The sequence below is a fragment of the Dendropsophus ebraccatus genome, chromosome 6 (genome assembly GCF_027789765.1).
Source record: "Dendropsophus ebraccatus isolate aDenEbr1 chromosome 6, aDenEbr1.pat, whole genome shotgun sequence".
Lineage (NCBI taxonomy): Eukaryota > Metazoa > Chordata > Amphibia > Anura > Hylidae > Dendropsophus > Dendropsophus ebraccatus.
The window spans coordinates 67325539-67469717 of NC_091459.1; the positions used below are offsets into that span (position 1 = coordinate 67325539).

The window sequence follows — 144179 nt, forward strand, 5'->3', positions numbered from 1 at the left end:
ATTTGAGGAACATGCATAACAAGTCAGTTTTACCCCAGGGCGCATTGCGTAAAAACCAATACCCCCAAATAAACAAAATTTGGTTTGTTTTTTTTCAATTTCACCACACTTTGAATTTTTTTCTGGTTTTGCAGTGTACTTTATGAAAAAAATTCAGCCTGGCATTGCAAAGTACAATTAGTGGCGCAAAAAATAAGGCAGTAATAACCCCCAATAATACAGTAATAACCCCCATTGTATTCTCATACAGTAATAACGCCTAAGTGCCCTCATACCGTAATAATACCCCTGTACCTCCATACAATAATAATGCCTCTTGTGCCCCTTTTTGCTACCATAGTGCCCCCCTGTGCTCCCACACTGTAATAGTGCCCCCAGTGTCCCCTTACTGTAATGGTCCTCCCAGTGCCCCATACTGTAATAGTGCTTCCTGTACCCCCATACTCTAATAGTGCACTCTGTGCTCTCTCATACATTAATAATGACCCCTCTGCCCCCATACTGTTATAATGCTCCCAATGTCTTATACTGTGCCCCCTGTGCCCCAATACTGAAATAATGCCTGACAGCCAAACAGCACAGAAAAACTAATACTTACCTCGTCTTGCTCAATTGTTCAGTGCAGCCACTGTTTCCCTCTTAAGGCCAAAGGATTTTTAGGCAAGCTTGATAATCAAATGAACGTTGATCCAGAGATTTATACTCATTGCCATTTTGAAAATGGGAAGGAAATTTTCTCCCTGTGATGGGCCAATTGGTATCTGCCTCATAAGGGTTTTCTTCCTCTGGATCAACACAGTCGGGTTTCTGAAGGTTGAATTTGATGGACTCTTGTCTTTTTTCAACCTTATTAACTATGTAACTATATTAATATTGTGCCAACTACTACGAGAGTTGAGTTTCAGCAGCTCACAGGCTACTCTTTATAGAATTAAATCTAATATTTAAAACCAGGCTTACATTGTTGTACCACTATTGATTTTAACTATTGAGCGACAGCAGCAGTATACAAAATTGCATAAAATTTATTTAGTAGCCCTACAAAAAGTTATAGTGTAACTCTGGCCTACATCATTTAGGACAGGGTTCCTCAAACTTTTTCTACCCAGGCCTTAACAACTTGTTCATGCTGATGCTTAACCAACCTACAAATGCAGTCTATGGGGGTGCAGCACAGGGAACATTATTACTATGGGGGTGCAGCACAGGGGACATTATTACTATGGGGACAGAGCACAGGGGGCATTATTACTATGGGGCAATGCACAGGAGGTATTATTACTATGGGGAACTGCAAAGGGGCATTATTAATATGGGGACAGAGCATATGGGGCATTATTACTATGGGGACACAGCACAGGGGGAATTATTACTATAAAGACAGAGCACAGGGGCAATATTACTATGGGGCACTGCAAAGGGGTCATTATTACTATGGGGACATAGCACAGGGGGTATTATAACTATTAGCATTATTACTATATGAGGGCACAGCACAAGGAACATTATTGCTATCGGGGCACAGCAGGGGACATTATTACTGTGGGGAAGCAGCAGGGAAAATTATTACTATATGGGGGCACAGCAGGATACATTATTAATATATGGAGGGCATATCAGGGGCATTATTACTATACTGAGCACAGCAGGAGGCATTATTATTATATGGGGCACAGTAAGGGCATTATTACTATATGGAGGGCACAGCAGGGGACATTATTACTATATGGGGCATAGTGGGGGCATTATTACTATATAGAGGGCACAGCAAGGGACATTATTACTATGTGGAGACACAGCAGGGGGCATTATTATTATAGGGAGCCTATGGGTGGGAAAAAGGGGTGCACAGAAGGGGGCATTATTACTATATGGAGGGCACAGCAGGGAACATTATTACCATTTTTTATATGGATGGGCAGAGCACAGGATCCTATATACAAGGCAACCCATATACCTACTCTTTTAACTGCGCATAACACCAAAAGGCAGAATTACTCCATTTTTGGAGCCTATGGGTTGGGAAAAGGGAAGAAAGTTGCTGAAAAAACGTTCCAGCCGTCCCTCATGCTGGCCTCCCTCTGCCCCGTCATCAGCTGCTCAGCCGCGATCAGCTGAGCATAACTGTGCTCAGCCAATCGTGGCTGAGCAGCTGATGACGCGGCAGAGGAGGGGGCTGGCTAGGGATGGCTGGAGCAGTTCGGCCGGCCTCCCGAAGATGACGTCGTCAACACAAGATGGCGGCCGGGGTCGACAGCGAACACGTAAGTATAATGCACCAACACTTCCAGGGTGGGGGGAACACGGGAAAGTGGGCCATTCACTTAAATAACTTGTATAACTTTGTAATGTGTGTTATTTAGTGAATAAAAGTTAAACGCCGCACTACCCCTTGAATGGAATCACACAACCAACCAAAAAAGTAAAAATATGTTTGTAATAAAAAACGTGACTTAAAGTGACCTTGTCATTTAAAAGAAGTGGCTGTGTACTTGGTCACACAAAGATTTGAAGAATTGGAACTTGCCTGGATGCTGGTGGATTCTGATGTCACACAGACATGTCAAAAGTTTTGATCAGTTGGGATCTGTGTGTTTTTACCAGTACTAATTAGTAGATTGGGCCAGGAGAGGTGCTCGGCTGATTGTTTCTCTCCCTGGCTCATTAAGATCTCCAATTTACTGCAGGAGTTAGGATCCACAAACTTATAATGAAGCCTGTCTTCTATAGAGGGACAGAAAAGGCAGTGAAATGGGTGAAAAAACACTCAATTGATGATGGATCTAATGATCCTTGGGGTTATAAACACCCAGACACCAACCAATCCAGAGAGGTATCTTATATAACTGATTTTGGCTTCATGTGTGAAGCTTCTTTGCCATGTGATATCTCTGTCTCCTATTTACATAATCATCTTTGACCACAACCAATTATTGTGACAATGTATGTAACAGTGACTGTCAATATAACTAGTAGGCAGAAACACACAGTTTTCTCCCTGTTATCTTATGCCCATCTCTATGGCATATAGCATTAAACCCTTGTGTCTGTGCAGCCCCATACAGTATTAATCCTCTCTGTCTGTGCAGCCCCATGTAGCATTAACTCTCTCTGTCTGTGCAGTCCCATACAGTATTAACCCTCTCTGTCTGTGCAGCCCCATACAGTATTAACCATCTCTGTCTGTGCATCCCCATACAGTATTAACCATCTCTGTCTGTGCAGCCCCATACAGTATTAACCCTCTCTGTCTGTGCAGTCCCATACAGTATTAACCATCTCTGTCTGTGCAGCCCCATACAGTATTAACCATCTCTGTCTGTACAGCCCCATACAGTATTAACCCTCTCTGTCTGTGCAGCCCCATACAGTATTAACCCTCTCTGTCTGTGCAGTCCCATACAGTATTAACCATCTCTGTCTGTGCAGCCCCATACAGTATTAACCCTTTCTATGTAGCCCCCTATAGTACTAAGCCCCGTCCCTTTATGCAGCCCCATAAAGTACTAAACCTCTTTATGTAGCCACCCCCCTCCCCTCCCCTCCACACACACACACACAGTATTAAGGGAGAAGCCTTTTGGCCGTGTTGAGGGTTGTTGGAGACCCCTATATCGTAGAGGCATGTGCCCCTGGTTCACCCTAAATCTGGCTATGGTTATAAGAGGACAAATGCCAAGCTCACACATGCTCCAAAGCCTTGTTATTATAAGGGTCATTTTAGACGGGCAGATCCATATGAGCACCAGTCTAGCAGATGGCAGCCTATTTAGGGGGCCTTTTTTTTTCCTGTGTTCCAGATGGGGAAGTGGCTGCCTCTACTTGGTCGTGCACTCCACCTGTCCCACCCAGGTGGTGTAATCACTCTTGCCGGTATTAGACAGATCTTGCATGCCCAGAGCATAGGCGTATTTCATGCCATGGAGAGGCCATAGTACAGTGTAGGACTGTCCCGAGCATGAGGCCACCGTAACGTGGTGGGGCAGTTTATACCATTTTCAATTGGTAACCAAGAGCCTCATTATTTTTATGGAAGTTTTTTCTGGCAGTTGGGGGGGGGGGGCTGCTTTTAACTATTTTCATGTCTGTAGTGGGTCTGTATCTTGCCATTGCGGTGAGCTGTTGCATTTTTCTGTGGTTTAGATGATCCCAACTGTCTGCTTGTCCGACGGCTGATCTGTTGTTGGATGTGGCAACTAAAACCTACAAATATCATCAATGTGTTTCCGCCACAGTCTGGTCTTGAGCCACGACTAAGGCCAGACTGTCGCTGAAATGCATTGGTGTTATTTGTTGCTGTGTCCCAAAAAAGTATTGCTGGACTCTCTGAGTTATTGGATTTTGCGGTGCTGAGATTTATAGCTCGATTAAAAGCTTGTTATTTACAAGGGAGTTGCAGACACAGATACAGATGAATCCAGAAAGGTTTCTTACTGGTTCTTCATTAGTAGGTCCCTAGTATCAGTTGCACTGGTGGTCCCTAGGTATCACAGTCTGACACTACACAAACATATGGGTACTTTTGTAATCTGAACTAAAGACATATTACAGATGAAATAGCATCAGCATGTGATCAGTGTTGCATTGCTATTTTGTACAGTAAATACTGATGGTCTCTCATCTTGGCAAGAAATCTAATGACACCTTGAAAAATGGATGATGAAATACATGAAAATACTGACGAAAATATTCTCTCCTCACAAACATCAATGAACATATTATACCTGCAAAGTACCATGCAAGGTGTGTGTATAATAAAGTCATGTAAATATCCCCATAGATTAACATTTATTTTGCAGTATGGACCACAAAAAAGTCTCTAAGACAGATACAAAATACAGGCCAAAATGTTATAAAACTGTTTTGTTTAGATTAAAGATCAGAAACTCAATAAAAATCTACTATTAAAGAAAAAGAAAGAACTACTGTATATTTAAATGACTTGATCACAGCTCATAGTAGATGTTTTGCCTGATATTCTTTTTGCCTTTGTTCAGCATTCAGTATTATGTCTTGTTGACCAGTTGCATAAAGATAATAGTAATCTAGTTGAGTAATTCAGTTTACCATAGATAATAAAGTGGACATTCAGGACAATGACCTAACCTGCATAGTTTCAATATTTGGCAAATCAACCAGCCTCCTAATCATTCACCCATTATTTGTAGTTCTCTAACAATAAGGTCAAGGAGAAAAAGCAAGGGTCCATAATTAAGGGCTATATAATACAAGGCTTTTGGAGTGAAATGGTTGATCAGGCAAAGCATTCAATTTGAAGTGCCTGATCAATATGGAGCATATTTTTATAGTAGGCTTATTGGTGGCCCTGTGTTCTGCTACAAGCCCTCCATATTTCCCTGTAACCCCTCTACACTGCAATGAATCACTGACAGAAACAGAAGTGGGAATAGACCTCATTAATGAAGAACGAGATGAGGGTTTTCTGTTCAGACCGCTCCGAATTGAAGCTGTTTTTATGCAGGAAGTAAGTAACCATCTTACAGTCATGACATAATTGTACTGTATTTCATGTGATATATGTAAATATATATATATGTATATGGGTGTGTATATATTTAGTAAAGTTTCTATACTAACAGATAGTATAATTGATACGGCGCTTAGTTCTATGGCTAAATGTAGCTCGCAGCTAGTGGATACGGTCTGGAGAAGGACCCCTTCCCTCCAGGTAGTAGAGTTTGTAAATAGTTAAACGTATGTACCCAGCGCCACTACTCTCACTCTGGTATCCAAATGACAAATAAGAACAATGCGGTAAATGAAACTTACTCAGTCTCGATGTAGAAGCTAGTACGGTTTCCTCTGTGTGATTATCCTCAGTTGGCTTGTTTTAGTAGCAGTTGTAGCAGATGCATGTAGCGATTCAGTCTATGGATTCTATGCCGGGAGCGCGCTCCGGCCGGTAGCGCGATCTCAACCGGCTTCAGCGTTCCGTGTGCGTAGAGTGTGACGTCACAATAACTCACTACGGAGTCTCAAAGGGACCATCCAACGTTTCAGCGTGACTTACGCCTTCATCAGGGATGACGGATGACGAACTAAAGGGGGCCGTCATTCCTGATGAAGGCGTATGTCACGCTGAAACGTTGGATGGTCCCTTTGAGACTCCGTAGTGAGTTATTGTGACGCCACACTCTACGCACACGGAACGCTGAAGCCGGTTGAGATCGTGCTACCGGCCGGAGCGCGCTCCCGGCATAGAATCCATAGACTGAATCGCTACATGCATCTGCTACTAAAACAAGCCAACTGAGGATAATCACACAGAGGATACCGTACTAGCTTCTACATCGAGACTGAGTAAGTTTCATTTACCGCATTGCTCTTATTTGTCATTTGGATACCAAAGTGAGAGTAGTGGCGCTGGGTACATACGTTTAACTGTGTATATATTTATTTTATAAAGATATATTATAAAGTAGTATAATTTAATTAATGCAAAGTATTCACAAAAAAACTACAGCCTTCTCTGAAATAACACTTTAACCTATAGTCCCCAAAGCAGCAGCTGTGGGTGATACAGCTATTGTTACACCCATGCATACAGTATGTGTTAATTGTTTCGGTTTCTGACATTATGTTATGAGGATAGGGATAGCTTACATGCCAAGTAGGGTTTATGCAGCACTGAGCTCAATCAACATTTACTAAAGTATTTCCATTTTTCCATGTCAAATTTGGTGCCATAACGGAGGCGCTGTCGTCTCTGCTCTCTGCTGTCTGTACCTGTGAATTAGGAGGCAAAGCTTCCTGATCTATCTCTAGTGTGACACCCAGTGTAATGTAAGGGCCCTATTCCACCGGACGATTATCGTTCAGATTATCGTTAAATCGTTCAAATCTAAATGATAATTGTTCGGTTGAATAGCAGTTAACGATTAACGACCGAACGAGAAATCGTTGATCGCTTTATAAGACCTGGACCTATTTTTATCGTTGCTCGTTTGCAAAACGTTCACAAACCGTTCGCATTGAATAAGACATTGTTCGGTCGTTCGCAATAGATACGAACACAATAGTGAATAAATAGCGAAGAAAAAACGATTGCAATTACAATCATGAGTAACGATTATCGTTCCATGGAAATGAGTGAACGTTTTCAGGTCTTTCGCAATAGCGGTCGTTTGAGATCGTTAATCGTTAACGATTATGCAAACGATAATCGTCCGATGCAATAGGGCCCTAATTCTATGGTGCCATCTCCTAATGGACAGGTACTCTCAGCAGCGGAGACAACAGCAGCAATACCTCCAGTAAGGTATTCCGTCACCAAATTCAAAATAGAAATAATTTGGAAAAATTACTCTTGTATCCAGTGTTGCCTAATGGTCACTGTATATACAGAAAGAGGTGCATTATAGATCTGCTTAGGGAACCTTGGTTTTCCAGCTGTTGCAAAACTACAACTCCCATTATCCCATTATAGCTAAAGCTTTGGCTGTCCAGGCATGATGGGAGTTCTGCAACAACTGGAGAGCTATGGTTCCTTACCTCTGCAGCTAGTAGGTAAGGTTTATATAAATATGATATATATTTAGAGAGGGCAGTTATTAAGGGGTTAAGTATAGAATAATGTACAACCAGACCAGACCCCTAAATAGACACTGGACACTCTCTTGTGTGTCTCCCCCATCCCAGACTGGTGTTACCCTGTACCCCCTGCCCCCCTCCCCACTCCAGACTGTGCACCCTTCACCCTCCTCCACAGACTGGGCACTCTTCACCATCCTCCTCAGGCTGGCCACCCTTCACTCTCCCCCCCCCCCCTGCTGGTTACCCTTCACCCCCCCCCCCCCCCAGACTGGGCACCCCTCCTCCCCAGACTGGGCACCACTGATTGTCCACACACCTGTATCTTGTTTATTGCTTCTCCATAGTGCATAGGAGTGTGCAGGACCCACAGTGACATCATAGGTCATAGCCATCATAGCCCTGATTTAAGCATAATCGCGGTAAAAAACGCTGCGATTTTGCGCAAATCAGAGCTAAATAGCAGCCAGTAGACAGTACAGTATGAAACATACCTCTTTTTATCAACTAAACATCCACCTCTGCCTCCCAACACAGAGGGAAGGACTGCTTTCAGGCTGCCTCATCCACTGCCATCTTGCTTTCTCTGCCAGCCCCCCCAGCCTCAGCTGCACCCCCGCCCCACCCCCTTGTTACACCCCTGTATTATCTATGCAAAGCCATGAAATGTTGGCACTTTTAATAGATAATGACAAATGCAATACGATATATTTATTAACTATCTGTCTATTTTGAAAGAAACTTGCAGAAATCACTATAGTAAACCAGCGCAGATCTGCTAAATCGGTGCTTGTTTACTGAGACTATTACACGGCTCAATTATTGTGCAGCAAGGGCTGTATGGGGATCATTAGCGATGTCCGTACAGCCCTTGCTTTTAAAATGTAAAATAAAAGCTCATACATTACCTTGCCACACTCCCTGGTGTTCTCTTCTCTTCTCCACACTCCCTGCAGCAGCCACTGATGCTTCTACCATGGTCTTTGAAGTGACAGACCGCTCAGCCAATCACTGGCCGCAGCGGTTCTGCCCCAGCCCATGATTAGCTCAGCGGCTTGTCCGTTCAGCATGGATGGAGAAGCGAAGAGAACACCGGGAAACGTAGAGAGGTAATGTATGAACGTTATTATCTTCTTTACAGTCATCAGCTGTTGGCCACCCATCCCTTTTACACATAGCGATGGGCGGTCGGCAGCCAATGATTTTAGGTCAGGACCTAAAGACACGATCAGGTGAGGATCATTGTTATCGGCTGATTGTTTATTACACGGAGCGATGATCTGCTGAATCTCCCTAATTTGGCAGATTATCACTCTGTGTAATAGGGCCCTAACATTTATGCTCAAGCAACGTTTCAGACCCACTCTACTGTTTTCTTTTTCAAGCCCTTCTATGGAGCCGAATTTGTGCTGAGTAAATAAACTTTGCCTAAAACCATTGGCGCATTTTGGCCACATCCACAAATGTGTCCTACAAATGATTGAAACGCATTATAAAATGTCATGTTAGACAGTTTTTTTGGCTTGAATTGCACCAGAATTCAGGTGAATTCAATAGTAAATCTGTCCCAATGTGTTTTTGTTTGTTGCGTTTGGTGACTTGAAAAATACTTCAATAAAAAAAAAAACATTAAAAACACTGAAGAAATGTGTGCCATGGCAGCTGTAAAGGTTCCTGGAGTAATTATAAGAAGACCTTGTCAGGGCAGCAGTGACAATACTGTTTTCTAATTTCAGTCAGGGAAACATCCTGGAGGTATGATCTACTACTTGGATCTTGATGTGCTTGAAACAGATTGCTCCGTCTTAAGTGGGAAATCATGGAAAGAGTGTCAACATGATATTCCATTTCATGAAACTGTAAGTGTTAATGTTAATACCACCGAAACCAATGTCACATTATAGATGAGTTAATGACATAAAAGCCTATTTAATCAGCATACAATACTAGGAGAGAAACAACTAGAACAGATCTTACAGCTGGTGTGCCATGTAAATAATAGTAATGTGTTACATAAGTAGCATACTGTATAGCAGTCAATACTACAATATGGGTAACTTGATGGACGTGTGTCTTTTTCAACTGTATTATGTAATTCTTATGTAATATTTTAGGACACCATTTGGAGTCTTTTATAATTGCTGATAGGCAAGTTGTGTAAACTATTCATATACTGTTGCTTGCCATGGGTTTTATTCATATTTCATTCATAACTATTCATATACTGTTGCTTGCCATGGGTTTTGCTTGTGTCAGACTGTCTGTCCTGGAGACACTGAGGCAGTCTTAGTGGCAGTCCTTTGCTTAGTAATGGCAGCTGGAACATCAAAGTGATAGAGCTGAGTGCTACATTGAGAAATGAGGGAGTAGGAGGCTTCTTACAGAGCGTCAGTCAGGAAGAGGAGTGAGAGAAGACTGTGGAAGCAGTATTATAGAAGAGCCTTTGCTACCCTTCAGAGTCTGCCAGTCATTAGAGTGACCTTGCCAGTGCCGAGAAAAGTACAGAAGTTGAGGAGGTCCGGGAGTATTTAACTTGCGCAGCTCAGTGGTCCCGCTAGCTCTGCACCAGTAGATGACTTAAAGGGTATGTCCTAGACTATGCTCACACATAGTATTTCTGTCAATCTTTTGGTCAGTCTTTTTGCAACCAAAATCAGGAGTGGAACAGACGGCAAAATTATAATGGAAAGATTTGCACAATGTTAAATCCACTCCTGGTTTTGGTTGAAGAAAGACTATGGAGAAATACTATGTGTGAACATACCCTTAGGCTGCATCTTCTGAGCGATTTCTGCAGGAGACTGGTGTTGCTAGTGATGGGCTGCAGCATCGTGTGCACAAGGACAACACTGCAGCTCTGTTGGTAAAAGATACAGGGGTTTTTTGTTTCTTTTTAAAGAGTCACTGTCCTTATAACTTTCAATGTCTAATTCAACAGTAGATGTGAAATAAAGCGAGTTTGTAATTTACATTTATTATTTATTTTTTTTTAAGTTATCATGTTATTAAACAAATTTATACTCACCGGAAATCCAGGTCCTGTCTCCTGAAGGCAGCTATCTAGTCTTGTGCTGGATGAAAAAGTGTCTAAACACATGACCTGTACAGAGTGTCACGGCTCAACGTGCACAGATAACATGGAAAACACAAGATTTGTGTTTAGTCTAAACACAGGAAGTGACATGTTTTCAATAATAACTAAAAAAATAATAATAAATGTAAATTCCAAACTTCCTTTATTTCATATCTACTGTTGGTTTATGTTGTGAAAGTTATAAGGACAGTGACACTATTCCCATTATGTAAGTCGGGACTCCTGTGCTTTAATAGCAACATAGTTTTTGCTTATCCCAACTTTGGAAATAATATAATGTGAGTAAATGATCATCTAAACTAACTTCTCACAAATTATCAGGACATTACTTATTATGTGACAAGACTTCTTAGGGTTCAGAGATAGGTCTTATTTCAAAATTGCTCTTATTTTATAGTACACATGACCTGATAACCGTAGCTGTAATAGTTATTAAATTGGATATTATCTCCACCTAGCATACATTTATACATGAATCTATTCTGGGAATTAGTGGTCACTGTATCAAATATGTGTAGTAATATACACAACATACACCTTATTTTTATTGATAATGCAAACTAATTTTCTAAACTGCAGACAAACAAAAATTCTATATATTAACTCCAAGCTTTTATACCCCAGGTGTTTGGTCACTGTAAAGCTATCATTTTCATAGACAAGTCATTAGGAATTCAGAAACTCATAAATTACAACTGTACCCTTAGTACAGGTAAGAATAGCTTGCATGATTAAAAGGGGATGGTAGGTTTTATTGTCAATGGCTCTAAATCATTCAATTACTCTTTTGTTATTAGTTCCTGGTAGACAAATTATTCAGAGGTGTCCAGACTGCCCTCTACTGGTCAAAGATATCACCCCAAAAATTAAAGCAAAGGCTGATGTCCTAGTCCAACTGCATAATAAAGACAGCAACCATACACATTATTTCAAAGTGGATGAAATTGAAAGAGTGAGAACACAGGTAAGATAGAACAGATGAAACCCGATAATACCAAGAGGGGTCATCTGCAAACTTTACAGTGTGTTGACATGTAGCTGTGTCTATTTGTGCATTTTTAATAATGTTTACATAAATTTCAAAACAAAAATTGACAAAAACATATTGCAAAAAAATGTATAAGATAAATGCGACATTTGTAAAAAAAAAAAAAAACATAGTCTACTAGTAAATACATTTGGTCCATTTCTTGAACGCATACTTTTTGTGTGGGATTCAGACAACACTATTAAATACCACACAGAAAATGTAAACATTCAGGACATTGATCAAAACCAGTGACTAGTAGTTTATCTTGGTCCACTAAAGTCAATGGGCTTGCCAGACATATAGACAGCATATGAAATAAAATAGCAATGAGCCTATCTTATATTCTATGTTCAATGTAGAATACACACAATTATAACACACAATAAAGAGTAATATACAAACTTGTTATATAATTATTTGTCTTTTATACTTATTTACAGTATGTGTTTGGACAATCTTACTTCTTCTACTTCATCATAAAGGAAACTGAGTGTCTGAAAACACAAACTAATGTAAATCTTCCTGACTGCAAGTTCCTCAAAGACCATGAAGCGGTGAGTTGCATCTCCCCATGTTTTTAAAATCTTAATAAAACATTTAACATTTTTTAAAATGTAATATTACAAAATACGGTGGACAGAAAATACCTTTGGTGAAACCTTAGCTAGTGTTTAATGGGGAATACCAGCAATCCCATAAAAAAAATAAAATGCACAGAAAGCATACAGGTGCACTCATCCTCCACTGACTGTTTGACCGCTTTCCTGCTTGTCTAGCTTGTCTGCTCCTAGCCCTAGAATCAAACTCAGATGCACCTGATTTATGCTGCGTTTACACGGAACGATAATTTGGCGTTTAACAATTTCGAAGTAACAATTATTTTTTATAACAATCAGCGTTTAGATGGAACGATATATTGTACGGAAAATTCGTTTTGCGATCGTTTTGTGATTGCTTAAGCCTATCTCGCACATAGGTAAATCGGTGAATTACTGTTTACACGGAACGATCTGCGAATTTTTTGCAAACGGCGATTTAAGAACATTTTCAAAGATCAAAATGAACGATTTCTCACTCGTCGTTCGATCGTTCGCTGCGTTTACACGTAGATTATAGTTCGAATTCGATCATTATCATGCAAATTCGCACAATAATTGTTCCGTGTAAACGCAGCATTATTAAGATGCATAAGGGTCCATTTACACAGAAAGATTATTTGACGGATTATCTGCCAAAGATTTGAAGCCAAAGCCAGAAACAGACTATAAAACAGAGATCAGGTCATATAGGAAAGCCTGAGATTTCTCCTCTTTTCAAATCCATTCCTGGCTTTGGCTTCAAATCTTTGGCAGATTATCTGTCAGATAATCTTTCTGTGTAAATGGACCCTTAGAGGGGAGGAATTTTACTTTACACTGGTAAATGAATATTAGACTGGTGCATGGATATACCAGCCTTAATAAATTCCCCCTGTTTGCACACCGTTTTTTCAGCCACAGTTTTTCTGTGAAAATAAATCTTAGTGTTTTTATTGTGAGAAAACTAAAATTTCTGTTGTAATAAATTTTAAAAAATCTATCTTTCCTTATATTTATCAGAACTGTGACATTACAAGATATTTGTGCTGTGTGCTTTGTTTTATTGATAATTATCAGCAAATATAAACAAAATGTTCTTTTCCACAGGAGATTGGTTTCTGTATAGGCAGTTCTTATCACACACCACCTGACAACAAAGAAGAGTTTACAGTGTCCTGTGAAATCTTTCCCCCAAGGGTAAGCTGCATACAGGCTTTAAGTCGGTTGCACATTTAGGCTAGGTTCATTATGTGTAAAAATGACAGCCGTCTTTCATTACAATGGCCATCGTTGTGCAAACAATGTTCGTTATTTAAATAGAATAACGTTATTTGCCCAATGACGGCCGTTGTTACGAAAGATGGCTGTCATTTTTATATAGTGTGAACCCTAGCCTTACGCTGTGTTCCCACTACAGGATTATAGCAAGAAAAGGCGGCCATCTGTTCATATTGACGGACTCAAATAATTATCAGGATTATTTTCATGCTATGAATATTGAGAATATTTTGAGAATATAGACTAAGGCTATGTTCACACACCATTTTTCAAAGTAAAAAAAAATGTTTGTTTTTGATAATAATGGGTATAAAAAATAAACAGGATCATTATTTATGGCCATATTTTAACTTCACTTTAAAAAATGGTAAAATAGTGTTTATGCTCATTATTTCCTGCTATCATTAGCAACTTATGGTTGGCGTCTGCCATTAAATGACGGCCATGCAAAAAGACAATGTGAGAACATAACCTAAGGCTATGTTTCCACAACAGGAAAATGACTCCCATCTTTCTGGGCGGCCGTCATTTTAGAAAATTTTACTGGCTATCAATTGATAAGGATGGCTGCAATTAATGATCATTTTGGCACCAAAACACAAGCATGTGATGCAAAATACAGATGTAATTTGCCATACGTCGGCCATCTAAAAAGGCAAATGTTTAACTTAGAAGTTTTCTAAACAACTGCGCAAAGAAAGAAAAAACAGAACAAATGGCGCTGCATGTGCAGATCAATATGACAGAGCATTCGTATCTTTGCAATCACAAATGCACGCTCACCTGTTGTGGTCGTACATGCTCAAATGTGACTCTAATGTGCGCACAATGTATTAAATCAGGGTCTGCTGCCGTCCACCTCCAGAGGGTCCTTTCCGGTTCCCGGTGCAGAAATCACAATTTTGTAGAACAATGGTGGATCACACATAAGCCCCAAAATCCTTTTTGAAAGCCAGGTTCAGACCTCCCAATTCAGAAGAAGACGCTGTCAGGCTCTGGGAGATCTGAACCTGGCTTTCAAAAAGGGTTTCGGCGCCTACATTTGATCCACCATTGTTCTACAAAATTGTGATTTCTAAACATCTGCGACATTTTGGAGCAAGTATATTGCTAATATTGACATTTGCAGTGCACAACATAGCAAGCAGAATTCATTGAACTGCTGTAGCATGGCAAGATGATGCCAACATTTTTGTGCAAAACATTGGCATGAAGTAAATCAACCAGTATATAGTATAAAGTTAAAGACACAGATTTATCTCCTATACACTGGTGTAAATTGCCCACAGGAACCAATCACCGCTAAAAGCTGAAAGCGGAGCTGTGATTGGATGCTGTGGGCAGTTTACATCAGTCTGTATTTTAAACCCTTTGATAAATCTCCCCCACAGTGTACAGATGCACCAAATTTATCATACAGGATAAGCCACATAATAAATGTGGAACATCTTCAGAATGGCTGGTTTAAGTTTACACTGTCTATATTTTTGACAGGTTGAGTACATCTTTTCCACTGTGCATTGTGACAATAAAAAGTGTCTGTAAAAAGTACCATTTGTCTTCCAAATAATAAGCCCTCTTACAGCTTTGTCAGTGGGTCTCAGAAGGTGAGGAGGAAGAAATGCCAGCCAAAAATCAAAATTTGTGGGGTCAGGAAGGTGTTAATGAACTGTGCACCAGATTATAATGAACTGTAAGGAATAAAGTATTTTAGCAATTTGCATAGCATTTTATTTATAATGACTAATTTCTATGAGGAAAGAGGCACTAGGTTAAATTAATGCTGATTCTGAGTGCTCTATTTTTAACCAAATGCATGGATCTGTTTCACCTTTTCAGGACGATAATGATGATCATGGTCGAAGACATGGACATTGTGATCATAGACCAGATGGCGAAAAAAATGAAGGAAACTCTGATGCCCCAGGGGCAGGAGAGAGGAAACAGGAAGGTACTGGAGAGGCAGGACAAGGTGTAGATGCACCTGGCAATCGTGAGCATCACAGGCATGGACGTTTTCCACACCGCAGGGGTCATAAACATCATCGTTGCCATCATGATCACCATCATCCTCATCCTCCTCACCATCATCGCCATCACCACCACGGTGGTAACCAAAATGATAGTGAGCATCATCATCATGACCATCATCATCATCATAATCATAGTTCACCTAATGATGGAAGTTCATCGGAAGAACATTCTGATCACAAATCCCACAAACCCTTTGAGAGAAAATCAAAAGGGTCAGTTCAGTTTGTTGATCTTACTGGTGATGAAAGCAAAGTGCCAGTTCCCACCATTTTCCGCCTACCTCCTCCAGATCACCCTGGAAAGCATGGAAAGCATGGAAAGCATGGAAAACACGAGAAGCATGGACCGCCTGACAATATTGAATTCCCATGTGAACATTCCACACTGAGTACATGTCCTGGTACACCACTAGTAGAGGTAGCAGATGTGATTAAAAAGCATATCTTTTAATGTAGGGCAATAAGTTGAATTCAATGCCAGACATTTATTAAAAAGAGCAATGATAAACATTTATGAAATAAATAACAGCAATTGTTACACTCAATCTATCTTACAAAGATCCAGACCGAATAAACCTGTGTATTTCTCAATCCGGTCAAGACCATAAATGTTATTGTAATTATAGTTTTATTTGTAATGCACAGAAGAGCTGTGGGCTCAGCCTGTATGTAGGATTTGGTACTACAGAGCTGTTAGCACTGCATGTCCTGCCTTACATACAGAAACATATTATGTAGATATGCGTCTCTAGAAGTAGTCTTTTTATGGGAGAATACCTCTGTAATACAGCATCATAACAAATCAGAGCAACATTTGAAGAAAACGAGTCAGTGTTTGAGTTAGTGTCTGAATTCGAGTTAGCGTCTGAGTGCCTTTCTGCTAGCCAATCGGTGCAGAACACAAAGAAGTGTCAGAAACGTCATTGCTGAGGTGTAGAGGTCTCATTGGCTGCTAGAATCACAAGACCATCTCATATATATATATATATATATATATATATATATATCACTGTGATGTGTTCTGGACGCCATTTTCAGCTCACTCACTGTGCTGTACAGACTGCACTGTGTTTAGCAAGCTCAGGGACTTAGGGAAAAGCTTTTACTTAGTTAGATAGCATTTTCCTCTCCATAGACAGCAATACTTAGGTTTGGTAAAACTGGTTGACCTCCATTATTTGCTAATTCACACTCAGTGCCCAAAAGTCCATTTTTGTCAGTTTTTATTGCTGAATAATAGAATTAAAAAAAGTCTCTACATCTGTTATACGCATCAATCAATCATACATAGGATTTGCTTAGTTACATCCATCCTGAGTGGGTAAAAGTTTATTTCTGTCAGTTTTGGGGAAAAATACATTCAAAAATACAGTGCACTATTATCATACAGATATATATACCGTTTGTTATAGTCATACAGATATTTACATGATGCTGGGAAAGCTGAGTGATCCCAATATACTGACTACTATATAAGATGCTGGGAAAGCTGGGTGACCTCCTTGTACTGACTACAATACAAGATTCTGGAAAGCTGAGTGACCTCCATTATACTGACTACTATACAAGATACTGGGAAAGCTGGGTAACCACCATTATACTTACTACTATACAAGATGGTAGGAAAGCTGGGTGACTTCCATTATAATACTATACAAGATGCTAGGAAATCTGGGTGACCTCCATTATACTGATTACTATACAAGATGCTGGGAAAGCAGGGTGACCGCCATTATACTGACTACTATACAAGATGCTAGGAAAGCTGGGTTACCTCCATTATACAGTACTTACTTCTATACAAGATGCTGGGGAAAGCTGGGTGTCCTCCATTATACTGACTACTATACATGATGCTAGGAAAGCTGGGTGACCACCATTATACTTACTTCTATACAAGATTTTGGGAAAGCTGGGTGACCTACATTATACAAGATGCTGGAAAAGCTGGGTGACCTTAATTATACAAGATGCTGGGAAAGCTGGGTGACCTCCATTATACTGACTACAATACAAGAGGCTGTGAAAGCTGGGTGACCTCCATTATACTACCTACTATACAGGATTCTGGGAAAGCTGAGCAATCCCAATATACTGACTACTATACAAGATGCTGGGAAAGCTGGGTGACCTCCTTGTACTGACTACAATACAAGATGCTAGGAAAGCTGGGTGACCACCAATATACTGACTTCTATACAAGATTCTGGGAAAGCTGGGTGACCTCCATTATACAAGATGCTGGAAATGCTGGGTGACCTCAATTATACAAGATGCTGGGAAAGCTTGGTGACCTCCATTATACTGACGACAATACAAGATGCTGGGAAAGCTGGGTGACCTCCATTATACTGACTACTATTCAAGATGCTGGGAAAGCTCAGTGACCTCCATTAAACTGACTACTATACAACATGCTAGGAAAGCTGAGTGACCTACAACTGGTGTCCCTGCTGCCTCCGCTCTGCTACGTCACTACCACCTCAACTCTGCTAGGTCACTACCGCCTCAGCTGTACTACATCACTACCTCTGCAACTCTGATAAGTCACTATCGAGTCAACTCTGCTACTTCACTACCTTTGCAACTCTGCTACATCACTACCACCTCAACTCTGCTAGGTCACTACCACGTCAACTCTGCTATGTCACTACCTCTGCAACTCTGCTACGTCACTACCGCCTCAACTCTGCTACGTCACTTCCTCTGCAACTCTGCTACGTCACCACCTCTGCAACTCTGCTACTTCACTACCTCTGAAACTCTGCTACATCACTACTGCCTCAACTCTGCTACATCACTAGAGCCTCAACTGTGCTACGTCACTACCTCTGCAACTCTGCTTCATCACTACCGCCTCAACTCTGCTATGTCACTGCCGCCTCAACTCTGCTACGTCACTGCCACCTCAACTCTTCTACATCACTACCTCTGGAACTCTGCTACGTCACTACCTCCTCAACTTTGCTATGTCACTTCTGCCTCAGCTCTGCTACGTCACCACCTTACTACCTCAATTCTGGTATGTCACTACCTTACTACCTCAACTCTGCTATGTCACTACCTTACTACCTCAACTCTGCTATGTCACTACCGCCTCAACTCTGCTACATCACTACCGCCTCAACTCTGCTACGTTACTGCCGCCTCAACTCCGCTACGTCACTACCGCCTCAACTCTGCTACGTCACTACCTCTGCCACTCTGCTATGTCACTACCGCCTCAACTCTGCTACATCACTACCACTACAATTCTGCTGCGTCCTTGCTGCCTCAGCTCTGCTACGTCACTACCTTACTACCTCAATTCTGCTATGTCATTACCTTTTTACCTCAACTCTGCTCCATCATCTTAACATCTTAACTCTGCTACCTCAGTTATGCATTGAAAGAAATGAAGTATTTCACCCTCTTAATTTTTTTCCTGTCATTCTTATGGTCCTTTTACACAGAGCAATAATTTGTACAATCGAACGTTTAAAGATTTCAAAGTAATGATGTGTTTGTTTATAACGGTTATCGTTTAGACGAAACAATAAATTGTTTTAAAAAATTGTTATTGCGATCATTTTAAGATCGCTTAGGCCCATCTCACACATAGCGATCTGCTAATTTTCAGTGAATAATCAATGACAATTTTAGAACATGTTGAAAGATCACAATGAACGATTTATCACTTGTCGCTTGATCGTACGCAGTGTTTCCACGAGCCGATTATCCCTCAAATATGATTGTTATCACGAAAATTTGACCGATAATCGCTTTGTGTAAAGCAGTGGCGACGCTAGGCATTAACCCTTTGAGGACCAGGCCCAAAATGACCCAGTGGACCGTGCAAATTTTGATCTTAGTGTTTTCATTTTCCCTCCTCCCCTTCTAAGAGCTCCAGCACTTTCAGTTTTCTATCTACAAGCCATGTAAGTGCTTGTTTTTTACAGGAATAGTTGTACTGTGTAATGGCGTCTTTCATTTTACCATAACATGTATGATGGAATTCCAAATATATTATTTATGAAGATATAAATAGGTGAAATCGTAAAAAAGAATGCAATATGGTAACGTTTGGGGTGTTCCTGTGTCTACGTAATGCACTATATGGTAAAAGTGACATGATACTATTATTCTATAGGTCAGTCCGAACACAACCATATGCAGGTTTACACAGATTCTCTAATGTTATATATTTTTTTTTAAATGAAATCCTTTTTTTGGCAATTAATTATAAATAAAATAGTCCTATTGTGACGCTTATAACAGTTTTATTTTTTCACCTACGGGGCTGTATGTGGTGTCATTTTTTTCGCCATGATCTCTGATCTTTTGATCACTTTTTATTAATTTTTTCTTATATATAATGTAACATTAAATGGGTAATCCGCGCACTTTTTTCCCTCTTTTCGTCTACTCAGTTTACCGTTCGCAATGACGCTTGTTATATTTTAATATATTGGACAATTACACACGCTACGGTATATTATATGTTTATTTGTTTATTTATTTTTATATGTTTTATATATATAATGGGAAATGGGGGTGATTTAGACTTTTATTGGGGGAGGGGTTTTGGGGTAGTGTGCTAGTGTTTTTAACTTTTTTTTTTTTACACATTTTAAGTCCCTTTGGGGGACTTTTACATTCACTACTTTGATTTTTACACTGATCATTGCTATGCTATAGGCATAGCATTGATCAGTGTTATCGGCGCTCTGCTCATTGAGCCTGCCTGTGCAGGCATAGTGCAGCAGATCGCCGATCGGACCGCACGGAGGCAGCTAAGAGACCTCCGGCGGTCCGTTTTAACGATCGGGACCCCCGCAGTCAGACTGCGGGGCTCCCGATCGGTAAGTGACAGGGGACTCCCCCTGTCACTTACACTTAAACGCCGTGGTCGCACCGCGATCGCGGTGTTTAAGGAGTTAATGACACGCGGCAGCGTGATCTTAGCAGCGTGTCATTACCGGTGAGGTCCCGGCTGCTGATTGCAGCCAGCCCCCACCTGCTGTTAAGCGCGCTCCACTCCGGAGCGCGCTTCATAGCCGGAGAAACACCCAGGACATATAGTTACGCCCTAGGTCGTCTGGGGACAGACTTCCATGGCGTAACTATACGCCCTGGGTCGTCTAACGGTTAAGATTTGGGGACAGTTCCCTGAAAAGGAGGGTCACTGCCCCGAATCTTTTGCCTAAGGAATTTCCTGACTCTGCACTCCGGGCTGGGTCCATCTTTCCCCAGTTTACCTCGGGGCCGCTGCCTTTAAGGTCCCTCAGGCGGTCGCTGACTATTTGAATAGTTACTTCTGCTCAGTGTTTTCAGAAGGAGGCCTTCACAATCACAGGATGGTTGGACACAGCATTGCCTCCATCTATATGGGTTCAGCTCCAGTATTTTCAGTGGCTGAAGTTGCAGAGGAACTTGCCCGTTTAAAGCTAAATAAGGCGATGGGTCCAGATGGCGTCCATCCCAGGGTTCTTAAAGAATTCGGATCTGTGATTGCTGCCCCCTGACAGATCTGTATAACCAATCCCTGCTAACAGGAGATGTCCCCGATGATTGGAGAACGGCCAATGTTATACCAATCCACAAGAAGGGGAGTAGAGATGTGCCCAGTAACTACAGGCCAGTGAGCTTAACATCTGTAGTAGTGAAAATGATGGAAACTCTTCTAAAAAAGAAGATAATGGATCACCTAAGAATCAACAATTTGATGGATCCAAACAAGCATGGCTTTACTGAGGCCGATCATGTCAGACAAATCTCATTGATTCCTTTGATTATGCCACAAAAGTGCTGGATGAAGGTGGTGCTGTTGATATTGCTGGACTTCAGCAAAGCTTTTGATACAGTTCCCCATAAAGAGCTGATAGAGAAGTTGGAGAAAATTGGACTTAATCCCTAGATAGTTCAGTGGATTTGTGGTTGGATGAAGGATAGATATCAGAGGGTTGTTGTTAATGGTGTATATTCCGAGCAGAGACTGGTTACAAGTGGTGTGCCACAAGGGTCTGTTCTGGGTCCTTTTCTTTTTAACATGTTTGTAAGTGACATAGGAGAAGGTTTGGTAGATAATGTTTGTCTGTTTGCTGACGACACAAAAGTGTGCAATAGGGTTGATATTCCTGGAGGTGTCAGTAATATGGAAAATGATTTAGCTTTGCTAGATAAGTGGTCCAATCAGTGGAAATTGAAGCTCAACGTTTCCAAATGTAAAATAGTGCACTTGGGTAGGAGGAATCCTCTATCCGAGTATCACATCGGCAGTACTGTGTTGGAAAATGAGTCAACAGTGCAACCAGGTGGTGGGGAAAGCAAATCATATGCTGGGGTGTATAGCTAGAGGTATAACCAGTAGGAAGAAGGAGAATGTGATCCCGCTGTTTATCTCTGTAGATCTCTGGTGAGGCAACATCTGGAATACAGTATCTCCAGTCCAGTCCAGTTCTGGAGACCTCATCTAAAAAAGGACATTGATAAAATAGAACGGGTCCAAAGACGGGCTACAAAAATGGTGGAGGGTGTGAGGCATAAAACATATCAGGAAAGACTTAAGGATTTGAATCTGTATAGTCTGGAGGAAAGAAGGGAAAGGGGGGACATGATTGAAACCTTTAAGGACTAAATAAGGTTCAAGAGGGGAAAAAAACTAGTAAAAAACTGAGCTCAAGAATAAGAGGACACAGTGAGAAGTTAGTTGCGTGGAGACATGTTACTTTCACAGTCCCTTCTAACTCGCAACATATTTTTTTCCCTTCTCTCCGGGGTACCAGCTTGACTGGGCTTTCGTGCCCTTTCAGGCAAACTTTTGGCTTAAACAAGGACCGTAGGCTTTACATAACACTACAGGTTTCTGCTTCTCCTCTGGGACTGAATGTGACTGGTTTCCCTACACTGTATCCCTCAAACCAGGACGCTCCGCTGTTCCAGATGTCAGTCCTCTCCTACGTGACTCAACTAGAGCTACTCTCTGGTTGTCTCCTGAGGTGTATACCAGCGTATACACAACTTTATTATCAATGTGTACAATCCAGTCACAATCGTCCCTTCAGAGTTTGTAATACAGTAACCTCCCCCAGAAGCTGAGCGACTGATAAAAAACCCTAGTTCTGCGCCTCACCACCGGAAGCCCGGTTGTCCCTGTGTCAGTCTTTTCCTCGTGATGTGACCGTAGATACTCTAGCGTTCTCACCCAGGAGGCGTAGTATACCTGTGGTTTTTCGACCAGCGAACTCCCCACAGTGCTATTTACATAAAATGGCACCGAACATAGTAACTATGACAACGCGTAAAATACACGCAAAAACAAAAAGAAAAGCACTCCCGCTCTAGAGGTAGAAAACTGCCAGCAGTGCAGGAGATAGTCAGTTGGATACAGCTATATACATATATACTAAAGGTTCTTGGGACAGTACAGCAGAGACACCTACTGGCCGTTCAGTGACCTCCAGAGGTCGACACATCCACCCCACAGCCTCAATCAGAACTGTCTGGCACACAGATAAGTCAAAGATTTAAAGAATCAGTAGTGTTTCAGTGGAGGTGATCAGTCTCCTATGTCAGACGGTCCTGTTTCGTCCGGTAGATAGCAGGCAGACGGTCCCCAGAGTTCAGTGTCCTTTCGAGTACTGTCCCTGTGCAGGCCACCAACTGTTAAGTATGGATCTTCTTTTTATCCACCTTGTTCCCCAAGTGACTATCCCTGTCCAAATTAAGTAAGCTGAGCGCTAGCGACGACGACATGACACCAGGCAAAAAGACGGTGTAACTTCCTCTCTTAGCTGAGTTTGGAGTGCACACTCATGCTTTATTTGGTTTCACATGAAATATTTAAACTTTCAATACAAATGGGGTTTCAAGTCAAAAGAAAAGCCATTTTAAGGATTACAATGTTTTTATCCAAAGTAACATCACCTTTATGGTTACCTACATAGTGGGATGTTGGTACCTGCTTTAGTGTTGTGGCTGGCTGTACTCCCCTGAAATGGTTGGTGACCTGCCGGATTGTGATGGGTCCTTTAGCCTCTTGTCACAGTAGTCCTAAGTGGCAATCAACACACCTTGACTAACAGTACCGCCACCCACAGAAAAATTACCCAAGATGTGTAGTAAGTGTGTATAGGTGCTGGTGCAGAGGAAGAGATGATTGAGTCCCACTGAATAAAAAGAACAGCTTTACTGTACAGTCTCTGAACAATATAAAAAACTTGACAGTAGGTAGATAATCCTGATACAGACTTGAGGCTCAACTGGATCTGTGCTGTGGAGATACTTGAAAGAGAGAGGTAGTTGTAGCTGTGCTTGTATAGTTGAGAGTTTAGAGTAGAGTAGAGCAGCATAGAGGAGAGGAGTTTGTCAAGGGAATCCCAACCCAAAGTTGTATTGTGCTCTGCTGGAACTTCAGAGAAATACTTGAGAGTGAGAAGTTAACTTGTAACTGTGTTTAAACTGATGTCTGACAACCTTCTGCCCTACAGTGTTGAGGTTCTCATCCTACTAGGGTGATACAAGCCGCAGCCGTGGTGACCTGGGTGAAGCTAAGTTTTCAAGGTTCCCCGGTGTCACCTGCTCTGCGAGATAGGATATGTAGACCCTCTGGTAGCTTTGTCCTATCCAGGCTAGTTCCTCTGTGTTTTCAGGATACTGCCCTTCAATTTGTAGAGTGGTTCTCAGCGTGGGCTGAGATGATCCTCGACTTGTCCTCCTTTCGTATTATCTAGCACTGCATAGTAGTTCTGGTAGATAGACTAAGGAAACTGAGTGTCTCTGGATGCTTCATACATGTGTGTCTCTGACTGACTAACTCACTAACACACTTGGACTGTCCCGGACAGGGGTCCTGGCAAAGCTAGGCCCTGGCTTGGCTACAGCAGGGACGTCTACTCTGTGTGTGCTCCTTCCACCAGAATCTGAGTAAGACTGACACTACACTTTCTCACACCAAGTGACTTCTTCCTACAGGGATGTGTTAAAGACCCTGTGAGTGGTGGAGAAGAAAGTGTGTAAAGGAAAGAAGAGAAAGGATAGGCTGGAAAAGAAGAGTATCTCCATTGGACAATTGGAGCAGTAACCCTTTGCGTACTTCAGCTGTGCAATAGAAAAGAGCTCAAATGGAAAACACTGACATTTAGTGGTGAAATTTACAAACTACCTCCATCACCACTCAGCCTTGAGTAAAAGGATTTTTGCTACAGGTGTGAAACACGATACACTTGTGGTGGGATACCACACAAGTAAGGGTGGGTGATCTCTGTACTGTATGTACAGGTCTAAATGCTTTGAGTGTAGGGTACTGATAATTGTAGAGGTGATCAAATTAGGAAGCCTAATAAGTTACTTGAAAAGATCACAGAGGGTGGTGGTGGCGTCATGACGTGAGACGCGGGGCTCGATCTCCCTCCCCCTCCCTCCTTCCCCTCCCTCCAGTGGAATCCGAGAGCTCTCGGAACGGGACCTGAAGACTTCACGGTGGCCTGCCCTGGCTAGTGTCTGCACAGTGATACTGGAGTAACGGAGTAGTGCGGCGCAGCACTTTGAGGAATAGGACCTGGAGGAGCTCCACGAGCGGCATGAAGTGAAGGAGAAAGAAAGATATGCGGCAATCATAGGAGTCTTGGGGATTATTAGAAGCAGGCACCAGCAGTGGACGCTACCATGCGGTCACGTGAGTGGTACTAAAAGGCCCTCGGACTCTGACGTTTTACAATGTGTGCTGTTGGAGTAGGCCTGGGGCCGGATCGCTGGGGGAAGCACAGACTATAGAGACCATATGCCGGCATAGAGTTGTGTGACGCAGTGTGGCCACGGCGCCAAAGGCGGGGGGGGGCTCTTTGCCCGGGCACGGGGGGGGGGGGGAGCGGGTGGAGGTGTGGTAGCAGGTGCTGCCGCATGCTCTGTTGCTCTGTCCCCTGTGTCTGGGGCCCTTCCCCTCGTTGCTCCTTGGTGGGTAATTGAGCATCAGGAGGATGTTAGAGACTCATGATGAGAACTTAACCTTGCCCCACTGGCTATATAGACCTATGAACTAAGTCTTCTGTGCTCCTACACAGGAGTCGAACTGTCTGAGGAGCCGGCTGAATTATTTTCCAATCCTGATATCTGCATTCAGGGTAAGGACATATGTTTGTCTGGGAAGCTTGCCTTCTACAACTTGCTGTGAGGAATAAATGTACTGCGAATAAGCCCTGAAGCTGTGTTATGAGTGACTGTGTCTCCCCTATCAGAGCTCGCTGACATTGGATGGTACTGGAGTAAACAGGTGGTCTGGAATACTATCAGAAGGTTGTCGCTGATACTGTTGAGATTCCTATTGCCCTGTGGGGGTAAGCTTTTATACAATATATTAGTCTGATAAGGGAACTAAGAGAAGTGGCACTGGCAGGGCAGGCTAACATGGACTATATGAATATCATTAAGATATACCTCGGTTTGAACCGGATTTAATGTCTTGCAGACCCCGGATAAGTACGCCTGTTTGTATTTAAATAAGGACCCGTGAGCTAGGAGATATCGGTGGGGGCTGCTCTTAAAAACAAACAGGAATATGCCAGTAAAAGTCGCTAAAAAGGCAGGGGTTCAACTTTCTCCTAAGGATAAAGCATCAAATATTGACAAGTATCTGAAGTCCCCTATAACTTAAGGCAACAAACCACGCACATCACTATCCCCGCTCCCTAAGGGGGCAAATGGGGGTTCTAGACTGTCTGTTTCGCAAGGTCCAAGGGAGGCGGTAAAGGAGGGAAAGGACGCATCAGACAACTCAGTGTCCTTGGATACAATTTTGAATTAAAACAAAACATGTAACAAATCTAAATCTGATTTAACTTTGACTGTAAGGGCCCTGTCCTCGGACATCGGCTTCATTAGAGGAGATCTAAACAAGATCAGGGAAAAAATTGGATCATTTGAAAAACTATTCCCTCTCTTGAAAAAGAGATCGCAGAGCTGCGATGTACTGTAAAGGAGCATGGTCAACAGTTGGCCCACACGCAGGGGAAATTGGTAGATGTAGAGGATCGCTCCAGGAGGTCCAATGTGAGGATCCTTGGGCTCCCCGAAAAAGTGGAGGCAGGAAATCCTACTAAGTTTTGTCAGGAACGGCTTCTTGAGGTCTTTGGTCAAGATGTTTTTTCCTCTATGTTTGCACTGGAGAGAGTCCATCGGGTCCCTGCAAAACTTCCCCCTCCCTGGTCTTTTCCAAGGACGATGCTCATTAAAACAATCTGCTCTGGCGACAAATTAGCAAGACAAAAATCACTGATTCTGTATAATGGAGTTAAGATTTCTTTTTTTCCCGATTACTCCAGGGCTACTCAGCTCAAGAGAATGTCATTTAAGGATGTTAAAAGAAGACTGTTCCAGTAGACTATTGGTGATACTGTTGTGGGCTCTGTTTGGGTTCCGTCTGCGGGGGGGGTTGGGTGAAGGTGTAAGGTTTGTATGACAAGTTAAGAGGTAGCCTGCATCCTAGTGGTAAGGGTCGCTAAGTTGGGGATGAAGGGGGGGAGGGTTCCCGGGGAATGGCATCTTTCTTTTTTTTTCCTTTCCTTCCTTTTTTTTCCCTCTTATTGGCTCAGTAAATGATGTTTAATATTATGTGTTGAAATGTGAGGGGAACAGGGGAACGGACAGAGAGGACTGCAGTATTTGATGTTATTAATAGGCACCTTCCAGCAGTTGTTTGCTTGGTAGAAACGCACTGTACTGAAGAAACAGTGGATAGGCTTAAACCAAGGTGGGTAGGGGCGGAATTTCATGCCCACTACTCCAACTTTTTATCTGGGGTTTCGGTTCTCGTTCACAAAAAGATCCCCTTTTAAATTATGGAAAGTAAGTGTGACGTGAGGGGGCGATATGTTTTTTTTGTACTGTAGTATATATTCTAAACAGATTATACTGGCATGTCCTTTCCCCTTTTACATTACAGCCTTTTGCTGAGCTGATCAACTTCTTTAAGGGTAAAGAAGATCTACCGCTATAATTAGTGGGGATATGAATTGTGTGGTTGATCCTGAGGTGGATAGAAGTGGAACGGGCTGGGGGCCTGCCGGAGTGGACACGCCCCTTGCGAGACTGCTTCTTGAAACTAGATGGAGAGATGTGTAGAGGGGACTCTATGATACGAAAGTTGTCTACTCTTGTTTTAATTCCTATCATAAATCTGCCTCGCAGATTGATTTGGTATTGTGCAATGATCTAGCATTTAAATATATAACCAGGATGGGCTATGAGGGTGTCCCCGGACCTCATAGGGACAGATCAGGCTGGCTTTCTAGCTGGGAGATCTATTTTTAACAACATCCATAAGGTCTTTGCTAACATTCAGGTGGGAGATGAGGCCCCCCATTCCATCCTCTCGCTCAACGCCATGAAGGCTTTCGATGGGGTGGAATGGGGGTACCTTTGGAGGACTTTGGAGTACTTCGGGTTGGGAGATAATTTTATCAGGGTACGATTGCTCTATTCCAACCCCATAGAAAAAGTAATATTAAATGATGAGTGTACAGATTACTTTCCACTAACTAGGGGTACCAGACAAGGGTGCCCCCTATCCCCGCTTTTGTTTAATTTTTATATTGAACCCCTTGCACACAGGATAAGACAGGAGGAGGGAATTCGAGGGTTTGGAATTGAAGGATGCGCTAGTAAATTATTGTTATATGCCGATGATGTTTTAATTTTTGTTCAGAACCCCCAGCAGAGTATCCCACACCTTATTAATTTGATTGCTGAGTTCGGTAGCTTTTCAGGCCTTAAAATTAACTGGGAAAAATCTTCAGAGCTATCGCTGGGAAGGGGTAGGGGTGAATTGAGTGGAGACCGCTTGTCTGTTAATAATACTGAAGTGATAGAGTATTTGGGAGTTAAAATATCTGGCAATATTAACCAGTATGTAGATCTGAATATAAAACCCCTGATGAAAAAGGTGGAAAAGAAAATAGGGGTCTGGCTCAAGCTCCCATTAGGGATGGCGTCTAGAATCACCTTGGTGAAGATGGTACTACTCCCTCAGTTTTTGTTTTACTTACAGGCGGCTCCTATATGGATTCCAGAGATCTGGTTTAGGAGGATAAAGGTGTTGCTCAATCGGTTGGTGTGGGGCAGGAAAAAGGTGAGAATGAAATATAGGGCCTTGGTGGGGAGGAAGGGGGAGGGTGGTCTGTCTTTGCCAGACTTTGGGCTCTACTTTCTTGGGGTGGGAGCCAGTAGTGGATTATAATAGGGGCGTTTTGGGCGGCAGCCCGGGGCCCTGAGCTCCTGGGGGGCCCATGACCACCCAAAAAGACTTATACTTTCAATGGTGTACTGTCTCCTGGCTACACTTCCGCCATGATTTGCAAAAAATCACTGTTTTTTTATGGCAATTTTGCACAAATCAGGACATCATGACATTATCTATCCTGTACTATGAACGCCAGGCTAGTGCTTTCATAGTTACAGTGGGGTGGGGGGGCCCAGGCTTGGTGAACAGCCCGGTGCCTATGGTAAAGTTAATCCGCCCCTGGTGGGAGCCCAGAGCCTGGCGAGGTGGAGGTCCACGCCCATTTTTAGTTATATGCTTTATCGGTTGGGTACTAGTTTGGATATTTTCGAGGTGCTGGAAACAGGTCAGATACTAGAGAATGTTCCACTGCCACAATCTTTTGTTCACTTATATGACAAAATATTGAGAAAATTTCAGGGAATTTGTGGGATTCAGGGTAGTTTAGCATGTACACCGATATGGGGAAATAGAGAGTTTAAAGAATTTTTACTAGGAGAGATTGCATGGTTTTGGGAGGTGAGAGGGGTCAGATATGTGGCCCAACTATTTAAAGCAGGAGAACTTGGGGGCGCATGCGCGCGGCTCACTGAGGAGGACGCGTCTCATGTGAGCTCAGCTCTACCCGCGGTGAAACCGGCATAAAGCAGCGCCATTCTTTGGCACATCAGCACCAAACTATGTCCGGCCGGAAGGGGACTCTGCCTAGAAGTGTTCGGAAGACTAAAGAGCGACTTACCAGCCGTCTTTCCCAGTCTATCCCGGACGTCTTCCGCGCCATGCAGGCCTCACAGGAAAGCACAGGCGCCATCTTAGCTCCCTCCCAGGTCTCAGAGGATGACGCAGCTCAGCTCCCCGATCCTCAGGACACTCCAGCGTTATTTCACTCCATCAAGACTCTATTCAGGCAAGAATTGCACAAAGCCCTTTCTGATTTTACTGCACAAATTCATGAACTGGGCCAACGTGTCTCTGATGTGGAGCAAAAAGTAGATGAGATAACGGACACGCTGGACTCAGATCGCCAAGACGTTATTGAGCATGCTGAACGTTTAGATATGATGGAGCTGAAACTTAAGGGCTTGGAGAATCGCTCTCGCAGGGCAAACATCCGAATAAGAGGTATGGCTGAATCTTATATGGACCTGAAGTCCACAGTCACCACCCTCTTTATGGCCCTACTTCCTGATGCATCGGCAGAAATGCTCCGATTTGATAGAATACACAGAGCACTGACTAAGCCCCGCAATGCTGACACCCCGAGGGACATTATACTGCGTCTCCATTACCCTGAAATGCAGGACCTAATTATGGCAGCAGCACGTAATCGGGACCCCCTGCCGGGGATGCCCCCCTCCGTGCACTTATACACAGACTTAGCTCCATCTACCTTAGAACGTCGACGCTCCTTCCGCCCCATCACCATGGCCTTGGTGAAGCAAGGAATAAGATACCGATGGGGCTTTCCATTCTCTTTGGGCTTTGCTATCAACGGACATACCTACCTGGTCCGCACTACCCTAGAAGCATGTGAGGCCCTCAAGAAAGAAGATATCACCTGTGAGGACGGAGGGCTCCCTCCTAAACCACAGAGGGCTCCACGCCCGATGCGCTCCTGGAACGCACCCAAGATTCCTGCCCGCCATAGATTTCAAGGAGTGGAGGACGATCCGGCACCAGACTGACTAAATCTCTCTTTCCTACAGTAACTAGTTCCCTTCTTGCCAGCATTGGTTAATCGCGGCCGGTCGCGGATAGTTATTCATGTTGCCTACTGTACCTTCGGGTATGCTTGGAAGTGGCTGGCATACTGTTTTGCTAGCCGCCATTCCAGCCACAAGTTTACAGACTTTTATGTTTGTTTTTGTTTCTTTGTTTTTGTTTCCTCTAGTTCTTCAGTGCAGTCCATGTCTTGTATTATGTGTGCTTGTTAAGTGCCTCTTATCCCTCCGTGGGGTGTCTTCCTTCCATTGGACTTCACCAGGGTCTCGTGAGATCCATCTGTTTTACCAGGTCTTCTTAGCACACGGTTTTGCACGGTATAATGTGTAGGATCATTTCTCATAATGTCCGGGGTTTTAATTCCCCTATGAAGAGGAAAAAAGCCTTCAGGGACTACGCTAAACATAAGCCAGATATTATAGCACTACAAGAATGTCACTTTACCCCAAATTCCCATCCTAAATATTTTCACCCCCACTATTCTGTCCACTATATGGCCACGTACCACACCAAATCCAGAGGGGTGTTAATATTGTTTCATAATTCTTTCCCTGTTAAAATACACAAGGTTATCGTGGAGCCTGAAGGCAGGTTTCTCATTCTGCAAGGTACAGTCTATGATAAGAAAATTTGTCTTGTCAACTCCTATGCCCCAACAGACGATCCCCTGACCTTTTTCTCGTCTCTTTGTACCACCCTTTCTGACCTGCAATATGATGTTTTATTATGGGCGGGGGATTTTAACATGGTATATAATGGTCGGCTAGATAGATCGAATACTGCCCCTTTGCGGCGTACAGGCCCGCAACAACGCCGCTTGACATCATCCTTCCAAACTTTGGGCATTGCAGACACTTGGAGAGAATGTAATGGTGTGGCTCGGGGCTACTCTTATTACTCCCTTACCCATCGCCATTACACTAGAATAGACTGGATATTAACTAACTCTACGTTTTTACCGCATTTGTTATATGCCCGACATGTTGTATCAGCCTGGTCCGACCATGACGCAGTGTTAGCGGAGTTTGATCTAGCAGGAAAATTAGCTACTCCATTTAGATGGAGACTTAATGAATCTCTCCTTACGAATCCCCGAATAAGGCAGCAAATGCAAGAGGAACTCCAGTCTTTTTTCCAAACTAATGCGTCATCGTCGGACCCCTGCTGGATATGGTTGGCCCATAAGGCCTTTATGAGGGGCCGCTTGATTGCTGTGGCAACTAAGGTTAAGAGGGACCGTAATGTAGCCCAAGTGGCACTTGAAAACAAACTTGCCAGGCTTTCCATAGCTCATCAACGCAACCCAACATTGTATCTCCATAAAGCTATCTCTGATGCTAAGCTTCAACTCAATGCTGTTCTTTCCCACAGGACAGAGAAGGCACTTCGCTGGACTCAGGCAACTTACTATAAGTGGGCAAAGAAGCCGGATAGACTCCTAGCTCGTATGTTGGCCCAGAAGCAGCGTTTGAACCAAATTCATAGACTGCAGGTACGACCGGGGTATATTCCTCTCATCCTGACCGTATTTATAAGGCATTCCACTCTTTCTACTCCTCCCTATATTCTGAACCTCTCCCTCCCTCGCCGGCAAAGATAAGAGACTTCCTCCAATCCCTACCCCTCCCTACTCTTTCTCAGGAGGCCAGGGACGCCTGAATCCGCCCTATAACGGCGGAAGAACTGACTGATGCTATAGGCCGATTGAAGTTGGGCAAAGCCCCGGGCCCAGATGGGTACTCAGCGCTATACTATAAAAAATTTATATCCCTTCTTGTGAAACCTCTTCTCTCCTTTTATAACTCTTTACAGGATAGTACCTCTGTGCCCTCTGAATTCCTGGATGCGCTAATTACGGTGATCCCCAAAACCCATAAGGACCCCACGAGAACAGGCAACTATCGCCCAATCTCTCTCATAAATTTAGATACCAAACTTCTCACTTCCATTCTATCCTCTCGGTTAAACCTCCTCCTTCCCTCCCTCATACACAGTGATCAGGTTGGCTTTATCCCTGGGAGACAGGCCCCAGATAATGTACGCAAAGTGCTAGACCTTATTCAGTGGTCTAATTCCCACTCACGACCTCTGAAATTGTTAGGTCTCGATATTGAGAAGGCCTTTGATAGTGTGTCTTGGACATACCTATTTGAAGTCCTGAGCACTATGGGATTCGGAGGATCTTTTACTCATATTCTTCACCTTCTTTATTCCAACCCCTCTGCTTACCTTAAACTTCCTTCCTCCACTGCACAACCTATTAGCATAGCACGCGGAACCCGCCAGGGGTGTCCTCTATCCCCAGCACTCTTTGCCCTTGCGATGGAGCCCCTGGCGACTTCCCTTCGCCTAAATCCTAATGTCAAGGGAGTTGATATAGCTGATTGTTCATATAAGATACATCTCTTTGCTGATGATTCCCTCCTTACCCTTACCTCCCCACTAACCTCCCTCCCAAACCTCTTGACTGTCCTCAACGACTTTGAGAAGCTCTCCGGCCTCAGGCTCAATCAATCTAAATCTGAAACTCTATATTGCAACGTCCCTTTAAATCAGCAGCAACTAATAAACTTAAACTTTGGCTTCAGCCCCCAACCCCGCTCCTTGGCTTACCTAGGGATGAAACTTACACCCTCGCTTTCTACGCTCTATTCTTCCAATTATCCCTCTCTTTTTTCCTCTATCAGAGCTGATCTTAAAAAATGGGATGTTCCTCACTTTTCTTGGATAGGCAGAATAAATGCGGTCAGGATGGTGGTGCTACCACGTATCCTATACTATTTCCGGTGCCTGCCCATACCATTGGCTAACTCTGATTTGGTGAGTCTCCAACGTGACCTTCTGCGATTCATTTGGAATGGCAGATGGCCGCGAATCCCTAAAAAGATAATGCTGATTCATAAAAGTTCTGGGGGTTTATCGGTACCTCATCTGCGCAACTATTACACTGCTGCAAGGTTGTCCCAACTGCTGTTGGTTAACACCCCTCACGCTGCTCCTAGTTGGGTTAGATTAGAGTCAGACCTTGTGTCACCCTATTCTTTACCAGCCCTAATGTGGTCTTGTTTACCCACACTGCCACGGTTACATGCCTCAGCCCAAATAGTGCTCCATTCTCTGGCGCTCTGGAGAAAGGTACGCTTTAAATATAAATTGCAATCTGCTGTCTCCCCGTTGTCCCCCCTGTTTGGAAATCCCTGCTTTCCTCCCGGTTTGCTGCAGATCCAGTTTGCCTGGTGGAAAGCCAATGGACTGCTTAGACTACAGGACTTTTTATGTAGAAAACGCTTGTATACTATGGAGGAGTGCGCCCGCCAATTTAGTCTGCCTCCACCTGAAATATACCGATTGCGACAAATTTACTCCTTCTTTTCCTCTCTTAAGGCGGTTGGAGCTGAAATTTCTCCGTCCGACTTTGAGAGACTGGCCTTATACACCCCTGATAGGATTGGAATGTTGTCTACTCTCTACAGTTTGCTGAACTTACTCCCGCCTGATCATAAACTTCCTTATATGACCCAATGGGAGTCAGACCTACATATCACTATGTCCCCCCTTCAATGGCAAACTAGCAGTGAGCTCCTTAGTAAGGGCAGCTGGCAGGTAGCGCTTTCTGAAACAGCCCTTAAAATTCTCCATAGAGCATATTATGTCCCTGCTAGGCTACATGCCATTTATCCTACAGTTTCTCCCCTTTGCTTTCGGGGCTGTCAAGCCACTGGTGACATGCATCATATTTGGTGGTTGTGCCCAGTGGTGCAGACCCTATGGTCGCAGGTGGTTCAGCTGGCGGTGGACGTGGTGGGATACCCTCTCCGTTCAACGCCTCAGCTATGTCTATTTGGTGTAAAACCCTCCCGTATGCCCTTTAAGCCATTTAAGCTGGCTCAACTTATTTTAATGGCAGCCAGAATTTATATAGCTTCCAGTTGGAAAAAACCTCATCTTCACTTAGATAAGGTGAAGGACAGGGTCAACGATATCATGTTATCTGAAAAAATTGCTGCGACCAGGGGAGATACAGTGAACGAACTTGGAGACCGTGGTATACCTCTTCCCACGTGAGGGATATTTCGTACTATATTACTACTTGATTTGGCACTACTTGCTATTTATTTTAGCCATTGATACTGTACTGCACTATTTCTGTTTGTTCCCAATGATCATTACTTGCTTGATTGCTCTTTTTTCTTTGTTCTCTATGGAGGCCGAAAAGGCCCATATGCTTGTACTATGCATTGCCATGAGATTGCAATAAAATTGATCTGTTTGATACTAAAGCAGGAGAACTTGTAGGGTTTGAGTCTCTTAAAACACAGTTTATGTTAAGTGACCAAGTTACTTGAAAAGATAAGTTTTGAGGGCACATTTAAATCTTTGGGTATTAGAGATGTGTTTGACTTTCAGAAAACTGGTGCAGCTCAGTAAAGGCCTGAAGACGGGAGCGAGAGGTGAGAATTTTGGAGGATGTTAGCTGTAAGTCATTAGTGGAGCGTAAAGCATGGATGGTGTGGTAGACAGAGATGAGGGAGGAGATGTATGGGGGTGCATCACTGTGGAGAGTTTTGTGGCTGGGCAAGAGGAGTTTATATTGTATATTGTATTCTTTGCTGAAAGCGGATCCAGTGTAGTGATTGGCACAAAGGAGAGGTATTGGTATAGCGGCTAGACAGAAAGATGAGCCTGGATGCTGCCTTTAGGATAGACTGAAAAGGGGAGAGTTTAAAGAAGGGAGGGCCGAATAGTAAGAAATTGCAAAATTCAAGATGGGAATGAATCAAAGCGACAATAAGAATTTTAGCTCATTTAACAGTGAGAAAGGGACGGATGCAAGAGATGTTTTTTAGATGCAGAGTTCTTAAAGCCAATAAAGTGAAGCATACTGAGAAGGAGCTGTAATCAACAGCATCAAACGCTGCAGATACAGTATATTCCGGAGAATTAGTAGAGAGTGGACGCCTTTAGCTGTGGCAGTTTAGTTGCGGAGTAAAATATGTGGAAAACAGACTGTAAAGAAGAGAGTTTTCAGAGAGATGGCAGTTTATATGGATAATGCACTGGATGTTCCAAGAATTTGGAGATAAAAGGGCGAATTATACTTACCGATAATTTGATTTTCTGTAGTCCACATGTCCCTTCTCCAGAGCGTCTTAAGGGAAGTCAAGGACTTGTGGGATTTTCTGAGCCCCTGGGCTTGGTTCTCCTTCACCACACCCGACAGTAAACTTATGCCAAACTTTTAGATAGATGTTAGATGTAGTAGCTTTTCTACTCTTATCTTCAGAAATGCTTTAGTTATTAGCAGCAGAGGGGGAAAGGCGTAACTATTCTGACTCAATGACCTGGCAGTAAGTGTGGGGTGTATGAGATAGTCCCTGTATCTGTATTCCGTTTACTTACTCCAGACCATATATTATCAGATAGCTAAACTCCACTGCAGAGGCATGTAGAAAGATTCCAGGTTTATTCCAGGCAGAAATCTTGTAGAAATGCTGGTTACAATGGTGTGAAAAGAATATAAATGACCAGGGTCAACAGCAAGATACAGTTAACTAGTACAGAACAGTAGGAAAATGGCGGACAGGATGAGGGAGAAGGGAGGAGCTAACACACCACAGCTAGGGTACAGGAAGTTAGGAGGGTCAAACTAAAACAGGCAATGCAATATAACATACACACATGTCAGTGAATGAAACCAAGTCCTGGGACATGACAGTAACCCAACTGGAAATCCCATGGCTGTGCCAGAGCGTCTATAGCCTCTGGGTTGTCCCATGGGTTGAGAGAATAGAACTGACCTGCTTTTTCATTTTGACGTGTTGCAAATAGGTTGATTTCCAGAACTCCCCAGCTCCATGTTAACTCCTGGTATGCGCGAGGATTCACGCACCACTCCCCCAGATCCACTTCCTTGCGGCTGAGAAAATCTGATAAGTAGTTTTCCGAGGTGCACTGCAGAGATGAAAAGCAGGTTCTTTTCTGACCACCTGAGGATTCCCGCTGAGAGGTTCTGAAGGGCTCTGTGCCTGGTTACCCCCCACGTTTTTATGAAGACCACCATAAAGACATGTCTGAGTACAGTATATCCTCATACAGTGTCCCAGAACAGAGTATTTATTCTTATTTGCATGTTTCCTGATTATTCCTTCTCTGGAAAAGTGGTCCCACTGCAAACTGTTTTATGTTATGTCATTCCCCTCAGTGTTCAGGTCTGATATTTCATTTATTTTCTTATGCACATTCATTTACTGGTGTTCAATGGTGTAATGATGCAATGGGCTTGGTGTCACGTGACTTTTCCCTGGCTGCCATAGTAACCCCAATAGCCGTCGAGCTTTGGCTGGGGGTTAGTTTGGTCACTTCCTGTCCACAAGAAGGACCTTCTCTCCACCTTCAGAGGAGAAGGACGTGTGCTCTGCTGCTCCTGTGGTACAAGGCCTCAATCCTGTGGTACCCCCTCCAGTGCCGTCTACAAGTACCCCGGTCCAGTCGGGACCTTCCTCATTCTCAAGATTCTCATATCCAACCAAGATCTGGGTGTCGTTCCTCAGTCACTACTCCTCTCATCATCTATTCTCATCAACAGCAAGTATTCAGTTCAATCCATTCCGCCTAGTATCATTCTCTGGCACTACTACCCCCATCATTCCGTTTCCTCTTGTTCCAAGTAACGCTATAATCACGGCCTATTGCAGCATCACCCATTCCTCTGTTGTATTCAAGTTTGCCTTAATCCTGGTTGCATCCAGAGAGACTGTTGCTATTGACTACCACCGTTATTATAAACACGCAACTACCGTTGTTTCTGAACCCTGGCATTGGTCTAGTTATTGGTGCCTTGACTAGGAGCAACGAAGAATTGCTCGGGCCCCGCATGGTCAGGATCCAGTGGGTTAGTCAGCTCCCCTTGTGCCAATACCGTGACCTAACATCTGGCAACTGGCTACACTGGTCCTACCCAGTACTACCACCTACTACTACCCTCAGCGGGAGGCCCCAGCGCACTCACGTGTGTTTTTGTCACGAGGTGAGGCTCCACTGATCCTGTAGGAACATAGTTTAAACATGAGCCCTCCAGCCCCATAAGCTGGCGTCCGTTGTTACTATAGAAACTGGACCTTACACCCATTGTATTTCCTTGTTTAAGTTGGATTGCTTCGTTCACCATTGGATGTAATTTCTCACTAAGAGAGTCAGGAAAAATTCTTGTAAACAATATATTTGTTGAGATACTTTAGGTATATTATAGTTATGAATGTTCCATTTGGTTTTGATACTAGAAAAAGGGAGGAATAGTGTCCCCGCTTTTTTTGTACCTCCGGAACCTGCACAACTTCTCCTAGTTGGATTAAGTTCTCTACTCCCTGCCACATTTTTTCCTGTAAAAGGAGAGATGGTTGCCTTGAGATCAAGAATCTTTTTGGAGGAAGGGAAGTAAATTCTATTTTTTACTGACTTAGGGGCCTATTCCATGGAGCGATTATTTTGTCATGGAGGTGGTATCTCCCTCCCACATTTTTAGCCAAAAAGCTCTCCTGGAAGTATTACAGACTACCGCAGATCTCGCCGCCATTTTAACACTTTCAGCAGATGCATCTGCTAAAAATCCAGTTGCTAAGTTTTAAGTAATAGACCATCCATGTTGCGGTCCATTGGATCACGTAACTGTGATGCATCATCGAAGGGTAGGGCAGTTTTTTTCACTACATACTCCACCTGCACATCTCCTTTTGGAATTTCATCCCATAACGCAGTCTCTTTGTCATCAAACAGAAGTATATTTTTGATTTCCCTTGGAACCGCTAATTATCTTTCTGGTTCTTTCCATTCATCCAATATCATACTTTTTTATATTTTCATGAATGGAAAAACACTTTTTTGCTTTGGTTTGAGACCACCAAACATAGTATCTTGGAAATATTTTGGAATTTCTTCTTCCTTTAATCCCATCACATTTCTGACAGCTTTTAACAAAGTATCTGTATCCTCAGCCATGAAAAAATATTTAGTATTAATAGTTTGTGAGGTAGAAGACTCCTCTTCCATAAGCTGTTCATTATTAGATAGACACACCCTTGGAGCTCTCCTCTGCGGAATCCCACCTGCTTCAGTGTGAAATGGAAACTCTATGGGAGAGCTTGCACGCCTCCGCTCAAAGAATTGACATGTTAATTCTTTGAGTGGAGAGGGGAGGAAGCGGAGGCGCGCATGCCCTTTCATACAGACACCACAGGATGCAGAGGCAGATGGGATTCCACAGCAGGGAGCTCCACCACGGAATCCCACCGGCTGCAGTGTCACTCCCATAGAGTCTCCGTTTGACACTGAGGCAGGCGGGATTCCGCCGAATTTACTCCCAAAAGGAGTGGTTCTGCAGGTGAGGACCACAGAACCCTTCTCAGTTCCTAGGCTTTCTGGCTGATGTTTTGGTCACTTTTGAATGTTGGTGGTACTTTCACGCTCGTGGTAGCATGAGACGGACTTTACAACCCACAAGAGTGGCTTAGGTAGTGCAGCTTATCGAGGATGGCACATTAATGCAAGCTGTGGCAAAAAGGTTTGCTGTGTCTTTCAGCGTAGTGTCCAGAGGCTGGAGGCACTACCAGGAGACAGACCAGTACACCAAGAGACGTGGAGGACGCCATAGGGAGCACAACCCAGTAGCAGGACCACTACCTTTGCCTTTGTGCAAGAGGTGTCTACAAAAATGCTTAGAAACCAACTCCATGAGGATGGTATGAGGGCCCAACGTCCACAGATGGGGGTAGTGCTTACAGCCCAACACTGTGCACTGACGCTTGGCATTTGCCAGAGAGCACAAGGATTGGCAAATTCGCAACTGGTTCACACAGAGCACATGTGACAGATGTGACAGAGTCTGGAGATGGCGTGGAGAGCAATCTGCTGCCTGCAACATCCTTCAGTATGACCGGTTTGGCCATGGGTCAGTAATGGTGTGGGGTGGCGTTTCTTTGGAGGGCCACACAGCCCTCCATGTGCTCGCCAGAGGTAGCCTGACTGCCATTAGGTACCAAGATGAGATCCTCAGACCCCTTGTGAGACCGTATGCTGGTGCGGTTGGCCCTGGGTTAGTCCTAATGCAGGACAATGCTAGACCTCATGTGACTGGAGTGTGTCAAAAGTTCCTGAAGATTAATGCATTGAAGCAATGCACTGGCCCGCCCGTTTCCCAGATATGAATCTGATTGAGCACATCTGGGACATCATGTCTCGCTCCATCCACCCACGTCACGTTGCAGCACAGACTGTCCAGGAGTTGGTGGATGCTTTAGTCCAGGTCTGAGAGGAAATACCTCAGGAGACCATCTGCAACCTCATCAGGAGATTACCCGGGCATTGTAGGGAGGTCATACAGGCACGTGGAGGCCACACACAATACTGAGCCTCATTTTGACTTGTTTTAAGGGACCATTTATGACACCAAAGTTGGATCAGCCTGTAGTGTATTTTTCCACTTTAGTCCTGGCCTCCATTGCTTAATAAATGTGATTTCCATTGATGATGTGTGTGTAATTTTGTTGTCAGCACATTCCACTTTATACAGAACAAAGTATTTAATGAGAATATTTCCTTCATTCAGACCTAGGATGTGGTATTTGAGTGTTCCCTTTATTGCTTTGAGCAATGTATATTTTCTGCACTTACATCAGTTGTAGAAGCAGTCTGCTCCATGAATTCAATCTTGGAGGAAGCCTGGGAGTCCATGATAGCACCAGCAAAGCACAAGGAGAAGGAAGAAGGAAGCCTGCTAGGCTATGTCACCAATATTCGGCCATATTGAACATTGTTATCTTAGATTCAACTTCAGTTTTTGCAAAGTAGATAAAATTGCATCAAGCGCTACTAAAAAGAACTCATAAATGGTAGGTTACTCACGAAAATTTTTTGTAAAGGTGTTCTTCTTGATGGTGAGATATTTCAGTCCTCTAGATTCGGGTTCCAACAAGTAGTTTTAATTCACGCTGAGAGTACGCCCCGGCCAGTAGCGCAACTTCAACCAGCTAGCGGTGTTCCGGTACAAGTTCAGTGTGACGTCACAGAGTGTGTTACAGGGTGTAGTAAGGACCAAAGTTCCTCAAACGCGTTTCAGCGTTCCTAATGCCTTCCTCAGGGATCCTTGTTTGCAAAAAACATTTTCAGCAGGGCTGGTTACCCTATCAGGGAACACCAAGCCAATCGGCCTTAGTGCTGTTGTCTAGAATTGTATGATGCCGCCAGATCTAAACAGGCAGCTGCTGGCCATAGGTTCTGTTCTGATTCTGACCTTGTTCTGGCATCTGACACTGAAATAATTCAGAATTTTTCCCTGACATTAGGTTCTGACCAGGCTTGCTGACTACCCCTCTGTCTTCTGTGCACTTAGATAGAAAGGGACCGTCACTCAGTTGGGGGCCATGACTTAGGTGGATACAGTGAGTGGGTAGGAACAGGAAAGTGGGTTAGAGTAAAGCTGCACTTCCCTATCAACTGCCATTACACCTGTATTATTGTAGATGGTTCATGCTCTCAAAGAGCTTTTTGTCCAAGTTAATAGAAGTCTGCTTTCAAGTGTGTTTCAACAGTATTTCCACATACAACCTGTGGGTAGGAGTAAATCTAGAACTTTTGTATACTTTATATGAGTCATATATATTAAGGTTACAAACCCACTTGCCGGATCTGCAGCGAGTCTCCTTGCTGCGTTTTTGCAGGGAGACTCGCTGCAGATCCCGGCCCTATACTTTCAATAGCAGAGAAACTCGCCCCCGGCCGCACGATCGCCCCCAGCCCCCGGCCACACGATCGCCCCCAGCCCCCGGCCACACGATCGCCCCCAGCCCCGCAGCACCCGGCCGCACGATCGCCCCCAGCCCCGCAGCCCCCGGCCGCACGATCGCCCCCAGCCCCGCAGCCCCGGCCGCACGATCGCCCCCAGCCCCATGGGCGATCATGCGGCCGGGGGCTGCGGGGCTGCAGGCGATCGTGCGGCCGGGGGCTGCGGGGCAGGGGGCGATCGTGCGGCCGGGGGCGATCGTGCGGCCGGGGGCTGGGGGCGATCGTGCGGCCGGGGGCTGCGGGGCTGGGGGCGATCGTGCGGCCAGGGGCTGGGGGCGATCAGGGCTGCAGGGGGGCGGGCAGGATATACATTACCTGATCCCGGCTCCTGCTTGCTTCAGCGGCTCCCGGCACGTTCCGCCCGGCCAATCAGTGCGATGCCCCGCCGCAGCGTACTGATTGGCCGGGCGGGCCGTGAAGACACCGGGAGCCCTGAAGCAAGCAGGAACGGGGACCGGGTAATGTATATTGTCCGGCGGCCGGGGGGTTAATGGGGCGGGCTGCAGATAAAATCGCAGCAGGGATGTACATCCCTGCTGCGAGTTTCTCTGCTATTGAAAGTATAGGGCCGGGATCTGCAGCGAGTCTCCCTGCAAAAACGCAGCAAGGAGACTCGCTGCAGATCCGGCAAGTGGGTTTGTAACCTTAATCAGTATTGGTAGTAATACTGCCCAACTTAAAGGACAACTCCCACAAAAAATTTTTTTTGCTCATTTAACACACATTACAAAGTTATATAACTCCTCGGCGTCTTCATGCAAAGTGAATGGGGATGAAAAGGCTGCTGGTGCGCATGCGCACCAGCAGCCTTTTCATTGGCTGGAGCGCATCACATGGCTTCCAGCTTGCTCAGCCCTGATTGGCTGAGCTTGCTGGAAGCCATGTGATGCGCTCCAGCCAATGAAAAGGCTGCCGGTGCGCAAGCGCACTGGCAGCCTTTTCCATCCCCTGGACCCGGAAGTTGGAGACATCGCTGGATGGCGGACGGCGGCGACGGAGAGGCGGACGGCGGGCGAATCGAGTGGCGATCGTCACCGGAGAGATGGTGAGTATGGTGTCTGTGTGTGTCTGTGTTTTGTTTTTTTTTGGGGTCCCGCGGGAGTTGTCCTTTAAGGTGTACCTGTCGATATAACTTTCTAGATCACCAGCTGGTTTTGAAATAAAGCAATTTTGCTATTTACATTTTTTTTTAGTTATCATGGAAAAAAACTGCATTTTCTGTGTTCTGACAAAAAAAATTTTCAGAGTCTAAACACAGGAAGTCCCAGGCCACCTGAGCGCTTACAGGGAAGGGCAATCATTTGATTGATGGACACATTGAGCTGTCACTCTCTGTACTGGCCGGGACTTCATGTGTTTAGTCTTTTTTTCGAATCAGCACAAGACTAAAAATCTGCCTTCAGGAAACTGAACTTGGATTCCTGGTAAGAATAGCTTTGTTATACAGCATGATAACAAAAAATAAATTAATTAATTAATAAATAAATAATAAATGTATATTGCAAACTTTATTTTACACTTTATTTCACATTTACTGTTGATTTAGATTTTGAAAGTTATAATGACAGTGATACTTTAATGCACTAAGTACTCTTACGTCATCTGAACGACCTTCACGCACTGCACAGCCCACTCACAGAACTGTTTGTTTAGACCTATACTGGAGTTTGCATTTTGTGGATTGGGCAACATCTGTCATCAGAGTTTGTTGACCATTCTCTGACTAGGGAATGTTTTGTTTGCCTTCTGTCCCTCTTGACAATTGCCAAGAATTCACCTGTCCACAGTCTCCTAAGCAATATCTATTAGTCAAGGTGATCAGTAGCTAAAATGAGTCTCTTTCTTTTTGCGCTCCTCTTCTCGTTCTATTTTCTAGGTTCAGCTAACCAGGTTGGTGCGGACAAAGTAGACTGTGATGACCAGACAGTTTTTGATGCAGCAAATAAGGTGCTGCAGTCGTTGAATAATGCAAAAGAAGAAGGGAACCAATTTGCACTGTACAGAATCACAGAGGCCTCAAAAAAGGTAAGAGATGACATTTATGAAATACTAATAAAGATGCTTTCTGGAAAGGGTGTTATGGGGGCCCACTATGTAGCAAGGTAAAAACCCATGTGGAATTCATGCTTCCCCATGTGTATAGATTTTCAGCAAATAGTTAGTTCAATGATTTTTATATACCACTGGCTCTAATGCACTATATATTATAAACAATAATAAGGAGATTAGGAGATCAGAAGGAATACCTGGAGGACAGCCAAGACCATAAACATAATAGAGATATCTCCATGACCCAGTTCTGATGCTTACTTGCCTATTGTAGCCACTTTCAGTGTGGACAGGGGTCAGCATGGTCAGTCTGACTAATCAGGGGTTACACAGTTCATTATGCAGCAAGCTGAAATTTACATTCTGCATTGACAGTAGCTCTTTTGTGGGATCAGGGCAGATGAGTTCACCTACACTGCCCATATAAATTGGTATGCCTTTGGTGCCCATGACCCTGTTGGCAGCATACTGGTCGACCCTCAGACCATTTAAGTATTAACCAATGCACTCACATAAGACCTGCAATTTTGGAAATGCCCTGACCTGGTCATTTAGATGTCTTCATTTTGCCATTGTCGAACTGTTTTCCATCACATATTGAAGAGCGGTTCACTGGCTGCCTTATATATCACACTTCTTATTGGGCACCGTTGCCACAAGATTATCAAAGTAACAATAATAACAATCTTTATATAGCACCAACATATTGCACAAACCTTTGCAATCGAGAACGGACAGATGAAATTAGACATTACACAATATCAAAGTAATCAACAATTCAAACAAGAAGAGTAAAGGGCCTCTTCTTGTGACATAAACAGCAAATGAGGTGACACAATGATACAAAAAACAAAAGGTAAATGAGCCAATCACTTAAAATGTAATGAGCTTTCATACTTGTTGAAGAGTGAAAATTGCATGAAGTCCATAGAAATCACTTTATTATAATAAAAAGCATATCATTGTACATAACACAAACATTGCAGTCATAGCCATACGTGCATCTGTGGTCGGGCGGTTCACATGTTGTACAAATATTAGATAAATTTCTATGTGTGTCACAAAGCCTACGTGTGTGTTTTATTCGTAAAAATCTGCAAGGATTATTAGTCTTGTTTAGCAATATTTACTGGTGTAACAGAACTATATATATAGTCATTTATATCATGCATCAACCTCAATATTCATATATTAAAACATTTCATAGGTGTAACATGAGGCTCCTGGGCCTAATGCAAAACCTCCAACAAGCTCCCCACTTCCACTTACATGTCCCTGTCCCAGATGGCAAGCCTTTGGGCTTGTATCTGCTACCTCCACACTCCTGAAAGCTATTCCCCCGCTACAATCACAGACAATGCATAACAAGTAAAAAGCAGGTATGATTTAGATACGCCATATTTCATGGTTTTATGCACAACAGGACTAATCAGAAATATGTCACTGTGCTATCCTTGTGGAGAGTCTTACTTTTTGTATTATTTTGATCTTGGTTTTGGATAACGTTTGAGACTGTTCCAAAGTTGGATCTGGAGAGAGAGAAATTTATAATTAGATATAAGATAGAGGTTGGAAAGATGGAAGTCCCATCTACATGTCCAACAGGCCTAGAAGATCCGAGGAGCTCAGCTAATATATGATATTAGGGAATTCCTGTAAGCACAGCAGGCCAACTTGCTATTGGAAATGCACCAGATTTCTGTAATACTTTATGCCAAAAAAGGTATACATACCTATGGCACCACCTAAAGGTCTACATACCTATGGCACCACCTAAAGGCATACATACCTATGGCACCACCTAAAGGCATACATACCGTGTACCACCTATTTTTAAGACACTTTGCACCTTGCTCAACAAGGAGACATAGCCTATTGTGCAATACACATGGGTAGTAAGAAGGAGGCATGGTTTTGTGCATGGATGGGAAATCTACAACCCTCCAGCAGTTGCAAAACTACAGTTCCTATTAATCTTTGGCTGTCCAGGCATTAGGGATGGTCCGAAACTGCCGAGGTTCGGGTTCGTATGAACCCGAACGCTCAGCATCAGATTCCCGCTGTCTGCTCGCTCCGTGGAGCGGGTGGATACAGCGGGAGGACCGCCTGGAAAACTGGGATACAGCCTAAGGCTATGGCTGTATCCCAGTTTTCCAGGTGGTCCTCCCGCTGTATCCACCCTCTCCACGGAGCGGGCAGACAGCGGGAATCATTACCGAGAGTTTCGGGTTCGTACGGTTCGTACGGGTTCCTATCAGGCATAATGAAAAGTTTAGTTTCGCAACAGCTGGTAGGCCACAGGTTCCCCATCCCTGCTTTTGTGTGCCGAAAATATCACCAAAATTTGAGAGTAAAGGAAGCTAATGGATAATCTAACCTTAGACTAGATTATGTGGAATTAAAAACAGTCGTTTTTTTTTTCTTATTAAGCAGGTCATAAATAACGAGCATGTTCATTAATTTGACGGTCATAATCAATTACTGACACTATTGTATGTGCACTGCTTTCCAATTCCCCTTGATTTCAATAAAGGTCATTATTATATTGAAAATATGTGTTTTATCAAAGGGTATAAAATATAAACTGGTGTAAACTGCTGATAGCAACCAATCACACCTCAGGTTTCAGCTTTGGTAAAATGACAGAGGAGCTGTGATTGGTTGCTGTAGGCAGTTTATATCAGTCTATATTTTACACCCTGTGCCTTTGCTTTATTTTGCTGGGTGTACACCACATTTATCAAACAGCCTGAGCCACTGTGATAAATCAGGAGCCGTTTTTAAACTGTCTGGTCTAAGGTTAAAGGGGTAGTGCGGCGCTAATCATTTACTTACAAAATAACACACATTACAAAGTTATACAACTTTATAACATGTGTTATGTATGTGAATGGCCCCCTTCCCCGTGTTCCCCCCCAACCACGCAAGACCCGGAAGTGTGGTGCATTATACTTACCGCATTCGTGTTGTCGTCTTCGGGAGGCTGGCCGGACCGCTTCAGCCGTCCCTCATGCCGGCCCCGCTCTGGCGCGTCATCAGCTGCTTAGCAGCGATTGGCTGAGCACAGCTGATGACGGGCCAGAGAAGGGCTGGCATGAGGGACGGCTGGAGCGGTCCGGCCAGCCTCCCGAACACAACGTTATTGTCACAAGATGTCGGTCGGGGGTCGACACGAATGCCGTAAGTATAATGCACCACACTTCCGGGTCTAGTGTGGGTGGGGGGAACACGGGGAAGGGGGTCATTCACATACATAACACACATTACAAATTTGTATAACTTTGTAATGTGTGTTATTTTGTGAGTAAATGTTTAGCACCACAGTACCCCTTGGGAACTGTATAAATATGAGACTGTTTCAGTAAATCTGCCCCAGTGTGTTTTGGCAACTATTGGGTCTAAGTTTGCTGCCTTCCATTTTTTTTCAATTCAGGAAGAAACTGGCAGTACTGGAGTACAAGTTTTCATCAGTTTTGAAATGCAGGAAAGTGTGTGTGAAGTAAAAAGTGGCATACATTGGCAAAGATGTGCCTTCAAAGACAATGGAGCAGTAAGTTTCAATCAATTTACTAGCTGTTATTTCTTACTATTTGTGAATTACACAAAATCGTGTTTAATCTGGGGGAATTTATTAGGTTGCATCTGACAGATTTAGTAATCATTTCTGTGCAGTGTAGCGTTGCGACTTTTGGACAATCTACACCATGTCGAATTTATTACAATTTCAGGCGTTAATTGTGGTTGAAAACTATGCCGGCTCAGAGTTTGTATAGATTTCTCAGGCTGTAGCATGGTAGCCTCACATGCATGAGATTTATTAAGAGGCCTGCCCTATTTAAATAAATCCACCATTGGTAAGGGAGGGTTTTACTTTACACCAACATATGGATAGGCCAATGTTGATCAAGTCCACCCTATATGTATTTAAAAACATAGAAAAAAATAATTTAGTTATGCCTGGTCCTTGCAAAAAAAAGAAAAAAGGCGCAAAATTTTAGACAAAGCTCAATAGCAACTTTTCATCAGGGTCACACTGTCCTCAACAATTGTGTATGGGACTTTGAGGGAAATTTATGAAAATGCGCCCCTGGCATATGCCTCAAATAAAAAAGGCCTGCTTACCGGGCGGATTTACTGAGAGGCATGCGCCTTATAGCAAATCTGTCCGGCAAACTGGGGCCGGGGCTTTATTTAACCCTTTCAAGACAGAGCCCTTTGATGCACAAAAGTCAGGGTCAAATTAATGCAATGTTCCTCCCCGCCTTCTAAGAGGCATAGAGCTTTTATTTTTCCCATCTACAGGGCTGGTTGGGGTGTAATTTTTTGCGACATGATCTCTAGTTATTATTATCATATTGGTGTAGCAGAAAAATTTTGATTGCTCTTTATGAATTTTTTTGTGATATATAATTTAATAAAGTCAGCAATCCTGGTGTGTTTTTTCATTTCCGTTTACGCCGTTCACTGTGCGGGAACAATATTGTTATATTTTAATAGATCGGACAATTCCACACGCTACGATATGTAATATATTTATTTATTTAGATTTAGATTTTTAGGCTATGTTCACACTGCGTACGAATCCGTACGCAGGTCTTACGCTGCCGTACATGTGTGGCTGAAACTACGGGCGTGCAAAAAATCAACATGTGGCCGGATGCGTACGCACCGCGAACATACGCCCGCAGTACAGTTATGCTTCCCTAGCTTGTTTCGAAGCGATCTGAGGCAGGTCATTTACTTGGAAATCTTCGCCCAGCCCAATAAACCACACAGAACCTTTTGGATTGAAAAATCAAGTTCAATTTGGCAGAAATAAGTACGGGACCGCATGGAAATCCACGGCCGTGACTTTCAACATTTCCGTCCTCAAACAATGGTCTTGTTCATTTTTCACGATAAACCAAAGAAAAAAGCCTGAAGAAAAAGAAGAATGCTCAGCACATCCGAAATAATACACAAAATATATTTTATTAAATAATTGCAGAAAAAAACACACAAAAAAGAAAAAAGCTGTATACAGCGATTAAAAACAACTACATAGAGGGAGACCTAGATACGTCAACCCTCAAACCAAGGTCCTCCACATGAATCAATCATGCTTAAAAGGTATAGCACCCCCCCACTGATATCAAAATACAGATCTATTAAAATGCATACATAGGTAATGGTAAAAAGCCAATAACATATGAGGATGAAATATACATAAAATGACCAAACACATGCAGTATTGTACAAACCAAAGTAAAGAAATAGTGGAGGGATGAGAGTGACCCCGGTGCTACCCGGTGCTACCCTGGGCAGGGTAGCACCGGGGTCACTCTCATCCCTCCACTATTACTTTACTTTGGTTTGTACAATACTGCATGTGTTTGGTCATTTTATGTATATTTCATCCTCATATGTTATTGGCTTTTTACCATTACCTATGTATGCATTTTAGATCTGTATTTTGATATCAGTGGGGGGGGGGGGGGGGTGCTATACCTTTTAAGCATGATTGATTCATGTGGAGGACCTTGGTTTGAGGGTTGACGTATCTAAGTCTCCCTCTATGTAGTTGTTTTTAATCGCTGTATACAGCTTTTTTTTTTTTTGTGTGTTTTTTTCTGCAATTATTTAATAAAATATATTTTGTGTATTATTTCGGATGTGCTGAGCATTCCTCTTTTTCTTCAGGCTTTTTTCTTTGGTTTATCATTAAAATTTTTTCTGAAGTAGCTCGCACTCCATTTTTTCATTTTCTATTTATTTAGTGTGCGCTCACACTATGTTCGTTGTAGCTTATTCATTTTTCACGGTGCCGTATATGATCCGGCCGTAAGCTCATTCGTAGTGTGCACTGTGCGGGCCTATATCGTATACTTTAAAGCGAACGCATCAACCTTAAAACTATGTGTGTTTATTCGCGGTTCGCACTACGGACGGATTCATACGCAGTGTGAACATAGCCTTATAATGAGCAAGGGGGTATTTTAAACTTTTATTGGAAGGGGGTTTATAAGGGGTTTTTAATACTTTTAATTACACTTTTTTAAACACTTTTAACACTGTAATATATGCAATCATTAGATTGCATATACTGATCTATGCTATGCCATAGCATAGCATAGATCAGTGTTATCGGCGATCTATGTATAGAGCCTACCTTAGAGCAGACTCTATACATGGATCGCCGAACCGTCAGGAAGGAGGTAAGGAGCTTACCCCCACCTGTTGGCACATGCGATCGGGACCCCCACAGCTCGCCTGCGGGGGTCCCGATCACTCAGTAACAGATGCTTGATGTGTCTCTGAGTACCTTAAACGCTGTGATCGCTGTAGATCGCGGCGTTTAAGGGGTTAATAAGAGTCGGCTGCGGGATCGCAGCTGACTCTCATTACCTGCGGCCCCAAACACAGATGAGAGTGGGATCGCTATCCCTGCAGTGATCTCGCTCTCATCACAAAGCCCCGTCAGTGTAGGAAAGTATATATACATTCTTACTGCACGGGGTATATGCAGTAGGAATGTATATATACTGATTACTGACGCGAAGGGGTTAAGACTGGCGTGCTCATACACAAGTCTTGATAAATCTCCCCCTTTGTGTAATAGGGGTCTCTATGGTCCAGGAAGCTTACTATATTATGTAAATTGTGTTATCATTAGGCTACGTTCACACAGAGCAAAAGGAGCGGATTACGCAAGGAAATATTTCCGCCTGAAATCAACTGATGCTGAATTCCGAGCAGAATATAAGCAGAATGTAAGCAGAATCCCTGCGTATTCTGCTAGAAAAATGTGTTCAGCTCGTAATCAGCTCTTGACAAATTCAGCGCGGAATACTCGAGGAATCCGCGCTGAATCCGCATGCATTCAGCGCTGAAATTCAGCGAGTATTTGGTGAGTAAACTAGACTATACCAGAACATATACTAGAATCCTCCTCCCCCCCCCTTTTCCCCATTTCCGCGCTGATTCAGCGAGTAATTTCCGCTTGTATTACGCTTGTATTCCGCGATGAATACGCGCTGAAACAGAAAATCAGAGCCCCATTGATTTGTATAGGCTTCCGCTAGCGGAAGAATGAACATGTTCATTCTTCTGGCGGAAAGCGGATTAGTTCAGTGCGGAAATTCCACTGTGTGAACTGCAGAGCAGAATTTCCATTCAACACAATGGAAATTAGCTCTGCACCTATTTTAACGGCTGAAATTTCAGCGCTGATTCAGCGCAGAAATTCAGCTGCTTTTGCTCAGTGGGAACGAGCCCTTAGAGATGAGTGAAGCAGATTTGTTTTGCTTTTAGTTTTCCAAGCATTATCCAGGCGGTCTCCGGGTAGTATCATCCCTCTGCACAGGGCTGGCAGCCTGAGGGATATGAGTGCAAATCAGTTTTGCTTCATTCGAAGCAAAACAAATATGATTTGCTCATCCCTAGTTGTGATGACCTGAGATAGAGGATCCATTCAGCCAGCACAATCAATGGTATAAGCTGCTTGAGGGAGCAGAGTCTAAGGGGCCACTGGTTTCCCCCAGAGACCACTGCAAGGCAGGATGGACTTGCCACGGCAAATGAACCTCAGGTCACTACCTCTGTCGAGATATGCTTGCAGAGGTGGCCAAGGTGAAGAGTATAGCAGGAATGTGAGACAGGTGTGTAATCAGGGACAGGCAGAGAGGTCAGAGCAGGTGGTAGGCAGAAAGTAGTCAGGAAACTTGGCAAAGGGACAGGTACACTAAAATGACAAATAACTGGCAAAAGAACACTTTTTTGATAGGCTAGAGGCACTAAAGATCCGGCAGGGAGGGGGGCGTGGCCCGTGTTAACCGGTCTCCTAACTTTTGTGGTGTTCCACAATGGGTGTTACTAGTTTATACACCTCTCACAAAAGCCTGTACTCTTAGTAAAAGTGTTAATGAAGTAGTACCTAAGTATTGCCACTAGATGTCGCTAGTATGTATGTCTTGTATCTATGTATTGCACATCTGTAGTACTCAAGGGGTTATTGTTGTTTGTGATTTGTGCACCAATGAGAGCTATTTTCTCTTCTCCACCTATCTCTATTCTCCTTCTTCATCTGCACACTCTTCTCCGCCACTTACAGCAGGTATAACGTACCCTGTAGGAAGTTGGAGACAAGAAGTGTAGTCACACACTTTGTCAGTCTTAGTCTGGTTCCTGTACACAGAGGACACAAGCAGGAACGGTCCCTTTAGCAGTCAAGTTGGGCCCTGGCTTATGCCAGATCCTCTGTTAGAGGACAGTCCAGTGTAGTCTAGTCTGAAGTGTGATAGTGGACAGACACACATGGGAAGCACGGACACACCTTTCTTGAAAGCAGCACTTTTACTCACTATGTAGTGCTTAACACTCACAGAGAGAACAAAGTCTGAGATCATCCCAGCCAACGCAGAGAACAAGTCTAAAGGTGCAGGACAATATCCTGAAGCAAGAGGAACTGATCCGGATAGAGCAAAGTTGCTAGAAGCGTACATACTCTATCTCGCAGAGTGGGTGTAACCGGGAAACCTTGGCCACTCTGCTCACCCAGGTAACAAGGTCTGGGGCTTGTGTCCCCCTCATAGGACGGGTCACTAGACACTGGGGGGCAATAGGTGGTGCAAAGACGAAGGTCAAAACACGGGCACAAGTATTCGCTCTACTCTCAAATATTCTACTTGTTCTACTTCTAAAGTTCTGGCAAAGCACATTAGTACTTGGGTTGGGACTCTTGTGACATTCTCCTCTCTACTTCTCTGTACTTACTCTATTTCTCAGCAAGCAATCAAGCCAGCATGGCTATTCTACTTCTCAAGTTCTTAGCACAAGTCTTGTCTACTGTATACTAATGTACAAAGTATTCCTAAAGTAAAGAAGAGTTTATTTATGGTAACAGGACTCAGTGATTATTGCTTAAACACCGACACAGTAGTTGCACCTTTCTTGCGTCATCTCCCCTATCTGTGCGTGGCAGTGCCAATAGTCCAGGTGGGTCACAACTCCACTCCGGACCACCGTGATAAGCACCCAAGTGACCCTCTCAGAGCCCGACAGGTCACCGACCACAGGGGAAGGGGTATAGCTCGCCACTCTTTAATAAAAGCAGGTGTTGCTCCATACCTGTGTGCCCACCTGGCACTGGCTTCATGACAGTACAACATCTGGCTGAGCTATACTCCGACCAACCACCACTGTAGTGGTGTCACACAGTACCATCTGGCAAGTGACCGGTTGCACCACACTTTATCCTAGCTTCACCCGGCCTACCACAGCAACTTAGATCCCACTCCACATCCCGGAGAGCTGTTATGAGCCCCACCAAACAGCCTGCAGCAGCGGAAAAGCTGCAGGTGTTTGCCAGCACGAGCAACCAAGATGGCGCAGGGTCCTCTGCACAGCACAGCTCCTGCCATCATAGACCTCGGCAGCACAGCAGCAGCAGCACACGATGCCAGATCAAGCAGGAGATGCAGGAGGGAGTAGCAGGGTTCACACTTAGGGAGCTTCTAACTGCCATCACAGCTTGCAAAGCCCCCTTAACATACCCCTTAAGGTATGTTAGAGAAGGTGAGGAAAGATATTAGCCTTCTGAGGCAGGACTTTCAAAATCTGAGGGACAGGGTCCGACATGGTGAGGACCGCATTTCTGATATTGAGGATAGAACAGCTCCATTGCCTGCAGCATAACAGCTTTGAAGAAGTCTTCTGAGGCATGGAAGGAAAAGGCAGATGACCTGAAAAATAGAAAACACCTATAGATTCTGGATTCTTATAATATACGTCCTATACCCCAAAGAAAAACAAGGATAAGGGGGGGAAAAAAGGGGATTACCGAATGGCAATTGAAACAGAGCTAAACACCTATAAAACCCATCCGATATTCAAATAACCAAAATATATCAATTGAATTAATCAGAAAAGTTTATTATTGAGAAATATCGCAAAAATCAATAAGAACTAAAGACAAAATTTAAATATAAAAACAAATAAAGACCTGGGAGGTGGGAGACCAAACATGAGGGGAGGTATATGTTTACAAAATAAAGTGCAAGTGCATATGTACAATACTCATGAATTTTCAGTATACAGCCTGGTTATATGCATATTATAAAGTGCAAGTGCTCAAACATGACCAAAAACACAAGCTGCATAGCTAAATCTGATAAAGTATAGGCAGGTGCACATAAACAACATTACCCAGGGATATCATTCCCAGCCCCTCAGGACTCCCACCTCACACTCCTCCAACGCCGTTTCGCTATTCGCTTCCTCAGGGAGTCCTCCCTGAGGAAGCGAATAGCGAAACGGCGTTGGAGGAGTGTGAGGTGGGAGTCCTGAGGGGCTGGGAATGATATCCCTGGGTAATGTTGTTTATGTGCACCTGCCTATACTTTATCAGATTTAGCTATGCAGCTTGTGTTTTTGGTCATGTTTGAGCACTTGCACTTTATAATATGCATATAACCAGGCTGTATACTGAAAATTCATGAGTATTGTACATATGCACTTGCACTTTATTTTGTAAACATATACCTCCCCTCATGTTTGGTCTCCCACCTCCCAGGTCTTTATTTGTTTTTATATTTAAATTTTGTCTTTAGTTCTTATTGATTTTTGCGATATTTCTCAATAATAAACTTTTCTGATTAATTCAATTGATATATTTTGGTTATTTGAATATCGGATGGGTTTTATGACCTGAAAAATAGTCTTAGGCATAATTGGTTTGCCTGAGCACTCGGAGGGGGCATATCCTGGCATGTTTGTGGAAAAGTGGCTCAGAGACTTTTTCCCTAAGGCTCATTTTTCTGCTGCCTATGCTGTAGAACGCGCCAACAGAGTCCCGACTAGGCCACTGCCACCAGGCACCCCGCCACGGCCTCTCCTCGCCAGAATGCTAAATCTGGCTAGAATCCAAGTTGTGGACGGCGACAGATGCTTTTTCTTCTCTTCTCCAAGGGAGGGGGATGAATGGGTCCACTGTAAAAGACCGGTATCGCTGGGCTGAAGGACTGGGTGGTGCTGTTAACCCTCTCTTCTGACCCACAAGGGTTAGATTGTTCATGTAACTGTTGTAATGTAATGTGTCCTGTTTATTTCCCTTACGAGTTACTGATTTTTATCCGAGCTGTTCTTAGTGCCGTTTAACCTGTGGCAGTCTACCCTGAGGTGTATGTACATTTACAAGTTGCAACTAATACCAGCCTGATTCTCAGCATAAGGGCGCCTGTATTGCATAAACCTGTGACAGAGATATGCTGAGGCATGGTTTTATTGGAAAGTGCTCATACCTCTTACACCTCACTATTGTACCTGACTTGCACTTCTGTGTTGGCTCTCTAAGGACCAGTGCCTATGTGCAGAGTTATAGCATCCACCCACTAGGTAGCACCTGGACACCATGTTCTTCACCTCTTTATAGATCCTGGCCCACGCTGGTTGTTCTACTAACAAACCGATAAATAAACAACAACTGAACCTCAGAATTATCTCAATATAACAAAATCTTTATTAGTTAAAAAACACATATGAAAGGAAAGAAACAGGAAAAGAGCAATGAATCACAACTGAAAAGATGTTAAAAACAAAACTACAACGAACATACAAGCGGGGGGTAAAGCAGTTGGACCACATAGGGTGTGATATGAATGGAGGTAAAAGTGGTGCTTTGTCCAATGAAAATATACGAACAGACACCTATATGTTGTACAGGCAGCGATAAGTACAAGGTGCCAACAAAGTAACAAGGGTATACTGGATTTGCATTTCCAGTGCTTGAAAAGAGCGCCCCTTTACCAGTGACTTCTTTTTAACTTTCATCCTGGGTGCCGTCCCTTTAAGAGCGACTTGGGTCTCATCCCTTTAAGAGCAACTTCGCTCCCGTCCCTTTAAAAGTGACATGGGTTCCTTTAGGAGCGACCTGGGTCGCTTTAAGAGCGACTTGGGTCCCTTCGCTCTTAAAGGGACCCAAGTCGCTCTTAACGGAACCCAGGTCGCTCTTAAAGGGACCCAGGCCGCTCTTAAAGGGAGCCATTTCGCTCTTAAAGGGACCCATTTCGCTCTTAAAGGGACCCAGGTCGCTCTTAAAGGGACCCATTGCACTCTTAAAGGGACCCAAGTCCCTCTTAAAGGGACCCAGGTTGCTCTTAAAGGGACCCAGGTTGCTCTTAAAGGGATCTAGATCCCTCCTAAAGCGACCCAGGTCGCTCTTAAAGGGACCCAGGTCGCTCTTAAAGGGACCCAGGTCGCTCTTAAAGGGACCCAGGTCGCTCTTAAAGGGACCTATTTTGCTCTCAAAGGGACCCAGGTCGCTCTTAAAGGGACCCAGGTCGCTCTTAAGGGGGCCTATTTTGCTCTCAAAGGGACCCAGGTCGTTTTTAAAGGGACAAAGGTCGCACTTAAAGGGACCCAGGTTGCTCTTAAAGGGACCCAGGTCGCTCTTAAAGGGACCCAGGTCGCACTTAAAGGGACCCATTTTGCTCTTAAAGGTACATATTTCGCTCTTAAAGAGCCCCAGGTTGCTCTTAGAGGGACCCAGGTCGCTCTTAAAAGGACATATTTCACTCTTAAAGGGCCCCAGGTCGCTCTTAGAGGGACCCGGGTCGCTCTTAAAGGGACCAAGGTCGTTTTTAAAGGGCCCCATTTCGCTCTTAAAGGGATGCAGGTCACTTTTAAAGGGACCCATTTAGCTCTTAAAGAGACCCAGGTCACTCTAAAAGGGACCCAGGTCGCTCTTAAAGGGATATATTTTGCTCTTAAAGGGACCAGGTCGCCCTTAAAGGGACCCATTTCGCTCTTACAGGGACCCAGATCGTTCTTAAAGAGACCCAGGTCGCTATCAAAGGGACCCAGGTCGCTCGTAAAGGGACCCAGGTTGCTCTTAAAGGGACCCAGGTCGCTCTTAAAGGGACCCAGGTCGCTCTTAAAGGGACCTATTTTGCTCTCAAAGGGACCCAGGTCGCTCTTAAAGGGACAAAGGTCGCACTTAAAGGGACCCAGGTTGCTCTTAAAGGGACCCAGGTCGCTCTTAAAGGGACCCAGGACGCACTTAAAGGGACCCATTTTGCTCTTAAAGGTACATATTTCGCTCTTAAAGAGCCCCAGGTTGCTCTTAAAGGGACCCAGGTCGCTCTTAAAAGGACATATTTCGCTCTTAAAGGGCCCCAGGTCGCTCTTAGAGGGACCCGGGTCGCTCTTAAAGGGACCAAGGTCGTTTTTAAAGGGCCCCATTTCGCTCTTAAAGGGATGCAGGTCACTTTTAAAGGGACCCATTTAGCTCTTAAAGAGACCCAGATCGCTCTTAAAGGGACCCAGGTCGCTCTTAAAGGGACCCATTTTGCTCTTAAAGGGACCCAGGTCACTCTAAAAGGGACCCAGGTCGCTCTTAAAGGGATATATTTTGCTCTTAAAGGGACCAGGTCGCCCTTAAAGGGACCCATTTCGCTCTTACAGGGACCCAGATCGTTCTTAAAGAGACCCAGGTCGCTATCAAAGGGACCCAGGTCGCTCGTAAAGGGACCCAGGTTGCTCTTAAAGGGACATATTTCACTCTTAACGGGACCCAGGTCGCTATTAAAGAGGCCAATTTCACTCTTAAAGGGACCCAGGTCGCTCTTAAAGGGACCCAGATCGCACTGAAAGGGACCTATTTCGCTCTTTAAGAGACCCAGATCGCTCTTAAAGGGACCCAGGTCACTCTTAAAGGGACCCAGGTCGCTCTTAAAGGGACCCAGGTCGCTCTTAAAGGGACCCAGGTCGCTCTTAAAGGGACCCAGGTCGCTCTTAAAGGGACCCAGGTCGCTCTTAAAGGGACCCAGGTCACTCTTAAAGGGACTCAGGTCACTCTTAAAGGGACTCAGGTCGCTCTTAAAAGGACCCATTTTGCTCTTAAAGGGACCCAAGTAGCTCTTAAAGGGACCACGGTCGCTTTTAAAGGGACTCAGGTCGCTCTTAAAGGGACCAATTTTGCTCTTAAATGGACCCATTTCGCTCTTAAAGGGAACAAGGTCGCTCTTAAAGGGACTCAGGTCGCTCTTAAAAGGACCCATTTTGCTCTTAAAGGGACCCAAGTAGCTCTTAAAGGGACCAAGGTCGCTTTTAAAGGGACCCATTTTGCTCTTAAAGGGACCCAAGTAGCTCTTAAAGGGACCAAGGTCGCTTTTAAAGGGACCCAGGTCGCTCTTAAAGGGACCAATTTCGCTCTTAAATGGACCCATTTCGCTCTTAAAGGGAACAAGGTCGCTCTTAAAGGGACCCAGGTCGCTCTTAAAGGGACCCAGGTCCCTTTAAGAGCAACTTGGGTTCCTTTAAGGGCGACGTGCGTCCCGTCTGTTTAAGAGCAACTTGGGTCCCGTCCCTTTATGAGCGACTTGGATCCCTTTAAGAACTACTTGGGTCCCTTTAAGAGCGACATGGCTCCCGTCCCTTTAGGAGCAACTTGGGTCCCTTTAAGAGTAACTTGCGTTCCTTTAAGGGCGACCTGGGTCCCTTTAAGAGCGATCTGGGTACTTATAATGGTAAAGATCATTGCTCGGTTACCATGACAATCTTACTCGTTAAGGACCTTCCATATATTACATCTTCTATTGGCCAATAGTTGACATGTGACTGTGAATGTTGTGATACATTGCCTGAAGAGACCTTAGAGTTCCTATTGGCTGCTATATCTCAGCTATTTGCATATGTGCTGTGATTGGCTGTTAGCGGTTAGAGTGTGGCCATTATTTGCAATGGGCCATTATTTTCTATGGGAAATTTGGGGTCTTTAAACGTAAATTTCTTAAAAATGACAAATCCGAAAAATCTAAACGAAAAATAGATAGCACACCTCACACCGCCGAGGGCTTCGAAACGCAGTTTGAACAGAGTGTGTGCGCAAAGTGGTTCGGGCTGTATTACGCGCAGAAAAATGGCTGGAAGAAGAAGAAGAAACGGAAGAAGAAGAAGAAGAAGAAGAAGAAGAAGAAGAAGAATACAGATTACAATATAGTGCTTTTCAAGCACTATAATTACCAGAATGAAGGTGTAATGGAATGTCCACCGGCAGATCCCCCGCGTTTGTTAGTTCCTGACTAGAACCCAATACATGTGATTTAATATTTAAATACTTAGCCCCTCATCTACAATATGAGACAATTAAGCTCATAGATTGAGGGTAACCTGCTTAACTTAATTTTGGTTGTTCTACTAGACTGCTTTGATGAACCACCAGAGAGGGTGCAGCCTTAGCTCAGGCTCGGCATAACTGGGTCAGCTGGGGCTGTAAGCAAGGGTAGGAGTTAATAAATAGATAGTGTATGGTGTGGGGACAAAGTAAGGGTAGTAAGGTGCTGCAGGAAGGATAAAGCCAGGTTGGTGAGGAAGGGAAGAGTCATTAGATCACTTACCGGGGTGGAGTTAATGGGGGGGGATTTATGAAGACCGGTCATATATTAGGCCCCGCCGCCTTTTCCCTGGCAGGATTCACTGGTTTAGATTTTAAGCAGGTGTAGATTTGGATCATGATTGCGTACGCCTCGGGCGGACGCTTTGTAAATGTCCCCCAATGTGCTTATGTGAGATGGTAAAACAACCAGAGAGATGTAGGTGCATATAATAATATGTATGATATATGATTTTAAACTGACACAATTGGCCACAAGATGTCACTGTTGCAGTACACAGCCTGTGTTGTTAAGGCTGTGCTGTTGTCAAGGGTGATGAGCCTGACAGTGGGCCATTTTGATAAGGCAGCTGGCTATAGCAGATGCAGACCAAGACCTGATGCATGAAATACATACCTCCCAACAGTTTGGACGGCCATTGGTGGTAGGAAAATTTTACAGACATTTTTTTTTCATTCAGGGGTGCCGTTACACATCCAGGATCTGCTGCAGATTGATGCATTTAGTTATATCGATATCTGCAGCAGATCCTGTATGTGTGGATGCATCCTTAGGTCGCAGTCACACATCAGTAACCTTGTCTGTAATTACAGACCCACAACTGCGGACAGGATTACAATTGTGTTTCAGTTACTGTCTGCATTTGTAGTGACCCACTGTCATATAGGTGACATGGACGCACAATGGCTTCATTGTTTTGTTGTGGCATCGATGTCCCCAAATGGATCCAAAGCACCATTGTTAAAGGGTCCATAATGTCACATGATTCATGTGAATATAACAATTTTTAGGATCCAACTAGCACCACAGGATGGAATAATATGCAGGTTTGGGTCTATTGTACAGTAAGAAACCAGACACTTTCTAGAGCAACATAAAAAGTTAATTAATGCAAATATAATTCCTAGGTTAAAAAGAGGGACATGTAAGGAACAAATAGGGACAGAGGGACGTGGGTCAAAAGTAGGGACTGTCCCACCAAAAGAGGTACACTTGGGAGGTATGGAAGTATCCTTCTTCCATGACCTCATAACTGCTGTGGAGAGCAGCTATACTAGTCTGTGACTAGGTCTTGTCAAGAGATTCGCTGAGACAGCATAGGAGCTGTGTAAAATCCAGTTGTGGAGAGAAACGACCGCCATCTTTGTTACAGGACTTTGGCAAGAGGGACCCCCTCGTTCGGAAACCGCGATCAGCCATCTATCTAAAGGAGACCCGGGTTAGTAAGTGTACACACCAAACTTTCTGGGACAGATATTGGGCCTGTAGATAGTTTAGTCAGGGCTATTGTTTGTCACAGGCTTCATTATATTGTGTAAAGATCATCACAGCCAGGGCCGGCCTTAGGGTAGATGGCGCCCTGTGCGAAATTTGTTTTTGGTGCACCCCCCCCCCCCCCCCCCCAGCGACGGGGTCTTCTTCCTTCCTCCGGACAGGTGATATAACAGACGTGATGCGTGCAGGCGCGTTTGCCATGTCAAGAGTGATTGACAGTGTGACGAGCCAATGTCAGACATGCTTATAATTTGCTCTATTAGAGCAGAGAGGGGAGCGAAGGCATCGCACTGACACACTAAAGCAGGATTCTGAGCAGAGTCCGAGGCAGAGGCTCCGCACGGAATTCTACCACTTTTACTCAGTGTGAACATCGCCATACACTGACTACAGACACCCTCTCACTGCCATACACTGACTACAGACACCCTCTCACTGCCATACACTGACTACAGACACCCTCTCAATGCCAACTCACTACAGACACACTCTCACTACCATGCACTGACTACAGACACCCTCTCACTGCTATACACTGACTACAGACACCCTCTCAATGCCAACTCACTACAGACACACTCTCACTACCATGCACTGACTACAGACACCCTTTCACTGCCATGCACTGACTACAGACACCCTTTCACTGCTATATATTGAGTACAGATACCCATGCACTGACTACAGACACCAACTTACACTGACTAGACACCCTTTTACTACCATGCACTGATCACAGACACCCATGCAGTGCCATACACCTACTACACACACCCATGCGCTGACTACAGACACCAATGCACTGACTACAGACCCCCATGTACTACCATACACTGACTACAGACACCCAAACACTGACTACAGACGCCCATGCACTGACTATTGACACCCATGCACTGACTATTGACACCCATGCACTAAGTACAGACACCCATGCACTGACATACGCTGATTACAAACACACCTGTCTAATCTTTGTGGTGCAGTCTCCTCACCTTCTTCATCCTTAGAGAGGGTCAGGACTTCTGGCCTCAGGGATATAGATAATCGTCATCAGGATGGCAGGCAGAGCACAGGCATCTCTGCAGACAGCTTCCAGGCCTCCATGTGCTGTAGTGCTGTGCAGGCTACAGTCATCATCCTCCCTCCTCCACCAAGTCCCGACAGCAGGAGGAGGAAACTAAATGAAGCTGCACAGGAGTCACAAAATGAAAGTATCCTGCTCTGCTTCAGGTGGGGGCCGGAACAGGAAACACCAGGGAGGAAGAGACCAGGAACGTACAGTACTATTACTGATAGACACAGAGGACTGATTTAGGTAGAGCATACCTTTAGAGGAACGTTTAGCAGACAGTGTGATGGGCAGCTGCATTGTTTCCTCACAAAGCCGTTTATATCACTACACACTGCACTGTGAAAGGAGCTGAAAGCTCTAAATGAAACACTGATTTAGGGTATAAACCCACACACCGTATATGCAGCGTATTTACTGCTGCGATACGCAGCAAACTCGCAGCAAAATCGCAGCAAAATCGCAGCAAAATCGCAGCAGATTAGATCTAAATAACTGAACACAGCATCAAATCTGTACCAACAAATCTGCTGCGTATTTGTTGCATATCTGCTGCATATACGGTGTGTGGGTTTATACCCTTAGGGTATAAACACAAACACCATATACGCAGCGTATTTACTGCTGCGATACGCAGCAGATACGCAGCAGATACGCAGCAGATTACATCTATATAACTGAACACAGCATCAAGTCTTCACCATCAAATCTTCTGCAGATCTGCTGCGTATCTGGTCGGCACAACAGCTGGCCCAGCGCGCCCCTTCTGTTTGCTGGAGTGATGCGCACACCCCTAAGGCCGGCCCTGATCACAGCATACTCGGCCATTTGTCTTGTTTATTGTTATTTGTAGTTTGGGGAACTGTGTAAATAGTTTATAAGATTGTAAGCTGCTGTGCTACACCGCAAACACCCATGAGACGCATCCATACATAATTGTTCCAGTTTAGGGGATTAATAGGTACAGGGCCATTTCTAGGTAATTTGAACTACATGGCGAATCTTGCTAAAAGCGCCCCCCCCCTTCCCAAAGTGATGTTGGGGGGGTTTGTTACTAGGAAGAAGCAGTGTGTGTATTATGGCATAGAGCAGTGTTATTCAACCCTTTTCAACTTGGGGCAAAAAAAAGTCATTCAGTGACTCACAGGTGACGTCTTCTTCTTAGGTGTCACTTTCCTTTTCCTCTCCATCTGGCCCAGACCACCATGATGATTTCTTGCAGCTACAATTCGTCTCTTCTGAACCTGCCAGACAAACATTTTAGGCTCCGCACTTTTACAACTTCTACTTTTTTGTGTCATGTGCAGTAAAGTCAGTAGCTATGTGGGTTTCCCCCCTATATGTAGCATCCTCTGCTACCTGCTTTTCCTCCATATAGTAGTAATGTCCCCTGCTGTGCCTCCATATAGTAATAATCCCCCCTGTGCTGTCCCCACAGTAATAATCCCCCCTGTGCTCTGTCCCCACAGTAATAATCCCCCCTGTGCCCTCCCCAGTAATAATACCCCCTGTGCTCTGTCCCCAAAGTAATAATACCCCCTGTGCTCTGTCCCCACAGTAATAATCCCCCTGTGCTCTGTCCCCACAGTAATAATCCCCCTGTGCCCACCCCCCCTCAGTAATAATCCCCCCTGTGCTCTGTCCCCACAGTAATAATCCCCCCTGTGCCCCCCCCCAGTAATAATCCCCCTGTGCTCTGTCCCCACAGTAATAATCCCCCTGTGCTCTGTCCCCACAGTAATAATCCCCCCTGTGGGCCCCCCCCCCCAGTAATAAGCCCCCCCCTGCTCTGCTCCCAATAGTAAAAATCACCCCCATGCTGTCCTCATATTAATAAACACCCCCCCCTGTGGTCTGCCCCATATTAATAATGGTAATAATCTCCCCCCCCCCCCCCAATTACCAAACACAGACACAAACAAAAAAAAACAACCTTATACTCACCTTTATACATAGATTGGGTCCCTGTCTCCTCTTCTCCTCCAGCCTGCGAGGAGCAAGCAGGCCGCTGCCGCCCCGCACACATCCTCTTCCTCCAGGCGCAGTAATATCACGTCACTGCGCCCATTTGAGGAAGAAGATGTGTGAGGGGGCAGCATTCGCCGGCCAGGTGATGAGCGCCCGGCTCGGCTGAGAGGAGCGCAGTCCGAGGGGGCGGAGCTTCGGTTCTAGGGGGCGGAGCTTCGGTCCGGCGGGTGTTCCGGCAGTGGGGGCAGCTGATTGCGAGGGGAGGTTAGGCCAGGTGATGGGGCGGGCGGGCTGACGGCCGGCGGTGCATGCTGATAAGTGACGTCCTGGGGGTGCCACCAGCGCCCCCAAGCTGTCGGCGCCCCGTGCGGTCGCCCGGCCCGCCCGCCCCTAGAAACGGCCATGAATAGGTATATGGCGGCCAGCATACCTGAGCGTGCTAATAAGTAATAATTATTGCGCATTTATACCACATATTTGGACAACAAATATATACTATACTTATACTTAAAACAACTCAAAGAACCAGGAAGTCTGCGTGCCACATCCATGCTTGCACAGGCATGCATTGGATCTCATGGAATAGTTGTAAGGAAAAGCAGTGGCACATACTGTAGTTACTCAGTTTATAGTAAATATAGGAGATACTAAGAATTTGAAGCAGTCAGTGCATCCCTAAGGCGTGTAAATCTAGTTGTGGAATAGTTAGTCTCAGAATGGTGGCACCACTGTCCCCATACTTTCGGAAAAATAGCTGGACACCTGTGGCGGAACTTTTGCCATAGCAACTGTAGGGATTGGCTGCAAATGCACTACAATCACTTATGGTGTACAGAGCTTGTATGAGGTGATATTGGTCTTTGTACTGTGGTTTTTATTTAGTAGCAGTGGTAGTATTACTCAGTATTAGGGGGGATTAGTCAGTATGTGGTGGTAATATTTGTCCCTTATGAACTGGTAATGTTGGTATTATTGGTCAGTACTGGATTTGGTCAGTAACTGTATGGTGGTAATGGTGTGGCGGTAATAGTTGCCCCTTGGTAATAGTAACATTGGTCTCGGTATACAGGATTTGGCCAGTCTGACAGTGATATATGTATGTTAATGTTATTCATAACCATGTAACATAAGCTTAGGACTACACATGACGATTTAGTTGGGGGGCAGGGGCTTATATGTGCAGCTGTGACTGGTGGTAGGAGCTGCAGCTGTGACAAGAGAAAGAGGAGGTGTGCTGGGAAAAGTAGTGCATCTCCGTCCCGGGGTGTTGTCTTGGACACAAACCTTACAGGTGTGAACTAAAGTGAAAATCCATACTAGTTTAAAGCAGCAGCTGCTACAGTGGCAGGCTCAGTAAGAGTTATTATATATGCAGAATTTAAAATGATACTGTCACTCCCCTTACTTTCGCTTAATTTCATGGGCTTGGCAGGGGGGCCGAACAGCTGTGAAGCCCCACCTAGGTGACACTGTCCACCAATGAAATTAAGTGATACAGCAGAAAGAAGACACAGACAAGTGTTATACAGGTATATATTGAATGTGCTTCATCAAAGCTTGTGGATGGTGCAGAGAACTGCACATAGAGTAACGGGGGGTACAATATTCCTTTAAAGGGATACTGTCACCCCCCCCCCCCCCTCCTTATGTGTGACTCTCTGCACCATCCATGAGCTTAGATGTTGCACATTTAATATATACCAGTATAAAACTTGTTTTAAAATCTCTTCATTACATTGTTGGAAAGTGTCACATAGGCGGGCTTTATAACAATTGGGCCGTCTGCCCAGCCCGCCGTGAAGCTACGCCTAGTTAGAAACAATAATCTTTTATACACTTCAGCTGTGCAGCGTTTGAACAGACAAATCTAATACAGTGACATCTAGTGGCGAAACTTTATCACTACTTTCATCACCACTCCTATACAATAAGTACAGGCTTTTGCGAAGGGTGTATATAACAGTAACACCCGTGGTAGGACGCCCCATACATACTAGCGACATCTAGTGGAAAAACTTAGGTACTACTTTATTACCACTTTTACTTAGAGAACAGGCTTTTGCGAAGGGTGTAGACATTAGCAACACCCGTGGTGGGATACCACAGTTGGATAAGATTAGAAAGACTAATGCCGACTTCCGGTTCTGGCGCGTCCTGAGATGGCGGCACCTTAAGTGAGCTCCGGCACCCTCTGCTCATAAATCTACTCCTCGCACTGATACCTGCACACATCGGCATCGCTGAATCTCGTCTCTGTCTCCTGTCACAACCAGGAAGTCAGGGAAGTCCATAAAAACAGCGGGGAAACATCATAAATACCATCCTTTCATCCTCCCTCACATTCCAGTCACGGGAGTTAAATCAAAGATGGCGCCGACACACGGCTCAGCTGCAGAGCCTGTCACAGAGGAAACACACTCCTCACACATGTTAACCCCTGAAGCCTCAGGAGGGGATTCATTAATACCTGGCCTCAATATTTCTTGTAAAACCCTAGCCATTGAAGTTGCCAGGATTTTAGCTCCAGATATTAAAGCCTCCTTGGATGCTACTATAGCTTCTTCCCTGTCAGTCATACAAGGAGACATTGTCAAACATACCACACAAATTTCTGAACTTGAAGAGAGAGTTAACCTCTTGGAGGAAGAATTGCACCTCACAAAATCAAAACTCCAGCAAAATATACGTATTACATCTTCATTACAAACCAAAACTGATGACCTTGAGAATCGCTCAAGACGCAGCAATTTATGTATAATAGGTCTGCCTGAATCTATTCCAGCTACACAATTACATGCTATTTGTTCACTAGAAATTCCACAAGCCCTGGGTATACAAGGTCCTGTTACTGTGGAAAGAGCTCACCGAATTGGTCCTCTGTCTACAAAACAAGATGCTAATTACAAAGAACCAAAACCCAGACAAGTGATTGTTAAATACCTGAACTATAATGATAAAAACAATATATTACAAAGCTTCAAAAAGTCTACCATTGACACAGCAATACGAGGACACAAAATCCTTATGTTTAACGACTACTCCGCAGCAGTGGTTCAAAAACGTAAAGCTTTGCACATATTTGTTCTGCCCTGGTGAAAAACCAAAAACGTTTTGCACTCCTTTTCCCAGCCATACTTAAAATCTTTAAATCTGATGGCTCAACCTGCATATATCACTCTCCTGACGAAGCTATGACCTCCCTTAAAGATGTCAAAGGCCTTACACCACTTCCACAAGATAACATCAAAAGATGTTGTCTTGACAGCCCCACTGAGACCATAGAAAAAATGGAACAGTCGTAGGATGCCTATAGCCTATGGATTATAATATATGCTATGCTCTCCCACCGTGAATACCTATATAGCCTATATTTAGACATTTCCTTTTTTTATTTCTGGTAAGGTTACTCCTTTATGGGGAAACCTCTTTTCCAAACATTATTAAATGTTATTTTTACTCTACTTTTACTCTAATATCTATAACACAATTTCTTAGAGTTTAAGTACTATAAAACTGTACTCTAGTCTGCCATATGTTCTTCTTTTCATAATCTTTCTCCTTTCCCACCTCCCCCCATTTTCAATCAGTGTCCTCCACTGGTTCCTACTGTTACCTGTCACTTGCATATCTGTCTTACTCCTTACTCTCCCCCACCCCCTCCCGTGATAATTCTTTTCCTCCTTTTTGCTAGGAGGATGAGGGATAAATACTTTGTTTTAGCTCTCAACATGTTGTGTGTAGAGGTTGTTGTGAATGATTTTTGGTTTATATTTACCGTCTCATCAATGCGGAGTCTGCGAATGCTCCGGTCATTGAAAAATACGAAAAAAGTGAAGTCCTTACATATCTTGCTTCGCTTATTTCATGCAGTTTTGTTACTGTTCTTTTCATGTTTCACCTCTTGTTTTCCTATATTATCTATGTACTATCTTATCATTTCTGATCTACATATTTCTTCCTATGCAATGTGCTCCCAGGGTCCTAGCTATACACCTCTTCTCTCTTATAATATTTTATGAGGTTGGTAACTTGGAATGTTAAGGGGTTACGTTCCCCTTCTTAACGAACTTCTGTATTGAAACATCTTAAAAAACTTAGAGCTGATATTGTATTATTGCAAGAAACACACTTAACTGTACCAGATTTCTTCAGACTTAAACGGTTTTGGGTAGGAGCGGTTTATGGATCATCAGCAGTGCACAAAAAATGTGGGGTTATTATTCTTACACACAAACATCTTGCCTGTTCGGTAATATCACAATTTAATGATAATGAAGGGAGGCTATGCCATCTTCTTATTGATACTCCGGCAGGCAAGTGTAGTATTTATAATGTTTATGGGCCCAACAACCAAAAGCCAGTTTTTTTCAGATGACACAACCACTAAAATAGTTTGTGGAGATCTAAATACGGTCCTTCACACTGCTGAGGATAGAAAAAGAACTAGGGTCCCCAATTCTTTATCTGATGCATGGCGTCACCTACACCCTGATAGTAGGGAATACTCTTTCTATTCTCATTCCCAAAATGCCTGGTCACGAATAGATTATTGTTTAGTATCAACAGAAGCGCTTAGCAAAGTGGAAGATTCTGACATACATGACCTGGTGATTTCCGATCATTCCCCTGTTAGTCTACAATTAAGAGATATTTTCCAAAAGGGCACTGACATCATTTGGAGATTCCCTTCCCAACTTGCCACTGACAAATCATTCACCAAACTCTTAAAATCTTGGTGGTTGGATTTCTTCTCTAATAATGCACAACATACACAATCACCCTTACTTTTCTGGGAAACTGCAAAAGCGGTCATCAGAGGCCATATAATATCTTTTGTAGCTGCCCGAAAACGTGAAGCACGAAAAACATACCTTGATCTAACCCAAAAATTACGTACAGCATATACAATATTTTTAGCTTCTCCTTCAGATGAAAATAAATCCAAATGGATAGCATCCAGAAAAGCTCTTGAAATAGCTGAGGAAAAGCTTAATGTTATTTACAAAGACCAATATATGGCTCGTCTATTCCGTTATGGGAATAAGTCAGGAAAAATGTTAGCAAATCTCGCTAAAGGACGTAAACCTGCTTCCTACATTACTGCACTGAAAGATAAGGCGGGCACTATACAAAAAGATCCTAAAAATATTTCAAGTATCTTACAACAATATTATACGACACTCTATTCAAAAGACGTACTTGATCTTGATGCCGGCAAAACATTTCTAGATTCTTTACCTCTACCTTCTATTGACAATTCTTCTCTTCTTACTTTGAATGCACCAGTTACACTGGAGGAGATCACCAAAACAATATCCTCATTGAAAAACTATAAAGCCCCAGATTCTGACGGCTAGAGTGCAGAATTTTACAAATGTATGTCACCTGACATCTCTTCTACCCTTCTCTCCACTTTCCAGGTTATTTTAAGTGATCACCAAATGCTACCCTCAGGGAACACAGCGTACATAAAAGTCTTACACAAGCAGGGTAAAGATCCCACATCCCTGTGTTCCTACCGGCCAATATTATTGATTAATCAAGATCTTAAAATATTAGCAAAGATTATGACTAACAGACTGGCAGATATTCTACCCTTACTAATCGGAAATCACCAGGTTGGTTTTATAAAGGGACGCTCAGGTGTTACCAGTATAAGAACCGTTTTGGCAGCTCAAGCGGCTGTTCAAAATAAAAGTCATTCCAGTCACTCTCCAGGCCTATTAGCTATTGACGCCGAAAAGGCATTTGACAATATCAGTTGGGAGTGGCTGGATATGACTCTATCCAAGTTCGGGATTATAGGTCAATTTAGGGATTTTATTTCTACTATATACTCATCTCCAAAAGCTAGAATTCACACGCCAGGCTTTCTATCTGATAGCTTTCCTTTGCAAAAAGGAACTAGACAAGGATGTCCCCTGTCTCCATTATTATTTAATTTAGCAAGATACTTTATTTCTTTGGATGTTTTCTCAGGTATTCAAGTCGGTTCCCAAATTATAAAAATAACATGTTTTGGCGATGATACACTAATTTACTTGGAAAATCCAGACTTACACGTTCCAGCTGTTTTGGACATTCTAAAATTTTTGGCTCCTTCTCTGGCTACAGGATTAATGTCAATAAGAGCCAACTTCTTTACCTTACTCCTCATGCGAAAGCATCCACAGGTCCAGCAGGGGTATCCATTGCCAAATCCAGTCTTACATACCTTGGTATCCAAATTGGTCATCCTCCCTCCTCTCTATACTCCTTAAATTATCCTCCCATATTTAAAAAAATAAAACAAGACTTACAGAGATGGGAATCTTTACCACTATCAATTTTAGGTCGTACTCATTTAATTAAAATGATGTGTTTTGGAAAAATATTGTACCCGATGCAAACAATACTACTTTTACTTAAACACCCCGATGTCTCCCTACTCCAATCCTACTTCACTAAATTTATATGGCAATCTAAGAGGCCACGTATTGCTTATTCTACTCTATGTCTTCCTACTTTTAAAGGCGGAGCTTAATGTCCAGACATTAGACTATATAACCTTTCTGCTCTTTTTCGCCATGTTAAGGATTGGATTATGAACACATCACAATTTTCTAACATTTCTTTGGAATCAGCGCTAGCTACACCATGGCCTCTTCCAACTCTGTTGCATGCCAAACTGCCAGAACTCCCTCCACATGTTAAAAAAATATAATTTTTAAAGATACAATAGCCACATGGAAAGCGGTAAGAAAATTATTTGGTTTACCTTTCTGTCTTTCAAAAAGACTTCCTCTATGGAATTCCCCACTATTTCCACTTAATTCTGATAATTTAGATTACATGATGTGGCAGAGTGAGCATATTTCCACTGTGGAGGACTTACTAGATACTACCTCTCATACTTTCTTACCATGGGACAATCTCAGGATTAAATATAACCTACCCCCCTCCCACCAACCCCAATATAACCAACTAAAAGAATTTATCACCAATAGGGTATGTGATCTTGCAAAAGCAGAAAGCAATACTGACTTTGATAACCTATTTCCTATACCTCCTGTTCATAACTGCCTATCCCATATTTACAAAGAAATTAGATCAAGATCTCAACATAATCTAACTTTACAAATATTTCAACATAAATGGTCCTCTATAATAGCCTCTACAGACTTGACCCAACAAATTTTAATTGGTTCGCAGTTTGTTCACTCTGCCACACCAAATGTAGCATTACGGGAAGTTCACTTTCGTTTTATCCATAAAGCAATATACGCTTTTAATTTTCCCTCATCTAATACGCCTGCTCATTACTTGAAAAGTTGTCCAAAATGTGCACTCCCTAGAGCGGACTTGTTTCACTGGGCATGGTCTTGTGTACATGTACAAACGTTCTGAGAATCTATACAGCTCTTTCTAAACTTCCACTCTTCCACTCTTTCGTCCAATGAATTAATTACCTCCAAAGGAATTCATTTAACCCTGTTGGTATCCCTAAAGTGTTTACTGAAACACTGGATATCAGATGCTATACCGCCTATATCTGAAGTGATATCCACCTTAAGGGTATAAACCCACACACCGTATAAGCAGCGTATTTACTGCTGCGATACGCAGCAAACACGCAGCAAATACGCAGCAAATACGCAGCAGATTAGGTCTAAATAACTGAACACAGCATCAAATCTGTACCAACAAATCTGCTGCGTATTTGCTGCGTATTTGTTGCGTATCTGCTGTGTATACGGTGTGTGGGTTTGTACCCTAAAAGAGATATTCCACTGGGAAATTTTAGACATTCTGAGAACTAAGGCAAAAACAACTAAAACATTTATGTGTAAATAGAAACAGTTTATGATTCATGACTTCACTACGGAGGAAAGAGAAACAATAATAAATCAGTTTAAAGATAGCACATGGTATTGCATGGCCGCCCAAAAAGGGACCCTGGGAGCACTCTGACTGTCTTAATCTTTACTTTTCTCTACTTTATAGATTTACTTTCCATATTCTACTTTTATAAATGCTGAAATTACAACATACTTGAGGTGACAATGTTTTGTTGTTGTTTTACTGTTGCTTTTTAGTAATACTTTCTTGTATAAGATTTATTCATACATTTTCCATATTCTGTAAAATGGTTATTTTTACATGTCAAATGCTGTAAACATACTGTCCTATGGCGCCTGCGTGCGACTGTTTCTGTCATCTTTATCAATAATGAATACTACCCTGTATGCTTCTTAACTTGAAATACCATCAATAAAACATCTTTAAAAAAAAAAAAAAAAAAAGACTAATGCCCATACATATCAATATACCTGAAACCAAAACTGTTTGGTTTTGCCTATAACAATCAATTATATCTATGTGTGTTTTTATCTAGTATTATTATCATCCATGAAATAAGAAACTCCCCTGAAGGCCAGTTTCACGTGAACAGAATCTGAATCAGAATATTATAGTTCTACATAATGTTGTGATTTCATTAAGGGGTTGTCTGGACTATATGCATATTAAAAAAAGACATTGCCTTCCTGGCTTTCATGCTGTCGCTGGAATTATGCCGTTCTTGTTTCCACTGTGTTGTTGATTCTGGGTTTGGGGTCATGATGTAAAAAGCCTGGTCAACCATTCGCTGCTATAGCGGTGAAGCCAGGAAAGTAAGTACATGTTGTTTTTTTTCATCCACTTCTTTATCAGATCAGTTAAAAGGAATCCTGCTCAGACAACCTCTGTAAACCTACATTTGGGCTAGGACTATCTGCTGTATTACAAGAGCTAAGATTTGACACAGCCAAAGAATGAAAAAGTCATATCATACATACTTTCTCAGTAATCTTTTTTTCTTTCTCCAGGACTTTGGTCATTGTGCAGCACATGTTCTGGTCAACACAGAAACATATGCCGAGGAGATTATTTCACAAAACTGTTCTACTAAAAAAGGTATACACAATGTAATATATCCCAGACTAATTATCTAGTGCTATGTTTTATTTAGTCTGTTTTCACAATAGAGATGTCATCCAAGAAGGCTTAGGTCCTATTGCTGAAACATTTCCAAGGCAACCATAGAATAAGTACTATTGCCCAAAATAGGGTGCTTGCAATTTGGAAAACATCTTACTTACACGGAAAAAAAAACCTAATGGGGCATTTTCAGATGGATTATCTGAACCCAGCCACCACATTAGCGGTATAGAAATTGTAGATAAGCATGAACAGTGTGGGGCTGGGCTACCTAGGTCTCACCAGTAGAACTGGTTCTGTGGCCTCCCAATGAAGAATCGATGAGAAGCAACATGCTGACACGGTTGTTTCCTAGATGGATTGTTCTCACCTCCCTGAATAACAGGCTTTTACTACACCTCGCGGTACCCTTGTAGTACCCTCATGAAGTTGTCAGGCTTTGCTAGGAGTTGTAGTTTCTGAGAAGACAAACCTTTAATAATTGATGGCTGAGTAGAGGCTCCAAGTCACTGCAATCTGTGGGTCAAAACTATCAGAGATGAAGATCCATCAATAACTGATTCTACAGCAACAGCGGTTATCAGAGGATTGTCCACTCATATATAATACAACTCAATATATCCTGAGGGCAGACTGTCAATAAATGTTCAGTTTTATTGTCCACTGCTACAGCTCCTTGATTGAACTAAGGGTCTTTTGTAGTTTGAAGGTCCTAGGTGCATTGTACACTGGGTGTTTTGTGAAAGATCAGAATAGATCCGTGGGGTTTCAGTGTGTTGTAGTGACCTCAGAACAGCACTATTATGGAATGAAGGATATAAAACGAAATAAATAAATGATATAATAAATAAGAGAATATATATATATATATATATATATATATATATGTATGTAAAGTAGCTAGGCCTCTCTGTGCCCCATATAGTAGTAATGCCACTCTGGCTCCCCATATAGTAATTAGGCCACTCTGTGCCCCCATATAGTAAAAGCCGCCTCTGTGACTCAATTTATAACTTAGGCCCTACTTTATCTCCATAAAAACATGTGCCCCATGCCCTCATATAGTAGTTTGACCCCTCTGTGCCCCTACATAGTAATTAAGCCTCTCTGTGCCCCCTATATAGTAATTGAGCCACTCTGTGCCCCCATATAGTAGTTAGCCTCCTCTGTGTTCCCTCAATTAGTAGTTTGGCTTCTCTATGTTCACATATAGTATTTTAGCCACTCTGTGCTTCCATATATTATAAGCACTCTCTGTGCCCTCATATATTAGGTCCCCCCTGTGCCCTCATATAGTGGTTAGGCCCCTCTGTGCCCCAATATAGTAGATCCCATTGCCTCCATATAGTAGTTTGGCCCCTCTATGTATCTATATAGTATTTAGGCCTCTCTGTGCAGGTAGGTCCCCCAATAGATAGTCTTCCTGGTAGGTAGGTCCCTGTAGTTAATCCCCCAGTATGTAGTATTTCCTCTCTGTAATGAAAAAACCCACACTTACCTGTTGCACAAATGCAATGCTGCCCTCCTCCTGTGTCTCCTCTCCCTCCCAGCTCTGCGAGCACATGAGTGACATCACTTGGGCAACAAAGCTCCTGAGAAAAAAGCGGCCTCAGGCAAAAAAAAAAAAGAAATAAGAAATATTCGTACTTTCTTTTTTTATATAAAATAATAATTTATTTTGCCTTATGTGCCATTTACTCCATTAATAGAATTTCTCGATGCTGCACCAAGGTCCACCAGACTTGCACTAGAGGAGCATTAACATCATCAACCCTACTCAGATAACCCCAGTTTTCTCACCCCTAACCTTGTTTCAGCATTGTCCTATATGAGTGTGCCACAAAATATAAAAAGAAGCGTGTGTACACATGACTGCACAACCACTGTATAAAAATGAAACTTTTTAGAAAAACACCACTTTCATGTAACTTCATACACAGACAAATGGTTAAAATCAAGTAAAATAAGTACAACTTCATATTTGCTCTTTTCAGCTTTAAAGCTGATAATCTTGTTCAAGCAGTTCAATTGGCCTGCTAGTAAGATCAGGTGATAATTCAACTTCACAGTTAAGTTATAAAACAAGATGCTTTGTGTTTGTCTTTTGATTATTGCTAGAGATGAGCGAACCGGGTTCGGGTTCGAGTCGATCCAAACCCGAACGTTCTGCATTTGATTAGCTGGGGCTGCTGCAGTTGGATAAAGCTCTAAGGTTGTCTGGAAAACATGGATACAGACAATGACTATATCCATTATTTCCACATAGCCTTAGGGCTTTATCCAACTTCAGCAGCCACCGCTAATCAAATGCCGAAAGTTTGGGTTCGCATCGACTCGAGCATGCTCGAGGTTCGCTCATCTCTAATTATTGCCCCTTCTTTAACAAATGAGAAAACAAAGAAATCCTACAAAAAAGGCACCACTTAGAAATATTCAAATCACAAATCCTTTATTAGACATATTCAAAAAATAACATGATTAAAAACATATAAATGTATGAGCAGAAATACAAAAGTGGTATGGGTACACCACAGATCCCACCTGGACAAAACAATTATAGGGGAAGCACATAAGTATCAGAGGGGAGCATGAGAATAAATATAAAGTGCAAGTGCTGCAAACATATCTCCTATAGTCTCCCTGACATAGAAATGCCACTCCTGAATCCGTCCGGCAATCAGCTTTCAGAATAGGTAAACACAAAGCAAAGTGCCAGTGCAGCTAAGTCTGTATACCTGACTGTCCGATGGTCCGTGGGCACCTTCCTTTCCCCAACGCACGTTTCCTGTACCAGAGCTTGATCACGGGGCCCCATACGCGAAACGTGCGTTGGGGAAAGGAAGGTGCCCACGGAAAATTGGACATTAATGTATACATACTTAGCTGCACTGGCACTTTGCTTTGTATTTTGGAAGCTGATTGCCCCACTGGGGACGGATTCAGGAGTGGCATTTCTATGTCAGGGAGACTATAGGAGATATGTTTGCAGCACTTGCACTTTATATTTATTCTCATGCTCCCCTCTGATACTTATGTGCTTCCCTTATTGTCCAGGTGGGATCTGTGATGTACCCATACCACTTCTGCATTTCTGCTCATACATTTACATGTTTTAATTCATGTTATTTTTTGAATATGTTTAATAAAGGATTTGTGATTTGAATATTTCTAAGTGGTGCCTTTTTTGGAGGATTTCTTTGTGGTATACAGGTATCCACGGTATATAATTTTGGTCTATATAGGATTTACAAATGAGAAAACATGCTTTAGGTTACCCTGGATAACTATACCAAAATAAATTTTAATCACTGACACAAATTCCACAAATTATGACCATATTTGCTCTTTTCTAGGGTGGCAGCCAAAAGCACCAAAACAACCAGGTGAATCCTTCTTTATATATTTTGTAACCATTGTATATCAAAAATATAGCTCTAAGCGTGGTTACTTTAAAGGAGAACTCCGGCCAAGACCTATTTTTTTAGAAAATGCCTAGGGAAGGGGTATGAAAAAAATAAGATCCACTTACCTTCCCAGCTCCCACACTTCTGCCTGCATCCCACCGCCACCACTCTTGTGTTTGGCCGTCCCCAGTGTCTGGGGGTGGTAGCAGTGTTTAATGGGCCAGCCACAAGTGGCTGGACACTGGGGGAGCAGAGCAGCGGGGAAGCCAGGGAGATAGGAAGATGTTATTTTTTTCACTCACTTCCTCCCTGCATGGTTACAGAGAGCTATTTCAGAAAGTGATGGAGTGTGCGTATGAGGGATGTGCCATCAGAAAATTATCTATTGTTTAAATCAAGTTTTTATGTTTAACATATTTTTAGGATTTTTTTTTTCTAATGTTACATTTTACTATTGGTATTATAAAATAATCCTGAAATCTTGCAGTTTAACTTCTCACCACTACTTATAAAACTAATCTGAGACTTCCTGTTCTGTCTGTGGTGGTAAGAGGAGGCTGCTGTAAAGTAATCTGTACAGCATTACAGCGACTGGTGACTGCAGTAAATAGAAGGGACCATAGAGGCTCCCTATGGAATGACCTCTTCAGAGCTCACAGAGCAGTTCAGTAATGTTTTATATTCATCTAAAAGGGATAGACTCTTATTGTCATCTATGTAAAAGAAGCTTGCTGTTAAAAACAGATCAGGCAAGATGGCCGCCAGAAAATAGAACCATTAGTTAAAAAGATTAGTGAAATAAAATGCTTCAGTATCTGGCTCTAATCTGTAAGAAAATCTAGGCACATTCTCTTTAAGGTAATATAGCCTCTAACAATTGCCATGAAAAGAACCTGCAAACATTTGAAATGCATAGAAATCAGGTAAACAGACACAAGTCTGATGCAGGTGAGCAGGCAGAGCAACATTAAATAGGCAATGCCAGGCAGGGATAGGTGAAGGGCACATTAGAGACCTGTGCACTGGCTCTTTATTTATATATCAAGGACTACATCCTCAGAAGAGGAGGCAAGTGAGAACCCAGAGAAGAAAACGAGGATCAGCTGGGAGGGGGTCAGAGGGGGTGAGTGTAAACACAAGCCTTACGCTGGTGGGTGGCAACTGCTGGCATTATACCACCAGTCACCGTTGAGCAGGCAGCAGACATCCTGATCTGATCTGGTAGCTCAGCAAACCTGTTAAATAAATCAGTATTCCTATATTTACAGATTATGCCATAATTGTCTGATAGGTGTGGTCCCACCTGTCTGCTGAGAGTATATTCACGTGGTACAGTATTTGTTTTTTCTTAATGAAAATACTCTTGTTGCCAGTCTATGAACCTCATCACAATTCTCCTGAGCCCTATCAAGGCAAAGAATGAAAGAGATGTGACTGTGCATATACCCAACTCTCTACACTGGAAGTTACTGTAACAGCTTGCTCTACTGTCTCCATTACTGTAGAACTGAACGGAGAGAGCACAGGTGCACACGTAGTATTCCACATGCAGGCATGCCCCTGTAGATGATCCTCCAGGTAGTTACCCCCCTAGTAGCCCCCCCAGTATGTAGTAAAGCCCCGAGTATAGTAGGACCTCACTGAAGGTACCCCCCTTCCCAGAGTGTAACTAAAAAAAAATCCATGCTCCCCTAGTTGCAGTGCCCGTGTGTCTCTGTGTCTCCTTCCTCTGCCAGAACACAAGTGACTGCACTTGTGTGCCAGAGCACTGGGAAGGGAGCAACCTCTCTTAACCGGAGGCATAAGGTTGCCAAAAAAGAATTTGACAGAGCAGGGAACCAATAGCTCCTTGCTGTGTCAATCACAGTGCTTATTTTAACTGTGAATGTTCATCAGGAAAGCACAGTTAAAAAGCCTGCTGCAGGGGCTCAGAGCGGGGAGGGAGACCCTGAATCACTGGCACAGGGGCCACAAGGAATATGGGCAGTTCGGACCATGGGCCCCCTTGGGATCTGGGAGCTCCGAGTGGTCGTCTGAACTGCATGTACACCACTGATTGCCAGTAGTATGCAGACATCATATGTTAATATCTTGGTGTTAATATTAGGCCACAGTGACAGGGCAAAAACCCATTATTCCTAGAGGTACACACAACCCTCTATAATCATAAATAATGTCAAATGCTGCTTTGATGGGTAGAAGAAAAACACCAAAAGTCTAGCTCTTAAATAATTTATGCATTAACAATGTTTGTAGTTTTAGAGCCACCAGTGATGTTTGTCCGTAGCCATTGCCTGGGATGCGTCCAAGTCATAGACACCAACAGTGAGGTGTTGTTATCGATAATTCAGTCGGCAATTGAAAAAATGAATACAGTGGGAAACCACAAATTCCACTTTCATCTTGAAAATGTTACAAAGGCACAACGACAGGTCAGAAACAACTGTTCCAATAATCATCGAATACATTGTTGTAGATATAAGTGACACTTCCAACAGCTTGCACTACCGTCATAGAAAAAATAGTAAAAATAGTAAATAGTAACTTGTGTACTAATAAAATTGCATGTGTTTTTATGGCTGGGATCAACATATACATCTATCCTATTATAGTCAGAAAGGAAATTCTAAACAGGCAGACTACATGAACCAAGTGGTCTTTTCTATTATGTTTGAAATTGTACTGTGGACATTGAATGTGCATTGCATCTATAGTTTATACATACAGCAATTCCCTACCTTAAATTATATACAGTGGTGCCTTGGATTACGAGCATAATTGGTTTCGGGACTGTGCTTGTGATCCAAATCCACTCTTAAACCAAAGCAAATTTTTCCATAAGAAATCACTGATATGCAGACAATTGGTTCCACACCCCAAAAATAATGATTTATTATTCTGAATAACATGTAAAACAGATGAAACAAACATTCAGAAACAGCAGAATATGTCATATTATAAGTTACTGTACAGTAATGGAGAGGATGGGAAACACAAGGGCTGAAAGAGACTGCAAGGAGCATGAAGGAATGAGCAGGGCAGATGTGGGCACATACATGCAGCACTCTCTGGCCGGGGAGAGAGGGGTTACAGCTATGGAGAGATTACCCCCATAGTCCTGTTCCCTGATGTAAGCCCCAGCCTGACGTGGATCTGCTATGATTTGGAAGGTGATGGACACTCCCTGGGTCAGAGTACAGGGCTGTAGACCACGCTATGCAGGCCATGCCCCTTCTCCACTCACGCTCCCACCCAGTACAGGGAGCTCTTAAACCAAAGCAATGCTCTTAAACCTAGTCACAATTTTGAAAAACTGTGAGCTCTTAAACCAAGACGCTCTTAAACCAAGTTACTCTTAAACCACGGTACCACTGTATATGTATATATATATATATATATATATATATATATATATATATAATTTTATTTTTTGTATCTATTTCATATAATATCTGATCTAGGTTGTAAGTGGATGGAACTACAAGTTAGAGTACACAATCAGACAGACAAATTGCTCCAAAAGTTTATTTCCTAAGTGGACTCCAGAAGAATGCTCACTTGACAAAAATGGGGTAAGTGGGTATGTTGAATTGTTCTGCATTGTCAATAGCTCTTGTTTTTTTATCTATTTTCTGCTTGGCATTTATAAATTAATTTGTAGTCACATAATTTGTTCTTGTTACACGGTTAAAGAGGTACTCTGAGGAAAAAAGAGTGTACAAATCAACTAGTGTCCGTAAATTGTAAATTATTTCTATTTAAAAACTCAAGTCTTCCTTTACCTATGAGCTGCTGTATGTCCTGCTGGAAGAGGTTTATTCTTTCCAGTCTGACACAGTGCTCTCTGTCGCCACCTCTGTCCATGTCAGGGATTATCTACAGCAGTCCCCCATGGAAAACCTCTCCTGCTCTGGACAGTTTCTCTGGAGTACCCCTTTAAGCCAAACAATTATGTTTTTGTATGGAAACTGATCCAAGCTGAATAATGGGCTGCTTCCTTTTGTGTAGATAGGATATTTGGTCATTTCTCTTTTAAATGTATTTTTATAGCAAGATGGTAATTGTGTTACCGATGTGTTTGTGACACCAAATGAAGAAATCAAGGATATACAGTTAAATTGCCACTCAAGCACAGGTAAGAATATATTGCTTTATAATACGTTATATAAAAAATATTTTATTGCAAGAATGTGTTTAATGTAGTGTAGTGTATGGTATTGACCCTAGTAATAAGTTACTGTGATGTTAGTTTGAAAGTGTAAGCTAAAGCTGGCTAAACACTGACCTAAGATGTGCCAGGTGTAATAGCCGACACATGCTTGATGGTATATTTGGCACATCGTTGGCTGTCCATGCACAATCACATCAAATATTGTTACCTTTGATCTGGCAGAGATTTCAGGCAAAATGTACACCAACTCTTGGCATGTATTAGAGAAAGTCTACCAAACTGTGTCAGGCCACAATTCTCAAAATGAAACAAAATGAGGCTTGAGCAAATATTTGCAACTATCAGCCCTTGATAAATGCCCCCCAACATGTATAGTATCCTTTATGACAGGTAGATAAAATTTAGAGCTGATGTGTATGTTACAGCCACAGGATCTATAGAAGAATTAGGCAGTACATTTGCTGTTTCATTGCCATATCACCTACTTATAGTTATAATACTGAGTTTCACATTTTGTTTATTAGAAAAGAATGGTGAAAGACCTAGTTTGAGAAGATGACCTTTGATGGTGAATGACCTAGTTTGAGAAAAACTCTTCTTGAGTCAAAACGCTACTGCATTGTTACAGAATTATGACTATTTTGCAGATAGACGCCCTGCTGGGGCAGACGGAGGGTCCAATCAGGGTACAAAGGGGTTGTGGCTTCCCCCTGCGACTGATTTACCATGATTTTTGGTTGCTAAACTATAATATATACACACACACATACCGTATTTTCCAGAGTATGAGACGACTGGGCGTATAAGACGATGCCCAACTTTTACAGTTAAAATATACAGTTTGGGATATACTCGCCGTATAAGACTGCCCCTCTTCCAACGCACACAAAATAAAAATTAATAAGAAACATCAGAAAGATCTGAGAGGCAGAGATCTGAGAGGCAGAGAAGGAGGTACAGTAATACCAGTAGGATACAGGGACGGGTCATACGAGTGAAAGAGTTGTCTTTCTTGGCACATGACCCCTCTACCATAACTCTTTTTTTTTCCATACCCCGAATGGGTATGGAGGTAGGACCCCTTGCGATCTGTTACTTGTTCCGTCCTTTGTATCTATGTATCAGGATTTTCAGAGAGCCAAGAGCAGTGAATGGAGGCCTTGTTTATGATGTTGATCGCTATGTCCTTTATGGTTAATGATCCCTGATCTATTCCGACCTTTACATCAACATTCCTGTTATTATTTTTCTATTGCACATATATCTCATGACTTATTTCACTATGGTCGTATTTTTGACAAAGACCAGAGGGTGTTCGAAACTTTGCTTGTACCTGGATATGCAATAAAGCAGTTTGGGTGCTTGGGTTTGGGTGGAAAAGGCAGCAAGCCAGGGAGTAAAGTGCTTAGCCAGGTTCTTTTTCTGGCTATATCTAGCGATCAGTGGGGTCTGCCTGATCAAAACCTCTGACATTTTGGTAGGACATGTCAAAGGTTTTTTTTTTTAAGTGATAGAGCCCATTTAAAGGAGATGTTCCATCTGAGGAAACAATGGCCACAGCATGAAGAAAGTTGAACTGAATTGTGACGATTTAAGTAAATAGTACCCCAATGTCAAATGATATATTTCTGACATATGAGGGTTGATATATGGATCAATCAGGACTGTGTAATAGTCAAGTAGAAAAACTCTTTATTGGAAAGATTTACTAAGCAAAACTTTTTCAGAATTTTGTTGTCATTGGAGGATGGAGTAAAAGAGGCGTAGGTGTTTGTGCTATACAGGTACTTCAGCAAATTGCTGAAGTAGGTGTACAACACAAACACCTACTTAAAGGGGTTGGCCACTTTATATTAAAATAGTTTAGTATACAGTATAAGTAAGTGTACTCATTGCACTTACAGGGCACCACAGCCTGGAGGAGGGGAGTCTAAATTTAGCTCTATGAGGTACGCAGCGAGCTGCTGTCAGCAGCTCCCTGCGTACCTCATAGAGCTAAATTTAGACTCCCCTCCTCCAGGCTGTGGTGCCCTGCTCTGTGGTAAGTCTGTTCATCAGATGGCTTACATGGAGGAGCATATGACCATGCCCCAACCCCCAGTGTCCACCACAGAGCAGGGTTGGCACAGCCTGGAGGAGGATTGTCTGATATTAGCTCTATGAGGTACATAGGGAGCTGCTGTCAGTATATACAGTGAGTACAATCACTAATACTGTACACTAAGAAATTTTACTATAAAGTTTCCAACCCCTTAAAAAATGTTGGGTCAAATGGGTATGGAAAAAAAGATGACATGCCAATTTAAAAGATTTTCGTCATTTCACAAATTATTGGCATACATGAGGTGGCCTGAGAGTAGTGTGTCTAAAAAAAAGCAAGTTGCACAACAATTACTATATTAATGTATAGTATTTGCAAGTTTTATTCTCCTTGACAGTGCTGTAAATTTCTGCAGCAGGGAGTTTTTAGATTACCCATTAATTTATCTGATGGGCCTCTATAGAATACATGAATAAGGAACAATAACTTAAGGTTTACAATCCATTTTTTAATTTATCTTCAGGTTTTTGTCTTAACTGCCCTGATCAGGTGGAAGCCAGCGATCCCGAGCTGCTGAATGTGCTGAAGCAATTCATAAAAGAATATAATTCAGACAGTAATCATACAAACCTATATAAACTTCAGGCTGTGAAGACTGCCTCAATGAAACTGGTAAAATATTGCTATGTTCTTAGTAAAATAAATAAAGTACAAAGAAGGCTAGACTTATACTACCACCACAGCCAACATTTCCCTTTACAGCTGAGTTCACAAATAGTGTGTTTGTGTTTGGGGGGGGGGGGGTGTCCATCCCTGCTTCTGGAGTAGTTCAGCAAAAAGTCACAGAATTATTGTGCAACCCAGTTGATTTGTGCTGGGTTTTAGAATTTTTGCTGACCTACACTTATTAACATATTAGTTTTCTAGGCATGGCTGAGAATGCATAGGGAAAGAGGTAAGGCAAAGGGAGACGAGAACCCTAGGCCTGCCTCCAGTGTTTTTATTAATTTAAAAGCACAGGCACAGGTTTCTTAGGTATAGCAGCAGCACTTTTATAAACGCTAATCCAAAACTACCACCAGCTTAATTTTTAGTAGGGGAGGGTGAAAGGTTTGCTATAATCAGTTAATTCCTCCCAACACTTTTTATTTTTGTCCCCTTTTTTTTTTTTTTTGCGTGCAGCTCATTTATACCATCTAGTCTTAAGGCTCTCATACTCTTTTTAAATAGCTGATGGATGAACAATCATCCAGCCATGAAGTACATCTACCACCGTCTTCCCTATACACTGGAATTTTTCTACACAGCTGAGCATTCCTGTGTTCTCTATGAAAAGGGGAGGGGTAAACCGCAGCTCTCAGCTGTCATGTCATATGTCAGTGGTTTTTCAGGGGGGCCCTATACACCTTAGATTAACGTCTGAATCCACGGCGAACGGCCCACTAAAGTCTAAGGTAAATGACCACCTTTAGGTTAGAACAACAATTACTTAACAACAGTAAAGTGCTTAAAAAGTATGTAAAACTCAGAGTAACTGTAGGGCATATCACTTAAAGGAGAACTCCCACCAAAAAAGTCACAAAGCAAGGGGGTACAGGAAAATAATAAACAACCTAAACTTACCCGTCCTTGTGTTCCGTAGCACAGCTGCTAGGTCCTGTTGACAGCCGCAGTTGACCTGCAGCTCCTCCAGCTGCAAAGTCACATACCTGGCTGAGCAATTTCTCGTTTAGCCAATCAGTGACTGTGGTGGGACACCACCCCAGTCACTGACTGGCTGCACGGGCAATCGCTCAGCTGGGTTGTGACATTGCAGCTGGAAGAGCTAGGTATGAAAATGACTTCCAGCGGCTGCCAGAGGGACCTGAAAGCGGTGCGACATAGGCATGTGGACAGGTGAGTTTAGGTTGTTTATTATTGTCCCGCAACCCTCTGCCTTCCTCCACTTTTTGAATTTTGTGGATCTTTAACCCCTTGGCGTCACAGGGCGTACATTTATGCCCCCTTAGCCTAGGCCCTGGTGCTATGAAGCGGGCTCAGAAGTGATCAATACGTCTGATCCACACAAATGTTATACTAATAAAAACTAGAGATCATGATGCAAAAAAATGACACCCCATAGGTAGGTGATAAAATAAAAGTGCTATACGAGTCACAATAGGATCATTGTAATCACACCTATTTGCAAAAAAAAAACATTTACTGTTAATAAAAATATTAAACCATTAGAAAAGCTATGTAAACATGCATATCACTGTATTCAGACTGACCTATACAATAAAGATTTGTTAGTTTTACTGCATTACGTGAACACGGAAGCCCTTCAAAATATACGGAATTGTATTTTTTATCTCAGTTTCACCCCATAAATGATATTTTGGGGGTTCCATCATTCATTTTATGGTAGATTGAAAGGCGGCATTACAAAGTACAACTGTTCCTGAAAAAAACAAGCCCTTACATGGCCCAGTAGATGGAAAATAAAAGTGTAATGGCTCTCAGAAGGCATGGAGGAAAAAAATAAAAATGCAAAAGTGAAAATTAGCGCAGTCCTTTAGGCCATTTTAGGCTCTGTCCTCAAGGGGTAAAGATAGCTTTTTTTGAGCAAATTCTGTTAAAATGTCTGTTGTATTTGCAATATCAAATCTAGAACAATGTGTGCAGATAGATACATACATACATTTGAAGTCTAAGAGTGACCACATAAAGCAAAAAAATATGATCACTGGTAAAGTTCAATGGTCACCTATAAACACCCAGTTTTTATGCAAGGTGACAAGAAGGTACGAAGGGGAATTATCTATATACAGTCAAATAACACAAAGGAAACACAGCTATAAACATTACAGCTAATTTTTCATTTTGTTTAGAAAATTAGCTCATTAACATTTTATTATTTTGGTAGGTTCAAAATACAAAGCAATACAAAGCAACTTTTGGAATTCAAAACACCAATTGTTCAAAATCAGACCTTACCATCCATGGAGAAGAATGTGACCCAGACCCACTGGGTGTAAGTATAAAAAATATTAATAAAGTACAGAAGTGAATTTATGAGAATTTTTAGCATGTTTGTACAATAATTTTCTTTGAAAGATCTGTTCTCTGATTCAAAAGTCACAGTTATCCAATATCTTTATTGAAAACTCTTACAAAGTAATTTATATGGTATCCTATTTTTGTCACTTTTCTACATTATTCTCATTCTACCATTTTCTAAACAGCCATATTATCATTTGATGCACCACACAATTTTCATTATATCGTCTGTTATCATCTCCCATTATGAACTGTCATTAGAACAGATGACCTCTGCGACCCCTATCACTGCACCACTGATCATCCGTATACTGATCATCCATACACAGATCACCCATACACAGATCATCAATACACAGATCACCCATAAACAGATCATCCATACACGATCACCCATACACAGATCATCCATACACAGATCACCTATACACAGATCATCCATACACAGATCATCCCATCCCATACACAGATCATCCGTACACATCTCATTCCATCCCATACACAGATCACCCATGCACATACTATCCATATATAGATCATCTATACACAGATCATCCCATCCCATACACAGATCATCCATACAAATCTCATCCCATCCCATTCACAGATCACCCATACACATACTATCCATATACAGATCATCTATACACAGATCATCCCATACACAGATCACCCATATACTGATCACCCCATCCACACACTGATCACCCATCACAATACCGATCAGACACAATACCCAGATGACCCATACACAGATCATCCCATCCATACACAGATCACTCATACACAGATCATCCCATCCATACACAGCTCATCACCCCTACATACACAGATCATCCCATCCATACACAGATCACTCATACACAGATCATCCCATCCATACACAGATCACCCATACACAGATCATCCCATCCATACAGAGATCACCCATACACAGATCATCCCATCCATACACAGATCACCTATACACAGATCATCCATACACAGATCATCCCATCTATACACAGATCCCTCATACACAGCTCATCACCCCTACATACACAGATCATCCCATCCATACACAGCTCATCACCCCTACATACACAGATCATCCCATCCATACACAGATCACTCATACACAGCTCATCCCATCCATACACAGATCACCCATACACAGATCATTCAATCCATACACAGATCACCTATACACAGATCATCCCATCCATACACAGATCACTCATACACAGATCATTCCATCCATACACAGATCACCCATACACAGATCATCCCATCCATACAGAGATCACCCATACACAGATCATCCCATCCATACACAGATCACCTATACACAGATCATCCATACACAGATCATCCCATCTATACACAGATCCCTCATACACAGCTCATCACCCCTACATACACAGATCATCCCATCCATACACAGCTCATCACCACTACATACACAAATCATCCCATCCATACACAGATCACCCATACACAGATCATTCCATCCATACACAGATCACCCATACACAGATCATTCAATCCATACACAGCTCATCCCACCCATACACAGATCACCCATACACAGATCATCCATACACAGATCACCTATACACAGATCATCCCATCCATACACAGATCACCTATACACAGATCATCCCATCCATACAAAGATCACCCATACACAGATCATCCCATCCATACACAGATCACCCATACACAGATCATTCAATCCATACACAGCTCATCCCATCCATACACAGATCATCCATACACAGATCACCTATACACAGATCATCCCATCCATACAAAGATCACCCATACACAGAACATCCCATCCATACACAGATCACCCATACACAGATCATCCCATCCATACAGAGCTCATCCCATCCATACACAGATCACCTTTACACAGATCACTCATACACAGATCAGCCCATCTATACAGGGCCGTCTTAACAGCATTATGGGCCCCTGGGCAGAGGTGCGAATTGGCCCCCCCAACCGCCACCATCAAATCCCCCACATCTTTGCATATAGTGCCCCCCATAGTAGCCAATCCCCCCATATAGTGCCCCCCATAGTAGCCAATCCCCCCATATAGTGCCGCCCATAGTAGCCAGTGCCCACATATTAGCCAGTGCCCCCCATAGTAGCCAGTGCCCCCTTGTAGCCAGTGCCCCCATAGTAGCCAGTGCCCCCCATAGTAGTCAGTGCCCCCCATAGTAGCCAGTGCTCCCCATAGTAGCCAGTGCCCCCCATAGTAGCCAGTGCCCCCATAGTAGCCAGTGGCCCCCATAGTAGCCAGTGCCCCCATAGTAGCCAGTGCTCCCCATAGTAGCCAGTGCCCCCATAGTAGCCAGTGCCCCCCATAGTAGCCAGTACCCCCCATAGTAGCCAGTGCCCCCATAGTAGCCAGTGCCCCCCATAGTAGCCAGTGTCCCTATAGTAGCCAGTGCCCCCCATAGTAGCCAGTACCCCCCATAGTAGCCAGTACCCCCATAGTAGCCAGTGCCCCCATAGTAGTCAGTGCCCCCCATAGTAGCCAGTGCCCCCATAGTACCAGTGCCCCCATAGTGCCAGTGCCCCCCATAGTGCCAGTGCCCCCCATAGTGCCAGTGCCCCCCATAGTAGCCAGTGCCCCCCATAGTAGCCAGTGCCCCCAAAGTAGCCAGTGCCCACATAGTAGCCAGTGCCCCCCATAGTAGCCAGTGCCCCCCATAGTAGCCAGTGCCCCCCATAGTAGTCAGTGCCCCCCATAGTAGCCAGTGCCCCCATAGTAGCCAGTGCCCCCATTGTAGCCAGTGCCCACCATAGTAGCCAGTGCCCCCATAGTAGCCAGTGCCCCCCATAGTAGCCAGTGCCCCCATAGTAGTGAGTGCCCCCCATAGTAGCCAGTGCTCCCCATAGTAGCCAGTGCCCCCATAGTAGCCAGTGCCCCCCATAGTAGCCAGTGCCCCCAGAGTAGCCAGTGCCCCCCAAAACAACAAACCAGTTACTCACCTGTCCGGCGGCCCCAGCAGCTCCTCTCCCGTCAGCGCACTCCCGACATCCTCCGGCACAGGCAGCAGGGTACAGAGAGCGTCTCTGTACCCCGCTGCCTGTGCCGGAGGATGTCGGGAGTGTGCGCTGCCGGGAGAGGAGCTGCTGGAGCCGCCGGACGGGTGAGTTCCTGGACTGCCCGCCCCTTCTATCGCCGCTTAGCTGAGTCAATCAGAAGCCTAGGAAAGTGCTGCTCATTGCACTTTCCTGGGCTTCTGATCGGCTGTCAGCTGAGAAGCGATAGAAGGGGCGGGCTGAGCGGCGATAGAAGGGGCGGGCTGGCTCAGGGCCGCTCACTATGCATATGCATAGTGAGCCGCAATAGAGGGGGCGGGCGGGACGGCTTCCTTGTGGTGCTCAGCCCTGCTTGGGAGCCGTCTTCGCTTTATAGGACGCACTTAGTTTTATAAGTGCGTCTTATAAAGCTAAAAATACAGGTCACAGAGGGCAGGGGCCCCCTAGGACGCAAGGGCCCCCGGGCAGCTGCCTACCCTGCCCAATGGATAAGACGGCCCTGCATCTATACACAGATCACTCATACACAGATCACTCATACACATATCATCCCATCTATACACAGATCACTCATACACAGATCACCCCATCCATACACAGATCACCCATACATAGATCATAGATCATCCCATCTATACACAGATCACCCCATCCATACACAGATCACTCATACACAGATCATCCCATCCATACACAGATCATCTCATCCATACACATGCGATGCCCTGGCCCCTGGGGGCCACTTCCGCAGTGCTGGTGTTATGAGCGGGCAATGACCGGGGCAGCTGCAGGGGTTATACTTGTCACGGTATAGGCCTGAGGGCAGCACAGCTGTAGGGACGGTCTGTGGAATCTGCGGGTGATGATGGGCATGCGATTCTTCGCTGCACCTAGTCAGGGCACCAGTTAGTGGACACCAATGCCAGGGTTCAGTAACAGCGGTTTTATTATAGATGAGGTAACTAGTAGCAACAGTTCTGTCCGGATGCAACCGGGTATATAGCAGGCTTTGACAAATAAAGCAGGAGTGGTGCTGCATAGGCTGTGAGAATACGTGCCGGATGATGGGAGTAGGAGTATGAGAGAAATAGCGTTGCTGGGTGGATTAGCTTGAGAATAATACTTGCTGTGAATCCTTGCAGCGATGAGGAGAGATAACGGAATGACACCCAGATGAGAGAGAAGAATCCGGTCACTTGAGCAGGCAGATACAGCCGAAGACTTGAATACAGCAGAGCACTCGATCCACAACTCCTCTGAGGAAGGAGAGGGACGACACACACAACCTCCTTGCTCAGCAGCAAGGGGAAGACTAACTTGTTAGGAGGAAGTGGGAGGTCACATGGTTGCTCCTGGCCAGAGCTAGTCGGCCATTGGAGGAACCATGGTTACAGGTCACGTGATCAACAGCCTTGCATACCACTGTACAATGCAATAATACACAGGAATACATGAGAATACACATGAGAATGCACATTACTAGAGAATACTAGGGGAAAACCAGCAGCAGTTGCAGTGCAAACACTTACCAGAACAGGCATTGACAGAGCAAGAGAAATGGCCATAATAGGAGTAGTAGTCTGCATGTTCTGGGACACTGCATACCTCCCTAGCAAATTTGAGCCGACCTCGGCGAATCTAATAGGCAGCAAACATGAATAGACTGGACAATCAAACAACAGGAATGAATGATGAGAGTGAGTGTGATGAGGTGTGTGTTTCCCACGCCAAAGGCACAGGTGAGAAGAGAGAGGATGAGAAACCCTAGTGGCAGGACTTCACCTAGGGGTGCCTAACGTACTCTGGCGACCAGGTAGCTAGTGCGTGAACCATCTGACGTGTAAGCCAGGACAACTTAACTGCTGGCGGGTGACCCTCCATATTCCAGCCAGTTAGACAGTAGGTTTTCTGTTAAATGTGTTACCCTACTGGAGGAGAACGTGAAGACCTGTGTACTATCTTGGCGTGTTTGTGAAATGTCTTGGATACCTGAAAGAGAATAGAACAAAATAATAAAAGCAAGCATACATCTGGGCGCCCATGCATACGGATCAATCATACCACACAATTACTCAATAGGCCAAACACACGAAAGGGTATCCAAGGTGCAATATGTATGGACCAGTGTGAATGTTAAGTAAGACTATGTGTGATTACTACTGTGTTGGGACAAGACAGAGGTGAACAAATACTGGAAACAAAAGGAAAGGAAACACAACAGACAACAAATACTGCGAGGTCTTGAGGAGAACTGGCTCACATGAATCTGAATGAAAATCTGAGAAAAATCTGCATACGAACTGGCTCAACTAAATCTTTCCAGCTATAGATATGATAATAATACACAATAATGAGACTGGATGAGAAAATACACTCCTACATAAACTGGACTTTCTCTGAGGTATATGTAAACTGACTTCTCTTACTCAGAGGAGGAGCTATCTGACTTAGACACTGGAAAAATATACTGTTTTACAAAAGAGGCACTCTACTCTGAGGCAATCTATGTAACCTTGTGCTTACTCAGAGGAGGAAATACAAAGACTTCGATAACACTGGAATGCAATAGTAGAATAAGTGCAATAATGAAATAAGTGCAATAATACCCTGTGTGGAACACACAATCACAGAAAAGTGCATTAGGAAGGAATGGGTTAAGTGTCTCTGTTAGGTAGAGTCTCTTTTAGGCAATTAGACCATCGTCCATGTAAAAGGCTCTGGGTCAGGCACTAGAGAACCTTTTGTTATTGTAAGTGTCCATCAGCTCATGGCTGGTTAGTACAGGGAACTTGGTCAGGAGGACCAGGCACGAACCTTGAACGTTGCATAGCAGGAACCTGAAACAAAACAGTTAGACAACAGAAACAGTTAAGGACTCATCTCTGTAGCGGAGTGGAGGAATTCCTCTGGTAGAGCGCTCAGACCGTCTCAGCGGAGGATCCTCTTCAACAGTGATTGGTGCAGGTACAGGTGGAAGATCACCCCCAGTGTCTGGTTGTAGAGATGGAGTTGTTGGAGGCACAATTGGAAGTGGAGGGGCCACTGGAATGTGTACAGGGACCGCTGGATAGCCTATGGCCATGAGGAACGGTTCAACTTGGAACATTTCTTCCAGAGAGAGAGGTTTAGCTGGAGCTGCTGGGGGAGCCGGAGGTGTGGATGCAGGTACCGGACACGGTGCTGTAAGGCCCTGTAGGTCCTCCTTAGTGCAACGTTTTATCCTATTCCGGTGCACCGTCTGTGGGGCTAGCCCTGGCTTTTTTACTTCATACACATCAGTCTCTGGGTAAGGGATAGAAGAGATGACATAGGGCTCAGGCTCCCAAAGGCTTTCAAGTTTGTGAGAGCGATGATATTTCTTTAGCCAAACTTTATCTCCCACTTGTAGTGGTGTGGCATTCGCCCTTTGGTTGTAGGCATCCTCTTGGCGCTGCTGAGCTTCCCCCATCCTCCGGTCAACAATTTCCCGGGCATCCTGGATTCTCCTCTGATGCTCCCGAACCCAGTCAGTTTCAGGTAGGGGGTTGAAGGTGTCAGGAGCTTGGACTCCAAGAGCACGGTCCTGAGGAAGTTGGCCTTGGCGGCCGAACATCAGGTAGAACGGGGAGTAGCCAGTGGAACAATGAGTGGTATTGTAATAGATCTCCACTAGTTCATCCAACAAGTGGGGCCACTCTACTCACTTCGTCACTGAAGCCGTTCGGAGCATGTTGATAAAGACCTGGTTAACTTTTTCACACAGACCATTCCCTTGAGGGTGATAGGCCGTGGTACGGAGCTTCTTACATTCATGGTAGGCACACAGCTCCTGGAAAAGTTGCGACTCGAAGGCCGGTCCCCGGTCCGTCAGCAGAGACTCTGGGCACCCATAGTGCTTTACATACTCCTTGTAAAAAGTAAGGGCGGTGGTCTTGGCGGTCAAGTCCCTGACAGGTACCACGACTACCCACTTGGAGTAATGGTCGACCATGGTGAGGGCGTAGGTATACCCGCATCTTGTAGGGGCCAGCTTCACATGGTCCAGGGCGACTAGCTGATTCGGCCGGTGGGAGGTGATTGGATGTAAAGGGGCCCTGACTTCTCTTCCCCCAGCTTTGGAGATATTACAGGCAGGGCACTCGGCACACCAGTTCTCGATGTCAGCCCTCATCCCGATCCAGTAGAACCGCTGTCGGATAGTGGCCTCCGTCTTGTGTACCCCGAAATGACCGGACCGGTCATGGTAGGCATCTAGCACCATCTTAGCGTCTCGTCGGGGAATGAGGATCTGGTGGCACCTCTCCCCGGAGACCGGGTCAAGAGAGTTCCGCAGGATCAGTCCCTTCTGTAGGAAGAGCCTCTTTCTTTGCCTCCAGAGTCGCCTTAGCTCGACATCAGGATAGGGCCTCTTTATCCGCATGGGGACCCGACCAGTAGAGAGGTAGTCATAGATCTCCCCCAGGATGCGGGACTCTTCCTGGATGGTCTGCCACCTGGCCAAGTCTTGCGGGGCCCTAGGTGGAGGCGAAGGCGTTCCAGGCCTAGCTGCATCAATAGCACTCTGGGTAGCGAACCTTTGGTAGAAGGGAGGCATTTCTACATCTTCCCAATCGCTGTCCTCTGGGGCCTCTTCGCCCTTGGGTAGTCGGGACAGGAGGTCTGCATTGACGTTAGCCTTGCCACTGCGGTACTTAATTTCAAACTGGAAATTGGCCAGTCGAGAAGCCCACCGCTGTTCCAGGGAGCCCAGTCGAGCAGTGTTGAGATGCGCCAATGGGTTGTTATCTGTATAGATGGTAACAGGGGTGGCAGCCAGGTAGTCCTTGAACTTTTCGGTGACGGCCCACACTAGGGCTAGTAACTCCAACTTGAAGGAGCTATAATTGTTGTCGTTCTTTTCAGCGCCCCGAAGACTCCGGCTGGCATAAGCTACAACTCTCTCTTGGCCATCTTGAACCTGGGACAGCACAGCTCCCAGGCCTTGGAAGCTGGCGTCCGTGTAGAGCCGGAAAGGAAGGTTATAGTCCGGGTAGGCCAGGATAGGAGGCGTAGTCAACAGGCGTTTCAGGGTTTGAAAGGCAACCTCCTGCCGTTCGGACCACTCGACGGGGAGCCGTCGGTTGTAGCTTTCTCGAGGGCAACCCCGGAGTAACTCATTGAGGGGCTCGGCCACTTGGGCAAAGTGGGGAATGAAGCGGCGGTAATAGCCGGCAAAACCCAGAAAACTTCTCACCTCCTTGACGGTCTTAGGGGTATCCCAGTGTTCCACAGCCGAGATCTTCTCTGGATCGGGTTGTATCCCCTCAGCACTCACAACATGCCCCAGATAGTTCACTTGGGGTTTGAGAAGGTGGCACTTGGAAGGCTTGATTTTCAGGCCGTGATCGATTAGGACCTGGAACACTTCAGCCAGATGATGGACGTGATCTTCGTAGGTACGTGAATAGACAATCACATCATCTAAGTAGAGCATGACACTCTGAAAGTTGAGATGGCCGAGACACCTTTCCATCAACCGCTGGAAGGTAGCGGGGGCGTTGCACAGACCGAAGGGCATGCTGGTGAATTCAAAGAGCCCCATGGGGGTGGTGAAGGCCGTCTTCTCACGGTCTTCGGGTGCCATGGGCACCTGCCAGTACCCACTGGTGAGGTCCAAGGTGGAGAAGTAGGCGGCTGACCCCAAAGCAGCAATAGACTCTTCGATCCGGGGCAAAGGATAGGCATCCTTGTGGGTGATTGTGTTTATCTTCCTATAATCCACGCAGAACCGGATGTTACCGTCTTTCTTTTTCACAAGGACAATAGGGGCAGCCCACGGACTCTGACTTTCTTGGATAACGTTAGAGTCTTTCATCTCCTTGAGCAGTTTCTTGACCTGCTGATAGCTGGCAGGGGGGATTGGCAGATGTTTCTCTTTGATAGGCAAATGGTCCCCAGTGTTGATCCGATGCTGGACCAGATTGGTGTTTCCGAAATCGAGGGAGTGTTTGCTGAAGGCCTCGTGATACCTTTTGGCCACCTTGAGGATGCCGTGGAGGTATTCAAGTGGGGTATTGGCATCGCCAATATGGAGCTCGTCCCACCAAGGGGCGAGAGCCCTGTTTGAGTCCCTTTGAGTGCCACGGATGGATCTCTGATAGGCAATGGTCTCCTCACAGACGATGTCCTCAGGATCGAGTTGGTATAGCATGGCCACGGTGGTGAACTTGGGTAGGTCAGCTGGGGAGTCTCCAAGGTTCACCAGACGGACAGGGACCTGACCATTGGAGACGGTCACCAGGCTTCTAGCGGCCCTGACAAGAGGTTGCCCCTCAATTTCAATAGCATCCAGAAGGGCCACATAGTCAGCATTGTTAAGGCCCGGACGGACCCTGCACCAGATGAGGAACTCACTGTTAGCTGGGATGGTGATCGGACGAGCATCTCTAGTGCGGACACGGCAGATTTCTCCTCGAGGATTGGCAAACTTCCGCTGAGCGGTGAGCACTTTAATGGTCTTCTGGATGGCTTGCCTGTACTGAGGAGAAGCACAAGACATAGAGGCATTCAAGGCATCCAACACTTCAGTGAATACATGACGGATAATATTCATGCCTAATACCACGGTCCCACTATCTCCCTGAGCCTCAGTAACAATGATACCCTGACGTGCTAGCTCTTGCTTCCCTATGCAGACAGTGGGTTCCCAGTAACCTAGTTGCACAATAGGACGACAATTACTAGCAATAAGTTTCAGATGGTATTTCTCAACTGGACCTAGGGTTCTCAGATCCCAATGTTCTTCAAACACATGCCTCGGGATAGTGGTAACCTGGGAACCTGTATCTACCAGAGCCTCCAGGGGGACTCCGTCCACCCAGAGAGTCACATGCGGGCATTGTGAGAGGAACCTTGAGAACCACTGTGCTTCCTGCGGGCCTGGATCTCGACCTCCTGGGTGTTGGCCCTCGGACCCAGGGGTAGCCCGTTTAACTGATAGCATTGGGAGCGGTAGTGTCCATGTCGCCTACAGTGGCGGCAATAGGGGCGCTCAGGGGATCTAAGTCTCTATGGAGGAGGCCGATCGGGAACTGCATACTCAGGGCAGGGGTCCTGTGGTGGTGGAGGTGTTGGATAGGCCCCTTGTAGCCCCCTTAGGGCTTGGCAGAGAGAGTCAACCACTTGCGTAAGGAGAGCAGGGATCGCTGGTGAGCTAGCCGGGATAGACTGTTGGGCAGCTGGAACCATAGTGGGCACTGGAGGTGAGGGTATAGATCCCACTGGGTCCGGGCAATCTGAACCTGGAGTACAGCCGGCACAGGGATTGTCAATGCCAACCACCCTCAGAGCCAGAGTCTTGAAGTCCAGGAAAGGCATTGTAGGGTTTTGGGCAGCTAGCATACGCAATTGGCTCTGGATGAGTCTGGAGTCCACCCCCTCTATGAAGCGGTCAGTGATCATACTCTCCACAGCCGAGGGGTCTATGGTATCAACCTGTCTCAGGGCCCGGTAGGCAGATTGGAGTGCTAGTGCATAGTCTCTGAGGGTCTCACCTGGCCTTTGTCGTCGGTCATAAAACTTAAGGCGGACCTCCGTGGGTGACTGTACCTCAAATTCTTTACTCAGCCGGGCCAGGATCTGTTGTACATTAGCTTTCTCCGTAGCTGGCCATGACCGCACCTCCTCTGCAGCGGGACCCTCCAGTTGTCCTAGCAGCAACTGCACCTGCTGAGTGGGAGAGAGTGAGACAAGTTCAAGGGTGCGGGAAATTTTTTCCTTGAAATCAGCCAACGTGTGGGGTTCTCCTTTATAACTGGGAAGGTTGTTGGGCCCAATGAAGAACAGAACCGCTGCTGTAGCCATAGCAACGGGAGCCGCGGGTGGCGCCCGGGCCATCGGCGGACTGCCGGACCCGTCAGAGTCACTGTGATGGCCGGTGGACATGATGAGGGGTTCTGGTGCAAAGCGCCTGGAAGAAAGCAGAGGCGAGGAGAGCTTGCGGGAACAGCAGGCACCGATAGGCAGGGTGTCCGGGGCCGGGGAGGGATAGGCCGGAAGTCAGCACCAACACTTCCGGTGGTCCGGGCACAATCTCCTTCCTTCCTGCAACAGAGGCTTGGATACCGCAGGGCCTGGGCGGAGCCGGGGCGGAGCTTGAGCGGAGCGCGCGCGCGCGCGCAAAGACAGTGCGTCGCCAGCTGACTTGACCCCTTAGCAGGCCGCAGCGCGGCAATAGCAGAGTCTCTGAGGATGATGAGGGGTAGCAAATATGAACACCGCGGGGTGTACGGATCCTGTTCGTGACGCCAAAAATGCGATGCCCTGGCCCCTGGGGGCCACTTCCGCAGTGCTGGTGTTATGAGCGGGCAATGACCGGGGCAGCTGCAGGGGTTATACTTGTCACGGTATAGGCCTGAGGGCAGCACAGCTGTAGGGACGGTCTGTGGAATCTGCGGGTGATGATGGGCATGCGATTCTTCGCTGCACCTAGTCAGGGCACCAGTTAGTGGACACCAATGCCAGGGTTCAGTAACAGCGGTTTTATTATAGATGAGGCAACTAGTAGCAACAGTTCTGTCCGGATGCAACCGGGTATATAGCAGGCTTTGACAAATAAAGCAGGAGTGGTGCTGCATAGGCTGTGAGAATACGTGCCGGATGATGGGAGTAGGAGTATGAGAGAAATAGCGTTGCTGGGTGGATTAGCTTGAGAATAATACTTGCTGTGAATCCTTGCAGCGATGAGGAGAGATAACGGAATGACACCCAGATGAGAGAGAAGAATCCGGTCACTTGAGCAGGCAGATACAGCCGAAGACTTGAATACAGCAGAGCACTCGATCCACAACTCCTCTGAGGAAGGAGAGGGACAACACACACAACCTCCTTGCTCAGCAGCAAGGGGAAGACTAACTTGTTAGGAGGAAGTGGGAGGTCACATGGTTGCTCCTGGCCAGAGCTAGTCGGCCATTGGAGGAACCATGGTTACAGGTCACGTGATACATGAGAATACACATGAGAATGCACATTACTAGAGAATACTAGGGGAAAACCAGCAGCAGTTGCAGTGCAAACACTTACCAGAACCGGCATTGACACAGCAAGAGAAATGGCCATAATAGGAGTAGTAGTCTGCATGTTCTGGGACACTGCACACAGATCACCCATACACAGATCATCCCATCCTTACACAGATCATCCCATCCATACACAGATCACCCATACACAGATCATCCCATCCTTACACAGATCACCCATACACAGATCATCCCATCCATACACAGATCACTCATACACAGATCATCCCATCCATACACAGATCACTCATACACAGATTATCACATCCATACACAGATCATCTCATCCATACACAGATCACCCATACACAGATCATGCCATCCATACACAGATCACCCATACACAGATCATCACCCCTACATACACAGATCATCCCATCCATACACAGATCACTCATACACCGATCATCCCATCCATACACAGCTCATCACCCCTACATACACAGATCATCCCATCCATACACAGATCATCTCATCCATACACAGATCACCCATACACAGATCATCCCATCCATACACAGATCACCCATACACAGATCATCCCATCCATACACAGCTCATCCCATCCATACACAGATCATCCCATCCTTACACAGATCACCCATACACAGATCATCCCATCCATACACAGATCACTCATACACAGATCATCCCATCCATACACAGATCACTCATATACAGATCATCCCACCCATACACAGATCATCACCCCTACATACACAGATCATCCCATTCATACACAGATCACCCATACACAGCTCATCACCCCTACATACACAGATCATCCCATCCATACACAGATCACCCATACACAGATCATCCCATACTTACACAGATCACCCATACACAGATCATCCCATCCATACACAGATCACCCATACACAGATCATCCCATCTATACACAGATCATCCCATCCATACACAGATCATCCATACACAGATCATCCCATCCATACACAGATCACTCATACACAGATCATCCCATCCATACACAGATCATCCATACACAGATCATCCCATCCATACACAGCTCATCCCATCCATACACAGATCATCCAATACTTACACAGATCACCCATACACAGATCATCCCATCCATACACAGATCACCCATACACAGATCATCCCATACTTTCACAGATCACCCATACACAGATTATCCCATCCATACACAGATCACTCATACACAGATCATCCCATCCATACACAGATCATCCCATTCATACACAGATCACCCATACACAGATCATCACCCCTACATACACAGATCATCCCATCCATACACAGATCACCCATACACAGCTCATCACCCCTACATACACAGATCATCCCATCCATACACAGATCACCCATACACAGATCATCCCATACTTACACAGATCACCCATACACAGATCATCCCATCCATACACAGATCACTCATACACAGATCATCCCATCCATACACAGATCATCCCATCCATACACAGATCATCCATACACAGATCATCCCATCCATACACAGCTCATCCCATCCATACACAGATCATCCAATACTTACACAGATCACCCATACACAGATGAGCTGAGTCACAGATCTCACCTGGATTCACCACCTCACCATATGCAGTAGCCTGGGTGAGATGTGTACCTCCCCTCGAATACTTCTCCAGTGACATGTCTACAATATATATATATATATATATATATATATATATATATATATACATACATACACACGCACAGAGCAGGAGCTGTATTTAGAATTGCAGCCACAGCATGTTTATATATATATATATATATATATATATATATATATATATATGTATATATATAAATATATATATATTAGGGATGGTCCGAACCTGCCGAGGTTCGGGTTCGTATGAACCCGAACGCTCGGCATCAGATTCCCGCTGTCTGCCCCCTCCATGGAGAGGGTGGATACAGCGGGAGGACCGCCTGGAAAACTGGGATACAGCCATAGCCATAGGCTGTATCCCAGTTTTCCAGGCGGTCCTCCCACTGTATCCACCCGCTGCACGGAGCCGGACATTTATTTATTTATATACAGAGCAGTAGCTGTATACAGAACCAGCAGCACCACTCCTGTATACAGCTCCTGCTCTGTAGATAGATAGATAGATAGATAGATAGATAGATAGATAGATAGATAGGAGGTCCTGCTGTAAAATATATATATATATATATATATATATATATATTACAGCAGGACCTCTATACACAAAACAAAACAACTAGAAACACCAGCACATACAGTAGACTATTAGTTTACAGAGCCTACCGTCTGCCCTCTATCAGGTCAGGTGTCCGATCACATGACCCATGACATCATCACAGGTCCTTCTTACTCAAAGGTCCTTTTCTACCTACTCGGCTGTAGGGAAGACTTGTGCAGGGAGACGTGTGCCCCGGGACCCCGGTATGTGTCGGCGGGCCCCTAACTGTTACATGCGGCCTCTAGGCCCAGTCCCCTCTGTTACCACAATTTTTTTTTTCACTAACAGAAAAAAAAATTAGTAACAGACGGGAGTGGGCCCCTAGAAGAGCTGTGGGCCCCGGCACTTGCCCTAGTCAGCCGGGTGCTGACGCCGGCCCTGATCCCATCCATACACAGATCATCCCATCCATACACAGATCCTCCCATCCATACACAGATCATCCCATCCATACACACATCACCCATACACAGATCATCCCATCCATACACAGATTACTCATACAGAGATCATCCCATCCATACACAGATCACCTATACACAGATCATCCATACACAGATCATCCCATGCACAGATCATCCATACACACCTCATCCCATCCCATACACAGATCACCCATACACATACTATCCATACACAGATCAGCCATACACAGATCACCTATACACAGATCCCCATACACAGATCACCCATACACAGATCACCCATACATAGGTTATCCATACACAGATCGCCTATACACAGATCATCCATACACAGATCATCCCATCCCATACACAGATCACCCATACACATACTATCCATATACAGATCATCTATACACAGATCATCCCATACACAGATCACCCATATACTGATCACCCCATCCCATACCTCCCAACCGTCCCGGATCCAGCGGGACAGTCCCGATTTCGGGGTCCTGTCCCGCTGTCCCGGAACGGGCCCCAAGTGTCCCGCTTCCCAAAACATACCTGTCCCTTTAACTGTGACTGCTCTTGTTGAGCGCTCGCAGATGCGGGGCTGTGCACTGGTCTGCTTCCGGTCACAAGAGGTCTCTCTCATCCCCTGCGTTCCGGCGCGGAGCAGGAGAGTGACGTCACCAGCAGAGCCGAGAGGAAGCAGACGTTGCCGGAGGGCTGAAGAACAGAACTGCAGTGAGTACGTCCTTATTCCAGGGATGGTGGGGGGAGGCTAGCTGACAGGGAAGGGGTTGGACATAGTGAGGGGTCCCTGGGGGGTGCCGCAGTTACATGGGGGAGGGGGTGCCGCTGCTGCCACACACTGACCACTGACTGACACTGAAGGCCATCTGACACTCAGCAGCTGCGGCCTTCAGTATCAGTCAGTGGCCGCTGACAGGTCACATTCTCTGTCCCTTTCAAAGCCCTGAGCAGGCAGCTCACATACCGCACAGCCCCCGAAGCTCTTATCTCCAGCCCCGCGGCACTGGCATTCATCTTCTCCCCTGCTCTCCTCGCTGCTGATGAGGTCACATGTCCGGGACAAGCAGGAGAGAAGAGAGTGCAGGGGCCGCGGGACTGGACATAGGAGCTGCGGGGGCTGGGAGCTGTGTGTGAGGTGTGCAAGTAGCCACTACTGGGGAGAAAGCCACTGCTGTGCTGCCATGTGAGTATGCTTTTCTATTTTTCTGGTACACAGGGGGGCTTTACTTAGATAGGTAGATAGATAGACTATCTACCTACCTATCTCCTACCTGTCTATCTATCTATCTATCTATCTATCTATCTCCTATCTATCTATATCTCCTATCTATCTATCTATCTCCTATCTATCTATCTATCTATCTCCTATCTATCTATCTATCTATCTATCTATCTATCTATCTGTCTGTCTGTCTGTCTATCTATCTCCTATCTATAGAGATAGTAGATAGATAGATAGATAGATAGATAGATAGATAGATAGATAGATAGGAGATAGATAGATAGGAGACAGACAGACAGAGAGGTAGGAGATAGATGGATAGATAGATAGATAGATAGATAGATAGATAGATAGATAGATAGACAGACAGATAGACAGACAGACAGACAGACAGACAGATAGATAGATAGATAGATAGATAGGAGATAGATAGATAGATAGATAGATAGATAGATAGATAGATAGATAGACAGGTAGGAGATAGGTAGGTAGATAGTCTATCTATCTATCTGTCTGTCTGTCTGTCTATCTGTCTGTCTATCTATCTATCTATCCATCTATCTCCTACCTCTCTGTCTGTCTGTCTCCTATCTATCTATCTCCTATCTATCTATCTATCTATCTATCTATCTATCTATCTATCTATCTACTATCTCTATAGATAGGAGATAGATAGATAGACAGACAGACAGGACATAGATAGACAGACAGATAGGTAGGAGATAGATAGATAGATAGATAGATAGATAGATAGATAGATAGATAGATAGATAGATAAAGAAGTGTTTATTCCATCAACATGCAAAGCATTAAAAAATAGTGCAGCACAGCAAACAGTCACAAACGCTACGTTTTGGCGAGTCAATCACCATTTTGAAGTGTGAAAATGGCGATCGACTTGCCAAAACGTTGCCTTTATGACTGATTTAGGGGCGTGTCTTGTGGTTTAGGGGCGTGTCTTTGGGTGGGTTAGGGGCGTGTCTTTCCGTGGGGTTAGGGGCGTGTCCATGTCCCTCTTTCCTCTCACCTAAAGTTGGGAGGTATGCCATCTATACACTGATCACCCATCACAATACTGATCAGACACAATATCCAGATGACCCATACACAGATCATCCCATCCATACACAGGTCACCCATACACAGCTCATCACCCCTACATACACAGATCATCCCATCCATACACAGATCACCCATACACAGATCATCCCATCCATACACAGATCACCCATACACAGGTCATGCCATCCATACACAGATCACCCATACACAGATCATCCCATCCATACACAGATCATCCATAGGCTACGTTCACACAGAGCAAAAGGGGCGGATTACGCGAGGAAATATTTCCGCCTGAAATCAACTGATGCTGAATTCCGAGCAGAATATAAGCAGAATGTAAGCAGAATCCCTGCGTATTCAGCTAGGAAAGTGTTCAGCTCGTAATCAGCTCTTGACAAATTCAGCGCGGAATACTTGAGGAATCCGCGCTGAATCCGCATGCATTCAGCGCTGAAATTCAGCCAGTATTTGGCGAGTAAACTAGACTATACCAGAATATATACTAGAATCCTCCTCCCCCTCTTTTTTCCCCATTTCCGTGCTGATTCAACGCGTAATTTCCGCTTGTATTACGCTTGTATTCCACTCTAAATACGCGCGTATTCCACGCTGAAACAGAAAATCAGAGCCCCATTGGTTTGTATAGTCTAGTGGAAGAATGAACATGTTCATTCTTCTGGCGGAAAGCGGATTAGTTAAGTGCGGAAATTCCACCATGTGAACTGCAGAGCAGAATTTCCATTAAACACAATGGAAATTAGCTCTGCACCTATTTTAACGGCTGAAATTTCAGCGCTGATTCAGCGCAGAAATTCAGCTGCTTTTGCTCTGTGTGAACGAGCCCATACACAGATCATCCCATCCATACACAGTTCAGTCACAATACACTCACCAGCTTCCGCTGCCACTGCTGATCCCCACTTCAGAGGAGATGTTTCTTTTGCTGCTACCAGTAATTCTGCACACCATCTCACACTGCTGCCCCCTACAGGCTGGGAGGATCCCTGCTTGGGGAAAAGCTCAATGGATGGTGCTGCCCTGGGCACATGCAAGGTAACTGTACTGCACTGTGACCCACTCTGGGGAGGGGCCTCGGTCCTGCAGACAGCAGCTGAAGTGTGCGAGCACAGAGGTGAGCAATTCAGTGTGGGCTCTGCCTGGCTCCACAGGTCTGTGTGATCATGGATGCACACAGCTACAGACACAGTTAAAGTGACACTGTCACCACCTTTTTGCATTATGACTACTCTACATAGGTGTAAATGGTACATTTTGCAGTTTTTATACCTTATTTTATATGGTGCTTGTTTCAGTAAGAAGTGATCTTTTATCACCTCTGTGGCGTCATCGGAGCATAGGCCCCGCCGCCTCAAAGGCCATTGCAATGGGCCGGCCTAAAGGTCTAGGCCCCACCCCCTCTATGTCAGCCCATACCAATGGGCCTATGCATCGATCACGTCACGGAGGGGAAGGGCGTACGGTGGAGATGTGGGTGGGGCTAATCGTTTGTATCTGTGATTACCCACCCAGGTGGCACAATCCGCAGATGATAAAAGATTGCTTCTTACTGGAACAAGCATGATGTATGATCAGGGCTGGTGTCAGCACAAGGTTACCTGGGCAAGTGCTGGGGCCCACAGCATCTCTAGGGGCCCAGAGGGGGAGATAGGCCCGGTTTTCTAATGTTCAGCCTGCTCACTGTAGTGCAGGATTAGAACGGAACATCAGAAGACACAGGAGACAGAGCAGAATCTGCACAGAGAGAGAAAAGGGATAAGGCCATGATCACATGACCTAAAGGTCCTCAACCTTACAGTGTGGAGAGCAGCCCTACAGAGAGAAAGAGGGAGAAGACTGAGCTGTAACTGCTGCGTGTCAGTGTCTGAGTGCTTCAGTGTCAGTCAGTCAGTGTCTATGTCAGTAAATGTATGTTTGTATATGTTAGTGGTGTTTCACGTTATTGTGCATAGTGTGTAAATGAGGGGCCCGCTGAGACTCACAAAAACCTGGAGCCGGCGCTGTGTATGATTTAAAATAAGGTATGAAAACTGCAAAATTTACCTTTTACACCTGTGTAGAGAAGCCATAACGCAAAAAGGGGATGACAGTGGCTAGAGGGGCCTGGCCAGGATCCCTGGTTGGTGGGCCAGATTGCTGCTGCGACCGCTGTAGCTATGCCACTGCATGTAGGGCACATATTATCCCCCAGCAGCGCCAAACCAGCACAACAGTGAAAAAATAAATACTGCCCCACCTGTAAAAACATTGCAGTGCAGTAATACATACTTCTCTACCAGTGACAAATTAAGTGCAGCAGTCAATATTGCTACTTATAGTAGCACTGACCCCTCACGAATGACAGCTCTTTATCCAGTAAAAGCATTAAGAAGGGGTGCAGGGAGACACCTCTCATGTCTAAGCCAGTGGGCAGGACATGGGGTGACATATTAAGCTGACAGCGCAGGAGATGGTGAAGGAGGAGGGTTAGGAGCTCACTTGGTGGTGGTGGGGGGGGGGGAAGAAGTGAGGGATCCCCTCTGGCTAGCTTTTCCATTCTTTAGTAGCTTCCTTACACTCTTCGTGCTCAGTATTACTGCCCCCTAGGTAAGGGACCTGGGAGATCATGGTCATGTGACCTTAATCATGACATCATTGCAGCTCCTTATTGTTAGTCCAGGGCCTACACTGATGCAAGGCTGCCATTATCAGTTTAGCCTTTTCTTTGGAGTCCCTGCTGTGTAGCGCACCTCACAGGTCTATAGTACATCATAAGGCTCCCATGTGACTACTTCATCCATCGCAACCATACCTCATATTGGTAATTTAATCAATGTTTATTTATGTATGAGGTTGTGATAACTTTATTTGTACTTCTGCATGTTTTCTTTTATTTTAGGATATGTTGGATTGTACAGCAAACATCAATGTTACAGATGAAAGATTAGACATTCTGCCAGACTACAAATGTGACAAATCACTGTCTCTACTCACAGTGGTAATTTGAAGGTTTTTTTTCTTACATATATATATATTTAAAAGAAACACACAAGCCTGGAGAACACAGAAATGGCTTTACATCACACCCATTGTTGATACTAAAGCTTGTTCAGCTACATAAAAAAAAAAAATATCAGAAGTATATAATTTGATCAAACATTATGTACCACATGCAGGTCTTTTGACACATGAGTCCCTACCATGGTGCAGCGTTCGCCGGCAACCACCACTGCCACAAAGCCATCTATTCACACTAGGTGTTGGCTGCCAGCTATTGCCTCTGCTGGCCGTGCCTGTGGGGTGGTGCAGCTCTGGCCTTGGGGGCTTGATTCTGCAACACTGGGGTCGCTGAACCGCTGGGCACTGGCTTTGCGGCAGTGATGGTCACTGGCAAACCGTGCATCAAGGCTAGAGTGGGGACCTGCACGTGGTACATGAGACAATATGGTTTGATCAAATTACATACTAACTTCTGATGTTGGTTTTTAATGTAGCTGAACAAGTTTTAGTATCAACCATGGGTGCGATGTGCAGTCATTTCTGTTTTCTCCAGACGTTTGCATATTTAAAAGAAACTTTGTTCAAATCTTCAACATGTAGCAGGATCTCAAATAATAAATTTGTAGCATAGGGTTTGTATCTGTCTTAATTCATACCGGTTTTCCTTTCAAAGAAGACAAGTGCAGACCAGTTTAATTCAAGCAAGAGGTTTTATTAAACTTTTTTTTCATGCAAAGTGGTAAAACATTCTAAAGGCCCTATTACACAAAACATTATCAGACATACTTGGACTGGCCATTCCGGGCGACAATAGTTTTGTGTAACAGGACACGTTAAAAGGCCACGATCAGCCGACATGCACAATGACGGCTGATCGTAATCTTTCAACATGTTGATGCATCACGATTAGGGCAGCGATGATCTGCAGACCGCCGCTGACTTCAGTGTGTAGCTCGAACATAGTAACATAGTTAATAAGGTTGAAAGAAGACAAGAGTCCATCAGGTTCAACCTAGGAAAACCCTACTGTGTTGATCCAGCGGAAGGCAAAAACCCCTATGAGGCGATCTAAAGATAGTCTGGACAGCCCCTCCCGATGCTTCCTGCTTGCTGTCTGTGTGTGTAATAGCACAGTGCAGCGAGTGGTGAATGAGAGGGAAGCGAACGCTGACCTGACAGGTTGGTGCTCACTTCCCCCTTATTCTTGCACAGTGTAATACGGCCTTTAGAGGTTGCAATTATTGACAATGGAACAAAAACTTAGCAGCTATTTCAAGTGATAGCATGTTCAAGTCATGTTTATGAAGGACTAAAAGTTAAAAATGCACTCAATATTTTTTATATAGTACAGTATAGGCTATTAATAAAAAAATGGTACAGGCTCTTGTATATACATATTTCCCAACTTACATGATTTCCTAATGGAATTCACCTTTCCCAGTATACTTTCGGCTTTGCAAAAGCAGAGGAGTGAAATCTCATCACTGCACTTGCTCTGATCAGTGAGACAGAACTTTTGTCCCACTATGTAACCCTGTAGTTCAGAGGAAGTCAGCTGTCACAGGATAGGCAACTTACACATAAAGGCATGTCATTTTGGTGGTGGTCACAATGGTCACAGATGGTGCAGATGGTAGAAGGATGTTCTCACCAGGTAGCTGCAATCTTCGCACGAGGAGGACGTACCCGGGCGTCCGGATGTGAGAGTCACATCAGCTGTGAGCATGTAACGTTTTGTATGCTGCATCTATCTATATAACAAAATAAAAAAGAATTCTGAAGTCAAGTCGACTCTGTGAGTATAATGTGCTCCATATTGCTGGGGTACAGTGGGTTTCATTACCCGAAGATTGCAGCTACCTGGTGAGAAAATCCCTTTCCTTCACATTTATTGTGTACATTTGATTGCTTAACCGGACTGGTGGAGTTCGGGAGTGTGGAGAGTGCTCATAAGTATTTAAGTGCGTAGTTACCTTGTTGAACGATGGTAGAAGGATAACACATGCTAAGTCAGCGAGTGGTCTGAGCTTGTTTCTGAAATGTTAAAGTCCCTAAGTTTATGGAAATCATGCTGGTTGGCTCGCGGCAGTTAGAAGTGATCCGAACCTGATCACTGAGGTAACAGACTGGTTAAAGGGCTTTGAAAACTGTTACCCTTTCAGGCTAGAAAAAGAGACTTGATGCTGCTCTTGTTGAATAATGCAGAAGAAAGATGTCCCTCAGGCCAGGGTAAAGCTGGTACACCTGGTGTGTGTGGAAGCTCTTTGCAGAAAAGAAGCTTGATCCCAAGCAATATGGGGTAGGCCTTGGAAACTGGTTTCCTAGCCTGTAAGAATTGATATTTTGGTGCTTTTCCTTTTAAATGTCTGCACATCAGATAATTGGCCAGGATCTTGCCTTTTCAGTATTCAATTTGTGGTTTTTATTGAAATTCGGATAGGTTTAGGGTCTGCTTGAAGCATTTCGTAATATTTGCTCACTGTTCTCTTAACCATACTAGAATAACCATCATATATTGTAATAAACAGAGTTGTATCTTTCCTTTTTCCTGCTCCTAGTTTGCTCTCTGGATAAAGCTTCTATTTCCTCTCCAATTCTTCCATCTGTCTCTTCTCATACCCTATTTCTACAAATTTATCTTACCAAAAGATATCCACTGTCAGAACTGCAAATCCTTCTCACCCTAGTGAACCGACTTCTCAGAATCCCTCCAAACATGGCATGGCAACTCTTTTTCGATAACAAAATACTTTAGTCTGCTTCCTTTATGAATAAAGTAGTTTTAAAACTAGTGGATCATTCTAATGCAAATTCAATCAGTGTTTGACACTAATTGACATAGGCGACATATTCATAGGACAAAGAAATTGTCCACATCTTAGCCAAATAATGACATGCTGGCTTAAATCATGTGCCCAAACGTATTTTTCTTCAAACCTTTTCATAAAAAGAGTTACAAAAATTGGGTCCACAAGGGACCCAATCGAAGACCCCTGTAATTGCTATAATCTCCAAATCAGTATTAATTGTTAGACAGGCTTATTTTTATTAGACTCAGTAAAAAGTTTAAGTTCCCATTGCTCAGACTAGCGCCTGTAATCATTTGTTCTCTGATGGCAACAAACCTCCAGATGAAATATTAGTATAAAGACTCATACCCTTCTTCCACCCATAAAGTTCTGCATAGAAAGCATCTATGTGTAGAATGTAAAAAAAAGTGTGCATATTGTGGAATGCTGGGTTATCTCTGTACCATACATGTGCAACAGCAGCAACAAATTTTTATAGAAAGAGTTAAACATATATCAATTTAAATGCTTTTGTTGTGGTAAGAACTCAACCTGATAATGCAGATGGGATTGAGGGTATATTACGAGTGCACTACTTGGTTAGCACCTGTGTACTGGATAAATTCATGTGAAGTGGTAGGCTCTCTAGTAATTACCCTTTGTGTAAAAGAACTACATAAAGTATGATTAATTCAACATTTATATCTTTTACTAGTGTAGAAAAAATGAATAAAACAAAGTTAAAAATATATTATATGCACATTGCACATCGACAAGGAGTATATAGCAATAAACTTAGTGTTATAAATTGTTAGAAACGTGAGACGCATTTCTGAATAATCCTCTATTCTTTCCTCAGTATTAGGTTGCAAATGACTTCTGTCCAGTTCAGTAGGATTTAAATATATGTTAAAGGGGTTGTCCGGCGAAAAAAATTATTCACAGAATAACACACATTAAAAAGTTATACAACTTTGTAATGTATGTTATGTCTGTGAATGGCCCCCTTCCCCGTGTTTCCCCCCACCCACGCTAGACCCGGAAGTGTGGTGCATTATACTCACCGCATGTCGTGTCGTCCACGGTCTCCGATCGTCAGCAGTGACGTCTTCTTCGTAAGTTCGGCGGATCTTCCCGAGTGCCGGGCGCCCTCTGCAGCGTCATCCGAAGCTCAGCCGCGATTGGCTGAGCATAACTGTGCTCAGCCAATCGCGGCTGAGCAGCTGATGACGTGGCCGCGTCATCAGCCGCTCAGCCGCGATTGGCTGAGCACAGTGATGCTCAGCCAATCGCGGCTGAGCGGCTGATGACGCGGCCACGTCATCAGCTGCTCAGCCGCGATTGGCTGAGCACAGTTATGCTCAGCCAATCGCGGCTGAGCTTCGGATGACGCTGCAGAGGGCGGCCAGCACTCGGGAAGATCCGCTGGCCTCCCGAAGAAGACGTCACTACTGAAGATCGGAGACCGTGGTCGGCACGTGACAGGTAATGTATAGCGCACCACACTTCCGGGTACACGGGTGGGGGTGGTGGGACACGGGGAAGGGGGCCATTCACAGACATAACATACATTACAAAGTTGTATAACTTTGTAATGTGTGTTATTCTGTGAATAATTTTTTTCGCCGGACAACCCCTTTAAGGTCATGCTAATTTTTAAGCTGGAGGTTCCCAGGTTACTGATAATCAACGGACTGGATTCCTGTTTGTCCTTCAGCCACATTATGTGGTGTATAGCATTGTGCAGTGTATAAATTATTAAGTATATAGTGCATTCTTATATGTTACCTAATTGACACTTTTGGATCTCCCATGTATCCGGGCAGAGATATGGACATATACAAATAGCAATATACAAATATTTGTATATGTCCATATCTCTGACCGGATACATGGGAGATCCAAAAGTGTCAATTAGGTAACATATAAGAATGCACTATATACTTAATAATTTATACACTGCACAATGCTATACACCACATAATGTGGCTGAAGGACAAACAGGAATCCAGTCCGTTGATTATCAGTAACCTGGGAACCTCCAGCTTAGCAATTAGCATGACCTTAACATATATTTAAATCCTACTGAACTGGACAGAAGTCATTTGCAACCTAATACTGAGGAAAGAATAAAGGATTATTCAGAAATGCATCTCATGTTTTTAACAGTTTATAACACTAAGTTTATTGCTATATACTCCTTGTCGATGTGCAATGTGCATATAATCTATTTTTAACTTTGTTTTATTCATTTTTTTCTAAACTAGTAAAAGATATAAATGTTGAATTAATCATACTTTATGTAGTTCTTTTACACAAAGGGTGATTACTAGAGAGCCTACCACTTCACACATATATCAATTTAAGTATCCCTCGCTCAATCAAACAAACAAACACAAGAGACACTAAGAGAACCGGGATACTGCACTTAGATGCAGCTGAGCAAGGATTAGACATATGGCACTGCAGGAATATTGGAGCTGAGTGTATATAATATGGGCTAATAATATGATGCTAATTTAAAGTAAAAAATTTCAGTAACTGTATCCCCCAAACCGCTAGTACCATCCACTTGAGCAAATCCTTACCGGTTATGTCTTTTAAAATGTGCCTGGTGCCTTGGTTAGAGCAAAAAAAAAAATTATAATCTGCAGCAGCAAGTTAAACTGGTGGGTCTGTGCCCCAGGACTGTGACACCCCTCCTTTCTTTCTCCCCCCCCCCCCCCCAAGGCAGGATTTCTCCTATTCATAACTTGTCTAAACTGCACCTTTGCCCTAGCGACACAGGTGCAATGTTTAGACTAGCAATAAATATAAATTTTGCCTGGAGGTGTTCCTAATGATGAGGAGGGTGCGAAGGAATAATGGAGAGGCGTCGAAGACCTGTGGCACAGCAACACCAGTTTGACCGATTTAAAAGACATGGCCGGTAAGGATTTGCTCTTTATCAAATGCATGGTACTAGTGGTTTGGTGGATACAGAGTCGCTTTAAAAACTAAAAAAAATAGCACCTTTTCCCAATTATCACATTTGAAATAACAACTGCTATTACCACATGTGGAAACTGATAAAATATGTTATTTATTCGGACAAGCCCTTGCACAGCTCTATACCTGAAAAATTTAAAGTTACAGTGAAATAGAAAAATGTACCACATTTTAATTTTAAAATGAGCACAATAGAATACTATGAAAATGTTGGCCTTGATTTATCAAAGTATGTAAAATAGAAACTGTTGAAAACTGCCAGCAGCAACTAATCACAGCTCAGCTTTCTGCTCTGGCAATTTTTTCCACTTGGATTTGCAAGACATTTTATGGTACTATGGTACTAAGTTTGCCAATAAGCACTACTTGTCATGCGAAAAATAAGACAGAATAATAAAACAGAATAATTGACAGAATAATTAAAAAAAAAATGTTTTTTAGAAGGTAGAGGAAAAAACAAAAACACTGGCGGCATAAATCGTTGCAGTGAGGGGTTATAATTCTACATCCAAAAATATGTTATTGCAGCTTACTGAACATAATTAAGATGTACCATATATGATAAAGTCGTCCTTGGATCAAACACAAACTCCTTTCAAACCCAGCATGAGTTCTTAAAGAGGCTATCCAGTGTTACAAAAACATGGCCACTTTTGCCTCACTCTTGTCTCCAGATTGGGAGGGGCTTAATTGCAAACCACACCTGAACTGGAGACAAGAGTGGAGCAAAAGTAGCAGTTTTATTGCGACACTCCATCTTTTAATTGCAGCACTACATCATTTCATTGTTGTACTGCATCATTTCTGTGAAGATGCTGCAGTACAGAGACAGCCCTGCAATGAAACTCCAAGAGGTATGAACACAGCCTAAGGCTGGGTTCAGACTCCTGAATCCGCACAGATAAGTTCCGTCAGATTCTGTGGCTCATACCTGTTCACGGCCGCACGCGTCTTCATCTATGCCATAGGCATGGGCGCATTCTGCATTTCACCAAAAGAACAGCTAAATTGTCTTTCCCATAGAATGGTGTCTATGGAGCTGGCGGAAAGGCGTGCAGCTGCGCCTTATGGTCCTTTTACATGGAGCGATTATTGTTTGAATTTTCACGATAACGATGTCTTTGAGGGATAATCGGTTTGTGTAAACACAGCTAACGAGAGATCGTTCATCTTGGTCTTTCAACATGTTCTCAAATTATTGTTGGTCGCTCGCTTTATCTAAACACTCTTTCAAAGATTCATCCTAGTGTGTGAGATGGTACAGGAGTAGCTAGCCTTTCCCGCACCCGGGGCAAAGATTCAGGGTGGCACTGCCCCCCATCCCTTCCCCCCAAGTAAAGTATAATAATGTAGCAGGAGCGTGACAGGGTGCAGAGACAACCTGGTGTGGATTGGGGTGGGGGTTGCGGCACGGATTGTGAGAATGGCTGCATTCACTTGAATGCAGCCTAACAGAACACAACAGGTTTTAAAAAAATATCAGTAGCACCTGTAAATAAGATGGAACACACCTGTAAAATACATCAGGTTCTTTTGGTTTCCTGACTGCACTTACATTGATGGAAATGCTCTTATCCATACATTTATAGTATAACTAAGTAAATTTAAAAAATATAACCCTTATTTACCCTAATACCAATGTAAAGTCAATGTGTGCTTTGTCTCCACAGGCTAGAGGCACAGTTATTAAAGGTTTATCACCATTTCGCATGATGCCATCACTTGGTATAATGGTGCATAAACGGTCACTTCCTGCACCTGTGCTATCAAAACGAAAGGGCAATGAGCCAGATCATAAAGAACAGAAACTTGGAAAAGAACCAAAGAAAGATAAAAAAGGCAAAGAGGATAAAAAACATCATGGCCAGCTTAAAGATTCTTCTGAAGAATCTGCAGAGGAACATAAGCCTGAAATTCTACCTCAACCTTCACAGCACATTCCTCCCAGACCTCCACACCACATTCCTCCTATACCTCCACACCACATTCCTCCTAGACCTCCACACCACATTCCTCCTATACCTCCACACCACATTCCTTGGGTCCCAGAGGTAGACACCAGCATGGTAGTGACAACAACCCAAAACACTAAGCCAACAAATGCAGATAAAGTTGTTGGTCCGCCATCCACACAGCTTCCTTTTCTTTTGCAATCTTCACCACTGACTCCTGCAGTTCGAAACCATCAAAGTGCATTTCCAATTATTCATGAGTCAGGTCTACCAGCACTAGCACATGAAAATGCTCCAAAGTGCCCAGGAAAGCTATGGCAGCCACTCGTGCCCACTATACAAATCCCTACTGAAAAACCATTTGTTATTGGAGGTCTTGTATTTAATGATGACGATCTACTTCCAAAAAGTGAGGAACAAATACTCACTCCACATAAAGCTCATGAATTTACTGATTTCGACTTGGATTTTTAATAGGTTTTAATAAACATTAACATTCTGAAAATGTAAGCCTCTTTTGTACTTTATAATAAATACCATAAGGAGTGAAACAGCTCCCCTATTCGGATTTACTGAGAGGCATAGGGGTTTACTGGGGTGGGGACTTCATTCTCTATCATCAATAGGGCTGTGTGTGTGGCAATGCTGTTCCTGACCCAAACCAATCATGGCAGCAGAGAGGCCTGTAAATCCCCTTATTGCTGCCGCTTAACGTGAAAATAATGTACAAATAAAAAATATATACATTTATTTTAATAAGGTTATATTACAAAGTAATGTAATTTTATAAAAAGCAATGTATTTTTTAAAAAAAACATTACTTTCAAAAATACAGCTTTATAAGCTGGGTTCACACACAGTATATTTGAGGCTGTATTTGTGAGGCTGTATAGCAACCAAAACCAGGAGTGGATTGAAAACACAGAAAGGATCTGTTCACATAATGTTGTAATTGAGTGGATGGCTGTCATTTAATGGCAAATTTTTGCTGTTATTTTAAAACAACGGCTGTTATATTGAAATAATGGCAGTTATTTACCGTTATATGACGGCCATCCACTCAATTTCAACATTGTGTGAACAGAGCCTTTCTGTGTTTTCAATCCACTCCTGGTTTTGGTTGCTATGAGGACCTGACTTGAGGACCAAATACAGCCTGAAATATACGTAGTGTGAACCCAGTAAGGCTGGGTTCACACACAGTATATTTCAGGCAGTATTTGGTCCTCATGTCAGGTCCTCATTGCAACCAAAACCAGGAGTGGATTGAAAACACAGAAAGGCTCTGTTCACACAATGTTGAAATTGAGTGGATGGCCGCCATATAACGGTAAATAACTGCCATTATTTTAATACAACAGCCGTTGTTTTAAGATACCAGTAAATATTTACCGTTATATGGCGTCCATCCACTCAATTACAACATTGTGTGAACAGAGCCTTTCTGTGCTTTCAATCCACTCCTGGTTTTGGTTGCTATAAGGACCTGACATGAGGACCAAATACTGCCTGAAATATACTGTGTGTGAACCCAGCCTAAAGGACAACTCCGGCGGGACCCACCCAAAAAAAAAAAACACAGACACACACAGACACCATACTCATCATCCCTCCGGTGACGATCGCCACTCCATTCGCCCGCCGTCCGCCTCACCGTCACCTGTGTCTGCCGTCCAGCGATGTCTCTTGCTTCTGGGTCCATGAGAGAGAAAAGGCTGCCAGCGCGCTTGCGCACCGGCAGCCTTTTCATTGGCTGAAACGCATCACATGCCTTCCAGCAAGCTCAGCCAATCAGGGCTGAGCAAGCTGGAAGCCATGTGATGCGCTCCAGCCAATGAAAAGGCTGCTGGTGCTCATGTGCACCAGCAGCCTTTTCTCTCCCATTCACTCTCAATGAAGACGCCGAAGAGGAAGAAGACCCGGACTGCCCCGCAGCTCTGACGTCACTCGACACCAGAGAAGAGGACCTTGACGACCGTAATAGGTAATGTATATATTCTTTAACTTCCGGGGTGGGGGGTCGGGGGTCGGAAAGTGGGGGAAGGGGGCCAGACCGGGTATTTAACCACATTACAAAGTTATATAACTTTGTAATGTGTGTTAAATAAGCCAAAAAATTTTTTTGCCGGAGTTGTCCTTTAACTTGCAAAAGATAAAATTTATATTTGAATACAGGATACTCTTTTGTACAGGAGGTGGAGTAGTACTAATTGTACCGTAATATACAAACAAAGGGGGAAGCGTTTATAGAGAAAATATGAATGTTCTTTATTTATTATTTAAAAAGATATAAAAAACACACACTCACACAGGCACCAACACTGGGGTCTGTGTGATGTCACATGAAAAAAAATTGTTACAAAACAGACAATTATGACCACACAAATGCAAAAAAGTGGGATACCAAGACACCCCCAAATAAATATATCTAGTGTAGTGATGTTGCCATCATACTGTCAGGACTGGCGCTCATAGCGAGCATGCCATCGCTCCTGTCTCTGACACTGCAAGTGATGTGGGTGCTCGCTCACGTTCTCAAACATTAGCTGCACGCAGGAGAACGTGAGCATTTATTCATTGCCATCTTGTACTGACCTGGTCACATCAGGGTTAATTTCTTTGGAGTTCTGCTGCTCTCACCTGTGGGGTTGGGGCTCCAGCCTGCATTTAAGCTCTGCTAACAGGCTGCTTACTGCCAGTGTTTGATATCTCTGCACTAGCTAGCTTGATAATGGTTGTCGCCCCACGGTCTAGTGTGGGTGGGGCAATAGGCAGGGACAGAGGTTGGGGTAAGTGCAGGGCTCTTCCTCTGTTGTCTGTTTATCCCAGCCCTGACAGAAACACTGGCCCAAAACAGACCTGCAACCTGCATACGACCAGCTACATTCATTCCACCTATGGAGCCTGTGTCAGCTGTGGTCTCACAGGTCCAGGTCTTGACCAAATTGGTCCAAGATCTGACTACCCGCCTTCAGGTCCAGGAAAGCAGGCAGGACTCGGTGCCATCTCCAGCTGTTCAGTCACCTGCACCTAAACCTAAGGTCCCCCTTCCCGACCTTTTTTCTGGTGACCGTAAGAATTATTATTTTTTTTTTTTCGGGAAGGATGTAAACTATATTTTTCTTTACGTCCTCGGTCCTCTAAGACAGAAGTGCAGAAGGTGGGGATGGTGATGTCTCTCCTGCAGGGTGACCCACAGACTTGGGCTCTTTCTTTACCTAATGACTCACCTCTGTGCTCTTCTCTAGACGACTTTTTCTACTCTGGGACAGATTTATGATGAACCAGATAGACCTGCAGTAGCTGTTTTCCACTTGTTGTCTCTCCGTCAGGGTAGACAAATGGCGGAGGAATATTGTGCTATGTTCAGACAGTACGTGACAGACTCGGGATGGAACGACCAGGCTTTGAAAGACCTGTTCATGACTGGCCTTTCTGACCGTATTAAGGACTTGTTATTAGCTCATACTGAACCTCAGACCCTTGCCATCCGGGCGGATCGACGCCTAAGGTCCAGATGATCACCCCGGGGGTCTCTTGCTCCTCAGCCAATCCTCAATCCGGTCTCTGGTCTACCTGCGCCAGAACTGATGGAACTCGGTAGCATCACCCCTGAGCAGAGGAGGGAACATTGCCGGAAGAATCGACTATGTTTCTACTGTGGGAGCCCAGGACATCAGCTTAATGCCTGTCCCAAGAAGCCACATCAGCAAAAACCTCCGCTCCTAGGTAGTGGTTGGGAGGACTGCCTAGGAGCTCAGGTACTCCCTAAAACTTCTAAAATGTTCCTGCCCTGCAGCATTGAGGTCCATTCGGCCTCATGTGCAGATCAGGCTTTGTTGGATTCTGGTGCAGCGGCAAATTTTATTGACTATGACTTTGTGTCCTAGGTTTTTCCTTCCTTGATTCCGCTATCCCCTCCTGTCCAGGTGTCTAGTGTGGATTTAAACCCATTGCGTGCTGGTCTGGTCAAATTCCGCACCCCTCAGATTAAGTTGATGGTAGGGGCACTGCATGAGGAATATTGTTTCTTTCTAGTTATGAAAAATTTGTCTGTGAATGTCACCTTGGGCCTACCATGGCTCCAGGAACACAATCCAGTAATTGACTGGGCAACTCTGGATCTTGTTCGCTGTGGTCCTCAGTGTGAGGCCCATCTGTCACATGTTTCTCTCTGTACCACAGTGGCTAGTAATCCGGATATCCCGGATTTCATCTTTGATTTTTCTGATGTTTTTTCCAAACCCTTGTCTCAAGCTCTTCCTCCTCACAGGGATTTTGAATGTAAAATTGATCTCTTGCCTAATGTCAAGCTGCCAAAAGGTCGTATACATAATCTGTCTATACCAGAAAGGAAGTCTCTGAAGGAGCATATTGATGAAAGTTTGGCTATTGGGCATATTCGACCTTCTGAATCACCAACTGGGGCTGGTTTCTTTTTTGTTAAAAAAATAGACGGTGGGCTTAGGCCATGCATTGATTACCGTGAACTTAACAAAATTACGGTCAAGAACTCTGGGCCACTTCCCCTCATTCCCGACCTTCTGAGTCAGGTTTCTGGAGCACAATGGTTCTCCAAACTAGATTTAAGGGGAGCTTATAACCTGATTCGGATCCGGGAGGGAGAGGAATGGAAGACTGTGTTAAATACACCTCTGGGGCACTTTGAATATCTTGTTATGCCTTTTGGTCTGTGCAATGCCCCCGCGGTCTTCCAAGGGTTTATGAATACCATCTTTCATGATTATATCGGGGTCTTTATGGAGGTCTACCTGGATGACATTCTGGTTTTCTCTCCAGATCTGGTCTCCCATCATGAACATCTCCGTCTTATTTTATCTTGGCTACGAAAAAATTCTTTATTTGCTAAGCTGGAAAAATGTCTTTTTTGTGTGCAGAAAATTTCGTTTTTGGGTTATGTGGTCACTCCGTCAGATGTTCAGATGGATCCGGGTAAGGTTCAGGCGATTGCGGATTGGGTCCGACCCAGTAAATTAAAAGCCCTTCACTAACGTGGTTGTCGCCCCACGGTCTAGCGTGGGTGGGGCAATAGGCAGGGACAGAGGTTGGAGTAAGCGCAGGGCTCACGTTCCTCTGTTGTCTGTTTATCCCAGCCCTGACACATACAATGTTCTCCCCTACACATCACTAGATATATTCATTTGGGGGTGTCTTGGTATCCCCCACAGGTGAGAGCAGGAGAACTCCAGAGAAATTAACCCTGATGTGACCAGGTCAGTACAAGATGGCAATGAATAAATGCTCACGTTCTCCTGCGTGCAGCTAATGTTTGAGAACAGGAGCGAGCACCCACATCACTTGCAGTGTCAGAGACAGGAGCGATGGCATGCTCGCTATGAGCGCCAGTCCTGACAGTATGATGGCAACATCACTACACTAGATATATTCATTTGGGGGTGTCTTGGTATCCCACTTTTTTGCATTTGTGTGGTCATAAGTGTCCGTTTTGTAACAAATTCTTTTCATGTGACATTACACAGACCCCAGTGTTGGTGCCTGTGTGTAACGCCTGGAGTAGTGGATCCACTGGACCGTCACCAGCGATGGCACTAACCTCACCAGGGAGCTGATCTAAGGGGCAGCTTGTTTTCACCAGAGCCCGCCGCAAGGCGGGATGGACTTGCTGCGGCAGGCGACCCCCAGGTCGCTACCCCTGGCTTGGTTGCTAGTGACGGCAGGCGAGGCGTGGCAGGAGCAGTAGGCAGGAGATGGTGCTGGCAGAGGTCTGTAGGCGTAACCGCAGGTGACAGGCTGAACACAGGAGCAATGGAGTAACAGGGGAGCAGGAACCAGGAACAAGGACTAGGGACCAGGTAGCGGCTAGGAATCAGGAACAAGGACTTGGGACCAGGTAGCGGATAGGAATCAGGAACAACAGGGAGCTGGGCCAAACGCTATGGGAAGCATGTAGAGGCTCCAACACCTGTAGTGGGGCAGGGCTGGAATTTATAGGGAGTGATTGTGCGCATACACCAATTAGGGGCGGACTGGCCCTTTAAATCTGAGACAGCCGGCGCGTGCGCGCCCTAGGAGGTGGGGACGCGCGCGCCGGCCGGCACAGACGGAGACAGGAGCGGGGCGAGGTAAGGCGCCCCCCGGGGCCGAACTAGCAGCAGCGCCGGGTCCCTGCACAAGGACCCCGGCGGCTGCATGGGGCAGAGGGAGGTCGCGGCGGCGGCCCAGAGCACGGGACGCTGCCGCGGCCGTGACACTGTGTGAGTGTGTTTTTTATATCTTTTTATACAATAAATTAAGAACATTCATATTTTCCTTTTAAACACTTCCCCTTTCGTTTATATATTGAATCATGTGTTGGGATTTTTTTTATTGTGTTGGGGATTTTTCTCTTGGTTAATTCTAGTTGTACTGTAATGCAATACAGTTCCCTTTTTCCACTAAAAGTCCACTCTGTTTAAAGCGAATGTACCACCAGTACCAGTACCAGCACAGCTCCCGTCTATTACCGAGCACCGGCAGGGCATGAACCACTGGAGGCGGGCCGTCTGGCCCCCAGTGTGATGATCTGTCCTCCCCTCTGTAACGCAGCTCCATTGATTTATGCCTGGCCGCTGCTCAATAATGGGCACCTTGCGTGGGAATTGGGCCACGGTTCAAAAAAAGGATTGCGGCACGGCATACCTGTGCTGGCGCAAGTCTATTCTTTAAAAAACAAAAAAGCGATGTACCGGTGCTACATTCGCTTTAAGAGCTTGTAGAAATAGGCCTATAAAGTTATATTGTCACCCGTGATTACACAGGTGGGGATCACAGCACAGTGTTCTAAAAACGTTAAAAAAGTGTTTTAAACGTTGGTGCCACCGTCCCGGAGACTGTCACCGAGGCGGGTCTTCTCTCGCTGGCTGTAATCCACATCCACCCTTGTGATGTCACATGGCAGTGGTGGTGAGGGGCAGCTTCTGGTGGCCTGATCCATTTAAAACAAGTGCTGAACTAAGGCAGGGAAAAGAGACTCAGTGACATAATCCAGGACAGTGGCAACAAAACAATTATCAGCCGTAACGGCCAATATCAGCCGAATACAGCCTACATTTGTCTCGTGTAATAGGGCCTTTACTGTCTACAATCCATCCCCCCCCCCCCCTCGGGTTAAAGGGGAAGGTTTTGTTTGTTTTTTCAATCAATTTTTTTTTTTATTGAACGTTTTTAAACTTTTTTTAATACAAACAAAACCCCAAGAGGGCATACCCTCTGATCCCTTTTCCTAGTGTGCCCCCCCCCCCCCCCAGCCTTCCTAAAGGGAGGAAGGTAGTTTACCAGGACTGTCTCTTAAGAACCAGGACAATCTTGGCAAATCTGGGACTGTTGGCAACTATGCTATGTATCTGATCACTTCTTAGTTTGGTAGGATGAAGGTAAGTTTCTTGCAGATGTCTTGAATGTGGCTATTTATGTGAGGTGGAAATCATCTAATACACAGTTATTCCAACTGGCCAAGATTACCCTTTCCAAGAGGCCTGTGCCTAGTTTCAGCCCTGTAGGGAAAAAAAGATTCAGTAATATTGGAAAAAAATGCAGTTTGCGTTGGCATTATAGTGTTTGTAAAACATGCCTATGTGCATGACATCTCTCTGATGGCTCCAGATCTTAGGTTACATCTCATACAATATTCTGTAAATCTATTTGAAATAATTGGAGTCATGCATTTTCTGACCAAAAACCAAAAAACACAATAAGAATGCATATGCACGTTTTACAAGCAGAAACACACATGTATTAATAATGTTTTCCAGTTTTTTGTGCCCAGAAACAACTACATTTGGACAAAATAACAACTTGAAATAACTCCACCTGATACCTAAGACAACTTTTCTAAGTTATAGGGAAAAGAAGAACAGGTGTAATGTCTATTTTGACAATTATTTACAAAGTGCACATTGGGAAATGTTTATAATCGAAGTTCTTTTTTTTTTCTGGAACGGATGGACGTTAGAAGGTTTTATTTCCCCACAACATCCTGGATTTCACTTAGTCTGCTGATTATTTCCCATCACAGGGGGGTCACCGACAGCAATGAAGATCCTGCCCATTCTGCTGCTTTACTTGTATTGTCTCCTAGGTTCTGCCACAGTGATTGATAATGTCTGTAATGGCCAAAATATTTGCAGTGCAATAGATGAGGCTCTGAGGTCCTTCAATAATGGAAAAGAAGATGGAAATCTGTTTATTTTAAACAAAATCACAAATGCCAAAATAAAGGTCAGTAAAGTTAAATAGGTTACATTTTTATTCTTTAATTGCTAACATTTTATAGTATTAAGATTTTCATCAGATGCATTAACCATTTAATTTCCCCCACACTACTAGAGGTCATGAAATATCATTAGCAGTAGTAGTAAATGATGTCCAATAGTCTCACCCAAAAGGGTGTGAAAAGTGACCATCATTAAACCTAAACCTGAATAATGCACTAACGGCCGTCATTAGAATAACAGCCGCCAAATATGCTAAACTATGGACGTGATTCTAGACTCAAAACAACGGCCGTTGTTTTCTACTTTCAAAGGAACTTTAAAAACGTGCAGGTTTTGTTACATTAAAGTGGTACTCCGGTAAAAATCTTTTTCTTACAAATTAGCTGGTTTTAGAAAGATATAAAGATTTGTAATTCACTTCTATTTAAGGAAAATAAAGAAACGAGAGTGCACTCACCTGATAAAAACTTAATGGCAAATATTTGCTGTTATTTTAAAACAACGGCTGTTATATTGAAATAATGGCAGTTATTTACTGTTATATGACGGCCATCCACTCAATTTCAACATTGTGTGAACAGATCCTTTCTTTGTTTTTAATACACTCCTGGTTTTGGTTGCAATATGAGGACCACAATACTGACTGAAATATATGTAGTGTGAACCCAGCCTAATAATGCATTTACTATTGGCTAAAAGACTAAAACAAATATAATACTGATATAAGAATTCTATACTGTTTTCAGTTTCATTTTGACCAAACCTAGGTAAAAAGGAAAACAAAACATTCAAACTAAGGAACTAAATTTGCAAAACTGAAAAGACTGAAAAAGGGTGATATGACTGAAACCTTTAAATTTGTTTAAAGGGGTTGTCCGGCGCAAACAAATTATTCACAGAATAACACACATTACAAAGTTATACAACTTTGTAATGTATGTTATGTCTGTGAATGGCCCCCTTCCCCGTGTCCCACCACCCCCTCCCGTGTACCCGGAAGTGTGGTGCGCTATACATACCTGTCACGTGCCGACCACGGTCTCCGATCCTCAGCAGTGACGTCTTCTTCGGGTGGCCAGCGGATCTTCCCGAGTGCCGGCCGCCCTCTGCAGCGTCATCCGAAGCTCAGCCGCGATTGGCGTCACTGCTGAGGATCGGAGACCGTGGTCGGCACGTGACAGGTATGTATAGCGCACCACACTTCCGGGTACACGGGTGGGGGTGGTGGGACACGGGGAAGGGGGCCATTCACAGACATAACATACATTACAAAGTTGTATAACTTTGTAATGTGTGTTATTCTGTGAATAATTTTTTTGCGCCGGACAACCCCTTTAAGGACTAGATAAAGGGTCAGGAGATGAATGAATTTAGCGTAATAACGAAGTGAAGCGCTTTCTTTTCTCTGCAATCCGCAGATCAGCTTGCTGCCTTTAACTGACTGCTGCTCCATGCCGCTTCTCAACGGGTGCTGGGAAAAGCTGGATTAAGTCTTGGGAAACATAGAAGAATGTCAGCAGAAAAAGACCACTGGGTCCATTTAGTCTGCCCTTTTAATATTTCCCTTCTTATAATCTTAGGAAAGATATAGGATAGGCATGTTTAAATTCTGTTATTGTAGATCTACCAACCACATCTGCTGGAAGTTTGTTCCAAGCATCTACTACTCTTTAAGTAAAGTAATATTTTCTCACATTGCTTCTGATCTTTCCTCCACTAACCTTTCACTGTGTCCTCTTGTTTTTGAGTTCAGTTTTTAACTAAAAACAAACACTTCCCTTCTCAACCTTATTTAGTTCTTTAACATACTTTCGATCATGTCCCCCCTTTCCCTTCTTTCCTCCAGACTATACAGATTCAAATCCTTAAGTCTTTCCTGATATGGTTTATGCCTGATACCCTCTACCATTTTTGGAGCCCATCTTTGGACCCGTTCTATTTTATTAATGTCCTTTTTTAGGTGAGGTCTCCGGAACTGGACACAGTATTTCAGATGTGGCCTCACTAGAGCTCTATACAGCAGGATCCCAATCTCCCTCTTCCTACTGGTTATACCTCTAGCTATACAGCGCAGCATAGGATTTACTTTCCCCACCATCTGGTTGCACTGGTGACTCATTTTAAGGCTGTCAGAAATAACTACCCCTAAATCCTTTTCATCTGAAGTCTTTTCCAACACAGTACTGCCGATATGATACTCGGATAGAGGATTCCTCCTCCCCAAGTGCATTATTTTACATTTATAAGCATTGAACTTCAATTTCCAATGTTTGAAACACTTATCTAGCAAAGCTAAATCATTTTTCATAGGACATGGAGAGAAAGGAGCTGTTGCACATCACATCTATGGCTGACACTAATTCTTCACGGCTACATTTAAAAACCAACGCCAGGATGTTGGTATATAATTTGATCAAACCATATTGCTCCATGTACCGCGTGCAGGTCTCCTGGTTCACATAGGTCCCTACACTAACTCCACACTGTTCGGTCATCGACCGCCAACCCTGCAAAGTTTGCACAAACAGGGAAGGGGGACCATAGAATGGCCCTTCAACCCCAATGTCACAGGACCAAACCCAAGGGGCCCCCAAAAAACTCAGCAGGCACTACTGGCGGAGAAAGCTGCCACCAAGTAACACAAGTGTGAATATGATCTTGCTACTCACCATGCTCCTGCAGGTACAATGGGAAGGATAGAAGGTACTTGCCATGTGTGCACAGGTGCTTCCTGCTAATTGGGCTTACATGGGTCTTACAAAGAGGAGTGCCAACTGCTCAGAAAAGGGAGAAAAGTGAAATATGACATGGAGAGAAAGGAGCTGTTGCACATCACACCTATGGCTGACACTAATGCCTCTCGGCTACATTTAAAAAGCAACACCAAGATGTTAGTATATAATTTGATCAAACCATATTGCCCCATGTACCGCATGCAGGTCTCCTGGTTCACACGAGTCCCTACACTAACTCCACACTGTCGGTCAGCGACCGCCAACCCCGCAAAGCGTGCACAAACAGGGAAGGGGGGCCATAGAATGGCCCTGCAACCCCAATGTCAAAGGACCAAACCCAAGGGGCCCCTAAAACCAAGCAGGCACCACCTTCAGAGAAAGCTGCCACCAAGTAACACAAGTGTGAATATGATCTTGCTACTCACCATGCTCCTGCAGGTAGAATGGGAAGGATAGGAGGTACTTGCCATGTGTGCACAGGGGCTTCCTGCTAATTGGGGTCACATGGGTCTTACAAAGAGGAGTGCCAACTGCACAGAAAAGGGAGAAAAGTGAAATACGACATGGAGAGAAAGGAGCTTTTGCACATCACACCTATGGCTGACACTAATGCCTCTCAGCTACATTTAAAAACCAACGCCAGGATGTTGGCATATAATTTGAGCAAACCATATTGCCCCATGTACCGCGTGCAGGTCTCCTGGTTCACATGAGTCCCTACACTAACTCCACACTGTGTCGGTCAGCGACCGCCAACCCCGCAAAGCTCCTCCTTTGTAAGACCCATGTGATCCAAATTAGCAGGAAGCACCTGTGTACATATGGTAAGTACCTCCTTTGATTCTCCCATTCTACTGCTTGCGCACGCTTTGCAGGGATTGTGTTCGCTGACCGGCACAGTGATGTTTTTTGGTAAGGGACTCAAATTCTACACTAACTTCTGATGTTGGTTTTTAATGTAGCTGAGGAAGCTTTCGTGTCAACCACAGGTGCGATGTGCAGCCATTTCTGTCTTTTTGGCTTGTGCATATTTTATGTATTCTGTCCCTTTTTTCATTTTGGCTGGCACTCCTCCTTTGTAAGACCCATGTGATCCAAATTAGCAGGAAGCACCTATGTACATATGGTAAGTACCTCCTTTGATTCTCCCATTCTACCTGCAGAAGTAATGGTGAGAGGTAAGAGCTTGTTCACACTTGTGTTGTTTGGCGCCCACTCTCTCCGCCGGCGGTGCCTGCGGGGTCCGGGGGGGCCCTTTAGGGTCTGGTCCTGTGACATTGGGGTTGCAGGCCATTCCGCGGCCCCCCTTCTCTGCTTGCACACGCTTTGCGGGGATTGTGTTCGCTGACCGGCACAGGGATGTTTTTTGGTTAGGAATTCATGTGTAGCTGAACAAGCTTTCATGTCAACCATGGGTGCGATGTGCAGCCATTTCTGTCTTTTTGGCTTGTGCATATTTTATGTATTCTGTCCCTTTTTTCATTTTGGCTGGCACTCCTCCTTTGTAAGACCCATGTGATCCAAATTAGCAGGAAGCACCTGTGTACATATGGTAAGTACCTCCTTTGATTCTCCCATTCTACCTTTCTACCTGCAGGAGTAATGGTGAGAGGTAAGAGCTTGTTCATACTTATATCAACCCTATTGCACACTTTTGTGTCATCAGCAAACTTTACCTACCAAACATAAAATGTCATTTCTAAAAAAAAAACTTTATATACATGTAACAAAAAAGGCATTTACATGGCAGTGCAGAAAAAAAGCTGATACTCCGTGGTCAAATATTTAAGTAGTTGACACCATTTAATGGCTAAGTGACAAGATGATAACAAATTACAAGCAAACAAGGTAATCAATCAATATACAATGCAAGACCCAGAAAAAATGAGACCCTTTTCTACACCCCCACATAAATTCCTTTTGAGTGTAGACAAGAATCCCAGACTATACCCCTTTACTTTACTTTTCCTCCAACAGGATGTTTTTAACTTTCAGGAACCACCACACAGGAGGTTTTGATGGAAGCCAAAGTCAAGACAAATTGTCTAAGGCTGGGTTTACACTGCCTTTTTGCAGTCCATTTTTGCAGTCTGGATCTGTTTTTCCCATGACTTTCATTATTAGAAAAAAAACGGATTGTAACAGATCTGGGTTTTTGTTGTTAGAATGGTCTTTAAATGAAATGATGCAAACTGTCAATAATACAAATGTATTATAGTAAATAAAATTTATTTTGTAGCGTCAAGTCAGCTGTTCAGAACATATTGTATTCAGTAAAGATCCAAAAATCAGAAGTGTGGAGTCTCAAAACTGCAGCAGTCCTGAAGATATTAGATATACTAATGTTCTAATTGGTGCATGTGTATAATGAAAATATATAATATTTGGTAACAACTAGTGATGAGCGAACATGCTCGTCCGAGCTTAGTACTCGTTACTCGGACGAGCATCTTGCGATACTCGAGAAAATCTCATCATCCGTTTCCTCTAAGTTTGGGTGCAATTTCTCAGCCAATAAACATGCAGGAGACTCTTTCGTACATCCTGCGATCATGTGGGACCCACACATGTCGATAGCAGTGATTGGTTGGCCAGATCAGATGACCCTGCCATGTAAAAAATCACGGCCGCCAGTGCTCGCTTCAGACGTATGCTGGAAGAGATTAGGTGCAGAGCTGCTGCTGGTCAGGGAGAGTGTTAGGGAGGGAATTAACGTTCCAGTAGGCAGGGAATACTAGCGAAACAACCAAACAGCCCTTTTAAGGGCTTCAAATTGTTTTTAAATTGTATTACTACAGACTGCTGGCTGGGACTTGCAGTGCAGCTACCTCGATTTCAGCAGCACATTGTGGTGATCGGCTGCTGGCAGAAAGGGGACAGCAGGTGTTGCATACAGACTCCTAAGAAGTGCTCAGTACTGTTTTATGATTTTGTGGCTGGTGGTGCTGCTGTCAGAGATTGTATTGCTGTGATTTGTAGTACACCTGCATAGAACTTCACTGCTCATTGTCCTGTGTAACAGGTGCCATAGACCACAGACCACCACTTACACACAGACTCTATACGGCAGCCTCCAAATACTAGTGTGACATTGATCACCAGTATATTTGTGTCACGGCCGCGGCGGCGTCCCGTGTTCCGGGCCGCTGCCGCGACCTCCTCCAGCCCCATGCAGCCGCCGGGGTCCTTGTGCAGGGACCCGGCGCTGCTGCTAGTTCGGCCCCTGGGGGCGCCTCACCTCTCCTCCGCTCCTGTCTCCGTCTGTGCCGGCCGGCGCGCGCGTCCCCGCCTCCTAGGGCGCGCGCGCGCCGGCTGTCTCAGATTTAAAGGGCCAGTCCGCCCTTAATTGGCTAGTTGCACCAATCACTCCCTATAAGTTCCAGCCCTGCCCCACTACAGGTGTTGGAGCCTCTACATGCTTCCCATAGCGTTTGGCCCAGCCCCCTGTTGTTCCTGACCTTAGTCCCTGTTCCTTGTTCCTGTCTTCAGTCCTTGTCCCTAGTCCTTGCCCGCTGCCTTCCCATTGTTCCTGAGTCCTGTCCGCCACCTGCGAGCACGGCTACTATCCTCTGCCTATACTATCTCCTGCCTACTGCTCCTGCCACGCCTGCCGTCACTAGCAACCAAGCCAGGGGTAGCGGCCTGGGGGTCGCCTGCCGCAGCAAGTCCATCCCGCCTTGCGGCGGGCTCTGGTGTAAACCAGCGGCCCCTTAGACTCCGCTCCCTGGTGAGGTTAGTGCCATCGCTGGTGACGGTCCAATGGATCCACTACTCCAGGCGTTACAATTTGCTGGTTTCTGTATTTCTTACTCAAGGCATATCTAAGCTCACTACTGATTGCCCAGTTTAAGGGGGTGTTACACAGTGTATAGGTGCAGCCACCAACAGATTGTATACCACAGCCTCCCATTAACTAGTGGGACCACTAGTATATTTGCTGATTTCTGTATTTAGTACTCAAGGCATATCTAAGCTCAGTAGTGATTGCCCAGTGTAAGGGGGTGTCAAACAGTAGTGTATAGCTGCAGTCACCAACAGATTATATACCACAGCCTCCCATAAACTAGTGGGACCACTATTATATTTGCTGATTTCTGTATTTCTTAGTCAAGGCATATCTAAGGTCACTACTGATTGCCCTGTGAAAGGGGGTGTCACACAGTGTATAGGTGCAGCCACCACCACCAGATTGTATACCACAGCCTCCCATAAACTAGTGAGACCACTAGTATATTTGCTGATTTCTGTTTTTACTACTCAAGGCATATCTAAGCTCACTACTGATTGCCCTGTGAAAGGGGGTGTCACACACAGTGTATAGGTGCAGCCACCAACAGATTGTATACCACAGCCTCCAAAAATCTAGTGGGACCTGACCACCAGTATATTTTCTTATTTCTGTATTTCTTACTGAGGACATACCCAAGCTCACTGCAAATTGCCCTGTGTTAGGGGGTGTCATACAGTGTATATCTGCACTCAGCAACAGATTGTATACCACACCCTCCGAAAAACTAGTGTGACCGCCAGTATATTTTATGATTTCTGTATTTCTTACTGAGGGCATATCTAAGCTCACTGATAATTGCCTTGTGTGTGTGCTGCTATACACCATATAGCAGCACTTACACACAGACTCTATACGACTACCTTCAAAAGTAGTCTGAGTAATATATTTTCTTGCTGTGATCTGTAGTGCAGCTATCTCTTGACTGTGCAGTGTCCATAAAATGGTGAAGCCCAGGGGTAAGGGTCGACATTCACTCCCTAGCTTCTTGTCGCAACTTAAGGGGCCTCAGGGTATACCAGTATTGAAACCGCAGCAGTGTGAACAGGTGCTGACGTGGATAGCGGATAATGTGTCCAATAACTTATCCACCACCCAGTCTTCCACGCAGTCCACCCACGCTAGCCAAGGGAGTGGAACCCTTGCTCCAGAAGCTCAGCCTCCTTCCCCACAGCCTGGCCCCTCCAAGAAAAGGAAGGATTCAGAATTGGAGGAAGAGCTGGTGGATGAGGACGAGGTGACTGACCCCAGCTGGGTAGATAAGCCTAGTGAAGACCATGCTTCTGAGGGGGAGTCAAGTTCAGCCACAGGACAGGTTGGAAGAGGGGTGGGCAGAGGGAGTAGTAGGGCCAGAGCAAGTAGATCAACAACTGTTTCACGGAGTCAAACTCCCGTGGCCAGGCCTAGATGTTCACAAGTCTGGAGGTTCTTTAAAGAAACTGCGGATGACCGATGGACTGTAGTGTGCAACCTGTGCCACGCCAGGATCAGCAGGGGAGCCACCACTACCAGCCTAAGCACTACCAGCATGCGTAGGCATATGAGTGCTAAACACCCCACTCAGTGGAACCAAGGCCGTTCACTTAGTTAGTGCTCCTTCCCCTGTGTCACATGCTGGCTCTGTCAGTCCCGCCGCACAGGCCCCAGGCACGAGAGCCTCCCTCCCTACACCCACCCCTTCACCTCCAATATGCTCAAAGTCAAACTCAAAGTCAGACTCCAGACTGCTGGCTGGGACATGCAGTGCAGCTACCAAGATTTTAGCAGCACACTGTGGTGATCGGCTGCTGACAAAAAGGGGACAGCAGGGGTTGCATACAGACCCCTAAGAAGTCCTCAGTACTATTATATTATTATTATAACTATTATATAGTATATGCCACCATCAGATTTGATGCTGTGTTCAGTTATTTAACTGAAATCTGCTGCAGAAAATCAGCTGCAGATCCTGTAGATGTGAACGCACCCTCACAGGGCAATTAGCAGTGAGCTTGGATGAGACTGCAGTCATAAATGAAGAAATAAGAAAATATACTGGTCACACTAGTTTCTGCAGATTGTTGTATACAATCTGTGGGTAACTGCAGCTATATAGTATATAATATACAAACGTTAATCCCAATGCTTCTTAATTTATTTTTCTTCAGCAAAACTTGATTACATAGTTACAAAAACTTCACCACTGAGTGATAAATGCAAAATGACGCTGATGAGAGGACTATAGCAAAAAATAGTACCAAAAATGTCCACCATCCAGCCGGACTGATCCAAGTTCACATAGGACACTAAGACACTCATGGAACAGATGGAGAGTTCATATCTGCGACGTTTCGAAGTACACGCTTCTTTCTCAAGCAGCAGAGTGTCTTATGTGAACTTGGATCAGTCCGGCTGGGCGGTGGACATTTTTGGTACTAATTTTTGCTATAGTCCTCTCATCAGCGTCATTTTGTATTTATCACTCAGTGGTGAAGTTTTTGTAACATAGTTTTGGAACTATGTAATCAAGTTTTGCTGAAGAAAAATAAAGTAAGAAGCATTGGATTCAATGTGTGTATATTGCTTACTGAATTGGATTCTGGGAGTTCAGGCTCCTATTTACACACACTGAGAGGACTTCATTAGCACAGTGCTTTTTCTTATGTTGGACGCTATATAGTATATGCCACCATCTTTCACAGGGCAATTAGCATTGAGCTTGGATGTGACTCACCACTTCTCCCCACCGCTGGTTCGATTTTGAGTTTGACTTGAAGGTGCTGGGCTGCCCTGCCACTAGTGTGTTGTCAGAGCGGGTCTTTAGTGCAGCTGGTGGCATCATCAGTCACTAATAAGCGCACCCCCCTGTCAACTGACAGTGCTGACAGACTGACGTTTATTCATTTTATTATTTCTTTATTTCTTATTGCATTGCAGCCATATCCAAGCTCACTGCTAATTACCCTGTGTAATTAGCAGTGAGCTTGGTTGCGTGTGACAACGGGTGTAACCTGGTGGCGGCTCTACAACTCGGCAGCCTCACACATGTACCATGCCATGTTAGGAGTGTCCTCTGCCGTCCTTTTACTAGTACCTTCTACCTTCCTTGGATGTTGTAGCCGTTTTAAAGGAAGGATGGACCATGACCAGGTCTTTTTATTAAAATTCCGGGGCCTCTTAAGAAGTCTGTATTGTATTATGGTGCGTTTACACAAAAAGATTTATCTGTCAGATCTTTGAAGCCAAAGCCAGAAACAGACTATAAACAGGGAACAGGTCAAAAAGGAAAGATTGAGATTTCTCTTCTTTTCAAATTCATTCCTGACTTTGGCTTCCAAAATCTGTTAGATAAATCTTTCTGTGTAAATGCACCATTACCCTGTGTAATTAGCAGTAAGCTTGGTTACATGTGACAACGGGTGGAACCTGGTGGCGGCTCTGCAACTCCGCAGCCTCACACATTTACCATGCCTGGCCCACGTCTTCAACCTAGTGTTGGTGCGATTCCTTAAAACCTACCCCAATTTGGCTGACTTGCTCACCAAGGTGCACCGCATCTGTGCGCATTTCCGCAAATCAACCAGGGAAAGTTACCCCAACTGCTACAGTCAAATTCAAAGTCAAATTCAAACTCAAAACAGCTGTGGATGATTGTATTGTCCATCTTGGTCTGGGTCAGTGGTGTCAGGCTAAGTTTTTGGGTGGTCCATATGCTACCAGTGTTTGAATAATTCCATGTGTTCTCACCACCATGCTGTGTCAGGCTAAATTTTGGGGTGGTTCAAATGCTACCTCTGCTTTAATGGAATTTTGTGTCCTCACTGCCATGCTGTGTCAGGCCTAATTTTTGGGAGGCTCATTTGCTACCTCACTTTTAATGGTTCTCTGTGTCCTCACTACCATGCGGGGTCAGGCCTAATTTTTGGGAGGCTCACTTGCTACCTCACTTTTAATGGTTCTCTGTGTCCTCACCACCATACTGTGTCAGGCAAAGTGTTTGGGTGGTTCATATGCTACCTGTATTTGAATGGTTCCCTGTGTCCTCACCACCATGCTGTGTCAGGCCTAATTTTTGGGAGGCTCACTTGCTACCTCACTTTTAATGGTTCTCTGTGACCTCACCACCATGCTGTGTCAGGCCTAATTTTTGGGAGGCTCACTTGCTACCTCACTTTTAATGGTTCTCTGTGTCCTCACCACCATGCTGTGTCAGGCCTAATTTTTAAGAGGCTCACTTGCTACCTCACTTTTAATGGTTCTCTGTGTCCTCACCACCATGCTGTGTCAGGCCTGATTTTTGGGAGGCTCACTTGCTACCTCACTTTTCAAGGTTTTCTGTGTCCTCACCACCATGCTGTGTCAGGCCTAATTTTTGGGAGGCTCACTTGCTACCTCACTTTTAATGGTTCTCTGTGTCCTCACCACTATGCTGTGTCAGGCAAAGTGTTTGGGTGGTTCATATGCTACCTGTATTTGAATGGTTCCCTGTGTCCTCACTGTCATGCTGCGTCAGGCTAAATTTTGGGGTAGTTCATATGCTACCTCTGTTTTAATGGTACTCTGTGTCCTTACCGCCATGCTGTGTCAGGCAAAACTTTTGAGTGGTTCATCATATGCTACCTCTGTTTTAATGGTTCCCTGTGTTCTCACTGCCATGCTGTGTCAGGCAAAATTTTGGGGTGCTTCATATGCTACCTCTGTTTTAATGGTTCCCTGTGTTCTCACTGCCATGCTGTGTCAGGCTTAGTTTTTGGGTGGTTCATATGCCTACCTCTGTTTTAACCAGGCTGTTGCCCAGAATTTGGCATAATAGTGCGATTAGGCAGCCTCAGAGGCATCCATATATGCTGCCTCTGCTGTTTCCTGTCCATTTCCGCTGTGTTTCCATCATTTTCTGAGGTTGACACGTTTTTACACGACCTTCCCTCTACCGAACTTGGGTCCCCTGCAAAAATCCTCGAGTTTCCCTTTGACTTCAATGGGGTTCGTTACTCAAAACAAGCACCCGAGTATCGGGAAATATTCGTCTCGAGTAACAAGCACCCGAGCATTTTAGTACTCGCTCATCACTAGTAACAACCATTTTTACAAATTAGTAATGCATCTTCTGGAAGAAAAAGGGTGCCTCTGAAAGATTTTTGTAGCCAAAGCGAGGAATAGATTTGAAAAGAGGAGAAATCGCTGTCTTTCGTTCATATAGTTACATAGTTTTTTTTAAAATAGAAAGGAATCCATCAAGTTCAACCTACAGAAACCCTATTGTGCTGACCCAGAGGAAAAGAAAACCCTTATGAAGCAGAAGACAATTGCCCCATTACATTATTTAGAGTATCCTTCCCAACTCTAATACGGTTCAGGAAAGAAAAAGAGTGCTGGACCTCACACCTATGGCTGATACTAGTACCTCTCGGCTGCATAAAAAACATCAGAATTCTGTATGTGAATTGATCAAGCCACACTGCCCCATGTACCTCGTGCAGGTATCTGATACACATGGGTCCCTACACTAAGTCCACACTGTGCCGGTCAGGGACCACCACCCCCGCAGGCGTGCACAGTCAGGGAAGGGAGGCCATGGAACGGCCCTGCAACCCCCATGCCACAGGACCAGACGCAAAAATGCCACACCAAAACCCAGCCAGCAACGCCGGCGGAGGAAGCTGCCCCCAAACAGCACAAGTCTGGATAAGGTATTGCACTCACCATAGCTATCACAGATAGAATAGGACAGACAGGAGGGATTAAAACCTGAGAACTCAGGTGTCTCTTGCTAATTGCGGTCATGTGGGTCTTACCAGGAGGAGTCCAAAACACAGAGAAAAGAGAGAAACAAAATACGGTTCAGGGAAGAAAAAGAGTGCTGCACCTCACACCTATGGCTGATACTAGTACCTCTCGGCTGCATAAAAAACATCAGAATTCTGTATGTGAATTGATCAAGCCACACTGCCCCATGTACCTCGTGCAGGTATCTGATACACATGGGTCCCTACACTAAGTCCACACTGTGCCGGTCAGTGACCACCACCCCCGCGGGCGTGCACAGTCAGGGAAGGGAGGCCATGGAATGGCCCTGCAACCCCCATGCCACAGGACCAGACGCAAAAATGCCACACCAAAACCCAGGCAGCAACGCCGGCGGAGGAAGCTACCCCCAAACAGCACAAGTCTGGATAAGGTATTGCACTCACCATAGCTATCACAGATAGAATGGGACAGACAGGAGGGATTAAAACCATGAGCACTCAGGTGTCTCCTGCTAATTGCGGTCATGTGGGTCTTACCAGGAGGAGTCCAAAACACAGAGAAAAGAGAGAAACAAAATACGGTTCAGGGAAGAAAAAGAGTGCTGCACCTCACACCTATGGCTGATACTAGTACCTCTCGGCTGCATAAAAAACATCAGAATTCTGTATGTGAATTGATCAAGCCACACTGCCCCCTGTACCTCGTGCAGGTATCTGATACACATGGGTCCCTACACTTAGGGGGGGCATTTATTAAGTCCGGCGTTTTTTACGCCGGACTTTTAAATGCCCCCGCAGCTCCGGCGCTACGGGGATTTATGTAGAGGCGGACTGCCTCTACATAAATCCCGTGCGCGCTGGTGCGCACCGCCGAAAACCTACGCCAGCTGAGGACTGGAGTAGGTTTTTGGCGTACATTTGGGCGGAACGGATGGTAAATCGCACGGACTCTGAGTCCGCGCCTTCCGTTCCACCCACTACACGCCCCCTTTCCGCCCCCCTGGCGTACTCTGCGGAAAGTGCCGATTTGCGAATATTTTATTCGCAGATCGGCCATTTGCGTATAAAAAAATACGCAAATCGGCACTTTACGCCGAAAATCATCCGTTCGCCGGATGATACATGTGGCCCTAAGTCCACACTGTGCCGGTCAGTGACCACCACCCCCGCAGGCGTGCACAGTCAGGGAAGGGAGGCCATGGAACGGCCCTGCAACCCCCATGCCACAGGACCAGACGCAAAAATGCCACACCAAAACCCAGCCAGCAACGCCGACGGAGGAAGCTGCCCCCAAACAGCACAAGTCTGGATAAGGTATTGCACTTACCATAGCTATCACAGATAGAATGGGACAGACAGGAGGGATTAAAACCCTGAGCACTCAGGAGTCTCCTGCTAATTGCGGTCATGTGGGTCTTACCAGGAGGAGTGCAAAACACAGAGAAAAGAGAGAAACAAAATACGGTTCAGGGAAGAAAAAGAGTGCTGCACCTCACACCTATGGCTGATACTAGTACCTCTCGGCTGCATAAGAAACATCAGAATTCTGTATGTGAATTGATCAAGCCACACTGCCCCATGTACCTCGTGCAGGTATCTGATACACATGGGTCCCTACACTAAGTCCACACTGTGCCGGTCAGTGACCACCACCCCCGCAGGCGTGCACAGTCAGGGAAGGGAGGCCATGGAACGGCCCTGCAACCCCCATGCCACAGGACCAGACGCAAAAATGCCACACCAAAACCAGCCAGCAACGCTGGCGGAGGAAGCTGCCCCCAAACAGCACAAGTCTGGATAAGGTATTGCACTCACCATAGCTATCACAGATAGAATGGGACAGACAGGAGGGATTAAAACCATGAGCACTCAGGTGTCTCCTGCTAATTGCGGTCATGTGGGTCTTACCAGGAGGAGTGCAAAACACAGAGGAAAGAGAGAAACAAAATACGGTTCAGGGAAGAAAAAGAGTGCTGCACCTCATACCTATGGCTGATACTAGTACCTCTCGGCTGCATAAAAAACATCAGAATTCTGTATGTGAATTGATCAAGCCACACTGCCCCATGTACCTCGTGCAGGTATCTGATACACATGGGTCCCTACACTAAGTCCACACTGTGCCGGTCAGTGACCACCACCCCCCCAGGCGTGCACAGTCAGGGAAGGGAGACCATGGAACGGCCCTGCAACCCCCATGCCACAGGACCAGACGCAAAAATGCCACACCAAAACCCAGGCAGCAACGCCGGCGGAGGAAGCTGCCCCCAAACAGCACAAGTCTGGATAAGGTATTGCACTCACCATAGCTATCACAGATAGAATGGGACAGACAGGAGGGATTAAAACCATGAGCACTCAGGTGTCTCCTGCTAATTGCGGTCATGTGGGTCTTACCAGGAGGAGTGCAAAACACAGAGGAAAGAGAGAAACAAAATACGGTTCAGGGAAGAAAAAGAGTGTTGCACCTCATACCTATGGCTGATACTAGTACCTCTCGGCTGCATAAAAAACATCAGAATTCTGTATGTGAATTGATCAAGCCACACTGCCCCATGTACCTCGTGCAGGTATCTGATACACATGGGTCCCTACACTAAGTCCACACTGTGCCGGTCAGTGACCACCACCCCCGCAGGTGTGCACAGTCAGGAAAGGGAGGCCATGGAACTGCCCTGCAACCCCCATGCCACAGGACCAGACGCAAAAATGTCACACCAAAGCCCAGCCAGCAACGCCGGCGGAGGAAGCTGCCCCCAAACAGCACAATTCTGGATAAGGTATTGCACTCACCATAGCTATCACAGATAGAATGGGACAGACAGGAGGGATTAAAACCATGAGCACTCAGGAGTCTCCTGCTAATTGCGGTCATGTGGGTCTTACCAGGAGAAGTGCAAAACACAGAAAAAAGAGAGAAACAAAATACGGTTCAGGGAAGAAAAAGAGTGCTGCACCTCACACCTATGGCTGATACTAGTACCTCTCGGCTGCATAAAAAACATCAGAATTCTGTATGTGAATTGATCAAGCCACACTGCCCCATGTACCTCGTGCAGGTATCTGATACACATGGGTCCCTACACTAAGTCCACACTGTGCCGGTCAGTGACCACCACCCCCGCGGGCGTGCACAGTCAGGGAAGGGAGGCCATGGAGCAGCCCTGCAACCCCCATGCCACAGGACCAGACGCAAAAATGCCACACCAAAACCCAGCCAGCAACGCCGGCGGAGGAAGCTGCCCCCAAACAGCACAAGTCTGGATAAGGTATTGCACTCACCATAGCTATCACAGATAGAATGGGACAGACAGGAGGGATTAAAACCATGAGCACTCAGGTGTCTCCTGCTAATTGACCAAAATTAGCAGGATATGTCTGTGCCCACATGTCAGGACCTTATGTCTTCCCCATTCTGTGAGAGCAGCAATGGTAAGTGTAATACCATATCCATACTTGTGTCGTTTGGGGGCAGCCTTCCCCGCCGGTGGTGCTGGCTGGGTTTTGGTGGGGCTTTTTGGGTCTGGTCCTGTGACATTGGGGTTGCAGGGCTGTTCCATGGCCTCCCTTCCCTGCATGTGCACGCTTTGCGGGGTTGGCGGTCGCTGACTGACACAGTGTGGAGTTAGCGTAGGAACCCGTGTGGACCAGAGGACCTGTGCGGTGGTACACGGGGCAATATGGCTTGATCAATTCATATACAGACACTCTGGTGTTGATTTTTAATATAGGCCTAGCGGCATTAGTATCAGCCATAGATGGGATGTGCAGCTGTTCCATTCTCTCCAGTTCGTGCTTCCCAATTCTAATGACAATCAAAATAAATCCCTGGATCAGCATCCTATCACATGAAATCAAATGTCCATAACTTGTAATATTATATTTTTCAAGAAAAGCATCCAGGCCTCCCTTGAACGCATTTAATGAATTAGCCATGACAACATAATGTGGCAGAGAGTTCCACAGTCTTACTGCTCGTACAGTAAAGAATCTACGTCTGTGCTGATGGTGAAACCTTCTTTCCTCTAGACGTAGAGGATGCTCCCTTGTCATGGTTACAGACCTAGGTGTAAAAAGGTCACTAGAAAGATCTCTGTACTGTCCATTCATATGTTTGTACATTGTGATTGGATCGCCCCTAAGACATCTTTTTTGTAAACCAAAAAGCCCACCCATTCCAATTCCATTAATGACCTTTGTCGCCCTCCTCTGCACCCACTCCAGTTCAGCCATGTCCTTTTTATATACTGGTGCCCAAAAATGTACACAGTAATCCATATGTGGTCTGTCCAGTGATTTATAAAGAGGCAAAACTATGTTCTCATCTGTAGCATCTATGTCTCTTTTGATGAATTCCATTATTTTATTAGCCTTGGCAGCAGCTGCCAGGCACTGATCACTAAAGTTCAGTTTACTGTCCACCAATACCCCCAGGTCTTTTTCAGAAGCAGTTTTGCCCAGTGTTTTATTATTTAGCACATAAATGCTTGCTTGTATTACTTCTACTGCCCAAGTGCATAACTTTACATTTATCCACATTAAACTTATTTTGCCATTTCTCTGCCCAAGCTTCCAGCTTCTCCAAATCCCTCTGTAATATGATATTATCCTCTTCTGTGGTCATTACTTTACCCAGTTTAGTGTCATCTGCAAAAATGGAGATTCTACTCTGTATGCCCTCTACAAGGTCATTAATAAATATATTGAAAAAAAGTGAACCCAATACTGACCCCTGTGGTACCCCACTAGTAACTGTGACCCAATCCGAGTATGTCTCATTAATGACCACCCTCTTTTTTCTATCACTTAGACAGTTACTTACCCATGTACATATATTTTCCCCTAGTTTCACCATCCTCATTTTATGAACCAACCTTACATGCGGCACAGTATCAAATGGTTTTGAAAAATCTAGATACACAATTTTCACAGCCTCCCCCAGGTCCATTCTATACTTGACCTTCTCATAGAAGCTGATCAGATTAGTCTGATTAGTCTCTTACAAAGCCCACAAATACTTTACCCACTATAGATGTTGGACTTACAGGCCTATAGTTTCCAGGATCACTTTTTAAACCCTTCTTGAATATTGGTAATACATTAGCAATGTGCCAGTCTTTTGGAACAATCCCTGCCATTATAGAATCATTAAATACTGGGAAGAAGGGTCTGTCTAGCACAGTAGTTAATCCCTGCAAAACTCTGGGATGGATGCTTTCAGGGCCTGGAGATATATGGATTTTAATGTTGTAAGGCACCGCCTCAATTCCTGTTGTGTTAGACAGGTGAGATTTATGGGAGGATTTACATTATCAATAGTCATGTCATCTGTTATAGGATTCTCCTTAGTAAATACAGTAGAGAACCCAGATTATTTTTGAGGGGAGCAATAATTTCAGTTTTATTATTTTATTATTTATATAAAAGAACATTTTACACTAGATGTCACGGCGTCATGACGTAGGACGCTGACTCTGCTGCTTTCCCTACCTTGCCATGGAGGAATGGATCCGAAGGACAGGACCACGAGATAGTCGCCCCGGCCGCCGGAGCTCCGGGGTCGGAAGGACGGAGAAGCCGTCGGAGGAGCTTTGATGGGCGATATGGATGGAAGGCAGGATGGCGACGGGTGCCCGGCATTGAAACAGATCCGGACTAGGAGTGGCGCTGGACTGCTGAGGAGTGCAGGCGCTCCCGGGCCTCCCCATTTGAAGACCCTGTGATACTAAAGGACCCCGGAAGCACATCACATGGAGGACGCCGACACGTGAGTGCCCATGATAGAGCCTGTGTAGCCGGGGCTTAATTGTGCTCCGATGGAGAGCTGTTGCGGTATGATGGCTGTGGGGGAGTTGCGGGGGGCGGCTGGGGGGTTTTGGGGGGCTCCGGGTGCTAGTGGCCTGCGGCTGGATGGGTTTGGCGGCAGGTGGTGGGGATGTCTCTGTGGGTTCCCCCCTCCAGCTCCCTCGCTCCCGCTGGTCGGGGGTGGCGGTGCGGGGGGGAGGTGAGGGGGCTGGGGGGGCCCCTGCTGCGCTGGCCCTGGCCCGGTGGCCTGTTGCGGGCAGTGCGACCGGTGGCTCCGTACTCCTTTTATGCGGGAGGAGTAAGGAAGGAAGATGAATTTTGCCTGATTTTGCTAAGCAAACACAAATAAAACGGCTTTCATTTAGGGAAATAAAAAGGAAGCTTCACCAGGCTAATATACCCTTTACCCTCATCTTTCCGGCCAAGTTGAGAGTAGTTCATAATGAAAAAGTCCTTTTTTTTACCACCTCCCAAGAGGCTCTTGATTGGCTGGAAAGGGAGGGAATATGAGAGAAGTGGTCTTGGATGAAATGTAATATTTTCATTGTATGTTACGCTTTCCTCATGGGGGAAGGTAGAGGTTTTGTGACTAATAGGAAGAGATCAGTGTATTGGTCAGGAAGACGGGAGTAGGGGGGGAGGGAGGGTATGGGCGGGTTGGGATGAGGTTGGCAGCGGGCAAGAGGGAGAGAGCTAATTTTTTTTTTTCTCTTTCTTTCTTTTTCGCTAAATTATGAATTTTGAGCTTTTGAGTGTTTTTTTGGAATGTTAGGGGAATGGGAGAGGCTGCCAAGAGATGCGCTATATTTGAACTAGTGTCTAGGCACTTACCAGCAATCATCTGCCTGGCTGAGACTCATTGTGTGGTAGAGACGTTGTTGCGCATTAAAAGAAGGTGGGCTAATAAAGATTTTAATTTATTTTCATCCGGTTACTCTGCTGGTGTATCAATTTATATACACAATAAAATACCATTTACTTTATTAGCTAAAAAGGAGGATAGATACGGGCAATACATTTTTTTGCATTGTAAGATTTATGGATTTGAGTTGGTTTGGGCGGCTCTCTACATCCCTCCTCCATTCTCCTTGCGGGTTCCCATGGAATTTTTGTGTTTTCTGAGAGCAAGAGAAACTCTTCCAGTATGGGTGTGTGGTGACCTAAACTGTGTTTTAAATAGTTACACAGCTAGAAGAGGGAAATTACTAAAAGGAGATTTGTCCCCAACCCCTCTCGCTAGATGGGATAATGAATTGGGCTGGAGGGACGTCTGGCGGTGCCTATATGGAGATAAGGTCGCCTTTTTGTGCTATATTCTTTTGCGAAATGCCGCTTCTAGAATAGATTTGGCATTGTGTAATGACTTGGCAATGAAATGGACGACCAAAATGGCCTACGAGCCCAGGACAATCTCGGATTACTCCCCCATGACCTTGTGTATTCAAGGACCATGGTGTTGTGATAAAGTGAAGAGGGGGTTTCGATTTAATGCACACTGGTTAAACATAATTGATAGAAAAGACCTGATCCGAAAAGAACTTGGGCAATTTGGGGTGGAAAATAAAGGGTCAACAAAAATACAATATGTGTGGGATGCACTGAAAGCTTTTCTGAGGGGACTACTGGTGAGAGAAGTAAAATATAAGAAAAAAGAGTTTTTCGCGCAAGAAAAATTATTCCAGGAGGCAGCGGAAAGGGCGTATGCTGGGTCACCTAGCTTAAATAATGGGCAAAGAGTCAAAGAATGTCAAGGGCGCTTGGCAGATTTTATGTACCAGAAAGCAAAGCAGAAGTTCTTCTTCCAGGGTCAGAAGTTTTTCGTAAAAAGAGGTAGGCCAGGGAAAATGCTTGCGACAATTGTAAAAGCCCAGGAGGAAAAACATTACATCTCTGCCTTATATAACGAAGGAGGGGTATTGTTAGAGGAGCCGGTAGAGATTACAAATAGGGCTCTTGAATATTTCTCTACGCTATATCAAAAGGAGGGGGCTGATCAGGATCTTGACTGTATCTTTGAGTACCTCCCTTCCGCAGTTGGACGCCCTTCAGAGAGCAGTGTTAAATGGGCCTCTAACTGTGGTAGAGCTGAGGGGCTCGATATTTAGTTTTGGGGGTGGATCAGCTGCTGGTACAGGCAGGCTCCCTTTTGAATTATATAGGGAATTTGCTGACACGCTGATACCTATGCTCCTAGAGACATATAATGAATTTTGCCAGGACGGAGTACTTCATAGGTCAATGCGGGAGGCCACTATTGTTTTAATCTGTAAAAAAAAATAAAGATCTTAGAAAAATTGAATCGTTCCGACTCATTTCCCTACTAAATACGGACGGGAAAATCATCACTAAAGCCTTGGCTCTTAGACTGGCTGGTTGCCCCAAAGCTAATAGAAAAGGAGCAAACTGGCTTCATACCAGGCCGCCTAATATATGATAACCTGACTAGATTGCTCGCTAATCTACAACTAGATGAGGGGGGGTCCCTACTCCATCCTGTCACTGGACGCTACTAAGGCCTTTGACAGGGTGGAGTGGGGCTTCCTATGGAAGACCTTGGAGATGGGGGATAAATTTATATCATGGGTAAAGTTATTCTACACTATGCCGGTTGCTAATATTAAGGTTAATGACTTATTGACGGACTGGTTTGAACTGTCCAGGGGTACAAGGCAGGGCTTCCCACTTTCCCCCCTCCTTTTTGCGTTCTATATAGAACCGTTGGCAGCTAGATTGAGACAGGCAAGAGAAGCAGTGGGATTTGGCCTAAAGGGGTCAGATGAGAAATGATGATGATGTGTTGCTGTTCGTTAGGGGTAGGGAGTCCTCCGTCCTGGACTTAATTAATGTAGTGAATAAATATGGGTGCTATTCGGGTCTCCGAATAAATTGAGAGAAGTCAGCTTTGCTCCCACAATATTAGTGCCCCCAAGCAGATAAATTACCAGTTAAAATTATTATGGAGGGTGAATCCCTGGAGTATTTGGGCGTCCATGTGGCATCGGACGTAAAGAAATATAGAGAGCTTAATCTGGTCCCATTATTTAATAGATTAAAAGTGAAGATTGGAACCTGGGTCAGAATGCCAATCTCTATGGCCGACAGGATCGGGCTCATTAAGATAGTTATCCTTCCCCAGGTTCTATACCTTCTTACCTTCTTAATAACACTCCAATATGGATACCGGATAGTTGGTTCAAGCGGCTAACGGTTCTCCTGAATTCATTGATTTAGGGCAGAAAGAGGGCAAGGGTGAAATATGCCACCTGGACTCAGATGTGGGGCAAGGGAGGTGCTGCCTTGCCAGATCTCCAGCTCTACTTTATTGCTATTGGAGCTCGGGACCTGGCGACGTGGAGAACGTCCCCAGCTACTAATTTTCTAGCAATATCAGTAGTAGGACATTACGAAGATATTTTTGCAGCTTTGAAGGGGGGTTCTGTGCAGAAGTAGGCCCAAAATCATATGTTGAATTGTACCTTAAGATATGGAAATCACTGAAGAGGATTTGCAAGGTGAAGGGTAGTTTAGCAGTCACGCCTTTATGGGGGAATAAAAATCTAGTAGAATTTACAAAGTTACTAGACACACAATTTTGGAAGATTAGAGGAGTGAGGAGAATTTCACAGATTACACAAGGGGGGGAATTATTGTCTTTTGAAGATTGTAAAAGGGAGTTTGAACTGGAAGATTCACATAAACTTTGGTATCTACAGATTAGGGAACCATATAGGACCATTAGTAATGTAGAAGTATGGACTATTTATAATCATGAATTTTTTTATTTAATGAACCAGGAATCTGGGAAAAAGATATTGGCACAGATATATAATAAATTGATTAGGGAAAGAGATAACTTACACTTGAAACAGATTAGGGCTAAATGGGACCTGTAAAAAAAACTGTACATTTATGCTGGAATAGTTAAGATTTTTTTTCTTTTTAACAATGTATGTATTTATAATAAAATAAAATAAAATAAAATAAAATAAAAATAAATAAAAAAAAAAAGAACATTTTAGAATTATTTTTTTACACAATATATTCTTCTGCCTATAATTGTTCAGTGTCTCCCCACTACCTTATGACCTCTTCTCTGTTAATAGTCTGTTTCTGGATTTGGCTTCAAAAATCTGTCAGATAATTGTCTCTGTGTAAAAGCACCCTAAGGGTAAAACACACAATCCAGCGCAGCATGCAGCCAAAATGCTTACACTATGTGACAGCCAAACATTTTACAAGTCTGTCTGCTAACTTGTGTGCTGATGCATTACTCCTGCCTGCGAATGAGAGCCCATGTGTTTTCACCCTAAGAGAGGAATGGCACATATTTTTAAGGGTCCTATTACACTGAGCAATAATCTGTCGAATTGGGCAGATTCGGCAGATTATTGCCTAGTTTAATAAAGCCGTTTATCAGCTGATTGTGTCTTTTGTTCCTGACTAAAAATCATCTACCGCCAACTGCGCAATTCTAGGTGTAATAGCGATGTGTGGCCGGTGGCTGATGAACGTGTAAAGAAAATAATAAAGTTCATACATAACAGTCCACTCTGTCCAGTGCTTCTGCCTGCTCCCTGATATCTTCATGGCTTCTGGCCACTGCCCGCAGCTCCCACTAGTTCAGAGCGGGTCTTTGAAGTGACAGGCCGTTCAACTAATCACTGGCTGCAGCCAGTGATTGGCTGAGCGGCCTGTCACTTCAGAGACCAGCTCTGCAGTTTTCACCGCATCTGTAGGACTGGGAAGAATCCACAAAGATACCGGGGAACGGGCAGAAGCATCGGGGAGCACTGACAGGTATGCATGAACTTAATTCTTTTACACTAAAGGCAAGGACTGCACGGACATTGTTAGCAATATCCAGGCCCGGACTGACCATAGGGCAGCTCTGGCAAATGCCAGAGGGGCCGACCCCCCTCTGGGCCGGTCCCGAACCCCTACATGCTCCCCGGTTACTTTCCCTAACCCTGCACAGCTGTTTCTAGAACAGCTAGGGGGCGCTAGGTGGTTCCCGATAGCTCCCGCCCCCCTGCACTGAACGCAACATTGCTCATTCAAATCCCCGGCAGACACCCCCGCCTCCCTTAGAACGGACCCTGGGCAGCATGTGCAGGTAGAGCACTGTCAGCTCCTCTCACACAGAGCCGACAGTGCAGTGTTTAAAGTTCAAAACGGCCCTGCCAGATAAGGCTGAAGCCACCCCCACATACAACCTGCTGAAGAGTGTGCTGGACAGAATGTCGGCTGTATGTGGGGGCAGCAGCAATCCTTGTCTGTTACACAGACCGGGCTTCCTGTCAGTGTGCTGACCTGTGCCCTCTGCCGGCCTGTGTGCTTCCTCCCTCCTCCCTGTGCAGCTCCAGGATTCTCTTTCTGCTGGTTCCTTAGTAAGTAAGCAAGCCTGTCTATGTCCTCTCTCCT

At 44.5% G+C, this 144179-nt stretch overlaps 2 protein-coding genes across 2 annotated transcripts; both read left to right on the plus strand.

Moving 5' to 3' along the window:
• Window positions 1–5239: 5239 nt before the first annotated feature.
• On the plus strand, window positions 5240–16155 carry LOC138795688 (fetuin-B-like). Its single transcript, XM_069975101.1, has 7 exons — window positions 5240–5485; window positions 9288–9410; window positions 11270–11357; window positions 11443–11609; window positions 12116–12229; window positions 13361–13450; window positions 15371–16155. Exons 1-7 carry the CDS (start codon window positions 5291–5293, stop codon window positions 16013–16015), a joined length of 1422 nt encoding a protein of 473 aa, XP_069831202.1. The 5' UTR covers window positions 5240–5290; the 3' UTR covers window positions 16016–16155.
• A 26999-nt stretch (window positions 16156–43154) lies between these two features.
• LOC138795689 (T-kininogen 2-like) lies at window positions 43155–112976 on the plus strand. The gene is made up of 11 exons (XM_069975102.1): window positions 43155–43399; window positions 46857–46973; window positions 71953–72040; window positions 75418–75447; window positions 77725–77900; window positions 78930–79040; window positions 79519–79603; window positions 82204–82352; window positions 84586–84693; window positions 104642–104740; window positions 112190–112976. Exons 1-11 carry the CDS (start codon window positions 43205–43207, stop codon window positions 112943–112945), a joined length of 1914 nt encoding a protein of 637 aa, XP_069831203.1. The 5' UTR covers window positions 43155–43204; the 3' UTR covers window positions 112946–112976.
• Window positions 112977–144179: the final 31203 nt, after the last annotated feature.

Excerpts from the sequence above, each read along its gene's own strand:
- LOC138795688 (XM_069975101.1), top strand. The coding sequence starts at position 5,291 with ATGGAGCATATTTTTATAGTAGGCTTATTGGTGGCCCTGTGTTCTGCT. Across the intron at positions 11,358-11,442 it reads CAACTGTACCCTTAGTACAG|TTCCTGGTAGACAAATTATT; the intron begins GTAAGAATAGCT and ends TTTTGTTATTAG. Across the intron at positions 12,230-13,360 it reads TCCTCAAAGACCATGAAGCG|GAGATTGGTTTCTGTATAGG; the intron begins GTGAGTTGCATC and ends TCTTTTCCACAG.
- LOC138795689 (XM_069975102.1), top strand. The coding sequence starts at position 43,205 with ATGAGTCTCTTTCTTTTTGCGCTCCTCTTCTCGTTCTATTTTCTAGGT. Across the intron at positions 72,041-75,417 it reads AAACTGTTCTACTAAAAAAG|GGTGGCAGCCAAAAGCACCA; the intron begins GTATACACAATG and ends GCTCTTTTCTAG. Across the intron at positions 82,353-84,585 it reads AGACTGCCTCAATGAAACTG|GTTCAAAATACAAAGCAATA; the intron begins GTAAAATATTGC and ends TTATTTTGGTAG.